Source organism: Sciurus vulgaris (genome assembly GCF_902686455.1).
Source record: "Sciurus vulgaris genome assembly, chromosome: 4".
In the NCBI taxonomy this organism is placed as follows: domain Eukaryota; kingdom Metazoa; phylum Chordata; class Mammalia; order Rodentia; family Sciuridae; genus Sciurus; species Sciurus vulgaris.
In genome coordinates, this window is record NC_136464.1 from 159,452,089 (window position 1) to 159,596,267 (window position 144,179).

General features: G+C 44.3%; 1 protein-coding gene across 1 annotated transcript; it reads right to left on the minus strand.

Annotated features, from left to right (window-relative positions):
• Positions 1-8,362: 8,362 nt before the first annotated feature.
• Positions 8,363-89,370, minus strand: LOC306660404 (cilia- and flagella-associated protein 337-like; the record flags this gene model as incomplete). Its single annotated transcript, XM_079138594.1, has 22 exons — positions 8,363-9,100; positions 13,954-14,051; positions 16,547-16,737; positions 17,385-17,473; positions 18,138-18,177; positions 20,151-20,292; positions 20,522-20,580; positions 21,564-21,659; positions 26,597-26,762; positions 29,864-29,923; positions 31,110-31,155; positions 33,875-33,929; positions 34,793-34,884; positions 34,966-35,072; positions 39,629-39,731; positions 42,748-42,899; positions 51,944-52,049; positions 53,803-54,046; positions 63,816-63,885; positions 66,295-66,412; positions 81,454-81,500; positions 89,293-89,370. The coding sequence occupies 22 exons, from the start codon at positions 89,368-89,370 to the stop codon at positions 8,869-8,871; spliced, it is 2,391 nt and encodes a 796-aa protein (XP_078994720.1). The 3' UTR covers positions 8,363-8,868.
• Positions 89,371-144,179: the final 54,809 nt, after the last annotated feature.

The following is a 144,179-nucleotide window of genomic DNA, read 5'->3' on the forward strand; positions in this document are numbered from 1 at the left end:
TTTCCTTAGGTCTGTGTATTTTGTTCTTTGGCTTCTGTAGTCTTTACTGAAGCCTTGAGTGAGCCACTCTGCAGCCAGTGAACTGGAGACTGTTGAACTGCTGCTTTGTAGGGGGATCTTCCCTGCACCAGCACCATCACTCATCTCATCCACTCTGGTTAGGATACACGTTCCCCAAAGGTCCATGTGTTAAAGGTTTGGTCCCTAGGTTGGTGCATTGGGAGGTGGTGGAGCCTTCACATGATGGGTCTTAGCAGGAGGTCCCTAAGTCATTGGTGAACATGCCCTTAGAGGTGATTGTGGGACCAGCCCCTTCTTCCTTTTCCCCCTTGCTTCTTGGCTCATAAGGTAGCAGTTTGCTCTGCCAGATGCTCCCCATCATTGCCATCTGGCATTCCCACCAGAGACCCAACACAATGGGTTCACCTGATCTTGGACTGGAACCTCCAAAATTGAGCAAAAATAATAACCCTTTTCTCTTTATGAGGTAATCTTAGGTATTTCATAATAGTAATGTGAAACTGTTCCTCAACATCTGCACAGGCATACCATCGCAGAGATTTCCTACAAGAATTGTTTCTATAACAAAATACCTGGGTACATTTTAAAGAAAAGAGCTTAAAAATCAATAAGTGGGATGGCATCAAATTGAAAAGCTTCTGCACAGCAAAGGAAACAAGCATAAAGAGTCTACAAAATGGAAGAAAATCTGTCAGCTACCCCTCATAGGATTAGTGTTCAGAATATATAAATAACTCAGAAAGCTTAATACCAGAAAAACAAATAAGAAAAGCACAAAAAAGACATTTCTCAAGAGATACAAATGGCCAACAAATATATGAAACAATGTTCAATATCCCTAGCAATCAGTGAAATGCAAATCAAAACTACATTGAGATTTCATTTCACTATAGTTAGAATGACAATAAAGAATACAAATAATAAATGTTGGTGAGAATGTTGGGGGGAAAAAGTTTCTGCATTGTTAGTGGGGCTGCAACTTAGTACAACCACTTGGAAAAGCATCATGGAGATTGCTCAAAAGATGAGGAATGGAACCACCATATAACCCAGCTATCCCAGTCCTTAGTATTTATCAGGATTTTATAGTTACATAGTCACATCAATGTTTATAGCAGTGCAATTCACAATAGCCACGTTATGGAACCAGCCCAGGTGCCTGTCAACAGATGAATAGATTAAGATAATGTGAAATAAATACCGGATAGAGTTTAACTCAGCCATAAAGAATGAAATTATGACATTTGCAGGTAAATGGATGGAATTGCTGGAGAACATCTTACTAAGTGAAATAATCCAGAAAGTCAAGGGTTAAATATTTTCTGTCATATATGGAAGCTAGAACAAAATCAAGAAAGAAAAGTCGGGGGAATCCCATGAAAATAGAAGAGAGATCAGTGTGGTAGAGGAAGGGAACTGAGGGGGAAGGAGGAAAAGGATGAGAAAGGGAGACAGGAGGAAATCGAATTATGCTATGTACATATGTGAATATGCCACAGTGAGGTTCAACTTCATACCTACAAAATACCAATTAAAAATAAGAAATAATACATAGAAGGAAGACTAGTAGATTAGAGGAACAGGTAGGGAGGAGGAGAGGGAAAGAGGTAGTACTGAGGACTGAAATAAAGCAAATTATATTCCATGCATGTGCAATTCTGTAAAAATGATCCCCACTATTATGTGTAACTATAATACACTAATAAAAACATTTTTTTAAAAAAAGTGTTTAATTAGCTCACAGTTGTGGAGACAGAGTCCAAACAGCATGGCACCAACACTGGCAGGGACCCCACTGGCTGGCTATATCACATGGTGGTAGATGGTGTCATGGCAGGAGCATGTGCAAGAGGCAGAGATCACTGCTGAGACAAGAAGCCAGAGGGAGACCAGAGAGGGGCCAGTCTTGTTCTTCTATGACAACCCTCTTTTGAGAACCTAAACAGGGTCTAAGTGAACTACATGAATTTCCTCTCAGAACAGCACCTCCAATGATGTTTCACTAGGTTCTATCTCTTAGAGGTTCACCACCTCCTTCCTAATCTCCACACTGGGGACCAAGCCTCCTTCACAGGAACTCTTGGAGGACAAACAACGTCCAAACTAGGGCACCTTCCAATGCTCATGTTAATCACTTTTGCCTTTATAGTTGTTTTAGTCATTTTTTTTGCTGCTGTGACTAAATGACCTGAACAGCACAACTGTAAGGAGGAAAGGTTTATTTGAGGGCTCATGGTTTCCAGGGTCTTAGGCCACAGAAGGCCGGCTCCATTCCTCAGGGCTTGAGGTGAGGGGGCACATCATGGCGGGAGAGGGTGGTGGAGGGAAGCAGCTCACATCACGGTGATCAGGAAGCAGAGAGAAACTCCACTCGCCAGATACAAATATATATACCCTGAAGCCATACCCCAATTCCCACCTACTCTAGCCACACCCTACCTGCCTCCAGTCACCACTTTGATAATCCTATCAGGGACTAATTCACTGAGTAGGTAACAGACTCTCAAACCCAATCATTTCTCTTCAGAACCTTCTTATGTTGTCTCACACATGAGTTTTGGGGGGACACCTTACATCCAAACCATAACATAATAAAATGTAGACAAGTACAGAGAATAGAGAATCAACTTCTTATGAGCCCAGTACTGGCCCATCTAAGTAGGAGGGAGCACTGGTCAGTAAATCCAAGTGCTTGCCTGGTTTTAAAGTCAAACATACATGGGTTTACATTCAGGCTCCACTCTTACCAAATCCATATGGCGTTGGCATTATCCTTCCCCAGCTGGTTTCCTCTGCAAAATGTTTCTGCATCCACAGTTGATTATTGAAGATTGAAGAAATTTGTGTGTATTAAGTGCATGTGGTCTTGGCCCAGAGTAGACACCTAACCAAGGTTTAAGATCACAGTCACTGGGGAGCTGCTAACTGGTCCAGCTCCTTGTCTGTCACTAGCTTGATTTGCCAACATCAGTGTTTAATCTTTATTCCTCCCTGACACCACAGCAAACAAGCACTCTGAGTCGTTTTGTTTTTTGTTTTTGTCACTTCCCCCTTTTGTGTGCCTGTGAAAATGTGACTTTTTAAATTAACACCACCAGGCAGGCAGAGCATGGCTTTCTTCCTGCTCAGTGAACCAATCAGCTGCTGTGGGTTTACTGGAAACCCAAGGTTTATTTATTATTGCTGGGTACCCAGGGCTACCTCTTGGCTGTGCATTTCTGGGTTTGGGAACATTCTGAAAGCTAAAGCGTGCCAACAACATCTCTGGAGAATCATAGTCCAGAGCAAAAGGCAATATTTTCCCAATCCCAAAGATGGGCTGATTACCAATGGGACTTGTGACTCGTTTGGTTTACTAGTGTCAGCCTAAGAAACTGATACTCTAAAGAATAATGGTATTTATCTGAGAAAAAGTTGGGAGCAGAACAATGTGGAACATGCATTCCATGGAAATGACGGGTGTATTCTAAGTAAAGGGAAACTTCTGAAGGCAAAATGAGGAGGCTTGCATGAGTTATTGTGAAACATTAAGCTTTGGCTGCAGGTATTTATAACCAGGGTGTCCAGGGATCAATGACAAGGGTGGTGCCAATCCAAAATTGAAGAGAGTTACTGGACAGACCTCCTAGAAGTATTTTCTGTATAAGGTTGCAGTAGGCTTTGTGCAAGGTTGTGGTTCAGCAGAGTATTTTGTGATAGATTGGAGTCAGGTTTGCATGCATGAGATTCCCTCCTTCATGATCTCCTGGGTTTATTTACTTATTTTTTGGTTATGGCTTGACACAAGCAACTCCATTTTGATTCTGATAATTTGCACACTAATATGAGAAGAAGATACAAGATACAGTTGGGATAGTAGACATGCTTTATTTGGAGGTGGCAATAACCTTTAGCCAACCCTCATCTCCAACTTCAGCCCCTCACCAATTCCATTTAGCCCTCTGGGTCTTTTTCATAGGCCTTTTTATTATGCAGGTCAGACAAAGAAGGCACACTGCCAACAGGGTACATCAGGGGATGCATGTTTAGAAGTGAATGTTTATGGATTTTGAGGATAGCCACTGAATCAGAGTGTTCATAACCTTTATTTCATACTAAAAACAACCCACCAGAAGTCTCAAAGAGGGAGCCTAACTGTAGCCATTTGGGGCCTGCCCTATACATGGCAATTGCCACATTGGAACATTTCTCAGAACAAGGGGGTGCCACTCTCAGAAGAAGGGTTCCAGGTGGACTCAGCTACAGATATGTGCCACATATGTAACTATGCCCCTCATCCTCCCCTGTACCCCAGAGCATACATATATACACATTCCCCCACCTTTCCATAGAGGAGACTGTCCAGGAAGATTCTTCAATGCTCACTCCACAAGCATTAGAACTTCGTGTGTCATAGGCAGACCCTGAAGTTGCACGAACTAAGGAGAGTCTGAGATGCTGAGAACTGTGTGGATCCCCTGAGGTAAACTGGAGGAGGGAGAGGCCCTGCTCAGGCTGTGAGCTTGTGATAACTCCAGCTGTTTCCAGGAGCTCTCTGTCTGAGGGACTATCAGATATCTCTACTCACAATGAAACTGCAGCTTGGTTCCACTGTCAGTTGTTCCTTGTTTAACTCTGGGGTGTCACCAGAAGAAGGGGTCACTGGCAGGCAAATACGGACTCTCCTGAGAACCCTGTTCAAATGTTAGGAACCGGCATTCCAAATTCCATCTACCCCTGTCCTTCCCACGAGCTCCTTAACAACCTTAAACCAAAAGAAGTCAAAATTAGATATAAAAGTTGATGTGCAAGAGGCTGAATGGAGCAGTACCCAAATGCAGATGGGTTGCAGTTCAAACAGCATTTCCCAAAGAATAGGCCTTGGAACACTCATCCCACGAGATATACCTTAGAGAAGGGGTTCCCTGGCCAAGTAAATTTGGGAAACTGGTTTTACCTGGTGGTTTTCAGGCACATGAAGATATAAAGAGCTCAGAGAAGTACTGAGGTAAACGAACCTATTCAAATTTCTTTAATTCAGTATTTTCCAAACTAATTTCACCAGAGAACCCCACTTCCAGTCACAAATCTCCACTTTGATTCAGGGAACTGAGGGTGAGTGAGAAAGCAGGATGCTGGCAGCTGGGTGGTAGTAGGAAAGAGTGGGAAGGGAACAGAAAGAGGGAAAAGTCAGCCATTTCACTCTTTGGCTGTAATTTCTTCCCTCAAGTCTAGACCAGTTGGAAGTTGGATCTGGAAGTATCTAGCAATCTGTTTGGCATGGTTTACAGATAAGGGTTTTGGTTTGAACATCACTGACATCCCATAATGGTTTTATTTCCTCATAGGACCAGTTAGTAGAGGGAACAGTGACCCCTTGCAGAACAGCCTCCAGACAGGTCTCTCAACTGCAAATTGTACTGGTAGGAAGCCATGACCTGGGGATGGAACGCTAATGGCCATGGCCCACGATCAAGGATTAGAAATGAACACACACCTCGGAGAACAGAGAGGAACAGAGAGGTTAGAGGTTTATGAGAAGCCAGAGAAGAAAAGTTAGGTCAACTGTTCAGCAGCCTTGAAGACTTGGTGACAGAGGGAGACCTGTTGCAGAGCAAACTGCCCCTTTAGTGGCCAAGGGAATTAAGGCTCAGGGGAAAAGGAATGTGCTCGGGCCCATCAGCAAGTTGGTGGCAGTCCTGGGGCTAGGTCCTCCCTCTGCCTCTGAGGCGTGGATTCAGCAGGAAGAAGAAAAGCCAGGATTCAAATCCAAAGTAGAAAGGAAGGTAGGCAGGAGGGAGGGAGGAGGAAGGGTATTAAATAACCTCCTATCACAGACTGGGCAAGTTAGAAAGAAAAGAGATTTATTTTAGCTCATGATTCTGGTCCAAAGGTGAGAAACCACATCTGGTGATGGCCATCTGCTGGCACAGAAATCAAGGTGGCACAGGACATCACATGGAAAGAAACAGGGAGAACATGCCTGTACACAAAGTCTTCTGATCTTGTTTCCTCTTATTACAAAGTTAGCAGAACTCAATTATGGGCCTCTACCCCAAAAATCTTATCAAATCCTAATCAGCTCTCCAAAGGTGGACTTCCAATCGCCACAGTCAGATTCCGTTTCCACCCTCTCAATACTTCACAACTGAAGTTGAAGTTCAACATATAAACATGGGGAGACACACTCAAACCCTATTCAAAACAAAGCAGAAAGGAAAAAAAGAAAAGGAAGGAAGGAATGGGGGAGGGAGGGAAGGGAGGGGAAGGGGGAGGGGGAGGCAGTCTGATAGTCTAGCGGCAATGGAAATCAATTATCTAGCCTCAGGAGAATGTATAGGATTACCATGTGCCCACCATCCTTATCTTCTCCCTATAAAGTCAGGGACACCACATCCCAATGGCTCTTTGAGGGCAGCCATTTTTAAGGAGCCAACCTGCACCCTCAGTTGGCTGGGTCAAGTGAAGTACTGACCCAAGATATTCCAGCAAGTCCTTTGGCCAGCGATTTGGAACTTGGAACCCAAGAGAACTCAAAGTCAGTGGAGCAAAAGCTGCCAGAGATATCTGGAGATGGTTGTGGTCATGTTTTTCTGCACTGTGGAGAGAACTGGTTTGCAGAGAGAAAGAGTAGCCCAAAGCCAGAGATAGGAAGACAGTCTACATGGAGTTCAAGTCCCTGGTGGTAGTTTTGCCCAAGTCCCTGGTGGTAGTTTTGCCCATAGTTTTATAAGCCAACAAATTTCTCATTTTGACTAGGCTGTTTGGTTGTTTTTTTCCTCATAGATTGCAAGGAGTCCCTACCTATGTGGAAGTTACCCATGAGCACTCAGCAGGGACACCAGGAGCTGGATTGCAAGCTGGTTGGGTCTGCCAAATCCCAGGGAACAAATGGGCAATTTAATCAGGAAGGAGGGCAGTATCTCACCGTGGACTGCTGGAAGTACAGACGTCTGTTGAAAGTTGATCACACTGTGGGAGGGGGTGGGGACTCCTAACGTGTGCCCAGCGAGAATCCCGCATTCTTTGCAAGTGGGTATTTATAGAGGCCTTGGAGTGAGAGATTAGAGGAATCTCAGCAGAGAAAGGGAAGTAGAGGCAGGTTCATTTCTAAGATTTTCAAGGCCCCAAAAGAGAACTGGTATGAATGGAGGCCCAATATTTAAAAGTTAAATATCAAGTTAACGAACTGTTCGATAAATATTTATCAGATGCAGAATGTTCTCTCCTCCTACCCCAGAGATACCATAAGGCTCCAGAAGGCCAGTTGGATGTTGAATTCTTGGAGTTCTCATAGCTCCATTGCAAATGCAGGGAGAACCAGCCCTGGCTCTCAAACCCCAGCTTGTTCTTCCTCTCCATGCCTAACTTCTTTCTGGGCCACAGGGGCCTTCATGTGCACCATGTGGGCACCCCACCCCAGCCAGACTGTCCAATGCCTGCTGCTCCTCGGCAAACACTTGCTTCTTAGTTCCTGGGCCTGGGAATCTGTGCTTCTTCCTTGGATGGATCTGTCTGGGAGGGGCCATCTGGACTTGGATTTCCACGTTCTGGGACCAGGACTGTGGTCTAGAAGGGTGTGCAGTTGGGTGGACACTACTTTTGGGTCCTGTGGATTCCTTGCCCTGTGGGGAGGGGCATGGCCAGAGTAGGGCCTCCCCATCCAGGTCTAAGGTGGGTACTGGCCATGAGCCAACCAGAGAATGGGGAGAAGGTACTGGAAAGTTCTGGACTGGGGCAGGAACTGAGACACTTCCTATCTTTACAGTCTTGGACTCTGGACCTCAAGATCTCCATCTGCGAAAAATGATGGTTTTAAGTTAGAGGTAGAGATTTCTGGCCCAGAGTTGAGCTCAAACTAAGGTTTGAATTTTGAATTTTGGGGTTTGTGTAACTTTGGGCAAAACTCTTAGTCTCCCTGAGGATCAGTTTCCTCATCTGTCAAATAGGATGTACCTCCTTCAGCTGGCTGTGAGGATTAAAACGACTTTGGTAAAGAGATGAGTTCAGGAAGTACCTGCATCCTAAACTCTGCTCTTACTTTTTTTCTTACTGCTGTTGTGATCTCTGAGGTCATGCACAGCTTGGAGTGACTGCTCCAGGATGCTCTTTGACACTCTGATGTTATTCCCAGGCTGAGGGCCAGCATCATTGGTAGTTAAAAGCATAAACTCTGGATTCTCCTGTGTCATTTTATATATATATATATATATATATATATATATATATATATAAAATTATTATTATTATTATTTTTTGGCTGTGCTGGGGGTTGAACCCAGGACATGTGCTTGATAGGCAAGCACTCTATGAACTGAGTTATATCCCCAGTCCCTCTCCTGTATCATTTAATTGCAACCCCCAGCAAGTCACTTAACTTCTCAGAGTCTCAGTTTCCTTCTTGGTTAGATAAGAGGACAGCAGCATCTATTCAGGGTATTCTTAGGAATAAATGAGATAGTACATTGAAGCTCTTAAACAGGTCCTACCTGGCACAGAAATAAACTCACAAAACTCTATGTTTACCAGCAGTCTCACTTTACTCTCTTCCTGTCCTTGGCCACCTGTAAGTAGATGGTGTCCATGATGTTGTGGGTTGTGGTGGACCTGCTTCTGGAGCTACTGGCTGCGGCCACTACTCCACTCTGAAATGAGGGCCTCTGAGGAAGAAAAAATCTCAAATCCGATTTGTTCTCTTAAATTCAAGGTCTAATTGCTTTGGGAAGAAGCCCATGTTGGCTGAAATTATTCCTTGTTTCATTCTTCTTTGCTCCTCTGGGGCAAAACTTAATCTCATTCACACTTTTTGATTACACAGGGAAGAAGAATTTGCCAAGAAGAGAAAATAGCAGCTGAGGCCCTTAGAACTCAGTCAGGGAAACTGCCATGGGATCCGTGCTCCTTCTGGGCAGCTCTACTCCTTTCCCTTTCCTGCATTAGAAAATTAACATCAGACAAATCTGAGCCAATAATTGACAAATCTGGCTTCTCCCCAGGAGCTGACAGGCAGGCGACCTCATGGCACCGGAGAGTCTGGTAAATGCTGGGCCATCCAGGCTCTGGCACTTGCTCGTGAGGCTCGGTCTGTTCTGGCAGCAGCCTGGTGGAAAAGAACCAAGTTGATGTTCGGATTCTTGAGTAACCTGCTGCCCTCTGCTTAAATCAAAACCCCAAATTGAGCATCACGGTGTGGTTTCCGTTAGCAAAAACACAGGATCTGTTGATCCCTTCTACTTGGTCTGCTGCACCGACTCTTTCCTTCCTCCTGGTTATTTCTAAACACCTTAGGAAGCCATCTGCTTCTCCCCGGCAAGTCTTCCCTTCCTAGTTCTGTTCTTTCCTCTGCTGCTTCCCTCTGCACCCCCTCTGTTTCCTCTGCACTGAATTCTTCAAAGTTCCCAGGACTTTCTCTCTCTCTCCCAGGGTCCTGCTCTTTCATGCACTGACCCAACTCTTTATTTTTAATTCTGGTAAAATATGCATTGTATAAATTGGCCAGCTCAATCATTGTAAGTGCACGATTCAGGGGCATTTAACACCTTCGTGCCCTGGTGCAATCAACATGAACTTCCATCTCTGAAACTCTTTTCATCTTGCAAAACTGAAACTCTAGATCCATTAAACAGCCGCCTCTCGTTCCCCTCTCTCCTAGCAATGACCATTCATTCTACTTTCATCTCTATGACTGACTATTTTAGAAAGTTTGTCTATGTGGAATCCTGCAGCCTTGTCTTTTAGTGACTGGCTCACTGCATTTAGCCTAAAATTCTCAGGGTTAATCTACCTGGCACAGCTCCTTCATGTCCTACTCATCTTTCAGGTGTCAGTAGGAATTTCCTCTCTCCAGGAAGCCTCCCTCCCGGCCTTTCTGGCTGTGGTCCCACAATGCTACATGCCCCTCCTGTCAGGGGCCAAACACTGAAGTGGTGGGGCCAGGAGACCCCTTGGTCCCTCGATGGATTCCTTTGCGTTTATGGCCGTATGTCCCGTTTTGTATCACGGTACAGTGCCTGGCACAGAGTAGTCCTCAAGAAATATTGAAGATGGAATGTTAAATAAACGAACCCTGGTGGTATCCATGGCAATTTCTAACCGAAAACTTGAGCCCTAATATGAATTCTCTAGATGCATCAGGGGAACAAGGCATACTTAACGACACTTTCCTGCAGCATGCTCTGTCTCCACAGCCTGGGGTCCGTCTGTTGTTTTTGCTGGTCTGTTCTGCACTCTCTGGCTGGAGGTATTCCAGGCCCTTTTTTGTCCAGGCATGTCCCCTTGGATCACCCATTTGCCTTTCTGGCACCATTTCTCTGGAGACGATTTCTAGTCTGCCTGTCCACATCTCACTTCGCCCCACACAGCCTGGGAGACACCTACTCCCAGGCACCTCCATCCCTCCCTCCCCAGGCAACGTAGTAAATCAGCAAGTTAACACAAATGTCCTCACTCAGACCTGAGTTTTGCAGGGAATCTCGATTCCACAGTAATCTGCCAGTCGCCCATAGCTGCCACGCGTTTGGGGCATGAGTAAGACACACCCTTTGTCTTAATGCTCACACAAAAGCTCTTCTCCAAGGCATGGTGGGGTAGCAGAAGGAGCAGTGGGACCTCTTCTTGCCTTGTCACCTGCTAGTGGTTTGAATTTGGGCAAATCATATGTCTTCCCTAAGATTCAGTTTCCTTATCTGTAATGTAGTGATAACAAATAGAACATCTCCAGGGATGTTGTGAAAACTCAGCAAAGTAATTTTATAATTCTTTACCTAATGTCTGAGCTCTTCCCAGGTGGAAGATCCTCAGAAAAATATATATATTTTTTGACAGTGAATAAAGCATGTGCTATTGAAGAAGTTGGGGCCCCGTTAAGACAAGGTAGCTGAGGTCTCCTGTAACATGAACACCAATAGATGAACAATGGGGTCAGGGCCTTCCCCCTTCCAGTGGTTTCTCTCCTTGTCCTTGGTCCACAGTCAAGCAGCCCAGGGAAAGATTTATTTGATTTCTAGGGAATTCCTATTGCTCAAAGGATTGCAGCAGAAGGTGCTCTCCTAACTGACTTGATGGTTTAACAAATTCTCTGTCAATACTCTGCAAATGCCCACAGCCCTCTGAGCATTCATATTTGGTAAACCCTTAGAGTAGCCTGGCTTCTGCCTCAAGAGTTGAGGGGTCGCGTTGCATGCTCAACCAGAATCGACTGTTTATTTTCAAACCTGCTTTATGCCTATTGTACACCTTTTTTGTGTGTGTGATTATAACTGTATGGAAACAAAATATAAATTGATGAAATTAAAGTAAAAATAATTTTAAGATCTTTAGGAAGGCTAAAATGGACACTTCGCTTGAGGGATCCTATTGAGTTGAGAGATGAAATAACTGTTAAAGCTTGGCAAAAATTATAAAAATCTGGATGAATACTGTACTCATATTGCTTTGTAAATATCCTTAAGCTGTTGCTCTACTTTAAAAAATCAGAAATTAGACAGACATGTGGAACATGCCAGTAATCCCAGTAGCTTGGGAGGTTGAGGCAGGAGGATCACAAGTTTGAGGCCAGCCTCAGCAACCTAGTGAGGCTCTAAGCAAGTCCGTAAGACCAGGTCTTAAAATAAAAAGTAGAAAAGGGCTGGGGATGTAGCTCAGTGGTAAAATACCTTTGGATTTAATCCTCCCCACAACACACACACACAATCAGAAATTGAAAATAATATATAATGTATTATGGAAGACACACCATCAGAAGATGGGTGAACGAATGTGTATCTTAATGTTGACATTTGAATGTATATCTTAAAACTGAAATAAAATATTTATAGACTATGTCATCTTAAAAATGTTCCCATGCCTTATGAGATACCTATTTTTTTAAGTTAACCCAACAACCCACTGGTGTTGACTGAGTTGGATAAAGGGTTTCTGCCGTCCCCACCTGGGACCCTCTAAGGCGACCCACTCACACCTGTTTCTTCCATTGGTTGCCTTTCTCACCATGCATTCCACTCGTTTATCACCAGTAGTCATGGAGAGCCAAAACCAGTTCTGAGTTTAGAGCCGACTTTCGTACGGCCCTTTAGGCTGCCTCTATGAACCCGAGAGAGTCACACAGCGTCTTACTTTGGTGGCCTCTGTGGAACAGGTTACTTTGGTTTGAAGCCTTTTCCCACCCCACGCCCTACAGCAGTGTAAGCCAGCTGAAGAAAGAGGCAGTTAAAATGCAAACAGGTCCCGTGAAGGTGGTTGGAGAAAGGTGCCGGTCTCCGTTGCTGACACTGTCCGCAGCACTGGAGAGATGCTCCTGATGTCTGACCTCAGACGTCGGTGGGCAGAGGAGGAAACTCCTCTTTCCCGTCTAGTCCCCAACATATCATCGGGTTCACCATCTTTTGTATTCCGCATGCACCAGGAAGTTTAAATGACTTGCCCAAAGTCACATTGTTTTCAAAGATAAATCTGTGACTATAACCCACGCCCATGTCATTGTCTAGTAGGCCAAATATTTACCCCAACCAAACTTCAGATTCGCGGCTCTCAGACATTTTCTGGCATGATACACACGGCGTGATCGACGGTGTTTCTATGTGAAATACCCTCTGATTCGGACGACATCCAAAGCATTTTCCTTGCTGACCTGCTGAGACGGAGCTTGCTAGTTGTGTACCCCCAATCCTTTTTGGCCCTTCCTTACTTAGTCACAGAATTCATAGCTTCTGTGCAACCAGGTGTGGCCATTTGAGTCCTGGCTGACAAGATGTGAACAGAAGTGAGTAGAAGCTTCCGGAAAAGTTCCATAAAGGATTCTTATCCAGCTGAAAGGTGAACTCTTTGCCATAACCCACTCCATGTGCCCCTGTTTGCACTCCCAGAGGGCAGGTGGAAGCCCCTGGAGCTGTTCGTACCATTAGGTGACTGTGAACATGGAAGTAAGGCAAAGACGGCGGGGCAGCCGCATGGGGAAGGACCCCGGCAAAGACGGCGGGGCAGCCGCATGGGGAAGGACCCCGGCAAAGACGGCGGGGCAGCCGCATGGGGAAGGACCCCGGCAAAGACGGCGGGGCAGCCGCATGGGGAAGGACCCCGGCAAAGACGGCGGGGCAGCCGCATGGGGAAGGACCCCGGCAAAGACGGCGGGGCAGCCGCATGGGGAAGGACCCCGGCAAAGACGGCGGGGCAGCCGCATGGGGAAGGACCCCGGCAAAGACGGCGGGGCAGCCGCATGGGGAAGGACCCCGGCAAAGACGGCGGGGCAGCTGCATGGGGAAGGATCCCGGCCCATGACACCACGGAGCCTCTGCACCCAGGAGCTGGAGAGGTGGAAGTGCTGCAGTCACTCCCACAGCCCCAGGTCTAGACCCACATCCTAGGACAACAGGAGCATCAGGTGACACTGAAGGTGATGCTTTGGGCCTCCTGGGACTGGACCCCCAGACAGTCAGCGTGGGGCCTGGGGAACAGGACACATCACAGAGCTGAAGGGAGAGGCATTCATTGGCCCTGCTTCTCTCTACCACGTGCCACATGGTGACCTGGGGCACACATGGAGTCTTGGAAGTACTCTGGGGTTTCCTAACTGTGGGTGCTCCAGGGCCTGGAGCCCTCCCCATGCTCTCAGGAAGGCAGAGAATGCGCCTGACTCTTGACGAGGAGACAGTGAGGCTTCCTACATCAAGCAGTGCTGAGGGCTGCAACATCAGCCAGGTAAAGAACCGAGTGTGGCTCTCTACCATGTGCAATGGCCAGGCAAAACTGGGGGCTCCTTGGAGGGTCCTGAGTCAATGCAGGCAGCTCACTCAACCAATGAGACTTGAACTGTGATCTCAATTATACTATACTCACAGACTGGGGCAGCTTGGGGACAGTGACATATGCAGAGGACAGGGAGGCCTAGGATGCCTCCAGTTGCGTTATTTAGGGAAGGCTGCTTCTTTGACCCCCGCATGTTTCTTTCAGACTAACCTGCCATGGCCAAGTGCAGACCACTGGAGTATATCTTCTTTCATTTCAACATCCAGGATGGAACCTTCCGGAGAGCGAAGCTTAGAGGGCCTTTCAGGCTGGAAGGAGAAGGGGCGGGCGTGAGAATGGCAACACCAGGATGGTACTGGTCGAAGGGAGTAAGGACCACCCGTTGATTACATGGGTTTTCTGTGTTAGGACAAAATTCAAGCTGACTGAGTCAGTTAGATAACAAGAGCATTTTTCCCTGAGCTTTTACTCGATTTTCCAACTACCAATTTGATGTGATATTTTCCAGGTGAATGCTTTTCTGCATTCAGTCAGCTTATTTTAGCTTTCAGCTGCGGGGGTGTTTGATCTGCTGGCATCCTGGAAGATTCACTACTGACATCCAGGGTCCAATCAACACATCCAGTTTTTGCGAGACAGGCATTCAGAGCAACGTACAATTTTGCGGGACTGGAATGAATCTTAAGAGGTTATCTAATCCTGCCCCTTGTTTTGTAGCTCAGCAGAAGTGATGGCTGCGGAGGAGGACGTGAACTCGAGAGTGGAACTCAGGAACCCCGACTCATAAACAGTACTGAAACATTTTATTCTGTAATGTTACAATTTGGGGTCCCATTGACTAGCCCAGATATACTAAACAAAGGCTGAGTTTATTGTTTTCTCTGTGTTGTTCTTGGAAAAAATTTAAACTATTGCCTGAGGTGATTGCAGTCAAACAGGGCAGAAGAATAAGCATAGAATCACCCTCTGGTTTCTTTATACAAGATCAAGGTCACTCCTGAAGTTTTGCTCACCCTTGGAGAACAAGTGTCTTATGAACTTTAGTACTTTGCTTTTGTTGAACCCCATACACTTCTTCCCCACTCCTCCTTTTCCCTCTACCTCACCCCTCTCCTTTTCCTTCCACCTGTCTCTTCGGAGTGCCCTCCTACCTGCATTTGAACTTGCAGCCTGATTTCCCCGTAGGTCTGCCCTAGAGCATAAGAGTCAATCAAGGCTGTTGTCCCCATCAGCACATTTACCCTATCTGTTCTTTTCCTTCCTTTCTTCCCACCTCCCGCTGAGCTTTTGTCTTCCAAATTGCAGGTCTATCACAATTAATGAAGGCATTTGTTTTCTCCATATCAAAAGCACACTGCAATGACTGTATTTCCAAATGAGCCAATAGTAGCCCAGGAAAGCCACCAGGGTACTGCTTGAGAATCAGGTGAGACCCAGCTTTTCCTGCTCAGTGCTTGCTGGTTCCTTTATTTCCTATTTTGAACATGTTTGGAGCTCGAAGTCAGAGCCAGTGCCTCGGTTATACTGTGTGATCAGTATTCTGCGAGGCTGCCAAGGAAAAACCCAAGACACTGAAGGACCTCCAAAAAGGAGACCCCGACTCTATCCCTCGGACCGACGGCAACCCCAATCAACCACAGGAGGCGTCACTTGATGCAAACCGCAAGAGGTGTTTATTCCAGCGCGCTGGGACCCGACTCGTGACTCACGCAGGAGTGCAAGGGTCGAGTCCCTAGCAGAAAATCTTACAAGCTTATAAAGGCAGAAAACCACACATCGGGAGGGGTCGCACATGAAAGGGAGAAAAGGGAAAAGAAAAGAAAAAATGGGGGAACAAAGCTGCCGGGAAATTCCAAAGGGGGTCTAAGTTGTCTGATAACATACAACATGTTTTACAATGTTTTACAACAGGGCGTAAGATTCTGGTCAATAGTTTCTGGTAATCCTACTGTTTGAGCACTATTTAGTCATCTAGCCCAATTTACTCTTTTACCCTCTGTTTGGGGCTATTTCCTGGAACAGCTTTTAGGGGCTTTTGCTCCCATCACTGGGAGGGTGACCTCAGAGAGTTAAGACAATGGGCAGGAGACCTTAGGGAGTTGAGATTAAAAAAATGTTCATTCTTTAGAACAGCTTACAGCTTAGAAATGTTCACTCTTTAAAACAGCTTAAAAAAAATGTTCATTCTTTCAACACGTGATTTTGCTGGCAGAGCAGGTGTCCTGCTTTGAGTTGTAGCATAGCTGGTGAGCAATAGCTTATGAAATGACCTTCTTTTCAATTTGTTAAAGGGCGAGCATTTCTTGGAAATCCATATATTTCACAGAGCTCTAAATCAAGGCTGCATTGACTAGGGCCCTCTCGGAATCTCTTTCTCTGACTTTGACTTTCATAGACTTGGGCATTAAGCTAATCATTTCTTCCTTCTGGTCATTAGGAACCTCTGCTTTTAAGTGCACCTCAGAGCGTGTGCTGTGGGCAGAACGGGTAGAGTCTGTCCTTCTCAGATGGGACAGCTGGGTTGAGCATGGTGCTAAGCCGCCTGGTGTTCCAAGGCCAGGGACAGCAGCCTTTTGTGGGTCGAAAGATGGAAAATGCTGGGAGACCAGGTCCTGCCTTCCCACAGATAGACTGACACACTCTTCTGGCCCTGTCAGTGACATAAGCTTGGGTGGAGGGAACGCACTTATTCCTGCATTCCTGGGTCATGCCTTGACTCTCTCTGGCTGCAGTCTGTGTTTTGTGCTGATCCACCTGAAAGCTACAGAGGAAACCCAGGTGAGCTGGATGTGCCAGCACCGACCTCAGCAGGAGTCTCCTCTATCCCTGGGTCCTGCTCCTGGCTTCCCACCGTGCACCCAGCAGGAGCATCTCCTTCCAGCCCTGAGTCAGCAGGCATACTCCCAGGATCTGTCAAAATCTCATAGGGGACTCTTGGATGACTCCAGGAAGCAGGAGTAAAAATATCCCAGGGGCTACTCTGCCCAAAGGTCCCTGAAAGAATAGAGATAAACTTTAATATAACACGCATATGATGGCAGGTAACGTGTCTTCCAATCAGAGCAAAGCTTACTGCTAAAATGGTTAGGTCTTCTAATCCTGGAGAGGCCACCTTGATTAAGCAATTTTAGGCCTCTATAGTTTCATAAGAAAAAAGTTCACGGCAACTGGTCTTGGAGGTTGAAGCTGGGGATGGCTTCTACCACGATGTGTCACGTGGGTGCTGGGGATACTCAATAACACTAAGGACTTGCAGGATAAGTTCAAAATAGTTCCAGACCTGCTTCAAGAAGCATAAACTACAGGACAGGATGATGTACTAGGACAAGTCCACAGGCCCTCTGAGCAGGAGGTCAGGCTATTCTAGTTACTGTGGCCCGTGTGTGCCAGGCCACTGGCCACATACAAGTCCCCCCAGGGTTCTGAATTGTCCCTACCAAGACATGATCCTTGTGAAACAGTTCCTTACCAAACTCAAGGCCTTCAGTCCCGCTGAGTTTTCTAAGTTCAAATGTCCTTGGTTTTACTGATTGTGAGCCTGAGCAGACGCATGCACTTTGCCTCAGAGAATCAATGACTCAGTGGCGGCTACACTGGTTCTAAACTGGGTTTGAGACGGAAGCCAGGTGGACATTCCTTACCTATGTAGGCCCCGGTCTTGCTCCACAGGCGCACAGTGCGGTCCAGGGAGGACGAGAGCAGAATGTTTTCTTCTTCTATCAGCTCCAAACTAATGAGGTAAGAGAGGGGAAGAGATTCAAGCCTGCTACTGCATGGAAGGCCCATTGGATCACAAGTCGGTACTCTTTTTATTTATTTATTTTTGCAGTGCTGGGGATTGAACCCAGGGCCTTGTGCTTGCAAGGCAAGCACTCTACCAACTGAGCTATACTGAGCTATATCCCCAGCCATCAGTACTCTTTTAAAGTTGGAACATCTACTCAATTCTTCTGGGAACCATTCTTCCCCTGCCTTCTACCTTACCACCCTCCCTGTAGTTCCCCAACTGCAGCCCCAAGATATCAAATGAGATATACTAGAAACCCCCCTGTGGAGGATCAGTCTTGAGTGGAAGATCAAGAGTTTGAAAAGACCCATGTAGCAAGAGTTTGGGTCCCTCCTACTAACAAAAAAATCTCAGACCTACTAAGTTTATAAATTTGTACTAAAACACCAGGGCGATTCCAGGTAAACAATCATCCACTTGTAAGAAAAATGATTCCAATCTCTTCCTTTAGTTCCGTGTGGACCTGTTTGTTTTCATCAGTAGCAGAAGAGCTTTTCTCTTTTGATGCGCTCCAAGGGCTTTTGAGAAGATTGATCTAATCAAAACTGGGGAAATATCTCCTCTCTTTTACAAATTCTTAACTCTAAAAGGGGGTGGCGGCACTCACCATGTCACCGTGCTAACATGAGCCCTCCAGAAGGTCACGTCTAGATGAGAAGAAAGAGCACAAGCTGAGCGGGACCGGGAATTGGCACACACACCCTGAAGCTGCACAACTGCTTCTGCAGGTCAGGGTCGATCTGGATGTGCGTATGGCAGGCAGGGAGGCGTGAGCGTGGCATCCGCCTTGCTGCGTTGATTCCATAGCGGTCACTGAGCACCTACTATGTGCTAGACTCTGTACCAGGCCCGAAGGCATGTGAAATGGGACACATGCTGTGATTTTCTTCCATGTGTAGGGTTTGGTAAGTGTGCAGGAGTAGGCAAGTAGTAAAAAATGGTTTTTATGTATTTATTTATTTTTTTGCAGTGGGAGGATCAGGCCCAGGGCCTCATATATGATAGGCAAGCCCTACCACTGACTCTAAGCCCAACCCTACAAATGGTTTGTAAAATAGGCAACTGAAAGTCACACTGGGATCTGAGATGTCTCCCTAAATCTCAAGATGTGTTAAGGGCTTAGTCCTCACTTTGATGTATTGAGAGGTGGTAAAGCCTTTAAGGAATGGGGTTTAGAGGAGGTTTGAAGTCTCTGGGGGCATGCCCCAAAAGGGACTTCTCTCTCTCTCTCTCTCTGTCATTTCCTCTTCCTGGTTATGAGGTGAAGGGCTTCGCTCTGCCATGTGCTTCTGCTATCATGTGTGCTACCGGCCCAAAGGCAACAGGGCCAATCAGTTGAGAACTGAAAGCTCCAAAACTGTAAACCAGACAACCCTTTTGTCTTTATAAGTTGATTATCTTAAGTATTTGTTATAGTAATGGAAAGTTGACTAACATACCTCTAGTACTTGGAATAAAAACAATAACAAGGCAGATTACTTTTATCTATAAATTCTCATTTCTGCTAGTAGGGATCGAAGAGAAGTATGTGATTATTTGTCTCTAAATAGGCTTTCAAGAAATATATTAGATGGAATTATAAGACTTTAAAATGAGATAGAGCTAAATATACTTATTTGGAAAGTTGTTCAAGAGGTACAACTTTAAAAAATAAGTTCTAAAATTACATATTGTGTATGTGTGTGTGCCGTTATATACATGTATGGAAAGAAATGCAAATTCATTAACAGTCTTAATAGGGTATGAAAATGGAGGTTAGGGAGGTAGGGGAGGTCAGAAAAACAACTTCATTTTCCATTACTTCCTACTGTTTGATCTTTTTTATAAACATGAATACTTTTATAATTGCATGAAAGGTTTATAAATTTTTAAATATATTTTTATTACTAAAGCATTATGTATGCAGAAAAATTTCAAAAGACAGCTTTCCAAACAGAAGAAAATTAAAAATATCCCTAACTTCATCTACAAAGAAATAATGTTTGTTAAAACTTTGGTGTATGTCTCCAGTCTTTCAATCCTGCATATATATCTTTTTGCTTTAACAAAGATAGAATTGTAATGTAATATTCCTTCATGATCTGATTTTTTTTCATTTAACCATTTATCATGAATATTTTCCTATGAATACATTTTTATATACAGCATCATTGTTTAATGACTTTATAGTACATTATATTCCAATGTACTATACCATCAGGTATTAGATCGATTTCTTTTATATTGTGTGTATAGGTTGTCTCTCTTCTATCTCTTTCTCTCTCATAAACATTGTGCTGATGCACAATCTTATAATTAGATTTCTGTGCACATTTATTATTTCTTTCAGCCAAATTTCTAGACGTAGAATTGCCACTTACAACTTTAGATACACCCTATCAACTCGCCCTTCAGTTAGCATAAAACAATTTTCCCTCTCTTTAAGACTACATGCACCTCTTTTCCTGCACCTTTGCTAACTTTTCACTAATTTTTTTTTTTTTTTTCTGTATATCTACTTTCAAGTTTAAGAGAACTTCCTCCCCACCCTGGTACAATTTAATTTTACCAGTTAGAATATCACATTGAAATCAAATCCGTGTTCATCGCAGTGTTTAACATAAAGAATTACATAGCCTACTCTTGGGGGGCTGCAGCTCCGGTCCCTGAAGGCCGTACTCCTTGATGTCACAGACGTGCACAAAGCCTTGCTGGTCGGCCAGGTAGGCGAGGGCATCTCCCGCTGTCACGGCGATGCTGCTGACCTGGGCTTTCTCTCTGGACTGAGACACACATATACCCAATGGCACGTGAAAATCTGTACCCGACTGATAGTAAGAATGAGTTGCTTTGCCTGTGTTCATTCTTGAGCAAATTAGAAATGCCAACAAGACAGATAAAGCTAAGAGCTTGGAGAGAGGCAGAGCGACTCTGTTACATAGTCTAGCATCAAAAACCAAAAGGAAACCCACGCCCGAGCTGGGGAGTTATCCAATTGGCTGCCCAACTTACAGGAGTGAAGTTTGCAACGAGGCCAGCTCCACCAAACAGCCTCCAGAAGGTGACAGAACCTGGGAGAGAGGGAAGCCATAAGGAGGATGGTTTGCTCTTTGCCCTGGGTTCCTTAGCGCCCCGGAGAGGGGTGTCTCAGCCTGTGCTGAGAAGCTGTTGTAGCCACGGCAACCTCACAACAGGGGGATTTTGGACATCTTTTTTATTTGGTTGCTTTTGATCTATTAGAATTTTCAGCAGATATTGGGGAACAGGGTTCTTCCTCTTTGTGGGTTTTCACTTGTATGGCTCAAAATCCTCTCTCTTCTTCACTAATCAGGGCAGCCTTCCTGACAGAGGAGGGATCCAGCTTCGGCTGCAGAGGAAAGTATGGAAGATCTATGACATGGTGGTAATTTAATGTCTTTCAACTGGGGTGTGTGCGTGTGTGCATGCATGCACACACTTATGTAAACGCACCGTGAAACTTGCCTAGTCAGAGGGATGTGCCTGGGATTCTGCGTGGTCTATCAGTTACAGTCTTGCCTGTGGTTTACCTGTGGGTATGTAGGTGCGAGGTTTTGTGAATGGGGACCTCAAGCATATCACGTCCTCTTGGAAGTTCCCTAAGTCATAGATTATGGACTCCTCTTTTCTCCCGGGATCGAGGAGTGCTCTGTGTTCCTGCTCATGTAAAGCAGGGGAGATGGATGCCTCTCAGAGAGAAGGGGCGGGAGAGAGAGAGAGAGAGAGAGGCGTCTAGGCAGCCACGGGCACTTGGTGCCTATAAAGCCTGCTGGGGGACACTTGATTTAGAGGAAATGGGATTAGGGTTCTTGCTTCCCACATCTGCCTCCCTGGAAAGCAGGAATGGGGCCAGAGCGATTGGGGTGTCAGCTTGAGCTCTAAGGAGAGAAAAAAAGCTCATTAGAAGAAAAGCTATTTAGCAGAGGCTGCACCAGGTGAGTAGTGAAGCTTAGGGATTCTTCCTCACCCAACTCCAGCCTGGAATCGCCTTGTCTTGGAAATGGGGGCACTGCCCACCCTGGGGCTCTGACCGTACCTCCTGGCCCATTGGCAATGAGGGAAGCAGCCATTGAGTCCAACTTGGCTGCCCGAGTCTTCAGGAAGGCGAGGCGAGAGACGCTTGGTTCTGGGCCTGGGGGTGAAGGAGAGCCTTTTAGTTGATTTTTGGGCCCCCTCCAGAGCTCATGGTTCACTCAGGGTTCTCTCTCTCTCTCTGTCACTCTCATGGTCTTAGCCCTGTCTCAGGTGGCTGCCCCAGCAGCATTTGGAAACCAAATGGAGCAATTTGGCCTTACTGGCTAAGCACCCGACCAACCTAGTTGATGGGCAAAGTCAGATCGGCAGACTAAAAGCTCTGGTGACCCAGGCAGCCTCAACATGGCCCCAGGAACCTGGGACTTCTGGAAAGAGATAGGGACTGGGAACTTGGCAGGGGAGACGGAGGACCTGAAACATCAGAGAAACCTACACAGGTGGGTATTGGGGGGCTTGATCTGGGACTCTGCAGACACCTCCCAAAAGATGCCCCTCTCCAGGAGCCCCTGGCTTGGAATGATTCTGATTAACTTACTGCATCTTCTACATTAACCACAGACTTCGACAGATACTGTGATGGAATATCATTTCCATTGTCAGAAGAGGGGATGGAAATTTGGACAAGTTAAAAGATTGGCTCAGGATCATAAGATGTTCATTCCTTCATTTTTAATCTATATCTAAGCATGTCTTAGGGTTAAGGCATCATGCTGGGTGGGGTGGAAATAAGGGGAAACAGAGATCAGAACAAAACCGACAAGAACTATCCCCCCAAAATGAACATGCCTCCATGGGCACACGCAGCAGGGGAGAGGATCAGAGGAGGCATCTCTGAAGGACCTGCATTTGCTCTGGACTCTTGAAAGATGGACCACACACTGGGTGGAGGAGGCACTCCAGGAACCAGGTGTCAAACCTCGATCTCCACAACACAGCTAAATCCTGAGTAACTTAACCCAGCTCCATCTGCCCAGGCTGCACTCCCCTGCTACGCTTCAGGCACCATCCACACAGAACCCACATCTATCCTTTTTCTTTTCTTTTCTGGTCCTGGGGATTTAACCAGGAGTGCTTTACCACTGAGCTATGTGCCCAGCCCTTTTTTATTTTTCTACTTTGAGACAGGGTCTCACTGAGTTGCTGAGGCTGGCCTTGAACTTGTGATCCTTCTGTCTCAGACTCCCAAGTTGCTGGGATTATAGTCGAGGGCCACCACACCTGGCACCTTTTACATCTTATAGAACTCAAATACCTGCTGTTGAATAGAAATCCTACAAACCTACTTAGATCCACTTCTCTAAGAGCTGCAGAGAACATTGTTATCTGGATACAGAGAGCCTGGGGCAAGAGCTCTCCTCTCTGAGGGGGCCCCAGAGGCATACTGTCTTTACTGGAGGGGATATGGATGGTCACATCCATTGTTACGCACTGTTTTGTCACAGCAACATTCACATGTTGAAATCCTAATCCTCAACCTAATAGTATTAGGAGAGGGAACCTTTGGGAGGTAGTGAGGTCACGAAGGGGGAGCCCTCAAACATGGGTCTAGTGCTTTATAAAAGGGACCTCAGAGAACTCCCTCGTTCTCTTTCCTCATGTGGGGACACAAGAAGTCAGCAGTCTGTACCTTGGAAGAGAGCCCTCCCCAGAACCCAGAACCCAACCTTCCTGGCACCCTGATCTCAGATTTCCAGGTTCCAGAACTGTCAGAAATCAATTTTGGTTGCTTAAAAGCCATTGAGTTTATGGTGTTCTGTTGTAGCAGCCTGAACAGACAAGGGCAGTAATGACGTAAGTGGTGGGATCGGTGCTGGAGTCAAACACCAGAAGCTGCGCTTCCACGCCCCACCTCTGTGACTCAGGTTGTTAATTATTCAACAAAATTTGTTTTGGCCTGACTGTGAACTTGGCCCTGGGGTGTGGCTCTGGGAAGCACAGTGGACACAGCAGACTCAGGCCTGCCCTCCAGGGGATGCTGATCCAATCCGGGCCCCACTCTATGGGGCAGACACCGAGCTAGGCACTTCCTCAACTTTCATGATCACGAGCCCAGGCGGGCGTTATACGTCGGTCTTGCGGGAGAGTCCACCACTGAGAAAGAACCACCATGTGCCAAAGTGGCACAGCTCCTCATGGAGCAGATGGGATTCAAACCCAGATCTTTACCTCCGAAGCCCGTGCCCTTGACAATGCACTTCCTGGTGGGCCTCAGGGGGCTGAGTCCTCTCAGAGGGAGGAGGGAGGATTGCCTACATACAGGATGGAGTGGCTCCTGCCAGGTTCCAGGGTTCTAGTCCTTCCCCGACACTTGGAAGACATTGCCGGTGATTTGGGCTAAGCATTGCGTCACCCTCAGTTACTGGGCTCCTGGGGTTTTGAACTTGGGGACTGAGGTGGAAAGAAGTGGAAGAGGGAAGGCACAGCAGCCCTAGTCCCTTCACGCCCACACACGCCCTGCTGCAGGGCACAGGGGAATGGGTGGGAGTGTGTTGGCTGCCACCTGCCCGGCCAGGGTCTGGGGGAGAATTTCATTCCCTACGCCTCAGCTGTCTTCCTCCGTGACAGGCAATGACCTACTCCACAGGGCTCTATGTGAACAGCCCTCCATACCCTTGCTGTGAAGGCTGAGAAGAGCTATGACCCCAAAGTGCCTGGAAGTGTCACTCAACAGTGGCAGCTGTTACAACTATTGTTACTTAACTCTCTAGCCTCAGTTTCCTCATTTATGAAAATGGGCGCAATGGTATCTCTCTCTCAGGGTCAAGGTGAGCACTGAATGGGAGAAACATTTGAAAGCATGTAGGAAAATGACTGACATGTTGAGGCAGCTAACAAGTATCTTTACATTGTTCTCCTAGATCAAAAAGCCTTCTTCTTGGAGTGAATGCTCAGATTTCCTGCATTTTTGCCTGGTTGATGTCTTTGGATCTTTCTCTTTCACACTTAAATTCGTTCTATTTGATGTGGGGGAAGAAGTTACAATCCCCATTATGAGGAAGAATGAAGCTAAAATGTTGGAAAATTGGCAGAAGAATATGTTTTCAGCTCATCCAGCTTTGCCCTTCTCCTCTTTCCTGAGGATTCACAAGAATCCTCTGGATGGTTTTTCAAATCAGATGGCAACCTCTTTACCAGTCCCATGTGAGAAAGGCCACTTTTGTTTTGGTTTGACCTCAAGATGAGCCAGGGCTGCTCTTTCCTGGAAGGGTGTAGACTTCCACATAGTCTCATCTCATTTTTATAATTTTCACAATGGGAGTTATTGGTGGTGTTGGCTGGCTTTGCATTTTGGGGGCAAAAGAAAGATTTCTTGGAACCACCAAACAGTCACATAACTTTGAGTAATAAATGCTACTGGAAATGGGACTTTTATCTTCCAACTGCTGGCTGAAAAGTCAACATAGCATTTTTGGCCAATGACTTTATTTTCATTTTAATGGCAATGAAAATAAACCTTTGGAAAGAAATACCACAACTTTTCCCACAAAGATTTTGAAAACTTAGACATGCTCAGAAAGAGCTTCATAGGATAACCTTCTGAGGGCATGTGTACTTGAAGATAAATCTACAGGTTGGAATCTCTTTTCAGTCTCTTGATTTCCAGTGGCTTCAATTTCTGACCCTTGTTCTCTAGGGGACTCTCAAGCAGCACTGAGACAGACAGAATGGCAGGCCTACTATTTTACCTGTTGGCCACACACATCATTTCTGAATATAGGCCTTGAGGGTAGCACCAGGCCTCACATCTGCCTCCCCTTTATCTCCACAGCATTAGACCCAAGGGAGCAGCTCAAAGATATACTCTGATTGAAGGATTCATTAGAAGTTTTGTTTTCTTTTCTGGGCTAGTGTATTAACAAAAGCCCAAAGCAAAGGGATCATGATTGGGACCTCATGGTTTTCTAAGGATTTGGTATTTGGGCCTCAGGAAATGCAGGAACTTTCTGATTTCACACAGAAGTGTCCAACTCCCTGCATCTCTTCTAATGGGGCTCCATGGTAGATGAATGTCTTGGAGACAGCTGTTTTGGAAGGATGGGCCTAGACTCTGGAGGTAGGATGGAGCAAAGGAAGGAAGCCCACTTGACTGTGGGTTCCAGCCAATTTCCAGTCCTGCATATCCAGCAATGACATTGGTAGATACCTGAACCCTGAATTTGTTTCCCATGTGTATTTATTAAATGGTTCAGGACGTGGAGGGACAGGAATGTGATTACCAGCCCCAAACCCCAATACTTAGCAGGGTACCTGGCCCATGGAAGGTACTCATCAATATTTTTTGAATGAATAAGTAAATGAATGGGAAAAACTCATGATCATATTAGAGAGAGAGAGCTAAGAGAGAAAGAGAGAGAGAGAGAGAGAGAGAGAGAGAGAGAGAGAGAGAGAGAGAGAGAGAGAGAGAGAGAGAGAGAGAGAGAGAATTTGAAGAACTGGAAAAATGGAACCAGGACAGAACAATAGAACAATTAGGGGGAGTGGAGTGGGAGGGTGGGAAAATTTTGCAACACCATGTGCAAGCAGTAAGGACAGATCCAAGTAGGGGTGGAGTGGATCATGGGTCACCAGAAAGGACTGAAGATGGGGACAGCATAGAAGCTTGAAGACTTGCTGTTGGAGGAGGCATCAAGGGGTGAAGTCTTGGGCTAGGGGAGCAGGCTGGCCAGCTGGGTAGGAAAGGATGGCAAGTGGTAACAGAAAATAGAGGAAGGAAATTAAAAGCTGTATCAACAAAGCTTAAGGGACTCAGTGTGGGTTGACATCTTTCAGGTTGACAGTGGATGAGTAAAGGACTCTGGAGGTCGTGGACTGGCTATGGGATGGGTTTCAATGGACAGGTACCCAGGAATGTGAGCTGAACTCATCCAAGCCCTTAGCTTCAGCTTTGGGAATCTTCATCTGACCAGGCAAACCTAAATGGAGGCCATTCCCTTCTAAGTGTAAAGTGGCCCAGAAATGAGACTCTTTCAGTCTGCCGGGTCGAGTGTGGCAGGAACCTGTGCAGAGTGGCGGCAAATCCTGGCCTTCACCTACCTTCTCTGTGGTTCAGGCCATCTGAGGGGCTGGGAGTGTTCAGCTTGCAGTACACATGGCCTGAGATGACATTCCAAACGATAATCTCTCCATCATAACTGCAAGTGGCCAGAAGGAAAGGTGGGCATTGAGCCACACAGAGGATGTCCTCCTTGTGCCCATGGTTCTGAGAAAGAGAGAGTGAGTGGCAGAGGTAAAATATCAAATGCCAACCATCCACAGCTAACTTTCCTTCAATCGTCCTGAGATGGGATGCAGGGGGTTCTTTCTGTGGTTGCCCATACCCAGGGTTCACCTGGAACCTTCATCTCTTTGGGTAGGAATCCATCTCGAGGTCAGCCAAAGAGGCGCTGCATCTCTTTAGGTCAGTTTTATCATTTCCCAGGACCTTACCTTTCCCAGGACAGTTCTATTTCTGGCAGCTTTCTCCCCTCACCATCCTGCCAGCAAGCTGATTATTGACAAGGTGCCCTCACTGGGGCTGAACTGTTGATGGCAATGGGACAACCTGAGCCAGTCTAGGTGGTTTGGATTCCCATTAGCCAGAAGTCTACGTTCGTTATGGTTTGGATGTGAGGTGTCCCCCAAAAGCTCATGTGTGAGACAATGTAAGTAAGTCCAGAGAAGAAATGATTTGGTTGTGAGAGCCTTACCCTAATCAGAGACTTAATCCCCCAGTGGGATTAACTGAGTGGTAACTGGAGGAGGGAGGGCATTGGGGGCCTGGCTTTGGGGTATCTATTTGTATCTGGCAAGTGGAGACCTTTCTGTCTGCTTCCCTCTGCCACACTCTTCCTCCACGATGTTCAGCCTCAATGTGAGCCCCAGAGAATGGAGTCATCTGTGTATGGATTGAGTCATCTAAAACCATGAGCCCCTAGATAAACGTTTCCTCCTCTACAATTGTTCTGGTCAGGTCCTTTTGTCACAGCAGTGAAATAGCTGACAAAAACAATGTTCTGGAGTTGGGTTTGCTGTTTACTGTGTCCTTACGGGGCTCCCATGTAACTCCCACTGTGGCGTACATATTCTGTTAGAAATTGAATCATCTGCTCCCTTCAAAAGGAGGAGTCTTGGATGTGAATCCTTAAGTAAGATAAGAACCCAAAATAGATCTTTGAAGGTCAGTGCTACAGAGTTCAGAGTCCCTGACCACCAGCATTTCCCCCCTCTCCTTGTGGGGCAGTTACTATGTGAAGGGATTGGCTCCTCTTGGTCCCATAAGATATTCTTTCACCCTTGCCCTCATGTACTTGCCACAGAGTGTCCCTTGAGGATCTGCGTGTGATCACCTAGGATGCCCCTTCTGCTTGAATACAACTGAGAAGGTGGCATTGCAAAATGTTAGAAAAGGGGAGGTCAATGGCTATCTCCTTCCCATAATCTTCTGCTGCTAGATCCCTGCTCCCTCCCCACTCCTCCCCAGTTTGGGACCACTTCAGCCTGGGCTCCTCTTTCTATGGCCCCCTGCCTGCAGAATAAATTTTATGTAGCTGTTATGGACTGGATGTTTGTGTGCCTCCCAAATTCATATGTTGAAGTCTTAATCTCTAAAGCAATGGTGTTTGGAGATGGGACCTTCGGGAGGTGATTAGGATTAGATAGGGTCATCAGGGTGGAGTCCCCATGATGGGTTTAGTGTCCATATAAGAACAGGAAGAGGCACGCAGCTCACCCTCTCTGCCATGAGAGGACATAGAGAAGGCAGCTGTCTGCCAGTCAGGAAGAGAGCTCTTAGTAGGGCCCAAACCTGCTGCACCCTCCAAGTGGACCCTCAGCCTCCAGAACTCTGAGAAACAGATTTCTGTTGTTTAAGACACCCTGTCTTGACATTTTGTTGAGGCAGTCCAAGCAGGCTAAGATAGTACTTTGGAATCACTTTCAAGCTCTAATTTAGTTCTTTGGTCCCATTTTCCTCCTGTACCAGATGCACCAGCCCCACAGACTCTCCATGATCCTTTCAAGCAACACACTTCTATGCTTCTGGGCTTTGCTTACGCTTCCCCTTACCCCTCGTTGAGATTGCCCTTCCCTACCTTGCCCTTCTGGAAAAATCCTAGTAGTCTTTCAATATCCCATATGATGTTAGAGTGAAATCTTCTGAGTTCCCCCAATATTTTATACACTATTATATCCTTGGTTACGTCACATATTAATATCTCCTTGCCAGTCTGTGAGGTGGTTGAGGCCAGAAATCATATTTTTATTCACATTTGTATCTTCCGTGCCTGTCCACTAGGGGCAGCACTATGCTAGGGCTCAACAGAAACGTGACAATGAATGCAAGACGGAATGAACGTATTTCCCTACTTGCGCATGACTTTTGCTCTTGCAGTGTGGCTTCCCTGGGGCATTTTGTGCATGACTTTGTTCCGTAACTTAATTTTCACTAAACCGTAGGAGCCATGAAGGCAGGAACTGGGCTTGGTTTTGCTCATCACTGCATCTTCAGTAAACAGCACACGCTTGGCCCACAGGGGGCACTTAACAGATGCTGATTGAATGAAAACATATTTACAGAGCAACTACGGCTGGCCAGGTACGGGGCTAGGTCCCGGAAAGACTGCAGTGAAAAGGCAGAAGAGGTCTCTCTTCTTGGAGTTTGCATTCTAGTGCCTTGGACTTTTGGAATATTTACAGGGGACGTAGGTAGAGGGGCAGTGGCAGATATGTGGATACAGTGGCCTTGTTTTCTCGATAGTTGTCTTCCTGGCTTGGCATAAAGACAATTTTGAGGGAGGCCATTTGCTCCCGGGAAGATGTAGAAAGTTGGAGCATTCTGCGTTCCAATGAGATGCACCAGCTGTTCCTTGCTCTGAGCCTTACAAGTCACAGGGGAGCAGGAAAGGTGTCTCTCTGGCTGCCCAAGGACTGCACGGTGAATGCAGAGAGTCTGGACCACCAAGCACGGGCAGGAAGTGAGTGGGTGCTTCTTTGAGGAGAATGAAGCCCACCCATCCTGAGCTGCCCTTCCTGCACTTCAGGGCTCCCAGCAGGGTTCCTGGAGAGTTGCATGGACTTTGCCCTCCGGTCTCACAACCTGGCATAAACACGGGGTCCTCACCCTTCTGAAGAGGACGTGGCTGTCTGGACCTCGTGCTTCTGGCTCTACCTGAATGCCAACCATGAATCCTGCCATAGCAGATGCTTTTGGGATGCTGTGACCACCCAAGGCTGGGTGATGCGGGCTGGAAGATGTGGAGAGAGCCCTCCCCGCCCCCGAAAGAAAGAGACCCATGTCATGTGCCACAGTGGACCAGGGCTTACCAGGTCATCCTGCCAGTGTGGCTGTGGCTTCCAGAAGTGATGAAAGTCACATGGTACATCCTGTATCCAAAGCCGAAGAGGACACATTGTACAAGCAATAAAACGAGCTGCCAACACACTCACAATTTCAGAGAAAAGGTGTTGGCACATTTCATAACCCTACCCCTCACCCCACCAGTGATGCAGATTCTTGAAATGTCAAAGCAAATTTCCCCAGTGCCAGTGGGAATAAAAAGCAATCCACTTCTGACGTTTGGGTGATTGAATTTCAGCAAATCATATGTCAACTGACAAGCTTGCCGCAGATGGGCTGCCTAGCTTCGCCTTCATAATAAGACCCAGAGCCGTTGCACACGCTAAAACCAGAGCCATCAGCCCAGGAACCTGTAATACCAAAGGACAAATTCAATGCCAAGACTTCACAGGTAGTCATCTCTCAAATCATTCTGAGTAGGCCAGGCTTAGACTGTGAAATCCAGTGTGCTTTGAAGTGAATAAAGAATTCAGAATGTTTAAAGACATTCAGAAATCTGTGAACTAACAAGCAGGGCAAATATAAAGCCACAGGTAGATTGAAACTTTGCTTTAGTCAGCACTTCCAACTTCCCCTGTCTGTGAACCCCTCCCCCACCTCTAAGCCATAAAAAAGGAATTGTCTCTCTGTAGACCTGCCTGTCAGATGGCATTGCATTTCCTCTTTCCATTTGTTGAAAGATGGGACATAAAGACACGAAAGGAGGAAGACATAAAGCTGGGCAATGGACAGACTGGTTAATTTTCATTCAGGAGCAGGCCTATAACTGCGAGACCCTGCAGACTGGGAGGAGTTACCCTCACAGCTGGCAGGAGGGGTGAGGAAGCTGGACAAGATGTGCGGTCAAGGTGCAGAACCACAGGTGCTCAAGCAGTTTGGATTCCCAGGATACCCTGTACGGCCCCCACAGATTTTCCAGCTAACATTTGTGCCCACGGAAGAAGCAACAGGAGAAAAACTGGGAAATAAACAAGGTAAAAATATTTTTAGGGGAAAGAATATGGAAAAAGGAATAGAGAGAGGAAACCCTCTGTCTGTGCCACAACTTGACTTGTGAAAGACGGCAGAGGTGCTCCAAAATCTATTTAAAAAAAAAAAAAGGAGAGGGAGAGAAAGAGCATGTGCACATGGGGGGTGGGCAGAAAGAGAGAGAGAGAGAGAGAGATCTGAAGGAAGACTTTGAAATATCATCATTTTGTATGTTTCACTTACAAAATACACGTTTATTCTTCTGTCCCATCCAACAGCTATGATACACCTAGGACGATAACAGAATTTTACATTTCCATACTTAAGTTTTCCATCTGTTAAATGTTTGATGTGGAATTAACACAGTGGTTTAATTCGATCCATGTGATAAATGAAGAGAGCAAGAATATAAGCTTTTTAAGCTCAAATGATCTCTGTTTGCGGGGGACATTCTACATGAAGAAGACCCCAACAACACCACCAGAAAACTCTAGAATTCCTAAGTGAATTCAGTAAAGTAGCAGAATATAAAATGAACACCCATAAATCATGTTCCTATACTCCAATAATCGGCAGAAAGAGAAATTAGGGAAATTATCTCATTCACAACAACCTTGAAGAAATAAAATACTTTGAAATCAATCTATAAAAGAGAAGTGAAGGACCTCTAACAATGAAAACTATGGAACACTTAAAAAAGAAATTGAGGAAGAACTTAGAAGATGGAAAGACCTCCTATGTTCTTGAATAGGCAAAATTAATATTGTCAAAATGACCATACTGCTAAAAGCACTGTACAGATTCAACGTGATTTCCATCAGAATTCCAATGACATTCTTCATAGAAATAGAAAAAGCAGTCATGAAATTAATTTGGAAAAATAAGAGACCCAGACTAGCTAAAGCAATCCTTAGTGAGAATAGTGAAGCAGTAGGCATGACAATACCAGACCTTAAATTATACTACAGAGCTATAGTAACAAAAACAGCATGGTACTGGCACCAAAACATGCATGAAGACCAACGGATCAGAACAGAAGACACAGAGACAAACACACATAAATACAGTTAACTCATACTAGAAAAAGGCACTATAAACATACATTGGAGAAAAGATAGGCTCTTTAACAAATGGTGCTGGGAAAGCAGGAAATTCATATGTAGCAAAATGAAATTTAACCTCTCCCTCTTACCCTGCATAAAAATCCACTTTGAAGTACGTCAAGAACCTAGATATTAGACCAGAAAACCTGCGCCTACTAGAAGAAAATGTAGGCCCAACACTCCATCATGTCAGCTTGGGAACCAACTTCCTCAACAAGAATACTAAAACACAAAATGTAAAATAAAAAAATCGATAAGTGGGATTACATCAAACTAACAAGCTTCTTCAGAACAAAGGAAACAATCAAGGCCATGAAGACAGCACCTACAGAATGGGAGAAAAGCTTTGTCACCTGTACCTCGAAAGGTCATTAGTCCCCAGGATATACAAAGAACTCAAAAAACTTCACACCAAAAAACCAAATAACCCAATCAATGAATGGGCTAAGGAACTGAACAAACACTTCTCAAAAGAAGAAATACAAAAGATCAACAAATATATGAAATAATGTTCAACGTCTCTAGCAATTAGAGAAATGCAAATTAAAACTACACTGAGATTCCATCTCACTCCGGTCAGAATGGCAATTATCAAGAATGCAAGTAACAACAAATGTTGGCAAGAATGCGGGGGAAAAGACACACTCATACATTGCTGGTGGGACTGCAAATTGGTACAACCACTATGGAAAGCCATATGGAAATTCCTCAGAAAACTTGGAAAGGAACAATCATTTGACCCAGCTATCCCACTCCTTGGTATATATCCAAAGGACTTAAAATCAGCATACTACAGTCACACAGCCACATCAATGTTCATAGCAGCTCAATTCACAATAGACAAGATATGGAACCAACCTAGGCGCCCTTCAACAGATGAATGGATAAAGAAAATATGGTATATATACACAATGGATATTAGTCAGCCATTAAGAATAACAACTTTGTGACATTTGCCAGTAAATGGATGAATGGAGACTATCATGCTAAGTGAAGTAAGCCCATAAAACCAAAGATTGAATTTTTTCACAGATATGTGGATGCCAACTCACAATAGGAGGAATGAGAGGAATAAAAGTTTAGTAGCTTCGATTAAGGGGAATGAAGGGAAGGGAGGGAGAATAGGAAAGACAGTGGAATGAATCTGACATAACTTTCCTATGTACATATATGAATATGTACACAGGAAATCCCATCATGGTGTATGTCCATAAGGATGTGGTCTTAATTAGAATAAGATATATTCCATGCTTGTATGATTATATCAAAATGGATTCTACTGTCATGTAGAACTAAAAAACAAACCAATAAAAAATAATCACACACACACACACACAAAGAATAAAAGCTTTTCTGTTTCCTTTGAGAACAAGATGAAATGTGATTTGATAAATTAGGATCTGTCTTTGAAATGGTGCGTGAAGGATCAGGAAACAGAAACCGGATATCCCATCATTTCCAAGGTGGACAAATTCTCCTTCGTGCACGGCTGCCTTCCCAAGGATGTCCTGGTCCCCAGAGCACAACTGAACACTGGAGACAGGGGCACGCATGGAAACTGTCCACAAACGACTTTACCTTCTCGTGTCCAGGAGGGAATTTACTGAATTTAATTGCTGCAGTCTCTGATTTATTCCTTAATAAAGCATTTGGTGGGGAGGTGCAGTGCTTTTTGCCTTTATTTCTAAGCAGTTATCAAAATGTGCAGAGAATTGCTCCAGTATTCTGGGAGAACCTCGTTGCCTAAATTGCCACCGGGAAGCAACCAGGATCCTCAGAAATGCTTTGACATATTTTCTTCTGGAAAATTCTCCACACTGTTTTGATGTCTTCCCCCAGGACAAAATTTTAAATGATACTCCAACAAATGTTACCCTGCTTCTACGACAGCTGAATTTAACTCACTTGTTTTGGTTCACCTCCATGTAGGTACAGTCGCAGACTTCACTTTGTTTTTCATCTAGAAAGAAAATAATACTCTCTTTCAGCAAAGAGCTTTCTTGATCAATTCTTGAATCAGCTTATGTATGTTAACCTACTCTAACCGGTGCTGGGGGAGATTTTGGCATTTACTTTCTAGCTTCCAGATCACAGTTAAATGTCTTTGAAGTCATTAAAGCACTGTTGGGGGCTGGGGTTGTGGCTCAGTGGTAGAGTACTTGCCTAGCATGTGTGAGGCACTGGATTTGATTCTCAGAACCACATCAAAATAAATAAATTAAATAAAGTTAAAAAAATCATTAAACATTTTTTAAAAAGTACTGTTAGTTTATTGTGGCCCTTGTCCTACAATGCCGATTCCGCCCATTGCTCAGCTGTGGGAAGGGGTTCAGCCTCTCCTGACAGGACCTTAGGAGCACATGGCGCTTCCTAGTGGGTCAGTGAACAAGTGAATGCCGAGAGGTCACCACAGGGCTAGAAACACAGGCTCGTGGCCTCAGCGTCTGGCTCCGATCATTCTTTGTCTCTTTTACTTTGATTTCATTTATTCTCCCTTGAGAATTGAAGACTGTTCGCATTTTACCTATGTTGTAGGAGATTTCAAAGGCCGGAAGCAGGGACATTTTGCCAAGTACGGACATAGGCAACAAATGAATGGAGTGAGCAGTGATCATACAAGAAATTTGCTTATGATCTGTTAATCTAGATTTCGACTTAGGGGATTGCATCCCTATGAAGCATGAGTTTGGAGTCGTTGTATTGTAAGACGCCAGGGAAAAAGGATGTAGGGTTGTTACACAAATCCTATATCGAGCTCACTTGATTTCTTTTACATTTACGACTAATCTTGCATCAGTATTTTCTGGGGACCCCTTGGAATACCCCAGCACTTGCCGTGTTTCAGGGTGTGCAGGCAATGTCCATTGTTATAGCTCCATATTTTCAGACAGCCATCTCTGCCCCCAGTAACCAGCCTGGAAAACAGAGTGGTCCCTTAGGATGACATGATAGGGGTCACCTGCCCCATGGCCGACAACCCTGGAGAAGGCACGTACCTTCTTCCACTGGAGTCAAAGGTCAGACAAGTGATCCCAGCATTGCCATGAGTCCCCATAAATTCAGACAACTGTTTTCCTGTTTCAAAGTCCCATACTTTCACCACCTGTATTAGAAAATTGGGGAAAAAAAAATGATTGAGAGACACTGGCTATCAAAGGGAATTCGCTTTCAGAAGTCCAGCATTGTAAATATAAAGATACAAATTGACCCTGAAGGTATCTGTATTTCCAGCACAGGCTGGCTTACCTGAGTGCATTCATTGGCTATGGCTGCCATGACAAAGTACTAGAGACTAGGTGACTTCTATAATAGACATTTCTTGTCTTGGTCTGAAGGCCAGATGTTCAAGGTCCAGGTGCCAGCAAGGCTGGTTCCTCCTGAGACCACTCTCCTTGGCTCAAATAAGCTACCTTCTTGCCATGTCCTCATGTAGTCTTTTCCCTGTGCATGCACAAATCTGATCTTTTCTAGGTTCCAATCTCCTCTTAGGAGGATTCTAGTCTGACTAGATTAGGGTCACCCTAATGGCTTTCTTTTAACTTTGTCACTTCATTAAAGGTCCTATCTCTGAAAGGGAACCCTTGCTTACTGTTGGTGGGAATGCACATTAGTACATCCATTATGCAAAACAGCACGTATAGTCCTCAAAAAATTAAAAACAAAACTGCCATATGATTCAGCAGTCCCACTACTAGGTGTATATCCAAAGGAATAAACATCAGTATGTTGAAGAGACCACTGCACCACTCCCATGTTTATTGCAGCACTATTCACGATTGCTAGGATAAGGAACCAACTCAAGTGTCCATCAGTTGATGAATGGATAAAGAAAATGTGGCACATTTATAAAATGGAATACTATTCAGCCATTAAAAGGAATGAAATTCTATCATTTGTGACAACATGGATGGAACTTTGGAGATCATTATACTAAGTGAAATAAGCCAGGCATTAAAACACAAGTACCACATAATTTGTGTGTAGAATTTAAAAATGTAGATCTCCTAGAAGTTGAGAGGAGAATGGTGGGTACCAAGGTTTGAAGAAAAAGAGAGAATGGAGGGGTGGGGTACTGAGTTACCTTGAAATGGGTACTGAGTTACAGTCAGAGCAAGAAGTTCTGGGGTGCTATTTCACAGTAGGGTGACTATAGGAAGAATGATCTGCTGTACATTTCAAAAAGCTAGAAGAAAGGAGTTTGATTCATGTTTAAGGAGATAGGTCTGTTTAACCTGATTTAAATATTACACAATTTATACACATATTAAAATATCACATGGTACTATGTTACTATAGTAAGTTTTATGTTTTATGTCTCAATTCGAAATAAAAAGATAAATATAAAATAAAGGTCCTACCACCAAATACAGTCTCAATCTGAGGGACTTTAGGATTAGAACTTGAACTTATGAATTTGGGGGTATACGATTCAGCCCATAATACTCAGTGAGAAGATTGGAAGATTTAAAAAGCGTAGGTTACAACTCTAACCATCTAGGCTCAGAGAAAATAGGTGTGTGTTGAATTTTAAGGAGGAGAATTTATTCACCATGAGGGCAAAGATGAACAAGAAAGTGACCTTTTTGGGGTGGATACATCTTCTAAACCCTTGGACTTAAGACGTCACTTGGTTCAACTTGCCATTACTTTCTTTCAGTTCCAGTGGCATCTTTCATGACTGGTCGATGTAAGCGCCACCTTAGGAAAGTTTCCTTTGGGGTAGCCTTCCTGGAGCCCCCACCCAGAGTCCTCTGACTTGGAAAATCTCCACGAGACAATGTCATCATGGGGAGAGAAATCACAAAGGGCGCATCCTTTCTCAGGATTGTGGAATATTCCTTCTAACCTGCCACTTTGTTAAAGTAATTCTTTCACTTCTTACTGTTGTGGATTTTAAGTACCTGAGAACAGATTTTCAGTGGCACACACTTTGCTTCTTTCCTTCTGCAAAGTCGAGAACCCTAGAGATGTCCCCACCGAGGTGCGTTTATCTCTTCCTCATAATATTGCAATAAACCCTTGGTACAGCTGGGGTTCACTTTACTGCTGTCAATCATTTGCTTATAAACCAGAGTTCCATCCTGCATTCATCTGTAATATGGTTGAGGACCAGATTTGAATTAAGTACCTATTGGCTGGTGGTGAGGTCCCGGCTTGGAAAAGTGAACCAGACAGCCCAGGACCCACACCCAAGGGGGACCCTCCCTCTTCATCTACCTTTTGGCCTCCCATTATGTGATTAAACAGATCCATATTTAAGAGACAAATTTAAAAATCCCTCAACGAAAGCTATTTGAAAGTGAAAAGACTGAGGTGAACTTGAAGACATCTTTCCAAATGATGTCCGAGTTTTATTTATAGAATCAAGAAAAGTCTAAAGGTGTTCTTTACAGGTTTTCAGGTATGCCTGACTTGCTCTTTGTAGGAAGAATTTCATACCATGGCAGGTCCTTCAAGAATCTCAAAAGCCTAAGATAGTCTTCCTTTTGGAAATGCCATCAAATCACACGTATTAAAATATAATCATATCCCAAGTTAAATAAAATTTTAATTTTTTATTTAAAAAAAGAAGTAAAACTTAATGAAATTTTGATATTAAATTTTAAAATATTTATGATTTTAAGGTCTGTTGATGACAACTTATCTGTGACTCATAAAATAAGTTTCCATATTATATATATAACTATATACATAAAAGTTAAGTCATAGCTGGAAAGTAATATGATGTAAGCATTGAATTGAACATTTACAGATTTTCATTGTGCTATTTTCAAACATTTTCAGAGGCACCAAAAGTGATGGTCTTTAGTGCTCCCACTTATATGAATAAGTGGACAGAACGTGGTATCACGGTGTTAATAAATTGGCTCTGTGAAGATCTTGGGCTATACTCCCTCCTCCACAAATGTCAAGTGTGCAATGTGGTTTAGATGCTATGGATTGTGACAGTGGCATAATGACATTACAAGGATTTCACTCAGCAACATATCTGCAAGGTGCACACATACTGAGATCATAATTCGATTCACTCAGCGTTGGAGAGTCTATTACCAGCATGTGTCTACTACAATAGCTGTAAGCATATTTGTATCTCAATTCAACATCTACTTGCCACCTACTGCCATGGGAGGGATGCTTATTAAAAGTAAAGTTATTGAAAGAGGCAGGCTGTATTCCCATAGAATCAGAAGCCCAAGTCGTAGGGTGAGGAGCTGGTATCTGCCTTGAAGAAGATGGGGGACACGGAGGCTCTGATCCCTGACCTGGAGCACTTGTTGCTTTGCTGAAGAGGAGGCTCGCTGCCCTGAAGCAATCCTGCACCACCATGTGGGGTACTGAACATGGTGGTCAGGAAGGGGGTGAAGGCTCTGAGAGTTAAGTCGGGAGGAAAGTTTCATGGAAGATGGCACCCGGCTTAGACCTGGAAGGATCCTCAGGTGTGTATAGGAAAAGAAGAGGTGGCAGGAAAGTTCTAGGGTGGACCTAGAAAAGGTTGGACGTCATGAGCAGGATACTGAGGTGGTAAAATGGGGAGGCTTCTGGGGAGTCACAGAAGGTTCTGATAAATATGCAGGATGCCTACCCCCTTGTGAGCATGTACCCCAAATATGCAGGCACTTCTCTTCTTTGAGATGTATTGAGACTGAGTCATTGTAAAACCTTTTTGGTCAACAGACCAGCTAATTTATTTTTTCAATACTTAAAATCATAGTGATTACTAATCTCCAGGCAAAAACCTGGGTGAGGTCCCCAGGGTCTCTCTGGGAAAGAAATTGCAGAGGCAGAGTGTGTGAAGCGGACATGCGGGGTGGCATGGGCACGCACCCGAGGACTGGAGGGCCTGGCTGTGGAAGGAAGCAGGAAAGAAGGCAAGACCACATGCCTTGGCTGCTCACCTGTGATGCTACCCAGGCCAGCGATTCAGAAAGTGACTGAACTAATACAGTCATGCGCTTCATAATAAGCACAAACCACACCGGCCTGGGCATATAGGAGCTGTATAATCTTGGTTTGTGCAACTACACTCTATTATGTTTGCACAGTGATAAAATAGCCAACGACCCGTTTCTTAGAACACATCCTATTGTTCAATGACACATGGATAGATTAGGAGATTCAGAACATTAAAGCATCCTGCATGTAATTGGAGCATGCCTGTGCTCACCCATTAGCACAAGACAGAAGAAGACAAATCACAGGATGTGTGTCTTTTTCTTATTCAATGAGTACTGATTGTGTCCCCCATTTCCTATGGACTGACACTGTGCCAGTAATCAAGGATGTAGATGGTAGGGTCCTTAGGAGCCCCTTATGAGGAGAAGTGGACATAGAAGTCTGTCCCTACCAATGTGAGTGGATTGGGGAATAGAATTATGTGGGGTAGTAATTATCTTACACCACAGAAGAGAATCTCAACAAAACAATACTACCAGAATGGTCCAACAAGCCGGTGCAGAAACAGTAGGCTCTTCCATCTGACTTCGGCAGAAGAATGTCTTAATAATACCAGATTATTGGTAGAATAGAGTTAAGCCTCTCCTTGTTTACTTAGAGGGATGGAACATCCCCAGGACATACAGTTCAGTTCTGGGGGAAGATACTGAGACCAGGCCACACCCACAAATACATTGTTGCTAGAAGAGCCGGAATGGTACTTACAGATGCTTCTGAGCAGCTGACCACGTGCCTGAAGGTGGAGTTGTACCCACAACACACCACGGGTTCTTGGTGGGAAAGGGCCAGGTGGGGATCTGGGGCAGATCTTGCTCATGAAAAAGAGAGACAGTGAAAACCTAAGTCCACTGCATGACACTGTTATGCAGGAGGGTACCGTAGGGAATGGCTTCAAAGTCACTTTGGGATCAAATCACTTAATTCTTAGAATCCCAACCTTATCTGTAAAATAGAGATACTGGTACCCACTTTAAAGGGTTGTTTCGAGGATTCAATGAGAAAACATAATGTCATTAGCACAGAATGGCACATACGTAATTGGGAGCAGTAAGCCACGGTAGCTACTAAACAGGAACACTGAGAGCTCAGGTCTCCTCTTTAGGGCAGGAAAATGTGATTTTGTGAGACTAGAGAATGGATCTTCTTCACTAGTAATTGAGATCTTTCCCCAAACAAACACAGGAGTTAGCCTACTGTGAATCCTTGCCCCCAGAAAACAGCACTTCTTGCTCACAATGGGGCAGATCTTGGGAAAAGGCTGGGCAGATCCTGGGAAACCCTGTGGCAGGACTCCAAGGGTGCCCAGGCATGGAGGGTGCATCTGAATACTCAGAGTCTTGTCCTGTGAGCCACCTTGGGGAGGTCAGCACAAAGAACAGATATAGCCCACGGGCTTAAGCACCCTGACCCCTTTGTACTAACTTCCTCTTTTGCAAAATGGAACCCCATATGGAAATTTTGTGAGGAATAAATGGGGGAAGAGGATAGAAATGTCTGGAGGAGCTTGGCATGCAGCGAACACACATACAAATGTTTGTACTGCATATAATTTCTCTGCCATCTCTCTTTATGTCCCAAGCCTCCGCTGCTGAGCCTCCCATGGATCTGAAGCCCTAGACATGGTGCCCACAAACCTCTTCAAGAAAGAGTAGGATTTGGCACAGGATGTTTAGAACCTCCCCACGAAGTGTCCCTGGGTTTGGGGAAGTGAAGCGGGAGGAGGGAGAACCATGGAGAGCCCAGGGCAAAGAGAACATTCTGGGCTTGGCAGCCAGCCTTGGGAAGAGAGAGCTGCGCTCCCCACTTCACAGATGAGAGCTAAGTAACTCAATCCAGGTCACAGTTCCTGAGTGACAGCAGGAGATAGGGGTGGGGTGTAGTGGGGGGACATTATCTGGCTCCTAAGTGTTGGCGCTAGAGATGGAGACTGTGTTTGCTGTGAACTGGAATTTCAGTGACTCGCTCCAAAAGAAATCAATCAAGCAGGCTGTTTGTTCTACACAATGCTATCATGTAGAACAAACAGCAGTTTGATTGACTGAAGTTTCTGTTTTGGGCTGGTTGTTTTGGCATCTTGAGTGAAGAGCCCAAGATTGCTTCCGTGCCCAGCGGTAGCAATTGCTTGGCTTTCGCTCTGCCTGGGCTCTCATGGTCCATGTGAGCCTACTTCACTGCCTCAGTGAGCAAATTTGGAAGGGAGCGAATGGCCACAGACTGGAGACACACATTTTGGACTTCTCCGTGGAGTTTTGATGTTGTGCAAAAGGGATCTCTTTTCCATAAAGTTAGTTCTGAACATATGATTTGATGGCTGAATCCAGTGAATGTATTGAAGACCCTTTCTATGTTCACAAGTCAAGAAAAAATATTTGGGAGACCACACATCATGATTTTTGGCTCAGGAAATTCAGTTACCATTATGAGAGAGAGAGGATTTGAAATATGCAAACTATGATATTTCCTCTAAAAGCTTTTCTGCATCCTTGTCTTGGCTTACACATGCAACTGACTTTGGACTCAGTATTGCTGAACACCGAGGGGGAAAGTGCCCATGAGGAATGAGGAGTGTGTTGTTGGTGCGGCCAGGGAGGAATAATGGGGGAGTCAGAGTGGGCCACACTGAGAGCTGGCTGTCATGACACCTGTACTTTTGGAATGGAGAGGGCTTTTCAGTTCTCAAAGCACCTGCAGGTGCTGCACCCTGCTGTCCCTGCCAGCTGCAGGGTAGAGTTCCTCCTCCGCAGAGCCTAAGAGGAGGGAGGCCACTCATCCCACCACTGCGGGCCTTTTGGGGCCCTCTGAAGGCAGCCTTCTATGCAGGCCCTGGAGAAGGGAACCAGGAAGTGTGCCTCCAGCTGTCTGATTGCTCTTGTGGTTGAAACAAAAGGCCCCTCTCCCCTTTGATGGCACAAGGATCCTTATTGTGTCAGTGGGTGTGGCAGGTGCAAGGAAAAGACCTGGTACCCAAAGATTGAAGACCGGCCCCAGCTCTGTTCCTGACTCCCCTGTGCCCTGGGGGAAAGTCTTCCTGCTTCTAGTCTCCTGCTTGCTCATCTGTAGAACTTCAGGTTTGGAGTTAGGGGCAGAATTCAAAACTGACCAGTAAGCATCTCGGCCCAGGAAGGGTAGAGACAGGCAACTGGGGCTAACCAATGTCCAGTGCTAACTGGCCTCTATGAGCTTGGTAGGGCAGGCAGTTAGGCATCCGTTTTCCTTGCCAAGGCAATGCATCCTGGCCAAGCAGTGCCAAAGAAACCAAGGTGCACTCATTTGCAGAGGAATCAAAAAGACTTCAGTCTTGAGGCATTAAAACTCCTGGACACTAAACCCCTGGCCAGGAGGGGCTTCTCCCTACAGACCCATCTCATGTGGGCACGTGTTGTCCCCGTATGGCTGTCTTGCTTTACAGGCCTGGCATATGGGGCACAGCTGAGGCCACAGTCCTGGTGGGCTGATCAGCGCCCCCAGGACTCTCCACTTGGCTTCTGCCAGTCAGCCTGATGCTGCCTTTGGTCTGGACAAGCAGCCCCCATAAAATAAATTTTTGAACAATTTACTACAAAGGCGGGAGGTTCAGGCCTAAGAGGTAGATCACAGACTTCTGATAATATAAGAATGTAGAACTGGAGTAATTAACAGGAAGAGTTAAAGAGGGCTCACCAAATGCTTGATGTGAGCTAGAGACCCAGGTCTGGCCTGCAGCATGGGGACCCCCTAGAGATCTGAATCAGAGAGTGCTGAGTAGGGGGCTGACAACATTAGCACGGGGCTCTGCAGAACCTTCTAGAGAGCTGAGTGCCTGGAGCTGAGAGACAGCTTCATACCTCATTCTGAGGTGCAGGAGGGCCACCCTGTCAGTGGCCACACACAGGGCTCCGGGACTCGGGAGATAGAGGCAGGCTGCAAACTCCCCCTTGATGCCGCTGGCTTTGGAGGAGGCTGTAAACAAGCAGCTGTATGTCTCCAGATCCCAGATCTGAGGAGGAAATGGGGACAAGTAAGAGAGCTTGAAGTCTGCTGTGCCATGTTGTAAGCTGCTGTCTGCTATGGGGTCCGATTTGGTCTGGCCAAGTTCAAACACCGCCCCAAACCCACCCACCAAAGGAGACATTTTTAAAGGTTCCCTAGTTCCTTCTTGTCTGTCAAGGAGGCAGAGTGGACCTGTATTCTTGATCCATGCTGAAGCTGCCTGGGGAGGGGGACCCTGGAGATGTGCCCCTCTGGGACTGTGATTTACTCCCCTTGCAAAGGGGTGACCAGTCACTTCTCTTCCCATGAACCCAGCTGTCAGAGAGGAGCTGAAATTATGAGTCCAATTTGTGCCACTTAATACAGATCCTTACGACCAGTCACTGGACAGATATTTGGAAGACACAGAGAACAAACTTCAGGGTTGAGGACGTGGGGTTTCAGCCTGGTCTGGAATCCCAAGGCTATCACCGAATGGCCATGGGGCCTTGGGCAAGTTCCTACCATCTTTTTCCCTCAGTGTCTTCATCTGTAAAATGGGGAAAATAATGATAGCACCTACCTTATAAAGTTGTTGCAAGAAATTTTAAAAATTAATAAAAAAATGGTGCTCACTATCATGGTTAAAACATGGTAATGGTGTAATGTGATTAGAATGATAACATTGTGGTCAGTCATTTGTCACGTTTGGTGTGTAAATCAAGCCATGACTCTTGTCCTATCTTAGTGTACTGTGACCTGGTGAGGGCTGTGGTGGTTCTTCAGGCAACATGCACCAGACATTAGCTACTTTATATGCATTGCCTTATTTACTCTTTGTTATAGGTCAAATGGTGTCCCTCCCAAATTTATACTTCACTGGGACCTTATTGGGAAATAGGGTCATTAGTTGAGATGAGGTCTTGCTGGGCCTAAACCAATATAACTGGTGTCTTTGTAAGAAGAGGGAAGTTTAGAGAGGGAGAAAGTCATGTGAAGATGAAGGCAGATATCGTCAGGGAGATGCATCTATAAGCCAAAGAATGCCAGAAGCTAAGCTAGAGACCCGGAACTCTCTTATGGCCCCACAAGGAGCCAACCCTATTGACACCTTGATCTCAGACATCCAACCTCCTTCATTATGAGACCAGGAATTTCTAGTGTTTGAGTCATTCGATTTGTGGTACTTTGTTAATCAACCTACATTAGACTTCATCACTCTAAGATACACCTGAGAAAAAATCTACTTATAAAGAGAAATGTTTATCTTGGCTTGTGGTTTGGAAGGTTCTCATCTATGATGGGTTGGGTGGGGGTAGACCTGTGTAAGGCAGCACATCATAACAGGAGTGTGTGGTGGAGCAAAAGAGATTGAGGAGGAGGCCAGAGTCTGACAATCCCCTCCAAGGGCACACCCCTCCAATGTCCTAAAGACCTCTTAGGAGGCACCACCTCTTAAAGTTCCACCATCTCCTATGGTATGCTGGGGACCAAGAATTTAACACATGAACTATTGCTGAACACTTAAGATCCAAACTATAGCACAGCTCTAGAGAATTCATGCTCTCTTAAACCAACTTTGGGAGGCAAAGATTATCTGTTGAGTCCCAATGAAGTTAAATTACTCCCCCGAATTTATAGAGCTAATAAATAGTTAAACCAGAAGTCACCCTCAGGCCCATCTGCCTCCAGAGCAGCACAGAAAAACCTAAGGGTGAGAGTGAATGGGAAGTGTTGGATGGGGCTTCTTCCCTTCCATGGAGTTTCCAAGAGGCGAGTTAGCTATGATGAGATTTGAAGCCTTTAGCTTCTAAACCAGAGCCTAATTTGTGGTATTTATACTCTGTGCTTACTTTTCCTTAGTTCTCCCAACAGTTAGCAAACTGGTTATGAAAGTTCCAGCCTGTCTTTTCATCTGTGCTTCGAGGCATGGCATAAGAGGAAGGAGCTGTACCACCTAGGAGGTGCCTAGGGGAGCCACAATGGCAACCAAATTAAACCAGTCCCATGGAAAAGGCATCTCCAAGGACTGCTCATTCAAGGGGCATCCCCTCTCCTTTCTGTGATATTGATTGGTTGGAAGATGCTCACTTTCCTTGATAGAAAGACAATCCATGCAACTCTTATCAGTCACTTACAGTGCCATGGGATTCCACTCATCTGTTGATTTCTTCTCGCCTCATGACATAGTGACTGTGGTTTGAATGTTTCTCCCCAAAATTTGTGTTCCAAACTTAATCCCTAAATTCATATGTTAATGGTATTTGGAGGAATGACTTGGGAGGGAATTAGGATTAGGTAGTATCATGAGGGTCTTATAAAGCATTAGTGACTTTATAATAAGAGAAAGAGACACCCAAGCTAGCATGCTTGCTCTGTCTCTTCATATGATACCCTCCGCCATGTTATGCTGCAAGAAGGCCTTCTTCAGATGCAAGTGCCATGCTCTTGGGCTTCTTTACCTCACAAGTATGAGCAAGGTAGACCTCTATTTTACAAATTATCTAATACCAAGTATCATATTATGGTAACAGAAAATAAGTTAACACATAAATTTACTGAAGAAGAGATTTTGATGAGGGGCAGGAGCACATGGATAATTCTGGTGTTCAGGAACAGTTATCTCAGGTGGGATGCTGTACAAGGATGCCTGCTAAGGTCCAAGAAGGGAAAAGTAAAGATAAACTCTTCATACTAAAGTTGACGTTGGCTCACCTAATTGGCATCAAATCCCCCAAGTGTAAAAATAGCTCCCACAAGTTTGCTCTCACTGATTTATCTGGTATCTGTCCAGCATCTTCCTTTTTCTCTGTCCAGAGATTTGCCTCTTTAACTGCAGGCAATAGACATAGCACTCACATCTGATCTCTCTGTCATTCCCTCTGATTTTTCTGGCTAGGCATGGTAGTGAAACTGGAGTCTGGATGTGAATTTTTAGGTTATGGGCATCTCTGTTCCTTACCATTTGGAGGGAGAAAAGATTTCTGCAGTAGGAGCCAACGAGGTCAATGTGTACCAAGAGCAGAGGTGAGAAGCACAGGCAGAGAGCATCATCTCTGAACCCTGCTGCTGAGGCTATCTGTCCAATAATCTGATCTCAACAACCATCGAATTCCCCCTTTAAAGCTTAACCTATGTGCTTTAGATTTGTGTCTCTCAGGTTCAAAAGAGTCTTACCTGGAAAAACTACTCTTTAGTGAGTACAATTTCTATATTGCCCTTAGTGAGCACAACTACCCTACTAGGTGTATCTTTCTCCCATTTGGGGGAAGAATAAGCCAATGTTCAAAAGAATTAAGTTGCTTCCTTCAGAAGAATTAAATAATTCACCCATGGTCACATAGTTTGTGTTGGTTTCACACTTTAAACTCAAATTTAAATATCTCCGAAGCTTTCTACCCTCCATTCCCTAAATCCATGCTTCTTTATCCACATGTGGAGTAATTGCTGGAAGGTGGCTTTCAAATTAAGTCATTTCCCAGTCTCCCACTCATCCAAGGGGGTCATGGACTCCGTGATGGAATGGGAGAAGTGACGTGTGTCATTTCTGGCTGGGATTTTTAAGAGGAAGGTGTGCCTTCTCTGTTCCCACTCTCCTCTCCTGGGGATGGAGAGAATCCTGAGAACATAAGGCAGTGTGGGGCCACTAGCTGGAGGGAGCCTGGCCCTCAAGTGGGAGGGAAAGAACTCACTCACCAGGGCCACTCCCATTAAGATCGTGACAGAAACAAACTTCGATTGTTTTAACTTCTAGAAAATAAGCAATTATTTATTACACACAGCTTATGTTAACTAGGATACTGTGCTAACTTCTTTATGAGAAATAACTTTCCACCCTAATTCCAGTCTACTCAAAACAGCCCTCTTTGTGATTTTCAATGTTAGAGTTACAGAAAATAACAAGTAAAAAAGAAAATCTGAATCTGTCACTTTACTCTCCTTTAGAGAGTGCCAGAAACCAGCAGACTCCTGAAATGTTTTGTGTGTCCCCATGATTTAAAGGAGTAAAATATTTGGGTTGAAAATCAATTCAAAGAATGAGGACTATCTGATCAGGCATGCTAGAAATCTAGCTGTTTGGCTCCTACTTGATTAGTTTTTATTTGATAGGAATAATATATTCTGAAATAACTTACACACCATATTTCCAAGATAGGATTTCAATATATTTTAAATACACATTGGGAAGTGATTCAATATGCCTGAATCATCACAGGCAAGATGCTAATCTTGTAATCAGGAGTTAGATTGGAAGAAAATGGAGAAGCGCTAGGAAAAGAAAATAGGATAGAAGACGTGTCCCCACATACAGAATTATGATTATCTGTGGGCCGTAAGTTTTTTAAAAAAAAGCTCATTAAAAATATGAACTCTCCAACTTTGTGACTCTGGATGATGCCTTTGGATGAATTTGATTTTCAAAATAAATCAAAAGCCAAAGTTCATAAATCTTACCATTTTAATCAAGTTTGCTCAGAGAACTGAATTGAGTTTGGGCCCTGACTATCACTGACTGTGATCTTGACAACTGGTTTTATTTAGAATATCTCATCATCATCATGAGATGGATTCCAAGCTTCCTATACAGGAGCCATATTGGACCCGCACAGAGAAAAATCCCAGCACCACATCAGAGTACCCCACTTAGTCTTCGAAGAGGTTTTTTTTTTCCCTCTGCTTACTCTCATTTTCTTTGTGATCTCAGTTCTGATTCATGGCTTCAAATTCCATCTAAATGCTAATGACTCCCAAATTTATATCTCTGGCCCTGACATCTCCCCTAGACTCAGGACAACTCTATCCAACACATCCATTGAACTCCTGGTCTTATGTCTCTCTCTTATCCACCATAATCCCTATCTCAGTTTTTGGCTCAGACTCCAAGCCTTGGTGTTGGTCTTGACTCTTTACAAAACAATTTTATTGAGATAGAATTGATCTATCACAACACTTTGTTGACGTGTGCTGTTCAGTGGTCTTTAGTATATCCCTGGAGTTGTTCAAGCATCACCACTACCTAATTTCCAAGCATTTTTATTACCCTCCCCCAAATCCCTATCCTTATCAGTCACCCCTATTCCTACCTTATCCCACGCTCTAACAACTATTAAACTACTTTCTGTCACTATGTCTTGGCCTCTAGATATTTCGTATAAATGGAATAATATAATATAAGACTTTTTGTGGCTTCCTTTCACTTAACACAATGTCTTCAAGGTCCGCTCATGCTATAACACAGAACACAACTTCATTCCTTTTTGTTGCCAAATTTGGCCATTGTACAGATGTTCCATATTTTGTTTACTCCTTCACCAGGTGATGGACATTCATGTTATTTCTACTTCTTGGCTATTATAAAAAAGGCTGCTATTAGGATTCAAATACAAATATTTGCATGAACATATATTTTCAATTCTTAGGGGTATAGCCCTGGGAATAGAGTTGCTGGTTACAGACTTACTGTATGTTTACCATGTAAGAACTGCCAAAATGTTTTTTCAAAGTAACTTCATCGTTTTAATTTTCTACTAGCAACATGTAAGGACTGAACTGTCTTCTCATCCTCATCAACATTGATTATTGTCTATATTCTGATTGTAGCCATCCTAATGGCTAATGAATTCTAAGGATGATGAGGTTGAGCATCTTGTCATGTACTTGTGGCCACTTTTGAAGAAATGTTCATTCAAATCCTTTGCCCATTTTTAAATTGGGTTATTTTTATTTTTGTTGATGAGTATTAAGAGCTCTTTATATTCTAGATGGAAGTTCCTGATCAGATATGTGACTCACAATAGTTCTTCCATTATGTAGGTTGTCTTTTCTTTTTATTAATGGTATGCTTTTTGAAGCACTAATGTTTCTAATTTCGATGAAGTCTATTTTATCTGATTTTTTTCCCTTTTGTTTCTTGTGCTTTGGTGTCATATCCAAGAAACCATTCTTATTCCAACATCATGAAGATTTACTCATATGTTTTCCCTCAAAATTTTAGGGTTTCACACTTATACTCAGGTCTATGATCCATTTGAGCTCATTGTTGCATATGGTAAGAGGCAGGGATCCAATTCATTTTTTTTTAATGTGGATAATGAACTGACCCAGAAAATTTGCTGAAGAGATTATTCTTTCCCCATTGAATGGTCTTGACATTTTTGTCACAAGTCAAATAATCATTAACATGAAGGTTTCTTTCTTTCTCTCTTTCTTTCTGTGGAGCTGGGGATTGAACCCAGGGCCTTCTGCATATGAGGCAAGTACTCTACAACTGAGCTATATCCCCAGCCCTGAGGGTTTATTTCTTGATTCTCAATTATTTCTTAACTCCCTATTGCTCTACATGTACCTTATGCCATTTCCACACTGCACTATCCACTAGTGTTTTGTAATAAGTTATAGAGTTGGGAAATGTGAGTCCTTCAATTTTCTTCTTCTTCAAGTTGTTTTGGTTATTCTGAGTCTCTTGCATTCCAATATGAATCTTATTATTGACTCAATTTCTGAAAAAAAAGAGCCACTTGAGGTTTTGATAAAAAATTGCATTGAATATGTTGATTGATTTGCAAAGCATTGCCATCTTAACTACATAAATCTTCCACTCTATAAAAACAGAATGCCTTTTCATTTATTTATGTCTTCTTTGTAATTTCTTTCAAAAGTGTTTTGTAGATTTGGGAGCATAAATTTTGCATTTCAATTTCTGCACTCATTGAGATATCATATGGTATTTGTCCTTTGTTGAGCTGATATGGTTTATTACATTGATTTTCATGTGTTGAACGACCCTGGCTTTCCTGGGATAAATCCTACTTGGTCATATCATAAAAGTATTTTGATATGTTGCTGGGTTCAGTTTGCTACTATTTTTTGAAAAAAATTTTTTTAGCTGTCAATGGATCTTTATTTTATGTTTTATTTATATGCGGTGCTGAGAATCAAACCCAGTACCTCACACAAGCTAGGCAAGTGCTCTACCACTGAGCCACAACTCCAAACCTAGTTTGCTACTATTTTTATGAGAACTTTTTGCATTCATATTCACAAATGATATTGACTTAGAATTTTCTTTTCTTGTAATGTTCGTCTCTGAGTCTGGCATTAGGGTACCAGACTCAGAATGAGTTGGGAAGTATTCTCCTTTCTCTCTCTCTGGAAAGAGGTTGTGAAGGATTGGTATGTTAATTCTTCCAAGTATTTAATAGAATTCACCAGTGATTCCATCTGAGCCTAATTGTTCTTTGAGTAAATTTTTATTATTGATAACTCCACCTCTTGTTACAGGTATATTCCAATTTTTTTCTTCTTAAGCCAGTTTCTACAGCTTATATCTTTCTAGGAATATGTATATTTCATCTAGTTTACCTAATTTGTTGACATTAAAATTATTCGTAATATTACCTTATAAGCCAAAGCCCGTACCCAGGCCTGTGTGGCCCTTCACAACCCACCTACCTTGTGCTATTATATTTTCACTCCAATCTCATCTCCTACTTGCCTCCCACCTCAGGTCTTTGCACTTGCTGTTTTCTGGGCTGGCAATAAATTTTTTTTTTTTTTTTTTTTTGCAAATAAATATGTGGCTCCCCCCTTCATTTCTTTCAGGCCTTTCCTTAAATGTCACCTTGATGTGTGCATTCCTAACAAACCCATAGGAAACAGGAACCGACTTTTCCTATTCTTCACTTCCCCTTACCTGCCTTACTGTTCCCCACGACACTTGCTATCACCTGACATAGTGATATTTCATTTATTTATTTTGATTATTTTCTGCAAGACTTTCTCCAACTCCAGATTATAACCTCCATGAAAGCAGGGCGCTTGGGCTGTCTTTTGCTGTGTCTCCTGAACCTGGAAGACTACTCCATTCATGGTAGGCACTCAATAGATTTGTTAAATGAATGAGTGAACAAGGTCTTTTCCTTGTGATCAGAGAGTAGACAAATCTATTGTATTAGCTTACAAGGGCCACTATAACATTTCTGCTAGGAGATATAAGCATATTCTGTTTATTCTCTCACAGTTAGGGGGATTGGATCAAGGTGTGCCAGCAGGATTGGGTTCTTATGAGGTTTCTCTCTTTGGCTTGCAAGATGGCAAATGTTCGTCTTGCAAGTCTATTGCTGTGACCTTATATGGTCATCCTTTGGTCTGTATTTGCCCTAATCTCTTTTTATAAGGACACTAGTCATCTTGGATTAGGGCCCACTGTAATGATCTCATTTAATTTTTTAAAGGCCCAAGGGTTAAGATTTAAACAAATGAATTTTGGAAGGGCCAAAATTCAGCCCTTGGCACCTATCAATCATTTATGCTATGAGTGGTCAGCAAGTAGCTTATGTATGCACACAGAGCAGTGACATTGGCTTCCTTCCTAAGACTCCCACATTCCACGATTCATTCCAAATTCCCTCCCTCTGGCCCCAGGACAGTCCAGTAGAGAAGGTAGGTGGCTCATGAAAATGTGTCATATTCACTGAAAAAGCAAGTGAAACGATGGATGGAGAAAATCAGTGAAGAGTCTTCTTTTGTATAAAAAAAGAATATGTTGCAAAGGTGATACAATAACCAAACTTTAGAGGTGGACAGGACCTTTGGTGTAAAGATAGAAGTGAAGGCAAGCAAAATCAAACAGCAATGTTACCATTCTAAGGTTGCAGGTGACTTTTTGGAATGGGTCCACTTGGGCAGTGTGTGTATTTAAAAATAAGAGATAACCATTGGTAGCAAGGGGCTGCTGTATCCCTAAGGTTCCTGCTCCATCCCCCTTTCCCCTCCTCCATCCTCTAAACACTCAGGGAAAGCTTGGGACACAGAATATTTAGGGGCCTAAATGCTGGAAGGTCTACTCACCCCAACATGGAACACCAGGGATGGAACACTCCCTGAGCCTTCAATTGCTGGCACATCCACACTTACCAGGGCGGACTCACCCGTACAAATACCCCGTGAGCATCTACCCAGGCAGAGGCCCCTCATGCTGTCAAAGAGGGGGAAGTAACCATGAAAAAAATCACTTCTCTGTCTGAACCTGGCTTAGAGGATGCGTGCATTGAAACACAGGAAGGGAGAGACCTTGACTGTGTTGTCCATGGACATGGAGAATATTCTGTTATCCTCAGAAGATAAGTGGATGTAGATCACTGGAGCTGTGTGGCCTCTCAGCAGACCTGTTGGTTTTCTAGAATGAAAACAGAACAGATGAACACAAAGCAGTTCTGTCTGCTATTTCTAAATAAAAGTGCAAAACTAAACTTGGCCCGGATCTGGCAGTTCTATTCAGCCTGGAGGAGGGTTATATTTCCCTCTGAAATTGCACAAATATATGTCTTGTGTGATAAAAGGACTGAAGCAAATAATACCCAGTTATAGTGACAGAACTCGGGGAGTGGCGAAGCCTTGGTCTTTGTTTCTCCTACGGTTAACAATAGCACTATAAAGAAACACTTGGGCGACCGTCCAAGGTGGGCATGGAATGGATTCCATGGTAGGTGGTGGTTTTCTGCAGGCTGGAGAGAACAGCATTAAAACCTGGCGGGAAGGGCTTTGTAATGTAAGGGATCACAGTACCGTTGGAGGATCTCAGGGCTGGGTGCCATGGGAGGGAGAGGAGAGGGGGAGAAGAGAGGCAGGGCTGAGGTTCAGGAGGGAGAACATGAGTATTTACATAACCAAATTGTTCTCAAGTATAGGCAAAGGGAAATAGATAACAGAAATAGATAGAAAATATTTTTTTTTCTTATTTTGTATTTGCGGGTTTTATGTGGATTATTTCATTTTTAATCTTCATTACTGTTCTAGGAGGTGAGTCCTCTTGGGATGACCACTGTATATGAGGAAATGGGAGCTACAGCTCTTGGTCAGCATCGCCTGGCTGGGAAGTGAGGCACCAACTGAGCTCATGTGCTTAACTGCTGCTTGGCACCAACTCAGCAGGTCACCTGAAGGGCACAGGGTCACCTGTGGATCCCCAGGGTACAGATGCCAGGGAGATTGGCTAGGCCAGGAACCCTGGCATGTCCCACATGACTTGTGCTCTTCTCTGAATCCATTCCTGACACTGGAGAATCAACTCCTCTTCTCCCAGTTTCCATCTTCAACTCCTCTCAGTGGAAATGACAAACCTGCCTTTGACCCTTCACTCTACCATTACTTGTAAGAAGTCATTTAACTTCTCTGGGCTCCAATTTCCTCATTTGTACGTGGGCTGGATGTGAGGACCAGAGAGGGTATGTGTGCTCCATGGTACCCAAACAAAGCAGGTACTTAATAAAATGGTATTTTTTGTTGTTATCAAGAAAGTGTTCCCTGAGCACTTGTACCATGGGGCCTGCCATGGAAGGTATGTACCTGATCTGCAGTATAATGATCACCACTGCGGGGGAGATGGGAATGTACCTGTGTGTGCTGTTCAGTACCCCACTACCCAAATTCCAGGCTTCCCAGAACAATTCCTCCTTTCTTATATCAATTATACTTGCCTTTGAGGTCAATTCTGCTGTGCCTTAGGGATGTCACCATTAATTCTGACAGGGCTAAACAACCCCCATGGAGAACTGAGTGTACACTTGGGGCTGAGCAAGGTACCCTAAAAATACATCAGTTGCACATCAAAATCCCTAATAGCTCTCTGACCAAGAGAGTGATGGGCTCATGGTGGGGCAGGCAGCAATCTGATTAAAGGGTTCATACTGAGATGCAGGTGCATGACGGCTCCTCACAGCCTCTCTGTCCTCCTAAAGTGTTTACATTTTTAAAGGAACTGTCATAAACTCCAAAGCAGGACTCTTCACAGGCCACAGATAGAAGTTTCCCAGACTGTGTGTATGGGATTGGTCAGAGGTTCTTCAGTCATTCTAATAGGGAACCCCCAGTCCTGCTTCCAATTATCGTACTACATTGATGGTACTCTTGGTGGGAGAAAGACAACTTACCCAGGCAGATGAGGATTCCAGACTCGAATTATTTGATCCATGCCACCTGTCAGCAACAAGTTCTTTCTCCTACAGAATGAAAATGCCTTGACTCCTTTATAGATGCAGAAAACTGTTTGATCACATTCTGCTCGCCTTTGGGGCAAAGCAAGGGATGCGTGGCCTTTTCTTGTCTTGACATCTTTTCTAACATTCCTTATCTCTTTCATCTTTTGCTTGACATTTGTTATTCCCACAGTGCACCCTGAAAATATTCACAGAAAAGCAAAACATAGTTTCTTCATATGATCAGTCAATTTCCCCACAGGGTGCTGATTACTAAAGGTCCCTGATTCATTTTCAACAATAACCTGTATTTTCTTTTTCCTTTAAACTACAGATAGTCTGAAGATGAAAAATGGTGTGTGTGAGAAAAGTAAGATTTCCCCCTCCCTTTTCTAAACAGAGACAAGAGAAGTCACCTGGGAACAGAGGTAACATGAAGGCCATCTCATTTGGAGGAAACCCAACACCAAGACCTGATAAACACCAGCAATGATCTTTTTTGATCCTCACAGAAACTCACTGATTCAAGCACATTTACCTCCATCTTACAGGTGAGAAAACATATGAAGAAGTTAAGAGACTTGTCATTGAGGAAATGGAACAAGCATCCAATTCAGTACTGACTCTCTCATTAGGGCTCATCCAGCTGACCTATCAGTTTCATAGCCAACTGGAAAATTTTGTCCTATAATTATTTTGACAGATATTTTCAGCCAAATGGCTTACTGGTTTATGAATCTACTGAACAATATAGATTATAATGGACACAACATTTAGAAGCAATTAGTGATCCTCCTGTAGTTTTCAGACATGGGTTCACCAGAAAATCAATGATAGAAACCCTCAGTACATCTGCCAGAACCTCTCCCACACCCACCAGCTGGCTTACCCTCATCACCAACCTCAACCATTTCCAAGGGACCTTGGAGAAAGGACAAATAATCATCTTCTTCAGCTTCCACTTCCTACCCCACAAGTAAGAACTTTCTTCTATTGCTGGTGACCTCATCTATTAGTTGAAGAATAGTTTTGTTTGAGAGCTCTGCCTGTTACCACAAGTTACCAGTCCAAGTATTTTCCAAGAATTAGGGATAAGAATTTGCAATTCAGAAAAGTTCCACTAAGGCAAGTGCATACTTCATCTGCAAGGTCATGTGGTGCTCTATTCAAAAGACTCTTGTCCTATAGAACAACAACACAGACCTCACGTGCAAACCTCAGGACCACATGTACACGCGCGCGCGCACGCGCGCGCGCGCACACACACACACACACACACACACACAAATTAACAAAATATGACCTTATAACTTTTCGAGGGAATTGAAAAGTCTTTATTTGCCTTGGAAATTTCCAAGATTTAAAATGTCAGTACCCAACATGTTTTACATATTCTGCTTGTTGGTGGCTTCCTTATCCCACTTGTTATGGTTTGGGTTTGAGGTATCCCCCAAAAGCTCATGTGTGAGATAATGCAGGAAGGTTTAGAGGAAAAATGATCGGATTATGAGAAACTTAATCCAATCAGTGCGTTAATTTGCTGATAGGGATTAACTGAGTGGTAGCTCAAGGCAGGTAGGGCGTGAGTGGAGGAGGTGGGTCCCTAGGGGTGTTTATTTTATATCTGGCCAGTGAAGTCTCTCTCTCTCTCTCAGCTTCTTGATCATCACGTGAGCTGCTTCCCTCTGCCACACTCTTCTGCCATGTTGCTCTTCCTCACCTGGAGTCCGAGGAATGGAGTTAGTTGTCTATGAACTGAGACCTCTGAAACCATGAACCCCCAAATAAACTTTTCCTCCATCAATTGTTCTTGACAGGTCTTTTAGTCACAGCAGCAAAAAAGCTATCTAAAACACCACTGCTGCCTCTTGGGTTCTCTGTTTTAGGGGCACATACTACAGTGGAGCTCAGAGACATGTCCAGGAAGAGGGAGGGACATTCATCTCTTGATTTCTCCCGAGCTGCCTCCTTTTGCGTGGTCCAAGTCCTGAAGCTGAGAGTGGCTGCCCTCCATTGAATGAGTATCACAAGAGAACATGGACTCACTTCCAAATGACTAGGTATGGAATTCCATTATTTGTGGCTGTAATCTGAGTTGTGGGCCACCTCTGGACAATCTGTTGACAGTGAATTGAGGTGACAACCTGCTCTGCACAGTATCTTTCCATATTGGTGTAGGGAGGCTGGCTTGCCACTCTGGCTCAGTTCTTCCTTCTGCCTTTAACATGCAGTAGGAAGGTAGATAGTCTTGAATTGGCAACTCTTCAGCCACCAGGTAGATGGGAGAGATGATAGTTGGTGAATGTAGATAATTATATGAGATGATAGAATGAGCTGAAGAATCTGGGTGAACACTTTAAGGTCAAAGAGATGCAGCAAGCCCGCCTCAAACAGCAGTTTGACACATTCACCCTTCTTGTTATGAACAGAGATCTGAAACTTCTAAGCAGGTGTGTCACTTTATTTTTATTTTAGTTTTTTTTCAAGTAAAGGGAGAGCAGCCGGTTCATTTGCATGATCGCTAGCGGTTCTTTTCCAACAGAGCCAGACAGAGATACACGTTTAAGTGGTTGTCATGGAAACCAGAGTGCATAGCTCTTCTCCAAGGTCTGAAAGAAGGATGATGAAAAGTTTAAGTAATCTCCATGGAAACCTAGAGCAGATTCCAGGCGGGTTCAGATCCCCAGCACACTATCTAGCAGGTAAGAGTTCAGGCACTGAGGTCCTGGTGGAAGTTTAATTCAGACTACCCACCATGGCTTTAGCATCAGAGCTGGCCCAGAGGTCACCTCCACAGTCTTGAGCTCACAGCATCCCATGGAGTCGGCATCTGGGTGGCATGTGTGCCGAAACTCTGGATTTCACTCTTCCTGATTCAAGCTGGATATTGCAGTGAGGCTTGCCCACCTGTACCTATATTTCACCCTCTTTTTTTCTACCAATTTTCTCAGTATAGCAGGAGCCCATGGATCCATGGTCACAAAATCGAACCCACTTTCTTATTTGCAGGAGGCAAGACACTCAAGGTCCAGCTGGGTTTCTGTGGCCTTGACTCAAATGCATCCTTTTTGTATATCATTAATGAAGCCAGAGATTTCTATCTTAAATTAACAAACAAGGGAAGCACTTCTTAATTGCAGAGTTTTTTAGACATTTTTGGTTTTTGTATCATGGTTTTTCCCCCTTTTCCAAGGTAAGTCTTCTTGGGAATAAGTGGCTGACTGTAAGTCAAGTTTTGAAGTTCAGAAGTATGGCAAGGAGGATCTCTAAGGTGTGAGGAGCTCTAGCCCAAAGTGGAGATGAGGACTATTCAAGGGTTCTCAGGAATGGGGGAAATCCCCTCCCTGTTTCCTACGTTATGACTCTCTGGAAGCCACTTTGGGGTGGGGGTTGGTGCTAGGGCCCACAGTGGACACATATCCTGACTGAGGCAGCCATGTGGGCATGAGGAACCCTGGGGACATGCTGGAGGCAGGGGAGTGGGGAGCTGTAAGGAGAAAGGCACAGGAGGAAAGCATTCTACATGCTTGTTCCTACAGTCTTCTGGTTCTCCTAGAATGGACACTACAGAGCACTCCTGGGGGACAGATCAATGTGGGTCATCTAAATTCTGACTTCACAAATACATTCACTCAACAAATATTTACTGAGCACCTGGTAGGTGCCATGCACTATTCTAAGCACGTGTGATACAACAATGAACACAGCACTCATGAGTCCATGCTGCCGGGGGAAGACAGACCTTAAAAACCAAACCCAGTGGGTGAATTATGTAGTCTACCTGAAGGTGTTTAGAGGTATGGGTTTCAACAAGGGCAGAGCGAGGCCAGGAGGATGGGGAATGCCAGGAGCAAGGGGTGGGCTTTTCTAGGACATAATAAATCAGGTAGGGTAAGCTTCAAGGAGAAGTGATATTTGAAGGGAAAAGGTGAAGGAGTAAGATGTGGACATTTGTGGAGAACCTTCCAGATAGAGAAGAGCACCAGTAGAAAGGCCCAAAATACATTCCAGAAGGTTGGTATGACTAGAGCAGAAGAGAGAGAGGGATGGGGGAGGCCATAGTGGTAAAGTGTGGGGTAAAGTAGGGGACCTGGGAGACTTTGGCTTTTACTGCGGTGAGGTAGGGGCCTACAGAAGGATCTGGAGAGTTCTGACTTCCAATTTTACAATATCTTTCTTGCCATTGTGCATAAAATAGATGAAATCAAGGAAACTCTCACAGTAATCCAGGAAAGAGAAGATAGTGATTCTTACTGAATGGCAGAAGTGGGGCTAGTGAGAAGTGGCCAGAATTGAGGTGTATTATGAACACAGAGACAATAGATTGGATGTGGGTTTTGAGAGGAATCATGGGTAAGTGATAGGTTTTTGTCCTGAGCAACTGGAAAGATGGAATTAGTATCAACTGAGATGGGGAAGATGGTGGAGCAATTGTGAGGAAAAGACCTGGATTCAGGTTTGGACTTAATTTTGGCATCCATTATCTATCCAAGTGAAGATGTTCATTAGTGAGCCAGGGCAGCCAGAAGAAACTGGGATACAGATAAAAATTTGGGAGTGGACAGCATACAATGGAATTGGATAGGATCACCAAGGTAATGATGCAGACATGGAAGAGATGACCAAGAACTAAACTCTTGGGGCTCCAACATTAGGTCAGGCAGATGTGGAGAAATAAGCAAGAGAGACAGAAAAGAAATAACCAGTGGGATGGAAGGAAAGACAAAAGGAGTTGGGATTTTGAAGTCAAATGAGAGAAGTTCACTCGGGAACCCAGAGTGGTCAGCTGCTTCAAATGTAAAAAGAGAAAATGAGATGAAGATTGGTTAGTGGAATCAGCAACATGAAGGGCATTGTGGACCTTTATGATGTGGTTTAGGTGGTGTCTTGGGACCAAGGTCAGGTTGGAGGGGTTCTTTGAATGGAAGGAGAGAAATTGGAAAAGCAAGTATAAGTAATTTTTCTCAGAAGTTTCATTCCAGAGATTCCCTGGAATTTCATATTCTTATCTTAGTTATGGTTGGCACATTGTAAATACCCAATTGAAAAATCACTAGATTGATGTAGATGTGGGGGCCGATCCTTTTATTATATGGATATCCAGTTCTCAAGAAATATTTATTTGATGAGATCATATTAGTTTAGAGCTCTAAGCAATTTTTGTGGCTTCCTTTTCTATGATGTGAGGAAGGATAGACAGGATTCTTAGCATAATGAGGCCTCTGAATCTGAACTGGAAGGATTCACAGAACTTGTATCCATCTTTCTTATTGTATTAGTCTGTTTCTGTTGCTATAACAAAATACCTGAAGCTAGATAGTTGGCAAATAAAGAGGTTTATTTAGTTCGCAATTTTGGAGACTGAAAACCCAAGATTGGGCAGTCCATCTGTATAACCTGTGATGAGGGCTCCCTTGGGCTCCAATGTAGCAGGTGGCATCATGGAAGGAGCACATTTGAGAGAGGTTGCATGGAAGTTAGAGAATGGGGAAGGACCAATCTTGCTCTTTTATAAGAACCCATTCTCTTGGGAGCTAACCAGGGTCTCACGAGAGCTACAGAGCTAATCCTTGCAAGGATTAGTGCCCTCAGTAGCCTAACCAGTTTTTACTAGGCCCACCTCAAAGATTCCATGACCTCTCAATACTGTTACATTGGGGCCAAGACTTTAGCATGTGAAACTTTGGGGTATACCCTCAAATCTAAACTGGCTCTAAACTGTAGCACGTATTGAACTGGAGGGGAAACTGAGGCCCAATGTCACAGTTTTATTATAGCTGAGCCACAGTTAAAGCTCACAGTTCCTTTTCTAGAGTCATTGTTTTGATCTGCTCCAATACTGAATGCTGAGCTATTTCAGTCTCCAAAGAGGCTGGTTCAGTTTCTTAGAATTCATATTCATTACTGTTCTAGAAAACCAAAATTTCCTAGTTCCAAGACAATCTAATGAAAGTTCCCAAGAAACTTAACCACTGTACCTTTTTCTAATGCTTTGGTGATTTAAATGTCAGTGTATCAGAAATTTATAAAGGAAACTTTCCTTGAAAGATAATGTGAGTTCTCAGGCTATGAATCAGGCAGCTGGAAAGGGCCTCAGGGAAGATTCCCAGCAAGAAAGAAGCAAGATGGTATTTCATAGTAGGCTGAGACCTCGGCACAAGGCATTATTGATTTTCCATGATGTTCAGTGGCAAATGGAATTAGATTTTAAAGGATAAAAGAAGGGGGGGAACTAGGATTTCAGTCTTCCCAAAGGCTTAGAAATGCTTAGGCATGGTGAAGTTAGAAGACATCAAAAAGAAGTAGCTTACATTGTTATGTGGGTGGCTGACTTCTGAGTTGCTGTAAAGTGTATTAAATGTTTTATGCATTATCAATACACTGCTGGTGAGCTCAGACCAAGCCCTTCAAGTCCAGAGGTGGGACTGAGGGTGGAGCATGGGAGAAGGGAGAGACACTAGTTAGCATGTGTCACTTAACAGCAGGGATGTGCTCTAAGAGATGCTTCCTTGGGCATTTCATTGCTGTGTGAACATCAAAGAGTGTGTAGGTTGCTCATGGGCCTTTTGTATGATCAAGATATGATGGGCAAACACAGATGCATGGGACTGCATGGAACACAGCATATGGTTCACAGTCAACTTTTCTTACAAATTCAAGGAGTACCTTCTAAAACAACAAGAGAGAGTATAATATATATACATGAATCAGTAACACAGCATTGACTATCATTGTCAAATATTCTGTACTGGACATAATCACACGTTCTGCACTTTTTAATGACTGGCAGTGTGGTAGGTTCGTTTACACGGGCATTGCCACAAACACATGAGTACTGTATTGCACTATGACATCATGACAGCTATAATGTCACTAGACAACAGGACTTTTTTAGTCCTATTATAACCTTCTGAGACCACTATTGTATATGCAGCCTGTTCTTGAGCAGAATGTTGTACTGTGGCACATGGCTGCTTAGAACTCTGACACTTCTTGATTATCCCCCTGCCCTATCAGGTGGGCCTGGCAGGGCATTGGACAGGAGAATCTGTATTTGGGTATTCATGGATTCCTTTCTTAAGCTGCTGATGCTTAAGGCATGCAGGGAATTCAAGCAGAGATCACGGGCGGATTCTATTGGCAACAATCTTCTCAATGCCCTGGGAGTGAAGGACTCCATTTTTTCCCCTTAGATCACAGCCTTATTCTTCTCCAAGGCCAGAGGCAGTCTCAGAACAGCTTCCAGGATGTGAAGGGCTTTGCAAACCCAATTGTAGGGGACGGCAGTGGTACATTGGCGTTGGGGTTAGGAAAACCAGACCCCAGTCCCACTGGGACTCTTGTGCCTAAGTGGCCTGGTGGCAGGCTTACCTAAGCTTGTGTGTCCTCATCTGTAAAATGTGTATACACACAATTCATACCTTCCCTGACCACTGGGAAGGTCAAATACTGTAATGCACGTGATTGGCTCTTGATCTTTGCTGCAAATTAAAGTCACTGAGAAGCATCTAAAAATATAGATGCCTGGGCCGTATCTCTTTGAAAAGAGGTTTTTACTTTTAGCTGCATATTGGAATCACTGCCGAAATTTTTAAAAGCTGCAATGCCCAGGTTTCATCTCAGACCAATTAAGTCAGAATCTCTGAGGGTAAAACCCAGGTAAGCAGATTTTACAAAGTCTCCCAGATGATTCCAATGGGTACTCCAAACTGAGAACCAGTGGCAAATATGAAAATTACTTTGAATTAGTAAGTGCCAAACACATGTAAGTTATCATCATCAATATCAACTTGAAAATTAAATATGATGATGGTGACATTGACTAATTGGATGGGGCTTTCCAACATATTCTCAAGGCCTTCACAGAATAATTATGAAGTTTAATGAAGTAAATATGAAGAATTAAGAAGGTCTTCAAGGGGTAGATTATTAAAAAATGTTAGTTTGTTATTGTGATGAAAGAATGTTTCTTGGACTTTTATGTGCATGCAACTCACCACAGTCCTTTATAATGCAGACTCTGATTCAGTAGTTCTGGGAAGAAGCCCCAGACTCTGAATTTCCAACACACTCCTAAGCAATTCCCTAGCTACAGGCAAAAGGGTTAGAAGTTCAGGCTTTGGGGACGACCTGGATTCCAGCCCTTGGCCTTCTATTCTGAGTTGTGTGACATGGTGCAGTGGTCATTCTTTGCTGTTTGGCCGTTAGTAAACCTCCCCTTCCAGTTCCTACTTGAAGAAGCCTTCCTCCCACACTTTGCTGCTATAGTTTTAATGAGCACTGCCAGGTTCTTGTGGTCCCTGCTCTTCCTGGGTTGGCTGGATCATGATTGTACCAAAGATGGGCCAAACTATTCTAATAAGACACTTCTCAGGTTGTCTGGACTGGGGACCAAGAGTGTCAGCCAGTCCCTGTTGGTGGCAATGCTGTGTGAGGCATGGGTTCATTTCCATCTGAGGGGACTGGCATGCACAGGGAATCCGATGGAGTTTCTGAGATGGAAAAGTGTTTGAGGTCCTGTTCCCAAGATTTCCCAGTATGGAGCTGCTTTGTTTTCCTGCCCTACCTGTGTTACCTGAGCCACCCCCAAGATTCTCCTTTCTGCTTCTGTCAGTTTGAGTTGGATTTCCTTCAGTGCAGCTAAAAAGACCTCTGACCAATCCCCTGATTATTCTGTGCTTTAGCTAACTCATCTCTAAGATGATGGTTTACATCTCTAAGAGATATAAACCACAGGTTGTTAGGGTAATTAAATAGGGCCATATGTGTGAGGCACTTAAGATAGAATCTGACCTTAAGGAAGTGTTCCTGTTGGGAAGCTCCAGGCAGGCAGAAGACTGCATCTACTTCAGACCATGAGCTGATACCCAGGGAATGGTCTATCATAATATCATAATGGTCTTTCACATCAATGTTGTTGGGTCCTCAAGTCCACCCCATCCTGGATGTATATTTTCAGTCTGGTCTGTACAAAATGGCTCCCTAATGACTAGCATAGACTCTCCTACACCATAGACCCAAGATCAACTTGGTCAAGTTCATGCATAGACTTAGCTGTTTATTGGAGACTATGGTTTAACTGTTTTTCCCCAAAGTACATATGTTAGAAACCTACTTCACAGGACAGCAGTATTGGGAGGTGGGGCCAAAAGGGAGGTGTTTAGGTTAGGAGGGCTCCAACCACAGGTATGGGTTAGTTTTCATGAGAATGACTTTGTTACAAAAGTGAATGCTTCCAAATGCGCTCATTTGCCTGCCCACGTTTCCACCACGAGATAACGCCATGTGAGAGCCATCTCCAGATGCTGTCATCATGCCCTGGACTTCTCTGCCCCAGAATCATAACCCAAATAAATGTCATTTCTTTATAAGTTACCCAGTAACTTATACTGTACTCTGTTATAGCAGCAGAAAATGACTAAGATACTGGGGTCATGCTCTAAGACTGAGGGATGCATCGGGAGCTGGGTACTCCATTGGCCTTTCTTGAATTTCACTTGGTATACATCCAGCTTCTAGAAACTCCACATGTCCTTGGGTGCTGGGTCTTCACACCTTTAGAATTCCTTAAAAATTCCCCAGTCATACAAATGCTCCATTTTGGCTGTTTTGTATGGATATTGTTACATATTTAATATCAGGTAGCACATTAGAGGTGCTCACATAGTAGGGCCTGGCATTGCTTAGTGTGCATTTTTCTCTTATTTCAACTCAACACATATTGATGGAGCTCTTGGTGTGTGCAAAACCAGTGCTAGCTGTGCTCTTTCTCACTGCCTTTCCAGCAGCCTTGGCATGAGGCTCATAAAATTAAAACATACTCAGCTGCAGAGGAGTTCTAATTTTTGATCTGCATCAGGAGTTACTAGCAGAGTGTGGGATGCCCACTGCAATGCAGAAAATCAAAGGTGGAACCTGCAAGGATGCAACACCCAGAAAGAGAACATTGGCGGAGTAGAAGGTAGTACCTATGACCAAAGCTGTGGGCTCGTGGTTGGAGCTGGAAATGACAGCTTTCAGAGAATCACAGTAGTTCAGCTAGAAGTAAAAAAGAAAAAAAAAAAAAAAAAAAAGTGAGAAAACACTAATTAATACAAAGATCACCCACCAAGTCACCTAAGAGTTTCTAATAATGTTTAAAGCATTCTTCCAAAACATATTTCATGAAAGAACCAACTTTGGAGCATAGGGAAAAAATTAAAGCACCCACTGATGTGCCTGGCATAGTGCAGAGAACCCGGTGGTCTCTTCCCTTCCTACTGCTCAAGGCTACCACCAGAACAAACAATCCCTGGGCACCCTGTCTGAGAGACTGTGCTGCAATTTCCACTGCCTATTTTAGACTTTTCTGAGAAAAGTTGAATGCTGCCTGCATAGCTACAGGGGGTTTTACAGAGAAAACAATTTATATTTCCCTAGAAATCATCTTTAAATTGGAAGCAATACTGAATAGATTCTGGGAGGCGTAGGCTCTTCCCCTGTTTTCAAGAATTGAGACCTGGGTCCTGGGACAGTGTGTGGGGGCTGGGTAACCAGGGCTTTGGGACAAGACCCTGAGGGACAGCCAAGGTCAGTCTCAGGTACAAGGAATGAGATGAGGAGGGATTTGAGTTCTCTTCTCAGGCCACCTTCTTCCCCAGCAGAAGTCCTAATTTAGAATATGAACATATAAATTGGATAAAGCCATATTCGTATTGGAAGCTGCAAGGATGATGTGATTACTTATCATTTAGTCACTACAGGCATGATGCTAAGCTCAGAAGTGACTGCATAGAATGTGGAATCCAGAGACTCCAAGAGACAGAGAAAGGACAGGGAAGTTTGGAGAGTAAAGCATCTGGAGCTTGGGTCCCAAGACAGCAGGAGCCAGTGGCCAGAGGGCCACCTACACAGCAGAGTGTTATAGGCCCTTGGAGCTGCCCTGCATCTGTTTTCTGCTGGGCAGGGCTCCCCAAAAGTGGCTTGTGTGGCAGTCTTCTCAGAAAGCTAGGTTGTGAACACACTCCCGGGGGCATGCGGCTGAGAGAAGCACAAGGACCGCAGGACTGGAGAACGTGCCTACCAAACAGTTCCTCTCTGACAGGCTCCATCTGCACCCTGCCAACGCCAACGCCAGCCTCTGGCCTTGTTTTCTCCCCATGGTGTGGTCCCTGGATCCCCAATTGAGACCTCCCCAGAGGTCAAGGTCAACAGGAAGTATGGCTCCTAATTTATGCTACGGAGAAGAAGCCAGGCATGAAGGCCATGCATTGTATGACCCCATTCTTGTGAGCTGGGCTACCAAAGGCACACCTGCAGGGACAGAGCCTTGATTCCCGGAGGCCTGCAGCTGGCCGGGGGAACGGGCGGTGGCATCTTACCCAGTGACAGAGACATGCTGAAACTGGGTCCTGGAGATCTTTGTACAACTCAGTGAACTTACTACTATGCATCAGTTGTACATGTAAGATGGATCTATGATATTTAAATTGTAACCAATAAAGGTAAAGGAAAAAAAAAGAATCTTATTTCAAACACTTTTGAAAAACACACCATAGTATTACATATGCTTATTTAGTCAAATTACTGTTTTCTTTCTGGGTCTAGCTTTTTAAATGCACATTTCTGTTCCCGGGCAGGATTGGTATTTTGTTTTTTTCCAATTTGTGTTTGAAACTTGGTTGGTATTTGTCTTCTAAACAAACGCTGTTTTCGTGGTCCAATTCTTCTTCCCCTTTAATTTTCCTTTTCACTTTCGAACAAGTTTCATGGTCCCGCCCCCCACACGTTCACTCAGTAATATTCCTTACCGTCCTTTTCTTGCATAAGCCTTCTTAATTCAGAAGCTTCTCTACCTGGTTCAAGACTGGTGTTTTCAGAAGGAGGGAAGGGCCACTGGCACAAGCTCGTGCTCCTGCCTCCGATGGACTCCTCATGCTGACCCTGAGCACCCCTGATCTCCCTCCTGTCCCTTGGGCTGGCACATCCACTTTGCCATTTGGCGTCTGGGCTCTCTTAACATAAATGACAACGTCTTGCTTTATTATGCACTTGATAGACCCCGGTGCAGCTTCTCAGGGGAAGTCTCAATGTCATGTCTATAATCCATTCATGGTCCTGAGACACTCCGTTCACTTGAATTGGTTTTTACTCCTGCGAAGAAGGAAAACCCACCCACTATCTTCTGACCCAAGGATATCTGGGACAAGGTCCCCCAAACCAATCCCACCGGGAAGTTCAGATCAATCAGTTTCACTAGAAACCAGCTCTTGGTCATTCTCCGTACTACTCCACATTTTGTGTAAGTTATTTTTGTTTGTTCATTTTCAGCTAGATTTATGAAGTTATCTCAGGACCAGTCATGACTTATTAAAAAACATATACTGTTTGATTATTTGAGGGAGGTGCTTGCAGAGGGAGAGGGAGAGGTCAGGCTAGCAAACTCTAATGTACTTTTTTTTTTTTTACCTGAGTAACCCAGTCTCCATGGACTTTCCAACGGATATAGTTTACATTTGGAGAGGTTATAGCGTTCTGGATGGTAATGTTTGGCATGTTCTCAACTTTGGGCATCTTCTTCCAAGTTCTAAGGAGAAAAGCATAAAACTATCAAAAAGAGGAAATTGGCTAGCCCCCCCACATCCTGCTCTTCCAACCAGAAGCCCTTTCTCAGGCTATCTTTGTGGTCAGGAATCCCTGGCCCTCATCTCTGCACTCATATACCTTTTTCCCATTCTCCAGGACCTCACTAACTCATCCTTGGGGACATCTCTGAAGATGCCAGACCATGTGAACTCTCCCTTTTCTGGGTTCTGGAAAAATTGAGTGTGTGATCATCACATTTGGTGTGTGCTGCTCTTATTGTTTCCATGAGATGTGTTCACCTGAAGGCACAGGTGCTTCTTTTAGTGCCCCATGAGTTCCAGAAGGGAGCAAGGACTCAGAAACTACTGACTGAGTCGGAGCAACTAGACACAGAAAAAGAAATTAAAGGGATACGAATAGGAAAAGAACTTGAACTATCCCTATTTGCCAATAACATGATTTTATATTCAGAAGATCCAAAAATCACCACCAGAAAATGTCTAGAACTCATAAATGAATTCAGCAAAATAGCAGGATTTAACATTAACATCCATAAATCAATTTCATTGCTATACATCAGTGATGAATCAACTGAAAGAGAAACTAGGAAAACTATTCCATTCACAATAGCCTCAAAGAAAATAAAATATTTGGGAATCAATCTAGCAAAAGAGGTGAAAAACCTTTGCAATGAAAACTACAGAACACGAAAGAAAGAAATTGAAGACCTTGGAAGATGGAAAGACCTCCCATGTTTTTGGATACGCAGAATTAATATTGTCAAAATGGCTGTACTACCAGAAGCACTATACAGATTTAATGTAATTCCTATTAAGGTTTTGATGACATTGTTCATAGAAATAGAAATAGAAATGCAATCATTTGGAAAAATAAGAGATCCAGAATAGCCAAAGCAATCCTCAACAAGAAAAGTGAAGCAGGAGGCATCACAATATCAGACCTTAAATTATACTGCAGAGCTATAGTATTGGCACCAAAACAGACATGAAGACCAATGGTACAGAATAGAAGACACAGAGACAGACCCACGTAAATACATTTATATCATACTAGACAAAGGAACCATAAACATACATTGGAGAAAAGATAGCCTCTTCAACAAATGGTACCGGGAAAACTGGAAATCCATAAGTAGCAAAATGAAATTAAACCCCTATCTCTCACCCTGCAAAAGACTCAACTCAAAGTGGATCAAGGACTCAGGCAATAGAATAGAGACCCTGCACCTAATAGAAGGAAGAGTAGGCCAAATCTCCATCATATCAGCGAAGGAACTGAATTTCTCAGCAAGACTCCTAAAGCACAAGAAGTAAAATCAAGACTCAATAAATGGGATGGTATCAAACTAATAAGCTTCTTCAGAGCAAAGGAAACAATCAAGAACATGAAGAGAGAGCCTACAGAGAGGGAGAAAATCTTTGCCACCTGCATCTTAAATAGAGCACCTGTACCTCTCTAGGATATATAAAGAACACAAAAAGCTCAGCACCAAAAAACCAAATGACCCAATCAATAAATGGGCAAAGAAACTGAACAGATACTTCACACATGAAAAAATACAATCGGTCCATAAGTATATGAAAAAATGTTCAACATCTCTAGCAATTAGAGAAATGCAGATTAAAACTACACTGAGATTCTATCTTACTCCAGTCAGAATAGCAATTATCAAGAATACAAATAACAGTAAATGTTGTTGAGGATTTTGGGGAAAAGGTACACTCATACATTGCTGGTGGGACTGCATATTGGTGCAACCACTCTGGAAAACAGTATGGAGATTCCTCAGAAAACCTGGAATGGAATTGATCCAATCATGCCACTCCTCCACCTATCCCCAAAGGACTTAAAGTTAGCATACTATAGTGACACAACCACATCAATGTTCATAGCAGCTCAATTTACAAAAGCTAAGCTATGGAACCAACTAGGTGCCCTTCAACAGATGAATGGAGAAAGAAAATGTGGTACATATACACAGTGGAATACTACTCAACCATAAAGAAGAATGAAATTATGGCATTTGCTGGTAAATGAATGGAACTGGAGGTTATGGTGCTAAGTAAAATAAAGCTTCAGGTAGTTTGGTATTGCAATGGAAATGAACGACCATATCAAGATGTGTCCCAGTTCCGGCCAGTGAAATAAAGTGAAATCAGAAGAGGAGCCTGGAGAAAAATTTTTGCTCCCTAAGAAAATGTGAAAATAGTATGAAACAGCCTCTCTCTGTGTTTCTCTGTCTCTGATTCTGTGTCTCTCTGTCTCCCCATCTCTCTCTGTCCCCCCACCCCACCACCTCTCCTGCCCCTCTGTCTTGCTTTGTTTTTCTTCTCCCCTGGAGGCCCTCTTCTTGATTTCCAATACAGTTGAGATATCTGGAGTTTCAGTAACTGTTTTGACATCATGAAACCGTGGAACAAAGGACAGAAAGCCCACATGTGAAGGATGGTGAAGTGATGGGATGGAGACTGAAGATTCTTCCCAACTCCATGAACAGTCAAACCAGGGGCTAGAAATACAGCTTAGTTGGTAGAGTGCTTGCCTCGCATGCACAAGGCCCTGGGTTCAATCCCAGGAACCACCTGAATGCATGCTTTTGCGTGGGTGATGCTCGGGATGGAAACCAGGGCTCAGTGAATGCTTTGTTACTGAGCCAAATTCTCAGCCCTTGACATTTTTTTATTTTTTGAGATGGAATCTCATTATGTTGCCCAGGGTCTCCTGGAATTCCTGAGCTCAAGCTCTTTTCCTGCTTCAACCTCCCGCATTGCTGGGACTCTAGACATGCACCATTGCACCCAAAACATTGTCAAAGAAAAATAAACCATGATATTCTCTTAGTCATTTTTTTTTTTTCTGTTTTGATGATAGCAAACATTGATTAAGTTCTCACTGTGTGTGAAGTACTGTTCCTAGCACTCTGTCCCTAGGAACCTGTTTACTCTTCAACATGGCCCTATGAGATGGGCACTATCGTTATTCTCTTTTTAAGCATGAGGGAACCTAGGCTCAGAAAGATAAGTGACTTTCCAAAGTTATCAAGTAGCAGAGTTGGGGTTCAAACCCAGGCATCCTGGATTGTAGCATGAACCATTCTCAATGGATAAACCAAGTGTCCATAAAAGTCTGTCACTGATGTTCTCCTGGTTCCACAAATCATAGAATTGTGACTTAAATTAAATATTAAAGTAGATGCAACCTGGAATGGTGACCTATGCATCATGGAAGTCTACAGGCAAGATGTTTTTACGTATACTTCCAGCAATCATGCAAGTGCATTGTCTTGCCCAAAGCCGTCCCAATATCAGATCTTTCCCTCATGAAGACTAAGTACCCCTTATCTGAAATGCAAAGAACAGAAATGGTTCATATTTCAGATTTTGAAATATTTGCATATACATAATGAGATATTTTGTAGACAGTACTCAAGTCTAAACATGAAATTCATTTGTTTCATCAACACCTTCTACCCGTCGCCTGAATGTCATTTTATGCATTATTGTTAATGCACCTGTGTTTTGACTGCAACTATCGAAGGAGGTCAGGCGTGGAATTTTCCACTTGTGGCATCATGTTTGCATTCAAAAGGTTTTGAATTTTGGAGCTTTTCAGACTTTGGAAGTTTGAATTAGTGATGCTCAACCAGGCATTATTTTCCCACTGCATTAGGTATTTTTAATTACTAGCACAGAGGTATACTTTTTGTTTGGATTGTTTACTATTTTTCACTACATTTCGAATATTAGGTTTGACTGGGCATAAGGCTCAGCGGTAGGGTGCTTGCCTGGCATGCCCTGGGTTTGATCCCCAGCACTGGGAAAAAAAAGAAAGTATTACGTTTGTATGTTTTCCACCTGTTTAAGGTTATTTCTTGAGAAACTTTGGTAAATTAGTCATCCTAGCAGACTAATAGAAAATAGTCATTGTGCCTACGTCAACCCTCACTCGGCCCTTGCACGTACTGTAGATTTGATCCTAATCCTGCTGGATGTCCTGGTGTCCTGGAGGAGTGGGGGAGGTCTACATGAGGACTCACTTTTGCCAGGTGGACCTCCTGCCAGGTTCCTCACACCTTGGACAGGCCCTGCCACTGCACCCTCCTTTGCCCTACAAAGTTCTTTGCTTTCTCCTACTTTTCACACAAGAGCCTGCATCCTTCACTCACTCAGCCAAAGGGTCCAGAAAGTTAGTAGGTTAGGTGGATTTTAACCTCCACACTTCAGAATTCATAGACTCTATTCCTTGCCTTGTTCTTGGTTTCAGATAATGGTGCCTGAGAAATAATACTGATTACTTGGCCATCTTCACCTGTTGTTAAGATTTGGATCTGGAATGTCCCCCAAGACCCATAGGCTAAAGGATTGGTCACCAGCCTGTGGCACTACTGGGTGGGGGTGGAACCTAGAGGAGGTGGGGCCTGATGGAAGGAGTTAGATTATTAGAACCATGTCCTTCCGGGACTATTGAGAACCCAGCCCCTTCCTCTCTTTTTCTCTCTTTTGTTTGCCGGCCTCTCTGAGGAAGGGAAGATACTGTCTTCCTTTGTCAGGTGCTCCCACCATGGTATACTGAGTAACCACAGGCCCAAAGCAATCATACCAAGCAACCATGAACTGAAACTTCTGAAACCATGAACCAAAGTCAACCTTCCTTTAAGTTAATTATCTCAAGTATTTTATCACAGCAACAGAAAGTTGACTAACACATGTGAAAGTGTCCTTTAAAGTTTTTAATTTTTTTGTGTGTATAAATTTACTTGGCTTCCATAACAGTATTCCAATGCATCTGATCTCACTGGTTAAAATGGAAAATCTTTTTTTGAAAAGCAGTGCTCAAGAAGCAGTTTAAAAAGCTGTTACTTTATGAAGTGTTTGCTCTCCAACAGGAGAGCCAGTACCAAGTGTGTCTCCTGAGCTTTCTTTTTCCTCTGATGGGCTTTGAGAATTGACAAACCTCACTTTGTCAATTAATCTTCCCCTGTTTTATTTTCCCTCAAATAAAACTTTCTGACCCTCTTCAACTAATGTAATGCCATCATAATATCAGTTACCATCTGTGTTGCCTTTCTCTGGTTACATGGAATTTCTGAGATGAGATTTCTGATGCAGAAAATGGGACAGAAGAGAAACACCAGATAAGTTTACAGACTTAGTGGGATTAGGAGATGGTAATGGTGATCAGCATCAAAGGTAACTGATGTGAGATCCATACTTCAAGAGATAAAACTAGGAGAAGTTGTTAAACTCTGAAATCACTACTTGGAAATATAGATTCAATATATGTCTGAATTAATAGAGGGGACAAAGTCTCTAAGAACTTGATGGTAATTTTTGTTCACTCTGATAAAGTTTCTGTGTTGTCCATGATATCTTCCTCACATTAAACAAGCTCACAGGCGGTGTTGCTGTTGCCACAGTGGTGCTGGGGATGAAACTCAGGCCTTGCACATGCTAAGCAGACCCTCTACCGGCAACCCACACCCCTAGTCCTTTCTTAATATTTCTAGTTTCCAGGAACATGAAACAGATAGCCTTCTTGGGACTTAGGACAAAAGCTGTTTTTCTTTTGAAGGCATCTATAGGAGGAATCCTTAGGTCTTTCTTCTCTCCATATTTTCATCTACTTGAAATTAGTTTGGTGAGATCTGGACAGTCCTCCTCCATGATGCAGCCTTGGGGACTTTAAGCACATTTGTGACATCAGTCAAATTTCATCCTTCAGCTTGTCAAAAATTACTCTAACCCTTACCTGAGCACCAGGGACACAGATTGGAGGAGATTGTTAATGCATCTGGGACCCCAAGTCCCTGCTCCTGCCCAGGGTCCCCAGGTGGTGGTACAGGGCTCTGCCTGTGGTCTTCAGAGCCCACTCCCACACTCCACAAAAGCAGAAACCTCAGCTCATAGCCAGGAAGGTGTCTGCCACCTGGGATTCCTGGTCCTGGCAGATGCACAGAGCAGTGTGTGCAGTGTGTGTGTGTGTGTGTGTGTGTGTGTGTGTGTGTGTGTGGTGTCGTGTTGGGGAGAAGAAAATTGATCATTTTAAGACAAAACTCTAAGAGGTCACTCTTTTTCATCCAGATACAATGAAAAGATACTGTGAATTGTCCTGCTGCGACTCTTCAGGGTAGCATCAGCTCCCGGAACTGTTATTACCAGCATCTTTGCGTTTCCCTCCCAAAGATGCTCGTGTGTTATATCTTTTGACATCACTTCTTTAATTGAATATTACTAGGTGAATCCCACTCTGGGGAAAGATTTTTAGTGACAGGACCCAAGACTCTGTTCTTAGCTGGCCCTGTTGAGCATTCTTCTCTAGAATTTTGATGAATAAATACAAGCACTAATAATTCACTGATGACAAATGCTGAGAGAGATGAATATGCTATAGGGTGCCAGTATCAGCATTTTAAATCATCTTCACAAAATAAGATAAAAAAAAGAAAGGAAGAAAGAAAGAAAGAAAGAAAGAAAGAAAGAAAGAAAGAAAGAAAGAAAGAAAGAAAGAAAGAAAGAAAGAAACGTAGCAAGAATGAAAGCCATGGATTTAGGTTCCAAACATCTTTTTGTAAGTGAAGGATGAGGAGTGCGTGGTTTCAATGGTGGCAGAGGAAGACCCTTGGTGGACTGTGGGGTCCAGTCCTGAGCACTCTGGTCATTTGAGAATGCCAGGATGACCAGATATCTTGACAAAAGTATGTGAAGGATGACTGAGAAAACTAGCAAGGTTACCTGAGAGAAGGGAAGACCTAATAGTCATCTTCAAGCACTGGAAGACTGGACCTTTCTGAGAAATTCTGTTTTCTTTATCCTCCTTTCCCTTTTATGTTTTAAAACATTATTTTGATTTTTATTGAAGCTGTAAAATAGCTCTATAAGTTGAAAAACCTGACTCTTCTCATTTCCATCCCCAGAGGCCTCCATCTTCCTGCTTTGGATGATGACTTGGGTCTTTGCTCCGTGTCTCAGGTGGCAGGCTCCATGGCTGAATCTTGGCTTTTCAGTGTGGGGTATTATTTTTTTGACTCACCATTTTTATTTGCTTCTGTGTACTTAGCATTCTTCACCAACTGTCTGAATCTCTTCTCGAGACATTCGGCCACATCAGAGTATCTGTTCCATCAATTTCATCTTCTGAAGGACCCGGCTGTTTCATGCCTGGTACATAGTTGTCAACCTGGGTCACCCTTTGCTATTGCCCTGGGGATGCCATCTGCTCAACTTCTTTGCTATGTCTTCTGCTTTCTGTCTCCTGGTTCTTCCTCTGTTCAGTTTGCTTCCTCATTTTCTAGAGAAAATGCCTCCATTGTTTTGAGAAGTGAATTTTTGAAATCTTGTATCTTTGAAAATGCCTTTATTGTCTTCCACACATCAAAAAAAATTCCATCTGGGTGCAGATTTCAACCATGCAGATCATTTTCTTCTGCCTTGTTTTTTTTCAGGGATTATTCTATTGCCTTTTAGCTGCCAGGATTGCTGTGGGGAAGTCCAAACCCACTGGGATTCCCAGTCCTGTGTGTGGTGACCCATTCTGAACAGACTACCTTGTGAGAAACTCTCTCTTCCTGGAAGGATCAAATCTGTTTGGAATGTCCCTTTCTCAAGGAGGTGGCAGAGAGAATTTAACTTCTATTGAATTGCAAGTTAGATAAGATGCCGATGGAACCCTCCATTCAGAATTCTATGAATCTGTCACTTAAACCTCTGATTATATGATGCTTATTCCAGACTTGGAGTAATGTTCAATTCCAGGTATCTCTGAGGAAATGTACTTTTGTTTGTTATATGATTGATTTTTCCCATGCAACCTGCTGACTACTTGTGTAGAGGAAAATCTGTATGAAGAAGTGACACTTTGGGGAAGAATTTGGTTTTTTGATTGTCATTAAAAAGTTGCAAGTGACAATGGGCTGAATGTGGAGACACATGAAGTAATCCCAGCTACTCAGGAAGCTGAGATAGGAGGATCAGAAGTTCCAGGCCAGCCTCAACAACTTAGTGAGATCCTGCCTCAGAATAAAAATTAAAAAGGGCTGGGATGTATCTCAGTGATATAATACACTGCATACAATCCCTAGTACCACAAAAAAGAAAAAAAAAATGTTACAAGTGACAGGAAGTCAACTTGTTATTGCCAGGAGCTGTTCCTAGTGCCTTTCTGAGACAATAGGAGGTGGTAAGAAATCTGCTTCTTGAACAACGCATGCAGTCAACATCTTCAAGCATTTCTCAAGATAAGAAAAGGAAGCCCTAAAACTCAAACTAGAGAAGGACAATTCTAGAAACAAACAGATAAACTAGAGGTGCTTATGCAATGCAAAAAGACTCCTCATTTTCTGAAAAGATTTTCCACAATGCTTCAACAAACATAAATCAATAATTTTCAGCCGAAAGATGTATGTGACCAAGATTGGTAGGAAAAGACGTCTAAAGGACTTAACATTATAAGATGAACTACTGCTAATTGAAGAGCTTGTCAAAAAAGTAAAGCATGTCTGAAATTACATTTGGTCAATGAGCAAATAAGTGCCATTTATCAAAATTGCCCTTTTTCTCAACTTTCTGGCAACACAGTCATCAGATGCAGTTGCTGTGCACAGTGGCTTTCAAGGTTCCTACACATACTCCTTCACCACCTCTTCAGTGACAGAGAAGTTAATGTCTCACTAATAGGGTTTGAACATTTTCTAATGAATACCTAATTGCAATCTAAACATAAAATCCCTTGAATTCTAGATCAGCATCCATCTCCCCACCATCCAACCACCCATCCATCCTCCATCTGTCTCTCCTCTCTCCCTATTTCCCTCCATCCTCCATCCATCCAACTATCCACAGCATCCTAGGGATTCATAAATAAAAATCATAGTTCCTTTGCTGTAGGAGATCTGAGACGAGTGACAGAGACAGATTATGGACAGAACATTGAGGTTCAGGACTATAATTCCAAGCATGGAGGTGTATAGAGACTGCATGGAGGATGCATGCTATAGAGAGGAGAGGATGGCCTTCCCATGAGGAAGATGCTCAGCAGAGGGTCAGAGAGGACCTCATGCAGGCAGAGAAAGCCACCATTGCAGATGCACTGGGACATGAGAGATGATGATGCCTGTTGGAAGTTCACCTGCTCCAAAGCATTGGAGTATGAAGGTATCATCAAGAAATGAACCAGGAAAATCAAGTGGTCCCCAATCCTGAAGTGTTTTGTGGCTCACACTAAAGAGTTGAGATTTTGTCTGCAAGCTAACAGGAGTCACTGAAGGATTTTGAGCAGGAGAGAGGCGTCACTATCTCTCACTCCCTCCTCTACTACTTCTTGGTCTGTGTTACCAGCATTACCAGAGGGATCATTCAATACTGAAGTCAGAGCTTTAAACCCTGAAAGGCCACCGCAGAGCCCATGTCACCTGCCTTCTCTTGGTGCTCTGATCTACCCTGTGTACCTATCCTGCCCTACCATCCCAGCCCATTCCTTGGATCATGCACCAACCTCTCCTATCCTGACTGGCCTATCCTGACTGCCTGTTGGAAACTCGGTTCACACTCACATACACACTGGACATTCTTAATCCCCTTACCTTATTTTTTTCCAAATCATTTCCCAGCTCTGAAAATATCATATACCTTATTCTGATGACTGTGTTTTTCATCCAACTGGACTTTAACTCCCTGAGGGCAGAGATCTCTGTTTGGTCCACTGATGAATCCCAAGCACTCCGAACACAGACCCACACAGAGTAGATACTCTGTCCATATTTGCTGAGTAAACATAAGACTGGATTTGTTTTCTCACAAAAATCACCCCATGAAAATAAAAAAAGTGATGTGCAGGGATTAGAAATTGGGAATGAAGGGGCTGTTAGAGTTTTGTGGCAGCGACGAGGACAACAGGTTGAAAGAGGAGCTGGGCCACAGGAAGGGAGAGGAAGGCTCAGGGTAGACTTATGGAGGAGACAGGATAGTCAGGACTTGGTGGCCACTGTCTGGACCTGGGAGATAAGCAGCAGGATGATTCATTTGGCACAAGTCGTGAGGGGGACAGTGGCGACATTCAGAGTCAAGAAGAGCAGGGAGACGCTCGTTTTGGTGGACGCCAAACACGTGACGAGATTCGCTTCAGACATGCTGTGCTTCATGTCTCTGTGGGACACTGAGTGCAGGCACAATGTCTCTAAATATTACAGTGCACCTATTGACTTTAGGAACTATTTTATTTCCCTGTGTGGATAGCTGCTACACAACATAATAGACTTTGAATACTCACTAAAACAGAAATGACCTATTACAGTCATTCGCTGCTTATCCTGTGGTCATGGACCATCCTTATTATGGTCCATCTTATTTGAAGTTTTCTGAAAACCTTTGCATAAGGTAGGCACAAGTATCTTTGCCCATGGTCTGTGTTTACAGGGACATCCAGAGAACAAGAATACCCTTGAACCCTCAGGGGCCTCAAATGCTCCCTAGGATGAGGGTGTCCTCAGCTATTCACTGCAGATGGGAGCAAACGCACTGTGAGACATCCCGGGGGAAACCACTAGATTTTTTTTTTTTATTTCTTTAATAGCTGGCAAAAATCTGACTTCTTTCCAGTTCTGCAAAGCAGTAACCGCCTCTTGTGATAAACTGTGCCCACTTGCTAGAAACTCAACGACTTTGTTCTTCCCATTCTTCATGGCTCCCAGATGGCCGCCAGCTGGTCAGGGCTATTTCTTGCTTTCTAATCCCTTTATCCATCCCTTTTTGATCTCCCACGTCTGTCCCCTCCTCCTTCGAACACCCACCATCCTATGCCCTCTTTAGAAGAACCTATTTTCTAAGAAAATCTTGAGGATTTTTTGGAGGCATTATCTCCCTTTTCTAAAAAAAAAAAAAAAAAATTGGATTGTGAGAATAGCCAGCTGCAGAGCTGTGCAGAGGTCTCAGCTCTGCTCATCAGCAGAGGGACAGCTGTCTCTGAGAACTGGACGAGGACCCGCCTACCTCGCAAGGGTCAGAACAGACCCTTTGCTGGCGACACCACAGACCCAGCATTCTGCAGAAGCCACGCTTCAGTCTGTGAGCTGAGCTGCTTTTTCTTGGAAATCATGGCAAGGAGATGTCTATGCTGCCTGCTTCCTCATGGGCCAGCCAGAGTGACAGGAGGACGTGCCATCTGATCTCATTTGAGCGCTCTTTTGTTCCATCATTCTGTGACTGGAGTACTGTACTGCAGTCCTGGTTGTTCACAATAAATGACTCTTATTGATTTTCCAGATTGTAGCTAGAAGATTGCTTGAAATGACAAATTGTAGAAGGGAGTGGGCTGTCTGTGTGTCTGCGTCTTCATCCGAATTTGTCAGGCCAGTAAGTGTCTGTACCCAACTGACTGAGGGTGTTTCTATGGGGTCCCTGTGGAGGGCTCTGTGCAGGGAGGGTTTCTGAGTTGGAGCACGTCTGCATGGGTGGGGTAGGACACTGCCAGGGCAGGAGGGTTCTGCTGGTATGTCTGAGTTGTACCTGGTGCCTGTGTGTATGCACAGGGATCTGAGCGAGTGACTGTGTGTGTACAGGGTACATGTGTATTTGCATAGGAAATCATTACGGGTGACTGAGTGTGTGTGTCCAGGGGGTCCGTGTGGGTGGATGTAATGTGTGCACAGGGGATCCGTAGGGGTTACTATATATGTGATGCGGGTTGGTGACCGTGTGTGTATGTGCACAGAAAATCTATGTTCTGTGGTTGCTCGGGGTTTCTGTGTACGTGTGCATGTGTGTGTTGTGTGTGTGTATGTGTGCATGTGGGAGACTTTGTGTGTCTAAAGGATCAGTGTTGGTGTACATGCACAGGAGTGTGTGTGGGTAACTGCACCACTGCACATGTACTGGTGTGTGTGTGTGTGTGTGTGTGTGTGTGTGTGTGTGTGTGCTGGGAACTAGGAGGGGTGCTTGGAGTGTGACCCTGGCATGTGCCTTGTGTGTCAGCATAGGCGTTCGTGGGCTGGAGTTCGGAGATGCATTTGGACGTGTGACGTGAGTGGGTGGGAGGAGGATGTGTTGGAAGTGTCTGCCAGGGCACCAGGTTGTACTTGGAGATTTTTCGGGGCAGCTCAGGGCATCTAAGTCTCCGTGAGGGTTTCTGTGAGGCGTGTGGTGTGTAGGGGGCGGGGTGATGTCAGGTATCTGCTGGTGTCGCGGGAGGTGCTGGGTGCTGTGTGGGGTAGTGCAGCCTTCTCTGGTGACTCTCTGAGGGTATCTGTGTCTGTGAGCCTGTGGTTCCTGAAAGACCTCTGCATATTTCACCAACAAACCCTACCTTGGCACTTCAGTGTCCTGAGCATGACCATGGCTCACCCAGTCCCTGGGCCAGGACAGCGCTCCCCTCAGAGATCCTATTCGCCAAGAACTATTTGCAGAAGTCTCTACTGGAATGAGCAGCCCTTGGCTGACAGCTTGATGTGGGTGGCAGCTCCCTGGCAGGGGACATCAGAGGGCAGTTGTTGCTGACACCATGTGTATGAACAAGTGCCTTACAGCAATCACACCTGTTCCAGGCTCCTACGGACACCTCTGTGAATATGTCAGCTCATAAAAACACACACCTGTCATCTCGGAACTAATCTGGGGGAGACTGAGGAGGAAGGGTGTTGAGTGCCTTTCCTGCCTGACCCCTTGCAAAAAGGACACAAGAGATCAAGAACCACTTGAACTCCCACCACTGTCTCCACAGGGAATTCCCTTCCTTCATCTTAAACGGAAATGAGGTGGTCCACAGAGAGGGTGCTTTCAACTTTACCCAACAGATGAAAATTCCCAATGACACTTTTTTTTTTTTTTTTTTTTTTTTTTGGTGCTGGGGATTGAACCCAGAGCCTTGTGCATGCAAGGCAAGCACTCTACCAACTGAGCTACATCCCCAGCCCATACAATGACACTTTCATTCAGAGGAATCCCAGGTCTCTGCACCAAGAGGCCATTTTGGATGTGCCAGAGTTTGTTTCTAATGGGTAGTGCTAGTGCTCAGTATTAACAATTTTTCTCCTAGCACTTTAAAGACACAACTTGTATTTGCTCTTGGGTTCACAACTGGAGCCAAAGGAGGTCATGACACAGAGCCATTTCTCAGCATGGGGATTCCCCAGGGCCCCTCCATTGAGCAAGCCTTCCAGAGCTTCTATGCTCCCTCCCGCTCAGCTTGAACGACATTCCAGGAGTCAACCAGAGTCCCAAGCAAAAGCAAGATTCACCAGGAGGCAAGCGGATGGGTTTATTAAGGTTCTGAGCAAGACAACTGCAGTCAGCTCTCTGTATCTGCAGGCTCTGCATCCTCAGATTCAAGCAAATGCAGATAAAAGATATTTGGAAAACAACCGCATCTGTACCGAGCATGCACCGACTTTCCCTGTCATTATTCTCTAAACAATACAACAACTATTTGCATCGCATTTGTATTGCATTAGGTATCATAAGTCATCTAGAGGTGGGTTAAAATCTACGGGAGGATGGGAGCAGGTTTTATATAAATACTTGTCATTTTATATAAGGAACTGGAGCACCATTGAATTTTGGAATCCTCAGGGGTATAGAACCAATACCCAGAGAATACTGAGGAACAACTGATCTTTAGAGCAGCTAAGTATTCTTTCAAGTAGAGCTTGCATTGTGACCACAAAATATTTTTAGCCAGTCTTTCCTTTGGGTTGGAGAAAGGAACTTCAAGCAAAAGCTGGGGATGTTCATTCTTGATTTGCCCTTTTCTATTTGCTGCAGGAAAATCTTCTCCAGTTTTTGAGAAGCAGCATGGGGATCCCACCTCCACCCCTTTGTTCTGCTACACAAGGCAGAATTTTGTTTGCCTCCTGGCGGGGCTGGATTTTCCATCTGAAGTCACCAAAATGCTCTGGGTGGGTGAACCAGGTGATGAATCTGACCTGGTCCTCCTTCTGGATACACCTGAACTACCTGTATGTCTGAGGCATTATGGTCCTAGGATTAGGAATGAGGACACTGAGGGAGGGGTAAATACCTGGCTGAGCCAAGTCGCAGAGAACTTTCAGCCAGCGATCCCGGCTACAGGCTCGTGTGGCACATCTCCCACCTTCTCCCAGCAATTGTGTACTGAGTACCCACTAAAGGAGGGGTGCTCTCCTTTCACTATTGCACACTCTGTTGGAAATAGGAGACATGTCTACGGAGTCTGGCAACGAGGTGGTGAATGGGAATGGCCTTGGTGTGGTGCAAACCGTGAGTGTCAGGGACAGATGGCTACATGCTGGGATCAGAGAGACTTGCTGGAAGAGGTGGCATTGGCTCTGAGCGCAGTAAAGGGGAGGAATTCAAGAAGCTGGGTTGGAGGGAAGGGCACATTCCTGAGGTAAAGTTGCCATCAGGGTGGTCCCAAGACTGACTTCTGGAATACAGGCAGAAGTGACATACAGCCCACACAGCCATACCCCATAGAATCCTCCTACCTGCCCCTGCCTTGATGTCTTCCCCAGTTTGCTGTCCAAAGCCTTAGGAGAGGTTAGGTCCCCAATGCACCAAAAGGAGGCCACCCACCAAATGCTTGTAAAGAGCAGGAAACACATTTCTATTTTGAGAAGACTCTAAACTGGGATGGGGAGGGTGTTTGTTATGCACCTTGCCTCCCCTGACTTACACAGGATGATTATATTACACCTGATCCTCTGAACATCTTATATTCCCTGGCTTTTTCTGTGACTAGTTTTGTTTTTACTGCTCTATCTCTGAATCAAATAGACTGCTCCATTATGTCATCAGAAACATTTCTGACATGAATAAATACACCACCTTTGGAGGTCTATAGCAGTATTATAGCCATAATAGTCTCAGAGCAAAGCAGGGGGTGGGAATATAGAGTTACAATCTGAGAAAATGAGAAGAAAAAGCAAATCCCAATCCCAAACTATCTTGAGAACAATTTGTTCATGGCAATAATTACATAACGAGATTATGCTTTTACTTTTTTTTTAAAGGGTCTTTTCCCCTTCTTTTGAAATTGTATTTACATTTTAATATTTACCTTAACAGTTCACCAACAGATGCCAAAAACAGAATGTTCACACATCCCTGCAATACAGTTTAAAAAAGAAAAAAATAATAATAAATTTCTTCCAGAAGTAAGAAAGCCACACATTTGTTTCTCACACACTAAAATCTTGTATTCCCTCAGCAGAGGCAACAAATAGAATTTTTCCATTTAAAAGGGAGTAGATGGTTTTTTTTTTTTTTTTTTTTTTTTTTTTTTTTTTTTTTTTTCAGGCTTTTCTGTTTCTTCCCAAACAGATGGGCTTTCACATTCAAGAGACACTGGAGTTGCCGTAACCTTGAGTGGGACATGAGCTCGGCCAGACTGCACTGTCCATGTGCCAGGACTCACAGTCACAGGGGAGTTCCCCGTTGCACTCAGCCGTGCACTTGGAGGACCTTGACCACTCCAGCACAATTTTGTTTCTTAGCGATCTGCACTGGGAACAGTGGGAAACACTGGCATAACAACAGGGTAAGTATAATAGTAAAACTTGCAGCCCCATCGTCAAATACATTCTGTTAATTTATTGGTAGGAACTGGGTAATATTTTTCACTATCAGTGTGACCAGAGGATATATCCTTAAGTGGGTACTGGCCCTGCCCTAACTAAAGGATTTGCATGTTTTATTTCATTAAATCCCCCAAAAAATCTTCTGGGGCCAGCAACTTTTTAATCCCCATATTACAGATGAAGAGACGGAAGTTGAATGACGTGGCCCAGGTCACACAGATTTTAGCAGCAGAACAGAACTTACTAAAACTTCCTGTGTTGTTATGGTTTCGGTAGAAGGTGTCCCCAAAAAACTCACGTGTGAGACAACACTGGAACATTGAAATGCGAAATGATTGGGTCATGAGAGCCTTAACCTAATCAGTGTGTAATTCACTGATTAATTGGGTGGTGACTGTAGGCTGGCAGGGTGTGGCTGGAGGAAGTGGGTCTGGGAACATGACTATGGGGTATATAATTTGTTCTTGGTGAGCCAGGCTTAGTCTCTCTGCTTCCTGAATGTTCTGTCTTGAGTTTCTTTCCTCTTCCACCATGATGTTTTGTCTCAGCTCGGGCCCAGAACAATGGATCTAGCCGTCTATGGACTGAGACCTCTGAAACTGAGTGCCAAATAAACTTTTGCTCCTCTAAAATTGTTCTTGTCAGGTCTATTGGTGAAAAAACTCACAAAAACAGATATTTGTGTTTTTGAGCCTGGGTAGATAAGCCTTGGAACAAGCGTGATCTTAGCCAAGTCCATAGCACGTGGACTCCATTGTAGGTAGAGTCCCTTTCTCGCAAAATAACCTCAGTGTGGGTACAAATGGAATCTCGGTCTGCTGGGCTTTTCTTAATGTGAGTTTGACATACACTAAAAATTCTGTGTCAAGTGTGTTTTATGTAAGCTTTTCCCAATGTGTCGTCTATTAATGGGAATTGAATCAGCTTCATTGGCTTCTGTCAATTCTTCATGCCATCGCAGTACCATTTAGAAACCCATTCGATTTCAAGGGATCACCATAGACGGCTTCCCTCCCTCCACGTCTCTCCTCGGTCAATGCATCATTTTCTCTCTCCCTGTCCCTCGGCGGCTGTTTTTCTCAGCACACTTCCATTGCTAATCAATCATGTGGGATTTCTCAGTCTCTTATCTTCCTCGAGTTCCCTGCATGTTTGGCTGAGAGTGTCTTTTTTCCTCCTGGACATATTCATTCCTGGGCTTCTGTTGGCTCTTAGTTCTGTCCTTGGGTCCCTCAGGTTGGGTTTTCAGTCCTCTGCTCTTTTCTCCCGACCCTCCAGTCCTTCAGGGTTCTTCCATTCTTCCTGAGGAGCTGTCTCCCCTAAGCCAATGATGTTCATGTCCGTATCTCTCTCCTGAACCCCATACTGGGGCTCACCTCTTCTGTCAGGACCTTGCACATAGAGGACATAGGCTGCTCTACAGTCACCTCACTCCCAACACTTATACCATCAGATTTGTGGCCCTAGCTCACCAGCTAGAAAACTGAATGGTTCCATTGTTTCCAGGGCCTGCCTTTCCTTGGAGTCCGATTCTTCCAGCTAGATAAATGAGAATGGTTGAGAAAGCACCTTAGCCTAGTGTCTGACATGGAAAAGATGCCCCATAAAACCTGTTTCCCTTCCTTTTCTTCTGTCTGTCTCATATCTATGTGGGCATCAGGTCTGCCTCCGTGGAAGGGAGTAACAGCCTTATTCCTTCCCATCCATCCTTTGACACTGCCACCGAAACTCTCATCCATCAGGCCTGGATGGTGCCTGGCCTCGGACCCCATCTCCCAGCACCGTATTTCTCCAGGGGATCGCCTTATTCACTGGCACCAAGTAAATCTTCCCAATACCCACTCTTGCCACTTTCCTGTTAAAGAAATAAAAATGGTGCTGTGTTATCAGGTAGATTGGGTCAGGACCATTTCCTTGACTTTCAAGATCTTTCAGCAATGGGTCCTCTCATTCGTTCATCATTTTCATTCCCATGTTCCAAATTTGGAGCTCTTTCCTCTGGTCCGCCCAGCTGCCCAACCTCCTTCCCTGCCCACCATCTTTGTGTCTGGCTCACATTGTTCCACTCATCCAATGCCCTTGCTCTACCCAGGACTCATCTTTCCTTCAGGATTGAACTGGTCTATAAAGGTGGCTCCACTTACTCCAATCCAAAATGGTCTTTACTTCCTCTGAATGCCTCTAGTATCAAAGTCAAGACTGTGTGATTTATTGAGCTATCCCTACAGGTAAAAAGTGACTTGATCATTCCTAGAAATAACTCCAAAAGGTAAACGTGCCCCTGATTTTGAGATGTAGAAACTGAGGTTTGGAAGGTGAACTTGTTCAAAAGGGCAGTGGGATCTGACTCCAAGCTCACATGCAGTCCTACCCTCGAGTACTCCTGTGGTTTTTCTTCTTGCTTTGTTTTTGTGTTTGTCTGTGTTTTTCTGCCTCCCACCGAAGCATTTGATTGCAAAATGATTTATTGTGCCATTCTTTTCCAGCAAGCCTACCTAAGAGGTGAGCACATGATATTTATTTGATGAACTCACTGACTTTGACTTCTAGCTGCCAGACTTAATCATACAGGGACCCCAAATGAATTAAACAATTTATAAATCAATGGTCATCAGGATTATTCACCCTGGTAAATAACAGATGACAATCAGCACCAGGCCAAAGTGACCAGGGACATCCAGATAGCAAGCTGCTTAGCCTTAGTGATCTCCTTTCTTCCATTGCCTACTCTGGAAAAAAAAAAAAAAAAAAAAAAGAAAGAAAGAAAGAAAGAAACTGCAGGTAAAGCACCTCAGAGCTCATTGCTATTCTGAAGTCATTTGGTTTCCAACTCTTATTCACATCATCTCAGGGGCTTTGTTGACATTATCTGCTAACGATTGTAATCCATCTTTCCAAATGGAGAGAGGCACCAACCCATCAACGACACCCTTCTCTCTGCAGAGATCTGAGGTCTGAGGTCGCCTCCCGATCGCCAGGGTGAGCACTTGCTGCTGGGCCAGCTGCCTGCGCCAGGCCCCTGGGTGCATTTCTAAAGGGTAATATTTACAGTGTTGGATGGCTGGGCGCTGTGGAGCTTAATGGAATTCTTAATAAAGGCAGCCTTCATTAAGACAGGGAGCACAGGCATTGTGCCCTTGCTTTTGAGGAAAGGACGGCCCAGCACAAGACGGATGCTCCCCCTTGGCTTGGAAATCATGCGGGTCAAGTGCCTTGTCATGCATTAACAGGCTTTTTAAGTTCCTAGGCAGATTGAGAGGAGCAGCTCAGATAAATGAAGGCAGAGGAATCGTGCGATCTGTCTTGGTAGCATAAACGCTGAGACACAGCAGCTGCATTTAAACAGAGCAATTTGCTAAATGAGTGGTTGGCTACTTTCCAGATGGCCAATGTGACACGAGGCTTGGATGAATCCTTTATTCAATCATGCATCTGTCTAGACCAAGACATGAAAGGCCAGGTTAGAGCCACCACGGCAGCAACGGCGGCAGTAGCTTTGAAACCCTTGCATAAAACATGATTGGTATCGCCAATGAGGCAGCTTGGCCAGAGATCAGCTGGAGCGGCTGTGGAGGCATAGCACAAGTGATGCTTCCAGAAACCATCCTCTGGTTGAATGACGGCCAGCTTGGAAGAGGAGCTCTCTCTGTGCACGTCTGCCTACTCTGTCACTTCACACACAAACCAGGTCACGGGGCAGACAGGTGACCTTAGGGTGAAGCAGTAGTTTAAGGTCAGAGAGCAGAAATACTGGTAAGTTCTATGCTGCTGTTTTTAATGTGCACTTCTAAATCCCATTTTTGCATACCTGTGTTTTGGCTTGATTTTTCTACATCATTTTAAAATTCCCAAGACCCATGAAAGAATATGCTTCACTTTCAGCCATGCATCCTCTTTGCCTTGCCTTATCCCCATTCCTAGAACTTAATTCAGTTGTGGTTTGAGGATTTTCCTAGAAATGATACTGGCTATAGATGCCAGGGGGTAGATGAGATAACCACTCAGTTCTGCAGCCTCAAGATCTATGACGCACATTGCCTGACTGAACTAAGTTAGGTCAAATGGAGCCACTTGAGGGCTGTTTGACCCAACTAATAAAATAGCAGCCCAAAGACTGCACTGGGCTACTATGTGGATGTACGGAAAAAGCACTGGTTTGTCCTGTGGTTTCACTCTGATAAGTTATACCCCCATGCTTATTTTATTTTTATTATCATGATAAAAAGTTTCCATGGGCAGGGATTTTGCCATGTTCTTCAGCAGCCCTTTGAGTCTCTGATCAGGTAGCAGTCCTGTCCCACCCTACGCTAGCACCCACAGGGCCAGCAGTGGCCCTTCCCCCTCCACACTGAGCCGCAGATCCCATTTATTTTTAACTCAGGAGGAAAAGTTTAACCCTATGAATCACCAGCAGCACTTCCTGTGACACCCTGGGGAAAACTACATCTGGCTTAGAGATCCCCAAAGCACTTCACTGATTGTGGTTTCTGATCTACACAGGGTGGAAAATTTTGAGTTCCGCTTTGTGTTGATACACCAAAGCTTTCTCACCAACATTTTTCCCTCTTGGAACTTTCCTACCATCAGGGCAGAGTCTGCTCTATTATCGGGGGGTTGTGGCATTATTCCTCCACCTATCTCCACAGATACCACTCCTTTCACCATTGTTCTGAGCCTTGTTTCCTCATCTGAACCACAAAGCATAGAATATTACTCAAGGCCCTGTTTTCTCAATTCTTCCAAGGGTACATAAGTAGCACCAATCTACAAGTGGAGATGCAAAGCTGGTCCGTATATGTGAGGAATGCTTAGAACACGGTTGTCCAGACTTGATGGAGAGTTGATGAAGGCAGGAGTCCAGTCTATGGAAAGGTTTTTGTTCTAGCCCATGGATACGCCGTACAGCTAGAACCATATATGGCTGGAACTCTTGGGATAGTTTCAAATCTATTCAAGTCCTGGGCTCCAAACGGGTATAGAAGTTATGCCTTAACCTTTTTTTTTTTTTTTTTTTTTTCCATGCTGGGGATTGAACCCAGGGCCTTGGGCTTGCAAGGCAAGCCCTCTACCAACTGAGCTAATCTCCCCAGCCCTTTAACCTTCTTAAGAAATAGTTTTCCTAGTATGCCAACACCGGTGGTAACACCAATATGGTAACACCGGTGAATATTTTTGAAAGATCTTAAAGTACCTGATCCTGGGTTAAGTGCAAAGTTAGAGAGGACAGTCACTCATCCTTGATTGACCACCACAAAGGCAACCATTGTAGTGACCATTGATGAGCAAGTTCCTCTGGCCTTTGTCAGCAGACCACAAATGTGGCTCACCTTTTTCTGAGTATGATTGGGCAACCGATTCCAGGGACACATAACAACCAAGAAGTATGCAAATCATGAAAACCTTGAAAGCTGCCAAAGGATGATTGGATGACAGATTAGGTGACAAGGCAGGCAGAATCAGAGCTTCTGTCTCATAAATAAACCTGTTTCTCTCACACACAACCCGAAGCTATGCTAAATGGCAACCTAATATCTTCAATGCTATGCTCACTTTAAGCCTTTCCCCAGTCTAAAGAAATCTGATTTTTAAAATGAGCATCAAATGAAGCCTTAAATACTGTTAGAAAATGTCATGACTTTTTAACATTCAAATATAGCTCTACAAAGAGTCACCCCTGATTGACATTTTATTCCATTTTAGTGATGTTAATTAAGAATCACAGATACTAACAACAGAGATGAAAGCAGCAGAAGCTGCAAACTATTCCTGAGATAAATGCATCCCTGACTTGCGTAGAACCTGTAACAGAGCAGGAACACAGTTGGTATGTGGGCTCATTCTCATGGAGTCCACTAGGGGGCAGTGAATGATCGGGGCTCCAGCCTGCGGCCTTCAGTGACGGTTACTATATATACACCTGAAGGGTGGCAGGCCCTTTACACAAAGTGAGCAGTGCGGCAGCGATGACAGGTGTAGGGAGCAGTCAGTTATTGCTACCGCGCGGTCTGTCGGAAAGATAAAGTGAAATGAATCATTTGCATTTTTACCAATAAACTTGCATTCTAATGAACAGGCAGTGTCGCTGGGACCTGCCCTTGGCTTCCCTCCCTGGCCTCAGCAGGAGGAAAAGAACCAGGCTACCTTGCACCCGGGAGAGCAGCATAGAAGAGGCAGAGACAGGGAGCCCATTTACAGAGGCTGGCAACCACAGGACACTACTGATCAAGAGGGGCTTCCCTCTGCATCCCGTCCCTGTGCCGTATGTTCTTTTGGGGGAATTCCTGCCTGGAGGCTGCGTGGCACAAATCCAGGACACCGTTCATATTGTAGCCTGTATGAATGGCGCCCTCTAGAGCTGGGCAACGAGTAGACCTTCTCCTGCTCCCACCACGCGAGTCCTTGGTCTGTAGGTCTCTGTGGAGGTAAGTGCTGGGCACCTGCTCTCTCCGGAGACCCCTCATATTTCATAACATCTGCATTAAAAGGCTTTAAGGAGAGTAGAGAAAAAGGCAGGATCTGAGTGGCGTTAGGAAGCAAGACCAGGTAAAGTTCAATTCTGCTCTGCTCCCTGCTTATCTTCCTCTGCTCCCTCTTTGATGCAAGACTCAGATGACCTCCTGTCATTGCCCTGTCCAAACCTGTTCTCCGGAAAATTCTAGAACATCCAATCACTCAGCTTCAGTTGTTTACATCACGTTGCTTCCTCTCCCAGGGTAATTTGCATGTAAATCTTATTTTTAATTGGGAAGCAAAAACAGAGAAAGGGTTCCTCCTTCCTGGCCCCGGTTAGCAGGAGCCTCCAGACAAATGGGAGCAAGCCAGCTGTGCCACTTCCCTGTCCCCTGCATTGGACTTCGATGCTTTCAGAGTGCCAACTGCATTCCCAGGTGCATTTCTGCACACATTTACTTCCCTGGAGCATTTCTTTTGTTCCTTTGATGATCAGTTAAGCCTAGTTTCTTAAGTCAACCCTCTTGGGTTCGAATCCTAATTCTGCCACCTCTTGGAATCATAGATCCTTGGGCAAATTAAATCTTCTTCCGAGGTTCACTTTCCCCAGTCTCACAAAAGGCAATGGTAATAGCCACCACTTAGGGGGTGGCAAGGTGAGTGGACAGGGCCAAAAGCACCAGCCTCACGCACGTTACCCCTGAATGTTTTTATTCTCACAAAGCTGCATTTCCTGGTCTCTTTTCCTCTTCGTTCCAGCTCAGCTTGGAGACACAGATGCACCCAGCCTCTTCCCTCCCCCTCACTTCTTCTGCGAAGGACAGCAGATGGTCTTCTGGTTCCTGACTCAGTTCCACACCCACACCTACCTGGTCATCGCCATAGAGGATCAGGCACTTGTCAGGATCCAGGAAGCTGAAGCAAAGAACACAAACACAAAACACCATCTTCAGATATGATATCAGAAGCCACAGGGGGAGGGCGGAGTCTGGCAAAGGCCCTTTATGTCATGCCTTATTTGTAGAACAGTCTTGGAAATAGACACTTGTTTACTTCGTGATTTCCGACTCTCTTCCTTTAATCGTCTACTACCAGTGTGCAGATTCATGATTAAAATAAGAAACTTATTTAAAAACCAGTGCAGGAGCTGAGAGCAAGCTGTAAGGAGATGCCCAGGCCAATGGGCCCTCTGTGAAGTAGACTTGGTGCCACCTTGGCTGCTGGAAGAAGGGGCCCCACACTCTTGCATCAGGATGCTGGCGTGGAATCGAGACCTTTCTTGCATCACTGTCAGAGATGTCTAGATCTTTTAAAAGCCTTAATTATAATTATAGACCCTACGAAGCCGACAGTAAAAGTTGCTTCCCTCTTTTTATCTGGCATCCAGGAAGCTCAAAGAGAAAGCTGCTGTTTGTTTCTCAAAACTGTTCAGAGCATTTATGGAGGGAAGTCAGGGGCGACCAGCTCCCTAAACCCAGGGCACGAGGGGACAGTGAGGACAGTCCTCTGAGAGAGACACCAGATTTTTATGGGGAATTGCCGCAACCCCACAGTTTTGGGTGAGGTGTCTGGTTCCAAGGTTTTGGATTCCGCTGGTGCCAGGACCAGAGTTGGGGGGAGCAATGCCTCTTGATGGAGAAAGACTTGAGCAGAGTAGGGCTGGCAGGAGGGCAGAGGAGGCAGGCAGAAGTGCGAGACGCCATGACTTTAGTGTGCCTCAACCCTCAGCACTGTCTGCAGACACGCATACACAAATGCTTCCTGTGGCTGGATTTCTCACCAAAACAGTGAAGGGATTGTGTGGACGTCAAAGGAGGAGGCCCCAAGGGTATCTGGGAATCATCAACTTTACCACCACAAGGCTTGTTGGGCATTGTGTGGCTATCTGAAATTTGATGAATAATTTGTCAGCTTGTATCAGATTTGTTTATTGCTCTTTTATTTCCAAAGACAAGAGGAATCTACTCAAGATCTTTCTTGTGTATCAGAAACTTCTGTCTTCTAAATACCTTAATGACAATTAGCTTACAGACACTACAGAGCCTACTATTGAGGTTGCTTCTCTCTTTTTCTGGCATCTAGGAAATGCAAAGAGAAAGGAGTTGTTTGTTTGGAGTATTATGGGATATATTTTGTTCACTGATTTTATCTTCATACACATACACACATTTCACCTTCATCTCCATTCATAAATGTGCAAGCGTGTGTAATCTTTTACTTTGTTCTGTATTCATTGTTGTCAATATTTAAATCTTTTTTTAGATAATGTTGTCCTTAATAACCCAAAACAAAAATAAATACATTGTGCCCACCCTGGAAGTTCTTAGACCTTAGTCTTTTACTGGGCAGAAATACTCTTCAGGTTTTGTGGTAGTCAGTTCTGCTTCTCACTCTTGGCTTTAGATTCTTGCTTTTGCAAAGGACTCTCTCACCCCCGTTTTAATTAAGGTATCTTCTATATTTTCTTCCAGTATATACTTTTAAAATATTTTGGTCTTTGCTCCACCTAGAATTTATTTTTATACGTGCTATGTTGCAAGGACTGAACTTTCCCCCTAAATGAAAACCAACAGCTATTTGGTAGACTATTCCCACACTAATTTGAAAGATCAATTTCATCCAGTGCTCTTTTCCGGGTAGACAGAGGTCTATCACGGATCTGTGGGCTCCTTTCTGCCCCAGTATTTTACTGCTTTCATTTATTGTAACCTCACAGATGACTTGACATCTGTAATTTAGCCTTCCTCCTGACCCCTTTACAATATTCTCTTGACCATTATCATGTATTTACTCTTCCAAGTGAAATTTCGAGTCACCTTGTTAAGTTCCAAAATTGTTTTACCAAGTTTCTGACTGGACGTTGAATTTGGCATTTAATTTTGGGATGTCTTTACAACATTGAATTTTTCCATCTAGGAACACAAATGCTTCCCTATATTTGGGTTTTCTTTTATGTCTTTTGAAAGGTTATTTCTATTATTTCTATTATTTTTAAGGTTATTTCTGGGCATACTTTATAATCTGTCAATTGATTTCATCTTCAGGTAGAGAGGGAGTGAGAAAGATAGTGAAGAGTCAAGTTCCTGGTGGCCCAGAGCTCACACCATGAATTCAGTCATATTCACTTGAAAAGATTTGACAGACCTTATCCTAGCAAAATCGTGTGCAGTCCACCTAGGAAGTTGAAAATATTAGCTGAGAGTCTTTGGTCTGTTGAGTAGGCTACAGAAACTGACAAAAAGAATCATACATGTCCTTAAAGAAGCCCAAGATTTGAGACTCTCCAACCAAGGTATCAAAAGGCCTATTTGGACCATAAAAAAAGAAAAAAAAAAAAAAAAAAGAAAAACAATATATATTTTTCTGCATCTAATGTATATTTTTAAAATTTTTTACAGACAGTATTTTGAATCATTGTACACAAATGGGGTACATCTTTTCGTTTCTATGGTTGTACACGATGTAGATCATACATAGGGTAATGAGGTCTCTCTCATTCCACCATTTTTCGTACCTGCATCTAATATTTTTACAGAAGATTTTGAACAGGTCCGTGTGAACTATCATTCTCCCCAACACTATCCCTTTCCTAATTCTTGGTGATTTTAATATTGATTGTAAATAATCTGTCCAGTCTGATGGCTTCTCCTTTCCTTAACCTCATGCCTCCACATGGTCTTGTCTTCCACCAAGCTTCCGGTCATGGCCTTGGCCTTGACCTTGCCCATACTAACTGGAACATCTTCCAACCCACATTGAATCTCAGTTTCACACGTTATACCTCCAGTCATTCTAATTTACTCACTCTACACCTGGCTTCGATGCTAAGGCATGGATTCTAACACACTTCTACTGTCCCTGATTCCTTTGGGCTCCATCTTCCTTCTTGTGTGGCTTAAACTTCGTAGACAATTCTTACCACTTGCTCGCGTCCACCCTCAACCCCCATGCTCACTCTCTCCTTTTTTGTTCTTGCATGGAAAAACCACACCCCAAGATAAGCCTGACTTGGCTTCTTGCCCACCTCCTGCCTGCCGCCATGTGCAAATGTGGCTGGAAATGAACCGCAGAGCTGTGTTGAGTGGTCTCACTTCAAATTCATGACCGCAAACCACTGATGAGTTCTTAGTGCTTCCTGGCAGCCGTCCCTCATCTCCCACCCTCCAAGACCATTTCACTTCTTCCTTTCTCCGCCAATCTCCACCTTGTCCCCAGTCTCTAGTCTCAGATGAGAAATTTCTAAGTCACAGAGAACACCGCTTCAAAAACACCTTCCATCAGATCCCACCACCGAGCATATGCACACTGGCAACTGGACTCACCTGCTCAGCCTTCTCTTGGGTCCCACAAGATGAGCCACCCATGCTCCCCACCTGTGCCCTGGTTCCCAACCCTTCTTGCTCACCCAAGGCTATCATTTGGTATCTCTCCTGTTTTCCAATTTTTACTGGACCATTCCCAAGAGATACAGCCTTGGGAATTTTTCTCAATTCCCCTTCTTTCTCTATCACCCTGTTTTTCTCCCTCCTTTTACAGCAAAGCGACAAGGGAGAACTTGAAGCTGCCGTCTCCACTTCCCTCTTCCCGGTGTCTTTTTGACAGCGTTCCCACAGAGCTTTTGCCTCCAACTCCCACAGAAGCCGGCTCACCAGTTAGCAGCAACCTCCAGGCTGAAGCCAGTGGAGAAACTGGGTCCTAATTTTTCTAGCAGCTGCCTATGACTCTGTTCTCCCCACGTTCAAGAGTCTGGGCTCAGCCCCCATTACTTGCTTGTGAGTCACTGGTGAGCACATCCCTCGGCCTCCTGGATTTAACTCCATCTCTCTGTGCTAATGTGCACAGGCTGGCTGTCCTGAATTTCTTATGCCCTTACCTGACCCTTCTTTCCTAGCATCTGGGCCTTTCTAACCTCCTGAGTGACATGGGCTGTGTGAATGGTCAGTCTGAGGCCTGGATTCTCTGGGGCAAGGGTTTTGCCTATTTTCTTTATGAACGTATCACAAGTGCCCAGAACAGTGTCAGGCCCCTAATAGGCTACACAGAGCCTTGTTGTTGGTGCATTGTGCACTTCCAGGCACCATGCACACTCCTTGCACACTCCAGGCGTGCCCATCCTGCAGCTTGGACGCTCCATGGTCCACCATCATCCAGGTCCCCAGAGCAGCCTGGTGAGCAATGCCCTGTCCCCAATCCCACTGGCAGTCTGGGCTCTCCTGTGCCACATTCCCCCATTTACCCTCACTCTCCCACATACTAATGCTCAATTTTGTATAATGCTGGTCTCCTTCCACCCCAACATGAATTCCCTGAGAGTCCAGTGTTGGTTTGTTTCTCCCCTTCCCCCTCCTGAAAGTAGCACCTGCACCTGTGTATGTGGTGGTGGAGTTACCCACTCAGAAACCACACCTGGTAAAGCTCTCTGTGTTTACAACAGGTCCTGATCACATCTGGGGACAGAACCTCATCGCCATGAGTGTGTACTAGAGGGTGGTCAGCACTCATGGCATGTGCCAGGTCTGCCGGAGTGCTGTGCCCAGGTGACTCAGGTGGCTGCCTTTCACATTCAGCTGCCTGGCCTCGAAGCCCCAGGCCATGACCAGCCTCCGTCCTTACCATAATTGATCCTGGAGGCCACTGGGCCTCCTCTCTCAGTCCTCGTATTCTCACGATGCCCTTCTGAGCCCCAGTCAACCAGCCAGCCAAACTCAGGGCTGCCACCTTACCCACCTTACCCACTTTCTTTCCAGTTGACTAAATGTGGTGTGTAGCAAGAGCCCGGCATAGTGTGGGCACTCTCCCAGATCCATCCACCCCTGCATTCTCCAAATAGTGACTGAACATATCTGGCATTGTTCTAGGCCATTGGGATATAATAGAGGAAACCCCTTACCACCCTAATGGGGGAAGGCAGATAATAAATTAAAAAAACAATGAATATCTCACACGTCAGATGCTGGGAAGAGCTGTGGAGGTGACTAAAACAGGAGCAGGCCAAGCAGACATCTGGATCTGGGGGTGGGGAGATGTAGAACATCTTCACAGAGGGTGGGAGGAGAAGGCCCATCCCAGTAGGTGACATTGGAGTGAGCCACATGGACTTTGGAAAGAAAGAGCGTTCCCAGAGGAGGAAACGGTAAATGCAGAGGCCTGAGGTGCCAGCGCTCATTGGGTGTTCAAAGAACATCCAGGAGCTCATTGTCCTGAAGTGGAGGGAGTGAGCAAGGGGAGAGGGTGAGTGTGCAAGGACAGAGTGGTGTGGAGGAAGCTTAGAGGGGGAAGATTTTCCCCACAACTAAAAAGGAGCCCCCTAGGTGGGGGAAATCCTGGGTAGAGAAGAACTACATGGGAGCAATAGGGAGAACAGGCTGAGGGGCCACTGGGGGTACCCAGGCCAAGCCTCTCTAATGGTTACCAGGGGCATGAGGACAGGGAGCCCCCAAGGAAGAGTGGCTGCAGGAACTGAAGGCAGATGGTGCCGAGACGCGGGTGTGAAGCCCGTGCTAGAGGACGGATCCTAAACATCCTCCAGAGACCCATGTGTTGAAGGCTTGTTTCCAGGGTGAAGCTGTTAGAAGGTAGCAGAACCTTCAGGAAGTGGGGCCTGTTGGGGGGTCTTCAGGTCATTGGGAACATGCCCTCAAGGGGGGTTGGGGGACCCTGAACTCTTCCTCTTATTTTGCTCCCTGGCTCATGATGTAAGCAATTTGGCTCCACCACATACTTCCTCCATGATACGCTACCTTGCTGTAGACCCAAAGCACCAAGGTCAACTAATCGTGGACCAGAACCTCTAAAACTCTGAGCCAAAATAAACCTTTTCTCTTTACCAGTTGATTATCTCAGGTATTTTGTTAAAGCAATGGAAAGCTGACAAATATACCCTGCATGGTTCACTGATCATGATCAGAAGGTGTCCCAGCAAAGGGCCCCAGAACAGGGCATGATATTGGTGAAGGAACCCCTAAAGTGACTGAGATCATGGTGGGTAGTGGGAACTCGAAATAGCAATGAACTTGAGTTCTGGAAAATAAAGTAAGTTCTATTTATTGCATATCTGGAGTTATGGACTGAGAGTCTCACTTTCTGCACTATTCTAAGTACGTTAAAATAAGGCACAGCATACGGCAGTTATATCCCTGGCTTGTCTTTTCGGAATCTTTGCCCCAGGATGCTGACATGTTTTTCTTACAGGACTGTTGAAAAAAATGGAAAGAATGGCCCAGAGTGGAGATCTCCTACTCTGTGGTTGTTCACCCTGAAAGGAGTCTCCGATCCTGCTTCAAAGTGCAAAGTCACTGACTTTTTATAGAGAGCTAGACTCCAGTGGAATTTCTGCCAAAAAAAAAAAAAAAAAAAAAAAAAAAAAAAGAAAGAAAGAATTCCAGAAATGCATCAGTCCTGAGTAAGAGAGCCCAGAAATTATTCATATTGCTCTGCAGCTCTGGCGAGAGACCAGATTCTGGGAATTCAGGCATCTGAAACCTTTCATTGGGCCACAGCAATGACAGACTGTACACACGGGCAACAACAATCTTAAAAGGATGGAGATTTTCAAAGAGGCTGTCTTTGATTTCTTTTTAAGATGTGAAGAGGACTGATTTAAGATTGATATTTTCTTTTTTTTTTCTGCAGGAATTTCTCATTTCTAATTAATTAAGTTTGTTGAATTTAGATGTATCTATAAAGGAAGCAAAGGAGACATCATCTCGTTCGGGAGTGAAGGATGAGAAAACGAAGATGAACCTGAGTGCCTTGCAATGCCAGTGATTCAGAGACCATTTCACCACATCAAATAACCTGAAGTTTTCATAGAGGGCTCAGGACGGGACTCCAGGCCCAGGGCAAACTCAGCACATGGCCCGTGGGAAGAGCAAGGGAGCTGGGAAATTGGAAATCCCCAGTGATGTTTGGATTGGTGCCAGATTCTGTTTCTTTGAACTTTTCTAAATTGCAGAGCCTTAGAAGTGAGTCAATTTCTGACAAATCTTGGTATTCTAAATCCTAATGATCTCATCATCTTCATAATGGAGCTACTTTTGATTTTAAAAGAACCTTTCTTCTCTTTTTCCTCCACAGAATGCAGTAGCATAAAGCGCAGAACAAATCGTGGTTTTCCCCTTCAAAATGGAGAGTATAATTGACTCTCAGTTATGAAAGGTGACAACAAGATTGAGATGGATGAAAACTGTCTACCAGGGGCAAATCTTTTTTTTTTTTTTTTTTTTTTAAGACATGAAGAGGGAAAGACCAGCCATAGAATAGTTCACACTGAAGCGTCTCTGGTTATTGATGTTAGATCTCCTCTAGCCTTTGGTTTTCCAGAAATAAAGGTAATGGATCATCAGTACTCCCTGCCACTAACCCAGCTAAGGAAAGAACGCAGGTCATTTTTATTTAGTCTGTGCTTGATTTGCACCAAATTAATTGTACTAAAGCATTGAAGGAAGCCAGGATTGTGTCACCTATGTAAGAAGTCTCATTTGGGCCATCATAAGAATTGTCGCGTCTTGAGAGAGCCAGCCAACGTCTCAACATCAAATTGGATGAAAACCATAAAACAATAGAGATGCCGAGTGCTTTTGCACATCAAAGAAGCTAGGAGCGAATGCAGACCACATGGCGAGCATCAGTGCACAGAAAGGCCTTGACCACTGGGACGGGGCCAAGTCCCATCGGGCTCTGCTGAAGATTGTTGAGCAGAGTATAATCAGATGTGCCCAGAGTTCACCGGCTCAGTTGCAAAGAGAGATCTCTGAAGCAGTCAAATGGTCAAATAGCATGTGTATGAAATGATGGGGACCCACACTGAGGCAGTGTTCATAGAAATGAGGGGAAAAAAGGGACATGAATCGTCACAATTGGAATTGGAAGTTGAGGAAGTAAGGCAGCAGAGAATCCCAGGCTTTCTAACTTGAATGACGGAGGCCAGGCTGATCCCACCCATCAGGATGGCACACACCAGGAACGCTGCAGAATCGGGGTGGGTGGTGGCGCAGCTGCGTTTCCACATTTGGGGTCTGCAAGGTCTCTCGGGCACCCACGTGGACGTGAATCTGGTGTTTAGAGCGCAGGCGTCAAGAAGCAGGTTTTAAAGTTCTGGGAAGGAGGGACAGGACTAGAGAGTGTGGAAGGAGGAGGAGCAGGCGAGGCGGACAGAGGAGAGGCAGCGTCGGAGAACCCGAGTCAGGGCACTGTGGCCAAGGTCAAGGGAAGACAACCCCGTTACTGAGTTTGGTTTAATGAAGACTCAAAACACGGAAAGGGTTTGCCTCTTGGGAGGTTGTTGCCTAGTCCAGTGAGAGATGGTGGGGTCGGAAAGCCGGCTGTGCTGCTGTCCGGGGCGCGTGGGGGGAGCAGCGGGAGGCTGTGATTCCCCGACGTGCGGGCACTCTGGGCTTCTGCTTGAGCTGCTCCGCTAGCTGAGTGCTGGCTCCCGCGTGTCCCTGTGGCTCCCTTGACTCCTTCTCTTGCCTCCTTCAGGTCTTAGCTCAAACGTCCCCTTCTCGCTGAGCCCTGCCCACCCCACTTAATTCTACAAGGGCCCTTCCCAGCAGCCGCACACACCCTGGCGGGCAGCCTGTCTCTAACCCACAGTCCTCATCACTTTTAATACGATGTAATTGAGGTCTTTGTAACAGGTATCATTTATTACCAACCTCTCCCTCCTGCAAAAATCCCTCCTCCAGGATTATTCTGTGCTTTGAAGGCTCCCCGGCAGCCTGAACAGCGTCTCCACCACAGGATCACGGGTAAACGGACATCACTATCACACAGGACGGTGGGTGCCAAGGTCAGGGACAGAGATAGCAATAAAACACTCCAGAGACCCACAAGAGGGCAAACTCATTACAGATCAGAGGATTCGCAAAGGCTGTGAGAGGAGAGTGGCGTGTGAGTTGGATCCTGGGGACTGGGAGGATGGTAGCCATCAAAAGCAGATGGGTGTGCAGGTGGCCGGGGGGGAGAGGACAGCGAGCAGGTTCCTGGGTGAGCAGGCAGCTACGAGGGACCCGCTGGGCTGAAATGCGAGCCCGAGGAGGAGGCTACGGGGACAGGGTGTAGGCAGTCACGCGATGTCCACTGTCACTGTCAAGGTATGGGGATGCGTCTGCCAGACTTGGAGATGGGAAGGGCAAGAATGTTGTTGAATATGTGCAGGACCAGGGTTTGGAGACCGCTCTCGGTAGACACTCAGCCTTGGAGGATTCATCCGCATGGTGGGCTAGATAAAGCCAGGAGCCAGAGAGGACCGGCAGGGTGAACGAGTGTCGAGGGAGGAGCGCCGAGCCTGGAGCTGGGATGCTCCAAGGACGAGTCAGGGCAAGCTTGTGGGTCAGGGGAACCTGCTGAGGAGGCCAGGAAGGAATGCCAGAAAAAACAGAGGGACAAACCAGAGTGGAGTGACCCCAAGGCAAGTGCAGAAAGTACATGGAGGAGCCACCAGGTCAACTTTGGCTGCTGCGGGCCAGGCGGTGAGCTCAGAGACTCGCTGAGGCATGTGTGGTGGGGTGTTACTGGAAACTTGGGGAGAATAGCTTGGTGGAGGTGGGGTGGGGAGTGTGGCTGGGGCAGACTGGAAAGACAAAAATGTATGTGATTTTGATTCTTTTCAGGGATTTTACTGCAGAGAAGTGGGACTGCTTAGTTTGACTAGGCCCCTGCCCCCCGAATTCATTTGTTGGAAATTTAATCCTCAGATTCATAGGTTAGCGGTATTTGTAGGTGGCGCCTTTAGGAGGTAATTAGGATTAGATAAGATCATGAGGGGGGAACCCTATCACGGTATTAGTGGCTTTATAAGAAGAGGGAGAGACCTGAGCTGCCATGCTTTCTCTATGCCATCTCACTATGTGATGCCCTCTGCCAGGTTATGATGTATCATGAGGTCCTTACCAGATGCCAAGCGAATGTTAGCACCATACTCTTGGATCTCCCAGCCTCCAAAACTGTGAGCCAAACAAACCTCAGTCCTTTATAAATCACCCAAACTCAGGTATTTTGTTATAGCAACAGAAAATGGACTAAGGGATATTAGCTGGCAGAACCAATGGGATATAAAAAAGAAAAATATTTTGTTTGTTTAATATGGGAGAAACACCAGCATTTTTATTAACTCATGGGAAGGATCTAGTGGAGAAATGAAAAGTTCATGGAAAATGATGGGGGATTTTTAGGAGGGGTGTTCTTGAGTAAGTGGAGAGATTTGCAAAGGGGCATGGACAGGCAGGCCATCGGTGTAGCAAGTGGCCCAGGTGCTGTAGGCAGAGGGGTGAGTGGAAGTTTGTGGCAGTCCTTTCCTGACTGCTGTAGAGTCCTCAGTGAGGAAAGAAACAGGCTCACTGGCTAAGAGGAGGGGAGGGGTTGTTCGGATTTGAAGAGAGAGAGAGAGAGAGAGAAAGAAATTACAGTTTTGGCCCCAAGGGGAACAGATGCACTTGGGACTTGTGGGTGGTTACTCAGGGGACTCAGGGGCCCACGTGGCTTTCACCCGTGTCCCCTGAGTGTGGCTCTGCATTCCCTCCAGGTGTACTCGGGCTCATCTCCTTCACTTCCTTCTGTTCAGAGCTGAGGGCTCTGACCCCTGGGGATGGCGGGTGCTCAGCAAGCCTACTACAAATTGCCATGTGGCCCTGACGGCCACAGCATTTGAGGGAAGTGCCACAGAAAGTCACAGAACGCTGAGCACAGTGGCTCATGCCTCCAATCCCAGGGGCTCGAGAGGCTGAGGCTGGATGCAAGTTCAAAGCCAGCCTCAGCAACTTAGTGAGGCTCTAAGCAACTCAGAGAGACCCTGTCTCTAAATAAAATATAAAAAGGGCTGGGGATGTGGCTCCGTGGTTAAGCACCCCTGGGTTCGATCCCCGGTATCAAAAACAAAACAAAACAAACAAACAAAAAAAAAACACACAGGATGAGAGTCAAGGTGCCCCAGTCAGACTGCAGCCTCCTGCAGAGTTCTGGAACCTTCTTTCTCTTCCCTTCTGTATCAGCTTCCTTAGGTTCCTCCAACATCCCCCACCTGGATGATTGTCACCACACTGGTGCCTGTTTATTGAGCGCCTGCTGTATGCCAGTCACTAAAGAGCGTGAATGCTGTTTAGTGTGTTCATTCATTTCGCCGTTTATTAGAAAGAAAGCCCTCGCTCCAGGTGGTGCATGCGGCACCTGAACTTCTGCAATTCTCTCCCTGTTGGTCTCTCTGACCAGGTTAAACCCATCCCCATTTCTCTACCTGAGTAAGTCTCCTTAAATATTCACTTAAAATCGACATGGCATTTAGGACACAGGGCAGAGATGCCAATGAGGACACCGATGGTCTTGGCTCACCCTCCCATTTTTCTCCTTCAAGGAGTCCCACTCCAAACAAAGAAGTCAGCACCTCCTCTCTCCCTCCCTCCACCACCCCCTCTTTATACAGCTTCCAGGGCCTGGCATGTCCCTTCTGTGTCCCTACCTCTGCCCCTCCTGCTTGTCCTCCAACTCAAGGTGACTCCCCTGGAAGCTCTGCTGTCAGCCCCCATCCTCTGCTGCCTGAAGGGGAGGGGATTCTCTCTGAGTGCCCCCCACCCATGCGCAGTTGACCCAGCTCTGGGTCCCCATGTGCAGTAGTGGCTTGGCTGGTCTGCTTCCCTCTCCAGGATGCAAACATTTTACAAAAGGAAAACATTGTTTTCTAAATCTATATTTTAGAGGTCATTTCCTGGTTTAAACAGGATTTAAGACACAACTAACTCTTTTAATACAGAATAGAACAGGAAGCTGTCTAATTTAGCAAATGCAGTCAATCTCTATTTGTTCTCTTCCCTGATATGTTGTCTTAAGAAAAAGCTCTAAAATTTTAAGTTCTTGTCCAAGAAATGCTCTGGAGGAGGTTGATGTCATATCCCCTAGTTAAAAAAAATTTTTTTTTTTCAGTTGTTAGTTTATTTTATATTCAAAAAAGACAGTGTCTTGTTCTGGGTGAATAGACAAATTAGTAGCAGGTCAAGGCTGGGATTTAAAAAATCACTTGTTTGTTTGCGTATTTATTTGTTTTGTTAAAAAAAATAACTGTTGGATATCTTCTGTGATCCAAGAACTCCATTTGTCAAAAATATTTATGGGCCTGGGGTGTGGCCTAGTTGTAAAGTGCTTGCCTAGAATGTTCAAGGACCTGGGTTCCATCTCTAGAGCTACACACACAAAAAAATAAATCTCTTGCCTCCTGTTTTATATTTGTATTTAAATTTTTTCAGGCCAGGAATACCTCAGAGTTTGTCTACAATGGTGTGAAAGCAACAAAATAGAAGTTGTATTATATTTGAAATCATATATTAGAGGTAATGACAGAGCGGGCACGGTACCTGGTAATTAGTTTACAATGTGCTCCCACAGATGCACTCAGACACCATGATTAATGCTCCCTGGAGCTTTCAGCCCTGTAACTAACCATCACTGTGCTCACCAGAGCTCCACTCTCCAAGCAGATTATGATAAATACCATGTTGGTGGTACTACTGCTTTAAGTGATTAGGCCTGGGTGTGAGAGGGGTGGTAAGATGAAATGGAGATAAAATGCAAAGTTTGGGCTCTGGTTGCTTAACCAGGAGTCAGTAAAGAACAAGCCAGGCAGCTTTGCATGAGGTTTCAAGGGTGAGGTAGGGACGTGATCCCCAGCTCCTCCCATCCACGTGCACGCCCAGTCTGTGGGGTCATAATGGATTATAAAGTGCTGTTTGGAACTGGGTTTCTGTTGGGTGTGTCTGGAAGCTAGACATCAGCAAGCTTGAGAGAGAGAGAGAGAGAGAGAGAGAGAGAGAGAGAGAGAGAGAGAGAGAGAGAGAGAACTCATCTCTGCTTCAGAGGAGTAGAGAAGCGTCTTAAACCTTACTCCTTTTCTCTTGGGTCAGCCCTCCAACAGGATGCTGGCCATGGGGGAGGATCCGGGGGTGATGTCATCAGCAGGCAGTCCCATTGGCTGACCCTCAGACAGTGCCTTTGGCTCCATCTGGATGAACTACTCAGCAAGGCAGGTGCTGTGTTAGGACAGCTGCTTGTGTGCAGGCCCTAACCCCATGCAGTGGTATTTGGAGACAGGGTCTTCGGGGTTAGATGAGGCAGGGAGGGTGAGGCCCTTGTGACAGGACTGGTGTTCTTACAAGACTCCAGAGAGCTCACCCACTCTGCGTGCACACACTAAGGAACGGCCACGTGAGCACACAGCGAAGAGGGGACAGTCATCTGCAGGCGGAAGAGAAGTCTCACCACAGAAAGTTGGGTGGCCACCTTGACCTTGAACTTTGGCCTCCAAAACTATGAGGAAATACATTTCTGTAGGTTAAGCCACTCCATCTGAGTGGATAAGACATCCACCAAACTGGTCTCCTCAAGGCTAAGTCTGCATGTGTTAGTCTCTGAATCTTCAGTCCGTGGCAAAGGACATGCAGGACATGCAAACACACACACACACACACACACACACACACACACACACACACACACAATTTTCAGCCCAGGAATGGTAAGAGCAGAGCAGGGTCCTCATGACTTCCTGGGACCATAGTCTCCCTAGAACTTATCAATTTGGAATGTTCTCCAGTCACTATAATAGAGAAATATTATCTCAGGAAATCCTCCCACCAACCAGTGAGATGAGGACTATTTTTATTATACTATTGATAGCATATTATATATTTATACCATATTATTATACCAATTTTATAGACAGAGCAGCTGAGGTAAAGAGGGTTCAGACAATTCTCAGGACTCTGAGTCAAAGATTTGACTTCAGAGTCTAAGCTTTTGATTTTTCTTTTATTTTAAATATTAAATGATACTATGTGCTAATCACTGGCTGGGCCTAGAGTGGGGAACAAAATTAGCTGCTCCTGTCCTCCCAGCTAATAGATAAACGGCCTTATGCTCGGGCTATGATATGTGCAATAAAGAAAGGACTAGGGTCAGGGGGGACATCATTAATGCTTAAGGAGCTTAGGAAAGGACTATCAGAGAAGGTGAAATTTAAATTGAGATCAGACCAGAAAGGCCGGCATGGTTTTTCAGGCAGCAGGAACAGCATGTGCAAAGGCCCCGAGACAGGAAGGAGCTGATGGGTCTGAAGAGCTGAACGAGCCAAAGTGGCTGTTGCCTGCAAGCCAGGGAGAGACTGGACAGGGAGGGGTCTGCATGACTTTAAGGGCAAGGAGAGGGAACAGAAGGCTTGAGGGCCATCGGGCACCGTTCCTGCCTTCACAGCACAGCACAAGGGGACTAGCTGAGGAGGGGGCTCCTGTGGAGTGCTTGCTATTGGAGGCCGTGTTAGGGGCTTTATTTGCACCGGGTTTCACCTTCACCACTGTCCAGGGAAGCAAGTCTTGTTATCTATGGTTTGCAGATGAGACCTCTGAGGTTGAGGATGAAGATGTGACCTGTCCGGGTTCCCAGAGATGAGTAAAGGAGTCAAGACGTGAACCGGGTCTCTCAGGCCCCAGAGCCTCCACCGCCCCGTCGGCCTTCCCCAGAACCGGTGCTGCGTGGAGGTGCTCAGCTACCCCTGCGGCTGGGGGCCGGCCCAGTGCAGCACAGCGGAGCTCCATCCCCACAAGTTCTCCTGGAGACGATTTCTTTCTTTTCTTACCTAAATGGCCTTTCCTGAAAGCAGTGATGACACACTGTGTCACTTTAGGTAACTGCAAGTCGGCTTGGGTAAATGGCAATCAAGCCCCACAACTCGACAGTTTGCCACCCTGCAGGCTAGGGACTGGGTCCCATTGGTGCAGAGAGTGCTGCAGCGCCCCCTGCAGCCCTTGGTGTGGAGTGCAGGTGTAGAACTGTCAGGGCCTCTGATGGGCTGGAAGGACAGGCCCCGGGGGCAGGAGATGGAAAGATAAGAGGAGGCTCCTTCTGCCTTGCAAGAGGCACTCAGGGGCCGGGCAGGGTGCCAGGGCAGAGGGTGCAGGAGATCTCTCCCATGCTTTTGTCCTGGGAGAGTCTGACAATTGCTTTCAATCACTTTCTTCTAAATCCATTAACTTTTCTCTGTATTTCTCAATATACAAAATGATGAGTCAGGGAGCGATGAATGAGAAATCTATTTTCCTGAAATTGTTAGGTAGCTAAAGAGACTCTATCTTATAATAAGGAGCAGGAAAAGGAAGACAGGGGAAGGAAAAGGCAAAAAGAAAAGGGACTCTCCCTTCCCTACTTCAGGAAGAGATTTCTGACTTGGTCATTCTGCAGTTGTTCCTTGAGCACCTATTATGTGTCAGTCAGGGTGTAGGTGCCAGAGAGTAGTCAGCAAGCCTAAGGTGTAGGTGCCACCCATGAGTTACTCAGGACCTGCACACCAGTGACCAGGGGTGGCACCAAGACAGCTAAAGGCTGGGGAAGCTCCTGGGTAGGGGTTGCTTCTGGGTATGAAGGAGATTCCGGAGGATCTTCAGAGAAGTGACCTTTACACTATAAAGAACGGTAGGATTTCAGCAGGAGCGACCTGCATCCCCCTTACCCAACATGTGATCCCACAGTGGGGACCCCACAAACACCAGAAGGGGCAGCATCCGGAACAGTGTGGAGGTGACCGTGCCTGGCATGTGTGGCAGGACCTCTGTTCAATTAGGGAGATGTTTCTGTGACTTGGTGCAGAAGGCTGGACCAAAGAGGGGGCTTGGTGCCATCTGCTATGGTTTGAATATGGTTTGTTCCCACCAAAACGCTTGTCAAGGCTTCATCCCGACGTGGGTGGCGGTGTCAGGAGGCAGGGCCATGGGAGAAGTGTTCAGATCATGGGGTGGAGCCCTTGGGAGCAGATGAAAGCCTTTCTCCCAGGAACTGGTTTATTTCCCCTGGAAGCCAGTTGTTATAAATAAGTTTGCTGTTAACTTCATCTCTTCTGAATGTCAGCGCTCCCCTTCTGCTTTCTGTCATAACGTGAAGCAGCACAGGGCCCTTACCAGAAGCTGAGCAGAAGCTGGTTGCTAGGGTTTCAGACTTTCCAGTCCCATGAATTTTAAGCCCAGATAAATTTCTTTTGTTTATAAATTACCCCGTCTCAGACATTCTGTTACAGCAACAGAAAGTAGACTCATTTGAAAGCTGTGGATATTATTAAACAGGGAGTGGGTGAGCAATAAGTAATGTGATCAGAGTTGAGTTTCAGGAACATGAATCTAGCCACGATTAAAACACGGAGCAACAAATAATTGCGTGACTCTAAAACTAATTTCACCTCCTGGCTTCCCTCATCTTGCTAGATGCAAGAAGGTCCGTCTTTGGGTATGCCATGGTCATATGTGTGTCGATGGAACCCTAGCATGTAACAATTTAAGCATGTGTGCCCCAGGAGAGAGGAGGGCAGGTTCTACTGCCTGGATGGGAGCCATCGACAGCCAGCCTTCCTGGGATGCCCCTTCTTACCAGTAGTCCAGTTTCAGAGGTACAGCTTCCAGGCTGCCGATCTGACAGTACGGCTCCAGGTTAGAAAGTTCATACAGCTGCAGTTCACAGCGTCTGTTTAAAAATCAAGCACACTCGGAGTAAACTTTAACCTCTTCCTTCACCTCTGTAGGTGAATACTTCATGTTGCTGGGGACTCGCAAAGCAGTCACACCTACCTGACCAGGAAGAAGCCACCCTGTGGGGCAACCCTCTAGCTGAGCGCGAGGCCTCCCTCTCAGTTCCTGACCTTGGGGTGCATCTCTTCAGCCTGACTCTCCACCTGGCCACAGAGCCAGTTCGCTCCCCGTCTGGGGCTGCCACTGTTGTCAACAAGCTGGGTTCTGAACGCCAGCAGTGGGGGATTCAGATCCTGGTCCACCGTTTAGTTCCCTTACCTGTAAAATGGGGTCCCAATAGCTCCTGCCCTAGAGAAGAGTTACAATGATTCAAAGAGAAGACGTGTGAAAAAGCGATGGGTCCAAACCTGGGACTCGCCAAGTGCTAAAACGCAAGCCACGGCTGGACGGACAGGGACAATGCAGAAGTGAGTGGACCCGCAGAGCAGAGGGTCACCTCCTATGGTAGGTGACCAGCCTTGGAGCTGATTGAGAGGAATAATTTTGTGGGGGTGTGAAAAGCAACTTCCTGCTCTGATTTGTTCACATGGGACATCCAGGGGTCCCTTTAAATCTCGCGCCCTTTGCTTTTGCCTCCTTGGGGTTAAATGTCTTCCCCCCCATTTCCTTTCCACCTGTGCTACAGTTCAAAAGTGGCTCCCTATCTCTGGGAGGCGTGAGCTTTGCCTCCTCTTGGGGTCAGCTCAGAGTCTCACCTAAGCTACTATGGCCATCTCTGAGCTCCTGAGTGTCACACGCAGGAAAAGGTCACTGACATGCTTTAAACCCTCAACCCGGTCATTATGTTAAGTGAAATAAGCCAAACAGAAAGATAGATGCACATGTTCTCCCTCATTTATGGAGACTACAGAAATGGAGCCCATGGCATGGAGCGGGAACAGTGGTCATGAGAGACCAGAAGGGCCAGGAGGGGCACCAAAGCCATTTCTCTATAGGGCAGCAGGGTAACTACTGGTTCGAACAATGAAATGACCAATTTCAAAATGACAAGAAAAGAGAAGTACAAAATTCCCTGCACAGAAAAATAATTCACACTTGATTAATCAGGGTAAATGATTACCCTGATGTGGTCCTTGCACATAGCATGCCTGTATCCAATTATGACGATGTGCTCCATAAAGACACAAATGTTGTCTAAATAAGAAGTGAAAGTAATAAAAAAATTTAAAAGGTCAAACTGAGATGAACCAAGTTTGCTTCATTTAAATAATTATATTAACCCTGCTGATGTTAATGAACATCTCTTAATTATCAAAATAATATATTAATAAGTATATTAATATATTTATATTAAACTTAAGAAATAAATGTTTAATAAAAATATATTATGGGATGGTCTGATGTCAGAATAGCAGTGGTTAATACCTAGATTACCAGTGGTTTCTGGGAGCGACCAGGTAGAGAGGAGAAAACACTCCTTGGGATTCCAAGAGTGCTGGGGTCCCGCGGGCGGGGCTTGAGAACGCCTTCTAGCTCCGCCCTCTCACATAGCCACTCCCCCAAGAACCTGGAGTCTCAACTGCCTAATTTCCTCAACTTCCTCCTATCCACCCTGATCATAGCTCATGCTCATGTAGTATAGAAATTGCCTTTGCTTCAAACTTGACTGGAGTTTTCCAAACTTCCTTCCTACCAGCTGCTCCTCTTTTCCCCTGGCCCAACTTGAGGTACATGGACCAGCTCAGACTCTGCCCTCATTTCCCTGATGGTGACATTTGATCAAAGCCAGAAAGATCTCCCTTCCCAATCTGGAGATTCTCTCTTCCCAGGTGCATCAGCAGTGAGAAAATCACCTTTTTACTGTGCATTTTAGTTTTTTTGACTCAGTACAGCACACCAAGACTGAATTTGTGTGAATAATAATATAAGAATAGGACCTTGAATCTAAAATAAGGTGTGCTGAAAAAGTAAGTGTAGTGTTTTTCTCATCTGGCTCCTTCCTTCACTCCAGGAGTATTCCCCCCAGAGGGCTTCCAGGCGTGGCTGAAGCAAGAACAGCATCTCTGCAGGAGGCCCGAGTGACAACTGTGTAGCACCTTGGACTAATATGGGAGGTCTAGTATTTTTTTTTTTCCCTGAGTTTCATGACTTTATTCTCATACCACAAACACATGCGTGTTTTTGTACACTGAGTGGAAACAGATCTAAGACCATGATCACCCTTTTGTGGTAATGAGCTTCCGTCACTCACCCAGTCCCAACGATCAATTTGTTGTACTGTGGCATGCTGATGACGTCTGTTGCCCACCTGGCCTTCCGACTGCTGGACTTGCCCTAGAGGGTTCAAGGGTGGAAGTGAACAATTTCAGTTGTCTGGAGACATTATTGTCCATAACAAGCATGCTTAATGTTAATGTTGTAGAGTTTTCTTTTTTCTTTCTTTTTTTTTTTTTTTTTTTTGAGTTTCCTTTAAGTTGATTTTTCTCCTTCAAGGATAAAGAACTTGTTACGAAGTCTTGAAGAAATAACTTTATTCCCTCTCCAGGGATGACTTATTCTGTAGCCTGAAAGGTTTAGCTGTAACTGCTAGTGCAGATTGTAAGTTAACTGAGGGCAGACACCATGTTCTGTGTCCCCAGCACCCAGCCCAGAGCTGGATCATCACAGGGACTCAGCGATTTGTTGAATGAGAAAATAAAAGAATGACTTTCAAGATAAAATATATTCTGAAGTGGGCCAGACATTGTTATTCCCAAATATAGTTCCCAAATGATTTATGCCTTCTGAATTTCTCATTCTGTAATACAATAGGTTCTCTGATGAGAAATCCTAGCACAACTACCTGAGTTGATGGAACCACAAAAGAGGAAAATAAGGAAGATTTTGTTCCATTTGTCATTCATTAAGACATAGGATAAATTGCATGATAGATTCACATGTAATTCATCACTCCATCTGATGTTGGAAGCAAAATGAAGCATTATCTTGTACTACATGCAGAGCTCATATTTTATTTGCATTCCATACACCAGCAAAATCCAACATGAATATATTACATTCAAGGGCACAATTTATGTAATCATGCCACTTAAGGAGCAGTTTAAAATAGCAAATAAAATCAAACTGTAGCACTCAGCATCCTTATCAAATGAAAATCACATACAAAAATCTGCTTTTTTCTTTTCAACTTCAGCTGCAGGGACCAGAAATAAATAGCTCCATCTCCTCTGATCATGATTAAGGTGTCATCAGGCACAGAGAGAATGCGCAGCACGGGCCCCCCGTGCGACAGCTTCTGCAGCACGGCAGGCAGCAGGAAGGAAACCTCTTTCTGTCGAGCCAAGGCACTGGCTTGCTCCAAATATTCTAGCTGCAGGTATGTGCAGAAGTCATCCTGGTGGATAAAAGAAAGTTCATTATATACCCACCAACTTTCTGGCTTGCAAAAATTCTCTTTCCCATTAGGGAATGGATAACTCATTTCTTGGACATGGTATAATAGCACATGAACTTGGTTCTCTAAACCTGGTAGGTAATAACCTGTGTGCCTTTTGGCTGGGCCTGCCAGTCTGGGTTTCCTTCCTCCACCCACCGTCTTTCTTTAAAGATGGTGATGATGTAAATGAGGACTATTGTTCGGGGGAGTGTACCACATTCCATGCAACCTGGGTCTTCATCTCAATTCTCACCAAAACTGTAGGAGGTAAGGTCTGTTGTTCACCCCACTTAGAAATTTTGGGAAATCAAGTTTAGAGAGGTCAAATGACTTTCCTAAGATTAGAAAACTAGCAAGTGCTGTATAGAGACTTGAGTTCCCATTAATTTGACTCCAAAAGTTCCTTCACACCAGGACACATGCTTCATTTAGAATCTCGGCAGTGTATGTGCAGGTATGTATGGGAAAGAAGCCTGTGGTCAGAGGGGAAAGGTGGGGAGATCTTTGAACTTGGGAAATGCTTTTCTCTCCTCATCCCCCAAAGCCCTACTTCCCTGGAATATTCCTTTTTCTATCCTGGAATCCTGAATGTTCCTTTTCAAATCAGATGATGATAAGAACACTTGTCTTTGATTCGGTTGGGGAACTGGTCAAAGGCCTGAAGAGAGATGATTTACTGTTGAATTTGTCTATTTTTTAGAGGGAGGTGCTGAGGATTGGACTCAGGGGCACTCAACCACTGAGTCACATCCCAGCCCTATTTTGTATTTTATTTAGAGACAGGTCTCACTGAGTTGCTTAGCACCTCACTTTTGCTGAGGCTGGCTTTGAACTTGTGATCCTCCTGCCTCAGCCTGCAGAGCGGTTGGGATTACAGGCATGTGCCACTGCGTCCGGCTGAATTTGTCCTTTTTGAGCTTAATTTACCCTGGTATGATGGAAGAACACTAACAGACACGATGGCCACGGATGCTAGCATTAGATATCTCAGCTCCTCACGTGACAAAGTGGGTCAGAATAATGATGACGGTGACATTTGTTGGGAATTTATTCTGTGACAGTCCCACTTCTAAACACTACATGTGTTCACTGACTTGATTACCAGCTGTGGCTGCTCATGGGCTTTCTTGCTCACTGGTGTTTCTCATTGTTTTTGAGTAAAGTGGTAGAGGTGTCCTTCCCGCCTAGGTTTGGGGATACCCTTCGTGGAACCTGCTTTAGCCACCGAAATTCCTAGCTAAACAACTCCAAGTGCAGCCTGACATCATAAGAATTTGAAAATGATGAGCAAGCATGTCCCCTTGGTACAACTTCAAGCTAGCAAAGTTATTGAGAAATCAACAGCACTTCACAAAGGACCGAGCTCAGGACGGAATGTTCTGCACCTTCTCTGCTAACTTCAAATCAGAATCACAAAACACAACCCAACTTACCCACTGAATTCTGCCTACTGCTTCATAGTCTATTTTCATGAAAAGTTGTTCTATTTGTTCAGTACTCTAGACAGGAAAAAAAAAATAAGTTTAAGAATTTCACAAGATTGTGGGGAAAGGGGGAGAAGGAGGGAAAATGTTTGCTTTTTCAATTTATGAATTTCATATTTAAAAAGTCGAATGCTCAAGGATCTTTGGAACAGGAACAGGACTATTCATCAGAATTCAGCATGCTGACACCAAAACTCTTGCCCAGAGAGAGACCTGGGCTCCAGGGACTTTTATTTGTGATACCGAGTCCTAAGCAGCAGGAAGAACTGAGTGTTTTCCAGGGCTTGTGTTCCCAGGAAGTCCCACTCTGCCCCAGTCCATTCCTGCCAAAAGAATGGACTGTGCTTAGGGCCCACTTTGAGATAGACAGCAAAGCAAATCCAAAGGACAAGGATGGCGAGGACAGTCACTTGGATGTAGCCCAAGAAAAAAGATGAGCAAATTACGAGCAGGATTTTCAAGTACTAAAAGGATCATTTTGGGTGAGAAAGAAGAGACTTCTTCCACGTGGCTGTTGCAGGCAGGCAATAGCTGCCCCAGTCATCCCTGCCTCCTGGAATCGTGGCTTAGGTCATTCCTCATCCTGAGTGACTTCCTTATAGCCAGTGGAACACCTTGATGTTGAGGGGCTGTTAGTTCTGTCATTAGATTACATGAGATCATAACTGCTGCCTTCCTAGAAGACTCTCTCCCTTGCTGGCTGTGCCGAAGCCGGCTGCCAGACTGTTAGCTCCCCTACGGAGAGGCCCAGGTGGCCAGACTCAGGACAGCTGCTGGCCAACAGCCATCAAAGAGCTGAGCCCTGGGCTCCTGAGCCCAACAACCTGCAAGGATCACGTGAGCTTGGAAGCAGATCCTTCCCCAGGCAAGCTTTTCAATGAGACCCACCAGCCCCATGAGAGACTTTGAGTATCCAGGCCATGCTCGAATTCCTAACTTACAAAAATCATGGATTAATAAAACATGCACTGTTTTTGAAACCTTAGTATGTATATACTAATACAGTGGCTCAAAAGTACATAAATGGAGATAATGCATAGAATGCCAATAACAACCAATCGTTAGCTCATACAGAGAAAAAATAAACCTAGAGCTTTCCAACCTTGAAATGGGCTGCCTCACAAGGCAACTGAGTTCTCTCTAGATGAAGGTATTCGAGTATATTCTGGCTTATGGCTTAATGGAGGAGAGAATTTGAGAATTAGAATAGTTACATATTAATAGTTATATACATTAAATTACACATTAAGGACTAAGGTCCTTCCAAACCTCAGGGTTCTATAATTTCATGGTGTATCCAGAAAGTAGCTTTAACAGAGATGGTCAGATCATGTGTGTGTGCTGGGCGTGTCTTAAAAGGTGCAGGGGCATCTGCCTTTGAGCAGAAGTAACAGTGAAATGGGGCAAATGAAGAGGCCTGGTCTCTCCACGACATCAGGCATTGCTCCTTGGAGAGCCAACATCCAGTGCCATTGGCAGGGCCACAGAGAGAAAGACGCTGGATGTGAGACCAAGCCCTGCACCAGTTTCCTTGAAGTCACTTTCCAATGGAGACTTACCACACTCCCAGGCTGACACGCCAGGCCTCAGGTGGTACTGTGAATGCGATATTTAACAAATTTTTTTTAAAATTTATTTTTATTGTAAACAAATGGGATATATGTTGTTTCTCTGTACATGAAGTACAGGCATACCATTTCTGTAATCATACATCTACATAGGGTAATGGTGTTTGATTCATTCTGTTATTTTTTTCCTTCCTCCCACCCCTCCCACTCCTCTTTTCCCTCTATACAGTCCCTCCTTCCTCCATTCTTGCCCCCCACCCCCCCATTATGTGTCATCATCTGCTTATCAGCAAGATCATTAGTCCTTGGTTTATTGAGATTGGCTTATCTCACTTAGCATGATATTCTCCAATTTCATCCATTTGCCTGCAAATGCCATAATTTTATTTTTCTTTATGGCTGAGTAATATTCCATTGTATACATATACCACAGTTTCTTTATCCATTCATCAATTGAAGGGCATCTAGGTTGGTTCCACAATCTGGCTATTGTGAATTGAGCAGCAATGAACATTGATGTGGCTGCTTCTCTGTAGTATGCTGATTTTAAGTCCTCTGGGTACAGGCCAAGGAGTGGGATAGCTGGGTCAAATGGTGGTTCCATTCCAAGTTTTCTAAGGAATCTCCACACTGCTTTCCAGAGTGGCTGCACTAATTTGCAACCCCACCAGCAATGTATGAGTGTACCTTTTTCCCCACATCCTCGCCAACACCTGTTGTTGCTTAACAAATATTTTTGAATGAATGTTCAAATAAAACAAAACACCCAGAGGTACGGCCTCAAGAAGAGCCGGGAATCAGAAATGAAATGGAACAGAACGCAGGAAAGCTCAGGGTGAGAGGACCACAGACCACGCACAGGCCCCACCCAGACTGCCCTGCCACCATAATCCAGAGCTAGGAGGCTGTGGGTACGCCCGTGCACCCTGGAGCTTTGGGCAAGGTGTCAACAAGCCAGGACGCTGCCGCATCGTGAGCCGTGTCACAGGATGGGGCCATCAGATGGGGTCTGCCTGGCCTGGCCCTGCTGAACTCTGGCTTTGTCCAGAGAGCCGGATTCTCCACCCAGCCCAGAGCTGAGGAGCAGCATGTGTTTCTGCACAAACAGGCATGATCACGTGGCCACTGAGGGACACTGGGCCACTGCCTGCACTCATCAGCTGACTCCCTGAAGGCAAAGATGGAGCACCAATGGGGTGCTGAGCACTGCGCCAGAGGCTTCAGAGCCAGACTGTTGTCTGGTGAGGTCACAGACAAATGCATCTGTGAGAAGTCATTGTGATGAATTCAAGGCGACAGGTAGTGGCAGACCCCTATCTGCTTATGAGGATGGGCATCGGAGTATTTCTAGGAAAGTTAGGGCACTGCCTTGGCTTCCCAGGGGAATCACAGGGCTTGGATGATCCCAGGCTGAGAACTCTATTCCTCCAATGCCACCTGGGTCTGAAATATTCATGCCGGGCATGCTCTTCCTAAGAAAATCCCTTAGTGTCCCTTTTTGCACTGAATTTTTACTAAGTCAGCATTTCATAGAAAGAGCAAAGGAGCTATGTCCTGGCTTTTCACAGGTATTAGAATATGAGATTCTTCCCTACAATAGAGTGCTGGAGTTTTAGCGAGGCCATTATTTCCCAGAACAGACCACACTTGCCTGCCTCCTTTGCAGATATGACATGTGATTCATTTCTGACTAATGCGTGGAAACTGCAAAGTGTCATGGGCAGCTCTGGGGAGCTATTCCTCTTCCTGATGGCTGGAATGAGAACATGTTGGCTGGAGTCTGAGCAGCCATTTTGGACCACGAGGATGAATCTGCATACTGAGGGTGGTAGAGCAGAGGAGGAGGAGGAGTCTGGCCCTCAACAATTTCATAAAGACACCTGATTCCTGACTTTCTACCTGATAGAGGAAAACACTTCTATCTCATGCTTTGGTGGCTGAAGGTTTTCTGTCACTGCGTTAAACCTGATCTGATCATAATGAGCTTTAGGGTCACGCTGGAGATCAAATCCCAGATCTATTCCTTGGTTGCCAAGGAATTTCAGATAAGTTACTCAGATTCTCTAAAACTCTGTCTTTTCAGCTTTGAAACAAGAATAAGAATGCCTTCTGTACAGGTCTATTCTAAGCAATCCAAGAGGCTTATGGAATAAAATAGATGAAGATCCTCAGGCAGTGTGAGCAGGCCGTCAGAAATCAATAGCTGTTAAATAAGTGATGAAAGAAATGGTCTCATGCCTCCTCAGTGATGTAGTGAGTAAAATCTTGCTTAGGACAGTGGTTCCAGGTAATGGGATGTGTGTCCTGGTCCCTCACTAGTAGTGACTTATAAAAGGCATCATGGTGGCTCTTGTCTCTGGTCTTCTGCAAATGCTGTTCCCTCTGCCTGGAAGCCCTTCCGCCCTCTCCCACCTTTATGGAGTGATTTGCTTTATCCCTTAGAGCTCAGCGCAAGGGTCACACAAGAGGGCTGGGGACCCTTGTGACTCCCTGGTCTGGTCACATGCTCCCAGATCACCTGCCTTCAATTGTGCAGCAGCTCTGTGCTCCCCGAGGACAGAGACCATGTCTCAGTGGGCTCTGCATCCAGGGGCTGAGACCAAGCCTGCCCCAGTGGACATTTATAGAATGAGTAAATGAACGAGTGGGGGAATAGGTAGACAATTAGGTCGGCACACATTCTAAAATTATAGGTCATTAGCCTGCTTTGGTTTAAAAGGTCTATCTGGGATGTTGTTAAAACACCTAATAATTTATCCACTTAAAACATTCCTCTCTCTTTCCAACAGAAGTTCTTTGTTTTAGCATTGCACAGATGGAGGTGCTACAATCTGAATATTCTTTTCCCAAAATATTCATATGTTGAAATTCTAACCCCAAGGTCATTAGGAGGTAGGCCCTTTGGGAGGTGATTAAGTTGTGCAGCCAAAGTCCTCACGAATGGGATCAGTACCCTTATAGAAGAGGCCCCACTGAGACCCCTGACCCCTTCCACCAAGTGAGGACACAGTAAGGTTCTCTCTGTGACCCAAGAAGCGGGCCGTCACCAGACAATGCATGTGCTGTCATCCTGGACTTCCAGCTTCCAGAACTGTGAGAGATAAGTGTCTGGGGTTTATAAGCCACACAGTCTAAGGTATTTTGTTATGTGAGCCCACGTTGACTAAGACAGGAAGGCGGAGTTTTCAAAAACAGATGTGATTTAGCATTCCCTTCCCATAGTAGTATAACTCTGAACACATCCGAACTGCTATCGGTGGCCTTCGGATCTGGGGACCTCGCCCCTGGAAGGGGAAGTCATGACTTGTCAGTCTACATGACAAGGGTGTGTTTTTGTTCAGACTCCAGGGACAGTTTTATAGAGTAGAGCTTCTCCCTAAATAATTTTTTTTTTCTGTAACTAAAGACACAACTGTGAAACCCTGACAAATAGGACTTAAGTCGCCTGTCCCTTTATAATATGTATTTTATCTTATGAGAAACATCTTATTCATTAAGATTTCATATTCTGGACTAACCAAGATGGTAGAGAGAAGGTTTAAAGTATTTAATTCCAGCCAACCAGGGGATAAGGACATGCCCAAACTCTGGAAAAAAAAATGTGTACAAATTACCACCCATATAACAAAGGTCTTTTCTTCTCTTTTAAGGACAGTCTCTAAATGTCTTGTTGGTCTAGCACGCTAAGTAATTTAAAATTATTTTTCCACATAAATTGTTCAGTAAATCATACGGTCTTAATAGAAATCTCAGCTTAGAGAGGAGAGTGATCTTACAGATTGATCATCAAACCTAATTGGTTCACATGGTTAAAGTTTTAACTGTGGCTTCAACGATCTAACATTTATAAAACCCACTTACTTTATTCTGTGACCTCATACTCTGCTTCATTATGCATTTGAAAGTTTCCATATCCAGCAGTTGCCTTCCCCTCTTTTCATGCTCCTAGAAAAAATAAAAAGAATTAACTATGAACATACAGTCATTGTATTTTGTTTAGTCTAGGAACAGGAGTCCAAAGAATTGAATGTCTAATTAGACATACCTAAACTCTGTCAGCTTCTATCATGTTCTCTCTTTTGTTCATTTCTCTGACGCACTCACAATTTCTTTTTAATTCCATTAAGAAGTGACAATCAAAAAAATTTATTCTCTCACTGCTATTTTATTTAAAAGGATTGTACTTTGTACTGAAAAATCAGTCATCAAGAAGGGAATCAGATTACCTCAATGAATATTTTAAAAGTTTACCTTGTCAATTCCTACCTGAAAGCATGCATTTAAGTTCTGTAGCTCTTCCAGGGTCAACTGATGTTCAATCTCATCAAAACAAAAAGAAAATAAATTAAAAAACACATAATGCTAATAGTTACATCCATAAAATGTAATTTTCGGAAAACCATGATTTTTCTCCCTATAAGGCCAATGAGCACCCAAGTAACACTTAAGATTATTTTAACTCTCATTTTTCCAAGTCTCTATTCCAATTTGATTGATTTCTCTGCCCTGGTTTTGGGGTAGGGTTGACTGGACTGGGCTGGAAGGAAGGAGGCAATGGAGAGAGAGTGGGAGGTGAGAAAGGATGGGGTAGGCATGGACTTGGGAGATAAAAGAAGACAGAGGAAAAGAATCAGGAACTGGACTAAAATGAGAAAAGGGAGACCAAAACTATTTTGCCACATCTTTTTCCAAAGACTCTCTCTAGGGACATGATTCTTGTCCAGGGGTCCTTGAGTAAGATTTGCTCTTTCCCATCCCATCTGTGTTAGTCAGCTTTTTCGCTGCTGTGACTAAAAGGATGCAACCAGAACAATTATAGAGGAGGAAAAGTTTATTTGAAAGCTCAGGGTTTCAGGGGTCTCAATTCATAGACAGCAGGCTCCATTCAGGGCTCATCGCGGCGGAGGGAAACGGCTCACGCCATGATCAGGAAGCAGAGAGTGAGTCTCCCCTCTCCAGATATAAAACATACACCCCACAGCCGTGCCTCAGTTTCCACCTCTCTCAAACACACCCTCCCATTTCAGTTACCACTCAGTTAATCCCTGTCGGGGATTCAACCTCTGATTGGGTTAAGGCTATGATGTAATCATTTCTCCTCCAAACCTTTTTGCATTGTCTCACAATGAATTTTTGGGGGAGACCTTACATCCAAACCATAACACCATCCTTCCCCAGGCTGAACCAGGGGGGAACCTTGGGTGAGCTCAGCGGCCATCTCTTTTCATGGGGTAAATTTCCTGTGGCTTTTACTTCTCTTGATGTTCCTTTATAGTTACCTGTCCTTGGTTTGATACAGAGATCATCAGAGGACATCTTCTCCTCACTATAGTTTCTTAGCTACTATCTCAAGAATTTGACTTACATCAGTGAAAATCCCCTAATCTTCTGGCTTAGAATGAATGAACTGCTAACAGTGGGTACGGCCAAGTAAAGCACAATGTTCTTGTACCATCTCATGAGGCCTAAAGAAATAGAGAAGGAAGAAACTGGCTTTTCCCCCAATAGGATCATCTTCTGAAATTCCTATATACCAGCCTCCTGCAAAACTCAGAATGACCCTAAAACTACAGGGAGATTCACTATTTTGTAAAATGGAAATACCTTTCAAATGCTCTCTTGAATGATCCCATAATTACTTTTTGATTTGCTTTTATGGAGGAACAAAGTAGAAAACCCACCACCAGACTAGAGAAATGCTCAACCTGAAGTCTGTTGTGAAAACGTCACTGTTAGGATTCTTCTGGCAAGACCTGAACCCAGGAGCTAATTGTCATAAGTGACTGGAGGAAAGAGCTCAACAGTACTTAAATACAGGCGAAAGAAGATTCCATCACATCGAGGAGCCCTTTCCATTAACGGGCAGAAGATATTACCTCTAAACAAATTCAGAGTTTTCTCTGACCAAACCTTCTCCCAGATCCACAAAAGCAGATCCAAGTTTACCAGGCTCACGCCACGCAAAGTAGAAAAGGAACTGGGAGCTGAAATTTAACAAGAAGGTAGCGCCTCTAGGACACCTGTGACCTCTCCTCCTGGGCCCTGGGTACGAATTGTAGAAGGTGAAACAACTTTTTAAGAATTCGAAAAGTATTTACCTTAAAACTGGAAAGTTACAGAAAAGACATGCTATGATCTTAATTTTCACAGAGTATTTTTCTGGACCTTTAAAATTCTAAATATACAATAGGAATGCTTATTTTGTACATGTTAAATAAAACTAATATATTCCTAAAATACCCAAGTGACTAGATTTGCACCAAGCAATCAAAACATACTGCCAGTGGTATGCACCTGTAGTCTAGCTACTTGGGAGACTGAGGCAGGAGGATCATTTGAGCCCAGGAGTTGAAGGTCAGCCTGGGCAACATATAGTGAGACCCTGCTTGGAAAAACAAACAAATAAACAAAAAAATACTGCATATATGTTGTCCTCACTACAAACATTTTTTCCCCTACCATCCTGAAATATCTTTTTCATGAAAGATTAGTATTTTCTGAAATATTATATTGTAATAATTACTTGTTCAGGAGCCAGCTCATTATGTGACATTGGCCTCTCACCTTTCATCTCCATTACGGAAAGAACAATTAACAACAACAACAAAAAATTACCCTAGCTCCCAGGAGGGGGCTCCCCAAACCAGAGAGAAACTAACTTCTCTTCACTCGGTAGATTTACTGGAAATGCTGAGAGAATGGAGTGAAAGCCATCATTAATAATAGTAATGAAGAGCAAGGAATTAAAGCCAATGTGATTATATAATTCATAAAGGGCTTCACAGTAATTTCCCAATAAGCATAAAATGCGACTTAAAAGCCTTAATTTTTTTCCGTTCACAACTTCTCCAGAAAAGGGCCCCAACCAACACCACCCTCCTGGCACCTCCACTTCCAGTGTTTGAGCGTGACACACCCACCACCCTGGAGCCAGGCGTGGCTTGGGCTTTCTCCTCCCGCTCCTTCTGCTCATCTTTGCCTCCTGGCGACACAGACAAAAGCTTCCCATCTCCCCTTGTCCTGCACGCCCTCCACAAAACAAGAAGGATGAAAGGTAACTACAGAAGATTTGTCAGGCTCCGCGTCCCAAACTATGTTAACTAAATTTCCATTGCACTAAAGAAAACAGTTCTTAAATCTCACAGACCTCATCAAATTTTCATATGTCACGGCGGAAAGCGGAAATCCAATGATCATTAGCCAACTTCTTTTGAAAAGGCAGCAATAGAAATACGTTCTGGAGAAACAACGACTACAAAACAGGGCCATTATGGCGCTTTTCCTTGAAAATATAAATCAGGCCTTCACATAATTGCATGTTTTTAAGGCAAATTTGGAACACAAAGCAGAGAAAACATATGTCCCTTCTGGGTACTCCTGTGCTTGGCAGGGCTTGAAAATTCGTAACTGCCATCGACAGCAAGTCACATTGTATCACTAAAAAGCTTGAATGACTTGTTTTCCTACAAATAAAAACAGAGGGAAAAGCCTGACTATTTTATATCCAAACAATCATAGCTATATAGTGACAATCATAAATAATTCAGCCTGCCATTGTGGTGTTGATTTTTAAAGATATTATCTGCTGCCAAGCAATGCATCTTGTTTCATTCAGATGCAATTTCATAGAAAACTACCTGGATAATTCCCTAATATACTATATTAGAGGGGATTCACAGAGCTGATTCTGCTTGTCCTTACACTGCAGTCTCCCCAAAGCGAGCAGGGGCTTTATGATTAGAGTGGTTTTCCCATAAGGGTTCATTTGCCTGCTGGTTGCTCATTTGCATTGCAAATGAGCTCTCCTATTGTTACAACCCAACATTTCTTTGCTTCCCAGTGTAAGAGTCTCCTCTGTCGGGGTGGTTTACAGATAATTTCTCCTTTACGACGAGGGAATTGACTAATTAATCGAATAAAGTATCCCTTTGAAAATCTATTTCTTGAGTGGCTGTCTCTACAGCTTCAGGGAAAAAAAAATAGGATCCAGTGGCCTTAAGAGTATAAAAGAGGCAGTGGCTCCAGAAAGCCTGGGGATTGGGGGGCAGAGGGGGCGGCTCTGGGTTGAAATTTGGAGGATTCCATGGCAAATTCTTGAGGAAGAAGCAAATGGGGAGGGATTCTTCAGTGAACCTAGATTATGGCTATAGTTTGGTTCTGAGGGGCACTTTAAAGGTTGGCCCTGAGTTCATGGCACTGTTTGGAGGTGGTAGAACCTTTAAGAACTGGGGCCAGGGGTGGGCCCAGGGCAGGAGGCCCTTGGTTCAATCCCTCAGCGCGCGCGCACACACACACACACACACACACACACAAAGAACTGGGTCCTAGGTCTTTGCAGGGATGCTCTTGAAGCTGGCCATTGAGACTTCAGCCACCTCTTTTCTCTCTTTTGCTTCCTGGCTGCCATGAAGTGACCAGGCCTTCTCAGGTCACCACCATGATGTACTGTGCTGCCATAGACCCAGAGCAATGGGGTCAATCACCCATAAACCGAAACCTGGGAGACTGCAAGCCAAAATAAACCTTTCCTCCTTTTAAAATGATTATCTCAGGTTATTTTGTCACAGTGATGGAAAACTAACTAACACAATTGTGAAAACACCTGCATAAAACAAACAAAAACAATAATGAAAAGAACACCTTCGCATCAAAAAGAAACAAGAGCAAAAAAAAAAGAAGAAGAAAAAAAGGCCAGGATAATGGTGCCAGGAACTTTCAAGACCACTATAAGCTAAGGTTTTAAAATGACATTGTCTTGTCTTAATACCAGCAGCTCAGGAGGCTGAAGCAAGAGGATCCTGAGTTCAAAGCCAGCCTCAGCAATGGCAAGGCACTGAGAAACTCAGTGAGACCCTGTCTCTAAATAAAATACAAAATGGGGCTGGGGATTTGGCTCAGTGGTCGCGTACCCCTGAGTTCAATTCCAAGTACCCCCCACAAAAAAAGGACATTGTTTTTTCAGCTATGTTAGGTGCCAAAACATCAGCAACATGGCTTCAATTTTAAGATAATTCATTCAGGGTTAGGCAGTCCTGCCACTCATATTTAACCTCCACTGAGTTTCTTATGTTCCAGGTGCTACGTATTTCACACGCGGTTTTCCATTAATCGCAGTCGTTCTGTAAGAGACGGCCTGTTATCATCCCCATTTTAATCATCACCAAACTGAGGCTCAGAGAGGTGAATGAACTTGCTCAGCTTCCCACAGCTCCTGGCCTCCTTTCTGCCCTCTGGCCTCTACCATAGGCCTGGGCCGGGGTGGGGCATGAGGACACAGCTCCAAGAAGACCACAGCCCATCAGCAGCAGTGGAGGAGTGTGGTCATCAAGGCCTCTGAGACATCCACCATCGCTGAGGCCTCTCCCCTCTAGAGAGACTAAAATCAGAGTGGATTGTTTCCACCTCAACGCTGGTGCCCTGAAAAACAAACTGGAAATTCCTCTTTGCTTGGGAGCATTCTTTGGATGTTCTTTTAAAATGGCTAGAAGTATGGGTGACCTTTGAAAAGTCACATCCTTCCGCTTCCTGGGCAAGCATTTAGGACTCCATACTGTCGTAATAGCCTCGAGCCTCTGTAAGCTATTGAGAGGATCCAATTTGCTGTTAAGGAACAACTCCAGCACTTCTCAGCTTGCTTCTCCAAATCAATCTGAAACGGATATAGTGCTGCTTTCCCAACTGCTTAGGGGTATTCTACAGCCTCTCGGTGGCTTGAAAAAGAGGGAGCTGTGCTTCCTCCAGTCTTACCAAGTACGCGTGGCAAAGCTCATTGGGCACGTGTGCGCCAGGCGGCAGTAGTAATCGAGTGCTCTGTTGGGAAGGATGCCAGGGCGGTAGTCACAGGGGGCAGGAAAATGCCAGAACAGATCTGCCTGTCCGTCATGAGCCCTGGAGGGAGGAGTGGGGATGTGCACCCAGATAACGCAATGGAGAAAGAGAGAGAAGATGGGAGCTGGAAGGCACCGTACAACTCATAGTTATCCTCCTTCCTTTACCCTGGGGAAACTGAGGCCCAGAGATGTAAGTGACTGCCTAAGATCCCATTGATGATCAGCTGGGACACCAGAAGCTTTGTTTCTTTCCATGTTAGAAATGGGACCAAGTTCTTGTTCTTGGAACACGTTGATTGAACCCCCTCCCATTTGACACAAGTTCAGAATTGGGAGGAACAGGGACATGTTAGTTTGCCATCAGTCCTTCCCATAGGTGTCCTTGTCCCCTGTCTCCTGACTGCTATTCACCCCAGCCCTGCCCTGCCAGGACATGCCAGGTGCCTCCACCTGTCTCCTGCATCCCTTTTCTACTCTGCCTCCTGGGGGGTACATCCTTGTTTGCCACCTGTAACTTTTCTACCTGTTAGGCTATGAAGAGGGGAAAAGCCTCCACTCATACTTCTGGGATTTTAGGCACCGGATGTTGAAACTGAATCAGAGAAGGAAAGACCAACAGTCTGGGGAAAGGATTGATCAAAGCAAGTTGAATCTTATGGCTCACTGTGGTAAACTGTACCAGTGGATTGTACCAATGGGCCATGGAATTTGCAACACCCTCCCATCTTGACTCTGGGCTTGGCTGTGTAACTCTAGTCAATGGAAGATTAGAAAATACATATGCAGCATTTTATGAAATGCTATTTACCTTTAGTATTTGCAATATATTTCGTTTTTGTTCTATTCTATTCTACTCTATTTGTTATGGTTTGGATGTGCGGTGTCCCCCAGAAGCTCATGTGTGAGACCATGTGAGAAAGTTCAGAGAAGAAATGATTGGGTCGTGAGAGACTTACCCCCATCAGTGAATTAATCCCCGGATAGGGATTAACTGAGTGGTAAGGGGGGGGGGCATTGGGGTGTGGCTTTGGGGTATATATTTTTATCTGCCAAGTGGAGTCTCTCACCACTTCCTGATCATCTTGGGAGCCACTTCTCTCTGCCACACTCTTCCGCCATAATGTTCTGCCTCACCTCGAGCCCTGAGGAATGGAGCCAGCCTTCTATGGACTTAGACCTCTGAAACTGTGAGCCCTCAAATAAACCCTTCCTCCTCCACAGTTGTGCTGGTAGGATCTCTTAGTCACAGCAGTGAAAAAGCTGACTAAAACATGATTCCACTGTATTATTTCCTGAACCAGGCTTGTTATCAACTGAACAGGTTTTGTGATTCACTCGTGAGCCAGGGCCCGCAGTTTAAAAACCACAACAGGCTGTCAGAAGACTTTGTTTTGTTAGCAGTTGAGTCTCATTGATCTTCAAGCTTTGGTGACCTTCTCAGTAACAGGCACCGACAGGCACACAACAAATGTTGGTTGAGTTCAAGTGAATTGAGAGAAATTTAGCCACTGTCTAGGCTTGCTTCCCTAATCCTTGTCTCCTGGGTCTGACCTTATCTCCCAAGATTCAGAGGCAGGACAATGACTGGATCCCTCAGGGAGAGCTTTAAGAGCCACTCTTCACAGTTATAACCAGCTGAAGAATCTTGTGATCTGCCCACACTGGTGGTCATCTGCCCAGCCTCAGCAACAGATGTGCCCTCTGAAGTGAGAGTCTGCCCAGGCTGACCATCTGAGGGAAGAAGCCGGGCCACTGCTGTATCAAACTCCTCCCTGTCTCTCTTGGGTCAGGCGTGGGATCTGGTGTGTGGTAGGGGCTCAAAAACACACCTGCTGAACTGGACAAAAGTGACTTTATGCTTCCAGGTTTTAGTTCATCTCTAAGAGAAGGAAATGACACCTGAATCTTTCCAGCTTTAAAAATCTAATTCTAAGCATCATCAATCAAACCTGCCTTCCTATATAGGTGGGTGCTATGGTTGGGATGTGATCTATCCCCCAAAGGTTCTTGTGCTGGAAGCCTGGTCCCCAATATGGCAATGATGGGTGACAAAACTTTAGTGAGGTGAAATCTTTAAGAGGTGGGTCCAGTAGAAGGTAATGAGGTCACAGGGGCTCCACACTCAATGGACTAGTGCGTCTTTTCAGGGGTGGGTTGGGTCTTCTGTGATTGGATTGGTTTCAGAGAGAGAATGGATTGTTATAAAGCAAAACCACCCCATGTTGCGCTGCCTCTTCTGTTCACACCTGGTTCCCTTTCTCCTTCTCCACCATGCCACAATGCAGCTAAAATGAGCCCTCACTAGATACTGGGGCTATGGCATTTGGGTTTTCCAGCCACTAGAATCATGAACCAAATAAACCTCTTTTCTTTCTGTATTACCCAGTATCAGGTATTTTGTTATAGCAACACAAGACAAAGAAGGTAGAATTACCAGTTACTACCTATTCTGCTTAACTGTGTCAAGAATGGTCAGGTAGATGATCATCAGGTAGATGATCTTCCACTGGCTGTTCCAGATGTTCCAACTGCACCTGCACTCCTGGCCTTGTAGGTACTCAGCCTTGCTGAAATACAAAAGTGTCCGCAAAACTAAATGTAAGTTATTCCCAGACTGAGAAAGAAACTCCTAGAACTTTTCCAGGGAGCAGGCCTTGAGGATGGGAGGAGTAATATTTGAAGGAACTGATCCAAGATGACAGAGAAACAAGTTTGGGGTCCTCAGAGTTGAAAGGAGCCTGAAGATGCTGGTAATGAACATGTGGCTCACACGTTGGCCCGTCCTACTGCCTGGTCCCTTCCCAGGGCTCTTTCCCACTGTCTGTCAGCAAATAAATGAGAGAGAAAGCTGAGGATATCTTGGTCTCCTATATTCAAAGCCAATATTCTGCTCTATGAGCAACACTGGCTCTTGTATGTTCTAACGCAAATTAAAAATAGCTGCAGGGTGCCTATTTTCCTGCAGTTGATTTTAACATGCCATTTTCAGGCCATCCTCTTACTGTGAAGTGGAGTCACCCCACATCCTCTCACACAGCCTCTTACACATGATGTGGACTCTGCACCAGCCCACACACACCTCACACCAGGAGCTTCTGATCCTGTCACCATTCTGAGAGGACAAAGAAGAGCCTCAGGCCTTAGAGGCACCCTGACAAACCCAGTCCAGTCAACAAGCAGTAGAGCTTGGAGAACCGAACTGGGTTACTTCCACATTTTGGTTATGGTGAATAATGGTACCACAAACATGGTCCTGCAGGTATCTCTTTGAGATCCTGACTTCGATTCTCTTGGGTGCATACCCTGGGGTAGAATGGTTGGATCATATGGTAGCTCTATTTTTAATTTTTTAGGAACCTTTATAAAGTGTCAGTTGTACAAGATGCACTGCACAAAGATCTGCCTATAATACAGTATAGTGTCTAGAGTCAACAATACTGCATTGTGCACTAAAAATTTATCACAGGGTGAATCTCATGCTAAGTGTTCTCACCATGCACATAAAAGGGACATGAGAAAGCTTTCAGAGGAAGTGGACACCCCTAATACCTTGATGGTGGTGTTGGGTTCACAGGTGTAAGCATAAGTCCAAATTCATCAAATTGTATATTTTGAGCAGGTGCAGTTTACTGTACATCAATTATACCTCAATAAAGTTTTTTTAAAGAAACACCAGGATGGCTACAAAAAATTGCATCCTGAACTACAAAATGCCCTACAGAGTTTTACCATCCTCTGACAGCTACCAAAATTTTCTTACTTAGTCCCAGACTACAGAAGTTTTCATGGCCAAAGGGAAGAATGGAAGAAAACCTATGTGGGTATCTGCTGTCTGTGCTAACTCAAGAGGTGACCAGAAATAGATTCCCATGAGGTTCCATTGTGGTTGGAACTCTCATCACGTGGAAGCAACAGACTTCTGACATTTTTTTTTTTTTAACTACATACCCATTTCACATCATGACTTAACACTCACTTAGAAAATAAAGTTTCATAAGATGCTGCTTACACCTGTGCTGGGAGACGCACCCTAACATTAACCGTTGTCTGAGATTATTATACATGCCAGTCATATCCCAGCAAATCAATTTACTGACCCACTGATCTCACCCACGATCCCACCTATGACCTCCCCCGCCCTGGGGAGAGGCCCTGTTGATATATTATCCACACAGGTCACTAAAGCAAGAAGAACAAAACCCAATTCTTACCTCCTACGCCCATCTCCAATCTCACTGTTCAGCATAAACCTTGTTTCTGCTCCTCAAGCCCCAGGTACTTCTTACAGCTGGATAATCCCCTAGCCTTCTGTTATAGTTTGGATATAAGGTGTCTCCTGAAAGTTCATGTGTGAGAAAATGCAGGAATGGTTGGAGGTGGAATGATTAGATTATGAGAGCTGTAACCTAATTGGTAGATTAGTCCATTTGGTAGATTAATAATTTGAAAGAACTACTCTACTGGGTAGTAAATATAAGCAAGTTGGGCGTGACCAGAGGAAACAGGTCCCTGGGGACATGCCTTTGGTCTTATATTTTATTCCTGGTGCCTTGATACCTCTCTCTTTCTCTTCTTCTTGGCCACCATGAGCAAAGTAGCCCTCCTCAGCCAGGTCTTCCGCCATGATGTTCTGCCTCACCTCAGGCTGGGAGCAAAGGAGTCAGCCCACCATGGACTGAACCTCTGAACTGTGAGTCCAAATAAACTCTTCCACCTCCAAGTTACTCTTGTCTGGTATTTGAGTCACAGCTATGAAAAGCTGACTAACACACCATCCCTCAAGGCCCACATGGAATGTCACCTTGTCCATGAAGCCTTCCTTGTCCCCAAAGGCAGAAGCAGCTTCCTCTTTGTCTCTCCCTTAAAAGCATGTGTCTTTGGGTATGAATCTTCCTCTCCTACTAAGTTCCTGCTTCTGAAAAATTACCCATGAGCTCATCATCTGCACAGATTTGACCCTTTCTGGGTTAGTTACTTAATATTTCTCTTTAAATAACTTTATTTTATACACTATATTCTTTAGCTTCATTCTAAACAAGAGTAAACATGAAATCATGGATTTGATGTGCTTGTTATATCACTAGAGCACATGAACATAAATACACTATTATTTTTTAAAAAATCTCATTATGGTACCACCTAGAAACATTTCCTTTGAGAAAAAAAAACTGCTAGTCATGCAAAGTCTCAAGGGGGTAGAAGTTGTTAAGTTTGGGTTTTCTCTGGGGGCTCAGTTCATGATATTGCTCCATAAATATTTGCCCAATTGAAATCAAATGAAATGGATCACTGGAATTGATTCATACCCATTGCCTGTATCATGACTCTCATCCCCAGAGGTAATTGCCACCTTGGAAAGAAAAAATCTGGAACTGAAAAAGAATCGGACATTGAAAATGTTGATGGGCTTGGGAAGGAGAGAGAAGAAACATGTAGAAACCAGGTGTGTTGGAACAGGTGCTCTGCGAGGTGTGCCGGGGGAGGGGGATGGTTACAGAACAGATGGGGGTAGGACCCGACTGGGCGGAGATCACCACACACCTGATATGGACCCCAGCTCCACACTGGCTCCATGCGGTCAGTGACCTCCCGGCTGCGTCTGCGAGATGCCAGCCCAGTCCCAGAGCCCTGCCTGGGTCTGCCCTAGCCTGCTCGCTGCCCTCTTACCTTTTCTGCCCGCAGTCTCTGCTCCAGGTCCGCGTGGTGCGGCGGTGTCTTCCCCTGGGCCAGCTGCCCAAAACCAATCGAGTGGCTGCGCATCCTCTGCTGCGTGAGGCAGACCCGCAGCAGCCAGGTGGGGGGCTGGGCTCCTGGCCACCCCTGCTCCTCCCCAGGCCGACATGCAGCTGGACACGTGTGAGCACGAAGCTTGATGGGCTCCCCCAGGATGACGACTGGGTTCAGGATGCTGTGTGGACCCCACCCGAAGATGTGGCTCCATCAGGGTGCACTGGCTCCACTCTGCCCCTGATGCAATTCTCCTGAATAGCCTAGAAGGTCGTCTTCCCAGAGGCGACTCGGAAAGACAGGAGAGGCTTTTTGAGGTGTAGGGACAGAATCTCTCCCTTAGTTGGCCAAGTTGGGAAACTAAGCTGAGCCCTTCTCCCCTGCTTTAATAAAAGAAAGAAAGGCAAGGTGGGGTGGTGCACACCTGTAATCCAAGGGGCTCCGGAGGCTGAGGCAGGAGGACTGTGAGTTCAAAGCCAGCCTCAGCAATAGCAAGGTGCTAAGCAGGTCAGTGAGATCCTGTCTCTAAATAAAATACAAAATAGGGCTGGGGATGTGGCTCAGTGGTCAAGTGCCTCTGAGTTCAATTCCTGGTGCCAGCCCAAAAGAGAAAGAAGAAAGACAAGAAAAGAAAGGGGCCCCAAAGCTCATCCCCCTAAGTATTTTCTGTTCTGAACACACAGAGTAATAAGGAAGCAGAAAAGTATTAAGGCAAAATGCCCGGACATGAAAGATTGTCTACAACAAAGAGAATCTGACGTGTACTTCATGATAATTTTTATTGTAGTACATGGTAATTAGATATAAATGACAGGATGTTTAAGCAATAATCCTAATTACTATTAATTTTATAACAGTATTATGGGGGTTGCTGAGGAAAATCCCCAAAGGTGCCTGTGGTTGCTGGTTCTTCCATGTGAGCATTTCCATTGTAAGGAAACAGAGCCAATAAAAGATTTTAGACCTCTTTCTTAAGCACTGAGCTCTTTTGTATCTATACACCGGCTTTTCCCTTGCTTAAACTTCATCTACTTAAAGATATTGCTTGCTGGATCCTTTTGAAATATAGAAATTTTGGAGACACTCCTCTCTGGTTGAAAAATAAGGCAAAAGAAGTTTGCAATCTCATTTTATCTTGCCCATAATTTTGGCTCTGGGGAAAGGAACAGAAGGTAGACCAGTTATTTCTCCAATGGGCTTGATTCAAAGTTATCACTGTGGTCTTCCTTCCCTGCCACAAGGAGGACCACCAACTTTAGGGGCCAGGATTATTAGGTGATTAAGAATGCCTGCTTAGGGAGAATGCTTGAAGGTCTTCTTAAAACTCAGATGTTTCTTGGATGCTGCAGATAGGAATAGATAATACAGAGCCTTTGAAACTCTTTGAAGTCTTTCTTATTAATGCCCTGAAATTTTATTTCAATTGGGGCATAAGAACACAGTCTGCCTGGAGGAAAGACCCCACCACTAATAGCAGACTCTACAAACCAACAAGCCAAGACAGGCTTTTCTGGAGTCAGGTGAAGGGGAGGAAAGAACACCAGAGATGCACTGAGTAGAATAGGATTTGAATGAGTGGGTGAGAGGAAGGAGAAGAGGATGCTTTTGGAGCATGAAGCCTTTAAATGGAGCACTGTGGGCAACCAAAATGAGACCCATGCTCCTCTACAGGACGCAGGCTGACTGGGAGAGAGAAAGAGCAGAAATGCAGGCATTACAATGTGTCTCCTTTTGCCTTGGTCAGTATAGAGAAAAAACTGTATGGGTAACAATACTTAATATTCCCAGTGATTGTCACAGTGTCTACTTCATAGAGTGAGAAGTAAAACAGATGCTATGTGTGTCCAGTATTTAGAGCAGTGAGAGGCACGTAGTACACGCTGCATGCATCATCTGGAATGTCCCTCAAAGGTCCACGACCCCCAAAGTCCCATGTATGAAAGATTTGGTTGCCAGCCTGTGGTTCTACTGGAGGTGGTGGAACCTTTAAGGGGTGGGGCCTAGTGGAAGGAAGTTAGGTTATTGGGTTTTCACCCTTGAAGGGGATATGGGAAAACTTTTCTCTCTCTCGCTTTCTCTTTGCTGGTTGCCATGAGGTGAGTAGCTTTTCTCTACTGTGTGCACCCCACTATCATGTTCTGCCTCACTACGGGTCCCCAAACAATAGTCAACTGTCTGTAGATCAAAACCTCTGAAATAGTGAGCTGAAATAAACCTTTCCTCCTTTTAAGTTAATTATTTCAGGTGTTTTGTCATGGTGACAGAAAGATAACATCATCACCCTCACCATACTATCATTACCATTATTACCATTTTTTAGGCCAGAACTGCCTCCGGCTGTTCTGTAACAGGCAGACCAAATGCCTGTGACTCTCTTGCCCACGAGACAGGTAGAGAGGATGTTCACTAACCTGAGAATTATTGAAAAAATGAGCTGGGTTCCATGAGTCTTTCTCTTGGTATTTAAACGATGACATTGGAAAAGTGTTCAGGGGAGGGTGGCACAGCAGAAAGAAGCAGACACAAGGAATGAGCTGAGTTGTGTGAACAGTGGAGCTCCTGAGAAGATATTTTGAGCTATTAGTTCTTAGATCTTAGATATCCTCTGAATCCAAAACTATTCCTTAGGAGCCAGCCTAAGACATTTCCTGTTCTAAGATTACTTTCAAGATGTCTTCTGAACCCATCACAAAGCCCCTGGCTCAAGCCACCCCAAGGGAGTTTCTTTTCTTTGCAATCCAAAAAGCCAAACTGAAGTCTCTCTGGTGAAGTCTGCACATGTAGTTCTTATTTTCTCCTCATTTTCTCTCTAATCCACATTTTCTACAGTGACCTTATATAATTTATGCTTTTCTATACCAAACACTTATTTAATGACTAGAAAATAACCACTCACTTTAAAACCACCCGTTTTATAATACCTATTTTATAATCACCCATTGGCAGAAGGTCACACGGGAAAGACCAAGGACCTTGAGGTCAGATCTGTGTTCCTGGGGCTTTCTCATTATCCATCATGAGGTGTTGGCCTTGACCTTAAAATGAGAATGTGTCCTAAGGAATCTCTAGGTTCCACTCTGCATCTAATTATCATTCTGTGTAGTGGAATCTGTCCCCCAAGCTGACGCTGGTGCTCAGAGGGTGGTTTACCCCAGAGAGAGACACTGTTCCACATTGGAAGAAGACCTTTCTGAATGGGACAGGCCTGGTGACAGAGCAGTGTTGGAGTTCCTCACTCTCTCTTCACTCCTTCTCTTACTTTGACCAGATATTACCTATTGCAGAGCCTGTGCCAGAAATTGCACTAGATGCTGAGACAATGGAGACAAACAGCATAGAAGGTGAGTTGATAATTTGAACACCGCCAGGTCAGCCCTATAACAACAAAGAAGGAAGCACTTAACTCGGGTGAGGCTGGGTGGGGAGATGCTCCCTGAAGAAGTCTTTGGAAGAATAATTATTAGTTTTCTAGACAGACAAGAGAGGCTGTGCCTTTCAGGCAGAGCCAGAGCAAGTAAAATACTACAGAGGCAAGAAGCAGCAGCATGCTGGATGGGGTCATGGAGCTGCCCACTGTTATCCTGGGGGAACTCTGGTGCAAGCCATGGAGGGAAAAGAAAGGAGGCCAACAAATTCCTAGGGATCAGATCCTGAAGGAAAATGTATGTTATACTAAGGAGGTTGAATTTCATTCTTAAGAAAATGGAGAACCACCTTAGCAAGACATCTTAGAAACAACATTCTCTCTGTAGCATGAAGAAGAGATGGGAAGGGGCATAGGCCATTTGCAGGAGCCCAGGACAGAATTGCAGAGGGTCTGAACCAAGATAGGGTAGATAGGGAGACGAGAGGAGGGTATATGAAATATCAGGCCTCCATGACGGGAGGCTGGAGGAGAAAGAAGATGTCTCTAGGGTTCTGACTGACATCAATGGGGAAAAGGTCTTAGAAAAACTATGAGAATGAAAGAAGACATCCATTGTACAACAATTAATTCCCTTGGGGCATGCTGAATCGAAGCTCTTTTCAAGATACCCACATGGAAAGGTCCACCAGGCAACTGGAAAAATTGGTGTGAGGCTCATGAGAGAGTTGGGAGGCTTTGCCTGGAGGTTACAGCAAGGTGAGGTTGCCCAGGGAAAAGAAACCTTGGATTAGGTTAGAGTGGAGATTGTGTTGCTGTGTTGTTCTCAGAAATGTGGGTGTGACTGAAGTCCATGTGTACAAGGATCATCTGATGGTGATGGTCAAGGTTAGTACTTTGGAGGAGACTGTGCACACAGTTTGTAATAGCTTGGGAACAGCTACTGGGAAATATGAAACCAGAGGATTTAAGGAACAGTTGAGATGAGAGCAAGAGGCAAACCATGAAACCAAAGACATGGTGGATCTCTCTGGCATGAGGGTTGAGGGTAGGGTCCCACTCTTCCTAAGAATCCAGCTTCCCTGGTGGCAGGATTTCTCCTCTTTGGCCATCTGGCTGGCTCCTGAACTAGGCATGCCAAGAGCTATTGCAGCCTCACGTCCCTCAGGATCACCCCACTACCCACCCAGTTGCCCAGACTTCCGACCATTCACTGTACACTCTTTCCCTTCCCTACTCTCCTGAGAATGGAACCACCATTTGACCAGCTGCCCAAACTTATAAGTTTGGTCATGAATTTACTCTTTCTCATCTTCCCTCCTCTTTATCCCACAGTCCCCAAATCATTTATTCTTCCTCCTGTGTTCTCTCTTATCATGACCTGGTGGTTTATGGGACTCTATGACCTGTGTCATCCTCCTCCATGGTCTTCTGAAGTCCAGATATACCTCCCTGAAGCCTCCATTCCTCATGTTACCCTCTGCCTCAAGCTTAGAGACTTCCTCTGCCTCATACCAGTCTCTCTCTAGCTTTCTGATCTTGGACACATCAGTAAACTCATGCAAACTCAATTGTCTTGTCAATAAAATGAGGTGGCAGACCAGATGACTCCCAAGTTGCTTCCTATGATTTCTCTGCTATGCTCTGAAGATTCTCCTCATAGTTCCCAGCTCACACAAATTCCATCTTTCCAGCCTAGTCTCCCTCCCTAGACCACTCTCTGCTCGGGCAGGTTGTAAACTGAGGCAGAGGCCTCCGTTACAAGTCAGGACTTCCCTGGGTCAGTGGAATGCGGGGTGGAGTCCAGATGTCTGTGTCAGTCTGTTCCCTTTCTGCCTTTCCAAGACTAGGTCCAGTGTAAGTGGGACAGGTCCTGAGATTTATCATGCAACTTAACATTTTAAAACTACTCTCATTCTTGATTGTTTTCTTGGTCATCGTGGATGTCTGTGACTTCCCCACTAGGAATGATGTAATTCAGGCTCCTTTGACGATGCATTTAGTTTGGTGTTGGCATATCTAAATGGAGCCATCATGGCTCATTCTCCCTCCCCTCCCCCAATCCTCTCAATGGGACCCACCTGTCCCTGCCCCTGTTTTCAGAGCAACCTCCCCTTTCCCTTCCTGTCTTCCCGTGTCTTCCTCTTGTTTTCCCAGTCAACATATGTCAGCAATCAGCATCCCATCAGGTCCTCTTATTGGGAAGGTCCTCTGGGTCCACCTTTCCAGTTACCACCATCTTGCCTGGCTGGGCACTCTGCCCTCGGCTGCTGTGACCCCACAGGTATAGGTGGAGCTCATCACCTGTTCTCCTTCCGCAGCTCCTACACATCCCCCAGCCCACTGAGACACAGACACAGAAGGGGCATCGAAGAAGTCCTACACAAATAGGGGTTTAAATAAAGCTAAGCAGTTCAGACAAGCACTAATCCAAACCATCACAGGGGTGCATTTGTGTGGCGGCCAGATCAGAGCCACTATTAACGCCCTTGGCTCCCTGGAATTCTGTCTGCAGAATGTGCTTACAAGGCTGGGAGACAGCGGCCTGTTTCAGATCACGAGCTGGCATGCCCTGGTTGCCCATGGCAACCCAGCTGCGCTGGAGTGCTAGCATTTGTAAATGTGTGTGGGCTTAAAATTGTATTATTGATTCCGTCTGAAAGACGATAGTCTGATTTGTATATAGCTCTGCATAAATTACTCATTATCCTTTACAGCCATCAGAGTATGAGCCTCCCTCTCGTTCTCCTTTTATTTTTATGTTAGAGAGACAGCAAATTGTGTCAGCAGATGTGAAATGAAATGTTTCCCATAACTACCATACTAGAGGAATCAACATCCAGGGCACCCACCCGGAAAGTAGTCCGGCATTACTGAATAAATAACAAATGGATTTGGGAGGGATGGAACCTGCATCGATCAGGTAGTCTAGTCCAAAGGGACCATAAGGCATAGTTTGAATTGCAGTGAGGAACCGTCACCAAGAGAGGAAAATGCAGGTCTGCCCTGGATGTGGAGAGAAAGCCTGGGCTTTCTCTTCTGTTTTCTTCCATGTGTAACATATTGAAATATTGCCCCAACTCCTCATCCTCCCTGTATCCATGCTCATTGCCCTGTCACTCTGTGGGTCCTCCCACAAAAGGCATCATGCGTTGCCCTTGACTCTAGACTTGGTCTCACAGCTTGCTCTTACTACTTTGACAAAGTGGCAGTGTGCCACTTCGGAAGCTGGACTTTAAAAAACTCCAAGAGTTGCCCTCCTTCTCTTTGAGAAGATCCTGTTTCAGGTAGTTGTTGCCTCACTAGCTGGAACTTATTAATACATACAGGGGCAGAGTCATTCCCAACACACCCAGCCACACTGACAACTTGAAGAAGTGTCCCAGCCTGACTAGTTACACCAGCCAAGTTTCAGATGAATGCAAAATAAATGCTCATTATTGTACACCACCAGGATTTTATAGGTGTTTGTTACACAGCAGTAGCTGACTGAAATAATCTTCCATCTTTCCACATCACGGCATTCAGTGCTTTGGTTTGTGTCCTCAAAGGAGTGGTGATAATGGGAAATAATGTGGAAGCTTTGGGAGGTGGGGGTGTAGTAGCAGGTCCTTAGGTCACTGGGAGCATAAAATCATTTATGCAGAACCCCTTGAGTTCTGCATATGAACTGCTATAAAGGACTGCTATGAAAGAAGTCAGCCCCATGCTCTCTTTTTGCTCCTGATTTGAAGTGTAATCACTTGTTTGCTCCCACACATGCTCCAACCACTACTTTCCACATTCTGAGGTGATACAGCCAACAGGTGCTCCTTGCTGAGTCTGTACTATGTTGTATGAATTTTTAGTCTCCAAATCTGTGAGATAAATAAAGCTTTTTTTGTATATTGCAATTTCATACATGTTGGGCACTATTATGGTTTGTATCTGGAATATCTCATGTGTTGAAGTCTTGCTCCCCAGTACAGCAAAGCATAGAGAGGGGCTTTGGGGAAGTGATTGGATCACAGGGGTTCTAATCTCATTAGTGGATAAATCTACAGATAGCTAAATGGGTTACTGGGAATTGGTGGAAACTTTAGGCAGGGGAGGCATGGTTGGAGGTAGTAAGTCACTGAAAGCCTTCCCTGGGCCTATCCTTTCTCTCTCTCCCTTTCTCTTTGCTTCCTTCCTGCCATGAGTTAACAGCTTTCCTCTGCCATGCCCTTCCGCCATGATGTTTCTGCCTTGGAGCCTGTTGGTCATGGACTGAAGCCTATCAAACTGTGAGCCAGAATAAATCTTTCCTCCTCTAAATTGCTTTTGCTGGTTATTTGGGTCACAGAGAAGAAAAGTTGACTAACATAGGCAATCACTGTTTACTCCGCCGTGACATGTGACATTGCCACCAGAAGCATTTGGAGATCAATGCACCTGTGAGAAGCTCCAAGTAAATTGCAAGTTTCCACCCACCATACCTTTTGTGGGAAGGTGTTTGAGCTGGGGAGAATGAATGGCTCATACCTCTCTTCCATTCATCCCAGAATGAACGTCTCTGTCAGAATGACACCAAATATTGCCCCAATGCTCTTTCTAGCCTCCTTCTTTCCACTCTTCAAAGTACAGTCAAAGTCAAAGTATAGCTACTACAAGTATGTTCAATCAATTTTCATTGAATGTTTATGGAGCACCCACTGTGGGCTGGGCCTTGGGAATAGATACTAGATAATGTGTTCACCAACAGACTCACAGCTGATTCCTGGGCATCTGTCCTGAATAACTAGGCAGAGGGAGGTGCTATTTTTAAGATGGAAACACCTGTGGAACTGCTGGTTGGGGAGAACACACAAAATTCTATTTCGATTTCGAATGCATCACATTTGAGATGTTTCTGGCACACGAAAGGAGTGATGTCGAGTGGGCAGTTAGATGTCCGAATATGGAGCTCAGAGGAGATGTCAGACTGAAGATACCAATTTGGGGGTTTGCCAGCATGTAGATGGCATTTAGAATGTGAGAACTGGAAGATATTTCCTATGTGAGAATACACAGAGAAAGAGGAAGAGGGCTTGGGCTGAGTCTGAGGAGTCAGCAGGGGGAGGATAGGCAGAAGAGGAGGAGTAGGCAAAGGGAATGCCACAGGAGCAGCTGGAAAGGAAGGAAACGAGAAACGTGTAGTGGATGGTCCCGTACTTGCCCATGCCTCTCTAACCTAGAGCCATTCTCCTCCTCTTCCCCAGGCCAGCAGAACTCTCCCCCCACTTAGGAGTTGGGGTCATGTCCTTCATGATGGGTAGGGCTCCCTAGGCCTAGGAGGTGAGTCAGGGGACCAGGGACAGCCATGGTAACCCACTCTCCTCACTGATTTGGGTTCAGATGTGAATGTATGACATGACTTTGGCCAAGCAGATGTGAGTGGAAGCCTGCTGGGTGGCTTTTGGGAAAGGTTTTTATGCTCAAAACAAAAAAGAAGAAAACTGAATTCCTCTTCTGCCTCAGATGTGGCCTCTGGGTGGAGATAATGCTGCCATCTTGCAACTGGGACAAACATAAGGACAACACCTCTAATAATGAGGAAAATATTTGACTTGAATTACACACTGAAGTAACCAACTGCAGAGAATTCTCTACCATGAAATTGATGTTGTGAGGTAATTAACTTTCTAAATGTTTTGCATCATGCATCCCTGAGAAAGCAACTTAACTGGCACTTGTAGTCTCACAAGACCAGTAGGTGATGCTTAATCCACAAGATGGTTGCTTTTACCTTATTTAAGGGAATCACAATTGCCCCGTCCTTTGAGTATGTTGTTAAATGTTAACACTAACTTAGTAGTATGCTTGCAGTTTCTTTCTTTCAACAGTCAGAAACCAAATTCTTCTTCCAAGCTAAGAACATGCTTCTTACTTACCAAGTGTTGATGAAATGCTATGATTAACAGTGACCCATTCCTTCATCAACTCTTGGTAAGTAAGAAGGATGGACTGAAAGATGGAGTTAGAAATACTCTGGAATTTATTTTCATGATATGGAAAAGTAAAGACTCATGATAGAGCAATGTGAGGAGAAAAAAATAGGTACCTAATGGTCAGAGAACAAAAGACTGGCTAGAAACTGACGTACAACATACCCTGAAGTCAAAATGTTTGAAATGACATTTAGTATCTTAATCAACCAGATTCTAAGATAATGACTATAGAGTCTGTCTTCAAATGGTTCAGGATGTTCTTACAGCTCTTTGAATGGTGTTCTTTTTATTCAATTAATGCTTCTGAAAGAACTTTAATTTTACATTAATCAAAAGCCCTCATCATATTTTCAGAATTTACTTAAATTCAAGATATTTTTAAGTGCAATTAAGTCATCAAAGCATAGGCTCTGATTACAGGGACAAAAATTCCATAGCAACAAGTGTTAAACACACGGAGCAGGTAGCATCGCTCTGTCCATGCCAGCCTCAGGGGGCAAGTGGTCAGGCTCCACAATGAACGGGATACACCTCCCTCCAGCTTCTCCTGCAGAGCAAAGCCTACTTCCTTGACAATGTAAATAGTTACCTCATACTACCCATTTTTACAACAAACAACTCTGTGCCTAGACCCCAAGCTAAGGAACTTCTAGAAAATTCTGTGACATTGAAAAAAAAAAAAAAAGGAATGAAGATCATTTTTTCTTACCTGTTAACATGAGATGTTTCTAATCTTCCCAAAGCAGAACTTGCTCTTCTCCCTCTGCAGTTCATGGTAGCAGACAGAAAAACCTCCCAAGGACTCTTTCACTAATTAGAATGGTATCCTCTCAGTCTCTTAGAGCAATTTCCAAGGATTGAAGAGATCTCAGTGAAGAAAATCACTCTGTTTTCTTGCAGAGAGCAGCTGACTAGGTCTACTCACATCGCTGGTTCCCCTGCTACTGCCTGTGTCTGGGTTTGTAACTGGAGTACCAGGCTAGATTCCTCCTCTCTCCACTCCTCCCCAGGTATGTTAATCCCATCACAAGTGAAGGTAATTGATGCTCAGGTGAAATGGGCAGCAGAGAAGGAAATGCCAGGGAGTGGCCAGAAGGAAATAACACTGGTATGAAAAGCACCCTCATCATCTTGCCCAGTTGGGGTAAAATCAGGAATGGCCATAACTGATTTCTGGGTGCCATCTGCTTGCCATCTAAGAACCGAATCCTTGATCACTCAGTCCCACTCCTCCCCTGCCTTCCCCATCTGACTTGGCAACTCCATTCTTCCAATTGCAAAACTTTGGCATCCAAAGGCAAAACTTTGGAATCATCCTCTTCCCTTCTTTCTCTCCCAAACACACATTGAGTCCACCAGCAAGTCCTGTTGGATTTACTTTTATAGGAGATTCATCCAAAGTTCTCACTCTTTGCTTTCTCCACCAACACCTTGGGGGCTAAGGAACCCATGGCTCTCACCTGGACTTTGGGATAGTTTCCTAATTTAGCCCTCTGTTTTGATTTCTGCTTCCCTTCAAGGTAGTCTATGGAGAAAGTGGCAACCTTTTAAAAATAGAAATTGTATAATGTCCATCCTATATTCAAAATCCTGCCATGCTTCTCATCTATGTCCTTGGAAGTAAAATCAAAGACATTATTATGGCTTCAGAGGTACCCTGTGGTCTATCCTCCTGCCTGTCTGACCTCACCTATTTTCATTCTCTCCTCACCACTCTGGGACAACTGGACCTTCTCTTAGGACATGCATAACCTTGTACCAGAAAGACTCTTCTCCAGATAGGCACAAGATTCTTCCCTACTCCCTCACTTCCACCAAGAAGGAACTCAAAACCATTTCCCAGAGAACCCCTTCTTGTACACCCTGTCTAAAACAATAATCCCTTGGGCTTCACTATCTCCTTAATCTGCTGTCTTTTTCTTCATATTTCTGACTTCAATATTATATTATATTTACTTGGCATATTATGCATATAGGAAATACATATTTATATGTATTATAAGTTTTAATACTACTATATTTAATGTATCACACACTTGTTTGTTAGTTTGATATAAATCTTCTTCCTTCAGAGTAAGAATTCCGTGAATGTAATTTTGCCTTTTTCTGATGAGTGCCCACAGCCTAGAATGGCACCAGGCACAGGTGAAGAGTGAATAAGTGAATGATGCACTTCCTGTTGGCCAACTGCTCCCAAACATTTCACCTACTTCTTTCTTGTAATAACCGCTGTGTAACCTCATTTACACAGGGAGAAAGAAGCCCAGGTAGGACGAGAGTCTCCTGAGATTTTATAGTCAGCCCATCAACCATTTCTGTTTTGTGATGGGCCAGTTCAGTGTTCTGGCTGTGGAATTGCACTAATCCTGCATAACCCATGACTTCTCATGAATTTTTATAAAATACGTGTTTTAAGTATAACATGTGCGATACCACCCAGTATAGAACTCTGATATCAAGATAGAGTGTGTCATGGTGGGCATCTGTGTGGCTTGGATTTGTTTGTTTTGTCCCAGCAGCTTTCCTTCCCTCTCTGGCTCACAGGAACACTCTTCTGTGGAAAGCCCATTCTGTTCCAGCAGGTGGAGCTGACCTCTCTCTGCCTCACTCCTCTCCCTGGTCACCACCACCGTTGATTGGCTAATTTGCTGAACATCTTTTCAGGCTACACATTTGTGCGAGGATGTGCAATTTTATATAAATTGGATCACACCGTTTTGTAACCTACTTTTTTCACTTTGCATGCTATTTAGACTGTTCCATGTTGATAAATGTGGACTTAAATGTGTACATGTTTCATTCTGAATTTACTAACAGTCCCAAGCTGATCAACAATAAGACCATTGACATTTTCCTGTGGTTTTAAATGGTGCTTTAACAAAAACAAAACAAAACAAAACAAAAAGTGGTTATATAACTTTTCCCATTTGTGTAAAGATCTCATTAAGGTAAATTTATAAAAGTGGAACTCTGAAACATTACCAAACTGTCCTGTGGGAAGATTGTATCCTACTTACACTCTGAGTTGAACTGTGTCCCCCAGAAACATGTGCTAAATTTCTAGCTTCCAAGACCTGTGGATGTGACCTTATTTTGAAGTAAGGTTTTTGCAGATGTAAGTGATTAAAGATGAGGTCCTGCTGGGTTAGAGGGGGATCCTAATCCATATGACTGGAGTCCTTATGAGCAGAGGACAGTTTGGACACAGATGCAGAATGAAGATGGTCATGTGAAGACACTAAGACACAGGCAATCCCATGTGACAACTGAGGCAGAGAATGGAGTAATGGATTTAAAAATGAAGGAATATCTGGACCACCAGAAGCTGGAAGAAGCAGGATCCTTCTCTGCCTTGCAGATTTTAGAGGGGCATGGCCTAGGCAATATCTTGATATTGATATCTAACTTATACTCACCAGAATTCTGAGGCAATCAATTTCTTTTGTTTTAAGTCACTTAGTTTTTTGTGGTACTTTGTTACAGCAGCCCTGGGTGACTAATACACACTCTAGCAAGGCATGAGGGTGCCTTGTTCCACTGTTTCCAACACCTTGGTTTATCTTTCCAATATGTCAACCTTGGCCTATATTCCAAACGATGTGTGTGTTAATTTCTTATTGATTTATAAGAACTATTTTAATATGTTACACTACTACTTTGGTATATATGATCCAAATGCTTTTTTAGTTGTCTCCTAAATATTTTTATGGTAGGGGTTTTGCAGGGGGAAAGAAGTATTGTTTTGGATTGCTAGTGAAGGTTTTAATTTGTAGGAAGATAAATGTAGTATCTTTAAGTTTCCAGGTTTTACAACATTCTCAGAAAGGACCTCACTAGTCATAGTTTTTTTTAAAAAATCTATTATTTGGATTCTTCTCTTTTTCTTTCTTTTTTCAACATTTATTTATTTCATCCACCTGAGATTTATTTTTTTGAAGACCAATGTATAGATACATCTGTTTTCCCAAGAAAGTTGGTTTTCATATAACATTTACTTAATAAGCCAGTTTCTTTGCAGTTTTGTACTAGCACCTTTATTATATACTAAGTTCCAATGCATGTTTAAGTCTTTTTTCTAGAGTTTATTTTTGTTCCATTAATCTATTCACCTTTCCTTGCATCTATAAGATAGTTAAGTATAGCAATCTTATAATACATTTTAATATTTGTGAGAAAAATTACATGCCTTTTTGTCAAAAGTTTCCTGGTTTTATTGATATTTATTCTTTCTAAATAAGCTTTAGAAATTTTTTTGTCAAGTTGTATACACACACATATGCATCACCCATGAAAAGGTACTGTTAGAAATTCTATTGGTATTAAACTTTTTAGGGTAATTTAGGAAGCAGTTGTATTTTTATAATATTGAATCTTCTTATGTAAGACTACAATGACTTCTACTTCTTAAAGATTGGCCTTATGATCCTTAGTGAGTTTCAAGAATTTTTCTTATATGTGTTCTATAATTTTCAATTAAACATTATACAAAGTATTTTATGGGGTTATACAGTTACTATAAAATAATAATAATTAAGCTAAAAAATAAAGTTAAAAACAATAAAAATTACTTCATTACTGATTATTGAGTAACTATTTCCATCAAGTATAAAAAGTAAGTATCAAAAGACTTGTGTTATGAAACTGACACCTTCTACTTGGACATTTATACATACTCATATTTGGGTTTTTTTCCTCATTTCTAGTATTTTTTAGGCCAGTTATTTTTCATGGATCATTTTTTTTTAGGACTAGGATATTTGATTAGTATATTTTAGATTTGTTTTGTATTCTTTTATTTTTATTTTTAATTTTTAAAAATATTTACTTTATATATATATATGTTTCTCTTATCTGTTTCCCTTCATTTTCTTTCTCTCCTTTCTTCTGCTAACGGCTAATCTCTACCATTCTCTCTTTCACTCTTCCTTTAAGTTTTTACTTCTATCTTCTCTCCTCCTCCCTTATAATCATCACATCCTATTTCTCACTTCTGTTCCCTCCCTGTCCACCATTTGAAATTGTGAACCCTTTTGTAAACTTGCTGTTTTTATTGCAGGCAATAACTGATCATATCACTTCTGTTTATTGTGATACTTAACATTATGGATGTCATAGTAGGAGCTATTTGGTTTAAGGCTGTATTCTATTTTCATTGGTTGTTGTTATTATTTGTCTTCCTGTAAACTGTGAGGTCCTGGAAACCTTCAGGGACACTATAAGTTCACAGGGTAGAAACACTACTGCCTCAAATGTATAGTATTAGATGGGTAGATACACAAACAACATAAAAAAACAAGGAAAAAAATTGCCCCAAACAAACTAAGATACTCCTAAAACAGAATCCATCATCACCACAGTGGAAGAAATGTCAGAGAAGAAGTGTAGAATGTACAATAGGAAAATTGATCTGTGAAGTAAAGGATGATACAAAGAGTGAAATCAGAGAGAAAATGCAGGAAGTAAAAGATCACTTCAATAAAGAGATAGACATTCTGAAAAAATAAAAATAAAAACCCAAGCAGAAATCCTCGAAATCAAGGGATGAATAAGCCAAATTAAAAATTTAATTGAAAGCATCACCAACAGAATAAATCACCTGGAAGACAGAGTTTCAGGCAATGAAGACAAAATATATAAATCTTGAAAACAAGATGACCCTGGAGAAAAGGTGTTAAAAGACCATGAATAGAACTTGCAACAAATATGGGATAACCTGGAAAGACAAAATTTAAGATTTATTGGGATAGATGAAGATACAAATGAAGGGAATCACAATCTTTTCAATGAAATAATATCAGAAAATTTCTCGAACCTAAAGAATGAAAGGGAAACTCAAATACAGGAGGCTTACAGGACCTCAGATATACAAAATTACAGCAGCCCCACACCAAGGCACATTATTATGAAAATGCCTAACATACAGAATAAGGATAGAATTTTAAAGACTTCCAGAGAAAAGCAATAGGTAACATTCAGAGGGAAACCAATCTGAACCTCAGTTGATCTCTCAACCCAGACTCTCAAAGCTAGGAAGTCTTAGAATAATATACACCAAGTTCTGGAAAAAAAAAAAAAAATAGATGCCAGGCAAGAATACTATACCCAGAAAAGTTAAGCTTCAGAATTGATGATGAAATAAAAACCTTTCATGATAAACAAATGTTGAAAGAATTCACAACAAGAAAGTCAACACTGCAAAACATACTCAATAAGATATTTCATGAAGAAGAAATGAAAAATAAAAGTGAAAACCAGCAAAGGGAAGAACTACACTAAAAGAACAATTAATCAGTGGAGAAACTAATTCAACTTAAAAGGAGAAATAATTCAAAATAAGAGGGAATAAAAGTTATATCTCAATAATAAAATTGAATGTCAATGGTCTAAACTCATCAATCAAAAGAAATAGACTGGAAGATTGGATTAAAAAACAAGATCCAATAATATACTGTCTCCAAGAGACTCACCTCATAGGCAAAGACATGCACAGACTAAAGGTGAAAGAATGGGAAAAAACATATCACTCACATGAATCTCATAAAGAAGCAGGGGTTTCTATGCTCATATCAGATAAAGTGAACTTCAAGACAAAGTTAATCAGAAGGAACAAAGAAGGATGTTTCATACTGCTTAAGGGAATTATACATCAACAAGACATAACAATTGTAAATATTTATGCCCCAACCAATGGAGTATCTATGTACATCAAACAAACCCTTCTTGATTTCAAGAATCAAATAGACAACACAATAATACTGGGTGGCTTTAACACACCTCTCTCACCATTGAATAGATCCTCCAAACAAAAACTAAATAAAGAGGCTCTCAAACTAAAACATACAATTAATAACTTAGACTTAACAGACATATATAGAATATTTCATCCATCAATGACTGAGTATACTAT